The sequence below is a fragment of the Mixophyes fleayi genome, chromosome 2 (assembly GCF_038048845.1).
Source record: "Mixophyes fleayi isolate aMixFle1 chromosome 2, aMixFle1.hap1, whole genome shotgun sequence".
Classification (NCBI taxonomy): domain Eukaryota; kingdom Metazoa; phylum Chordata; class Amphibia; order Anura; family Limnodynastidae; genus Mixophyes; species Mixophyes fleayi.
In genome coordinates, this window is record NC_134403.1 from 202,473,087 (window position 1) to 202,617,265 (window position 144,179).

At 38.7% G+C, this 144,179-nt stretch overlaps 1 protein-coding gene across 4 annotated transcripts; it reads left to right on the top strand.

The window, feature by feature from the left end:
• Positions 1-1,047: 1,047 nt before the first annotated feature.
• RUNX3 (RUNX family transcription factor 3) lies at positions 1,048-119,644 on the top strand. 4 transcript variants are annotated; one of them, XM_075195354.1, is made up of 8 exons: positions 1,048-1,116; positions 1,345-1,453; positions 79,246-79,487; positions 83,301-83,457; positions 92,332-92,436; positions 105,917-106,081; positions 108,120-108,173; positions 114,889-119,644. In XM_075195354.1, exons 2-8 carry the CDS (start codon positions 1,396-1,398, stop codon positions 115,404-115,406), a joined length of 1,299 nt encoding a protein of 432 aa, XP_075051455.1. In that variant the 5' UTR covers positions 1,048-1,116; positions 1,345-1,395; the 3' UTR covers positions 115,407-119,644. The 4 variants fall into 4 exon arrangements, with proteins under 4 accessions (XP_075051455.1, XP_075051457.1, XP_075051454.1 ...); XM_075195353.1 differs by lacking the exon at positions 1,048-1,116 and having other exon boundaries at positions 1,216-1,453; XM_075195355.1 differs by lacking the exons at positions 1,048-1,116; positions 108,120-108,173 and having other exon boundaries at positions 1,219-1,453.
• Positions 119,645-144,179: the final 24,535 nt, after the last annotated feature.

Sequence of the window (144,179 nt, forward strand, 5' to 3'; positions counted from 1 at the left end):
ATAAGGGAAAGGCAACACAAAACTGTTAAGGAGAAATGTCATCAGATCCCTAAACACAGAAAGCAACCCCTTATTGGTCACAATATATCCAAGTAATTAATTATGCTTACAATAATTAATGTGAAGATTAAATATACATGAAAACAAGAACTATAGCGCTTGTATGCCCATAATAATGAAATACCAGACTTTTATTTTAAACCATACCATTTACATAATTCTAAAAAAATATGCGCCTAATTATAAATTAGAATTATGCATAAGGCCAAAAATAAACTATAAAACAACTTTTACACTAATGTCTAGTTTGAATATACAAAATACAATAGCACATATTTTGGGTATCTAAAGAAAAATATTACTTATATCTGAAAAATAAATAGCATTAAAGTTAAATAATATTATTTAAATGCAGTGAGACCATCTGGAAATAGTGAATTCATTTGGAGCTTCCAATCAGCTCCTTGCCTGCAGGGTTGCTTAAAACGATTCCCAACTGAATATGCTCTAAGTCTATGACAGCCAAGCAACCCGGGTCACCATATGGGACAACAGCCAGCAGAAGACTGTTCATTGTCCAACACGCTGTTCCACCACAAGAACCTGTTACATCAATATTGCACTATCGAGGAATAAGTGAAATGCAATATTCTAATTAATCTAATATGTCACATGTTGTATTTTACAGTGTGTAAGGTGCAGTAAAAATCAATGAAAGTGACACTTAATGGGAATAAAAAATATAGGGGTTAATAAAACTTCTCATTCAACATCCAAGACTTGTACCTTGGTTGCTGTTTCATTTAGAAAGCAGCATTACCTGTTTAATAAAGTAATTCTTCCTCTGCGAGCAGTGAGTCAGTTTAGATCCAATCAAAAAGTCTCAGAAAAAGCCACAGAAATTGTAAGGGTTGTTGACATCAAAGATCAGGTGATCATCCCCCTGCTACTCAGAAAATGACTGTTTTATCTTTTTCCTCCAGTTGAGTTAAAACTCTCTGAGGCCTTCCACACGCAACCACACAACCACAGTCATTGCACCGTTGAAATTTTAAAAACTGAGTTTCAGCACCACATCTAGTATTATCAAACCAACCTATTTGTTTGTGAAAAAAGGTAGTGTTTCTACATCTACTCTGCATACTTGATCATTTCACGCTTGCCTTTCTTTATGCTTTAACGTCCTTGTCTCTCTTGTGTTTTAGTCTTTGGAAAAAAAAAATTATGCTGCAAATTAGTGGTTGCACATTCCTGTGGCTATACAAACTCAGAGACACTCTGTGTCTTTGGGAAACTGTCTCCTTTATTGCAGTGAATTTACTTTTTTCCTCTCCTCTCTGCCAGTTCAGTCTACGCCGCAAGGAATAAACACTCGCCTTCCACTAGGCCACCATCATGGACTCCAGTAACCCCTTTGAACAATTTGCTGCATTTACCAATGGCTTTTTCCGTGGTGAGTTGTGTTTCTTTAACATCTGACGTCCTTTTAATGGGGACATAGTAGCCTGCAGGATTACTAACGGATGCATTCATTGTGCATCCTGGTATTTTAGGGTCTGAAACTGTTCTGTAGAGCCATGCCAGGTTGAGGTTTAGGAAGTGGTTGGAGTAAAAGTCCAGAAGAAGTTAAGCAATGATTATGTTCCTTTTTTACAGTGTCCTAAACGCTCTGCTTTATTTTATTCTGTTTACCAATGTAATTTATATTTATAAATTCTTAAATATTGTAACACTGTTTCATAAGCTTAGCAGTAACAATAATTATGTGAACCTGTTTGGAGAATGCTGATTCCATTGGTGATAGCATGATTCCTATTATTATTATTATTATTATTATTATTATTATTATTATTATTATCATCATCATCAGATTATTTGGATAAATGTGAATAAATCTAAAAAAAAATCTCCGTTATGTCATCTTAATAAATAAAGAATAGTTCTGCATATAGTGCTATTTCCTATATAGCTTTTAACAAACACCGTAAGATTGGTTGAGAGTACTGTATTTCTCCCCAGCATATAATACACTACCACGAACAGTTATTTGTTTAGTCACAACTTACTTGTAAAAGAAAACCTATATTGTAGATTTTCAGGCATGCATCGACAGAGCCATCGATTTTATTCAGTGCAGAAAGCCCATGTTATTGTTGACTAAGAGTGAGTTAGGCAGATTACTTCCACCACACATTTCACACAAATGTAACACTTTTACCAATGAGCCAGATCCGTCCCCCAGATATTTGTCCTCTAAGAAAAGAAGCAATAAAGTCAGACTACTCGCGCTGCAGTTTACATTGTGAGTTCTGAACTCACATAGTACTCACTACTACAAGCAAGCACGGGGCATATTAAAAATGTCATATTGTAGATAGGAGCATTCCATTCCCCCTCAATACCAACTGAATAACAACTAGTTTTTCAACAATTTTTTGGAAAGCATGCCACTAAAAAATTATTTTATCTCCAAATATCCAGTTTTAGGAAAATTTATAGTTCTACATCTAAAAGTATAAAACATCATGAAATGAATGCTGATTTCCATGCCCTTCCCCCTCCCAGTATGTCATTTTAGCAGTTTGAGTGCTTTCGTGGTTAGCAACAAACATTAGATTTGACATAATTTATTTACTGGAGATATTTATTAATTCAAATAGAAGACCACCTTGTTCTTTTTAAAAAGTTATTACAATTACCTAAACTATTATAATAACCTAAACTATGACTATAACTATTATAATAACCTAAATGTACTGTACAATTGAAGGATTTCACTGAATTTATTGATTTGCTGTTTTTTTTCTACTCGATTGAAAGCAATAGATGGACTAGACTCTGAACTTTGATGTCAGCTGCAATTTCTCCCAAAAGATATATGCAGCCATTGCTCAGACTTCTTCTGTTATTTATATCACACTTTCTAATTGTCACTGTGCTACTTATATTTAGCATGCAAAATAGTGTATAAAAAATATTTTAAATACCAACATTTGGTTGGGACTCTTTTATATATTCTGTTTTTTCCCAAAATGAGGGTAGTATTTGGTAATATTTTTAGCATGTGTTGTATTTGCTATTGTAATGTTTCGTTTTTTTTAATGAGAAATGGCTGATATATACAACTATTGGGCATTTGTTGATATGAGATAGTTCGGTTATACATTTGTATCTTTCTACCCACTTGTCACAAATATTAATTGTGTTTTGGAAACAACATTGTGATTCACTGTTTATTTTTGTGTGTACCCAGTAAATACACAATAATATTTATTTGCAAAGTAAATCGTATCTGATGATATTGTACAATTGTTACTATGTGTGTGGCACATAGCTGATAAATAATGTTGCAATCTAGCCCAAGTGATCATTTAGAAAAGTGATTATCCAAGTTTGAGCATTTCAATTGCCTGTTCATTATTTGAAAACAATTTTATTGTTTGGGTGGTGGTAGTGGTAGCAAAATGAGTGATCATAAATATGTGATCTATTTTATGAGCATGCATAAAATATAAAGTAATTTATACCTCTCCATATGTGTATGCATTGTATGCATCGGTCAGTGACTAGATACTTTATGACTTAGTTGATTGTAATGAAAAAAAAAAGATATGTGTGCCAGTTTTAGGATAAAAAAAACAGAAAATTTGGGAGCAGACCTAGAATTGTAGAAGGGACACACAGGGGTGAATTTATCAAGTTGCGGGTTTGAAAAAGTGAAGATGTTGCCTATAGCAACCAAACAGATTCTAGTTATCATTTATTTAGTACATTCTACAAAATGATAGCTAGAATCTGATTGGCTGCTATAGGCCTCATCTCCGCTTTTTCAAACCCGCAGCTTGATAAATTTACCCCATAGTGCCGATGTGTCATTACCTTGCTACATTTTTATTTTTTAATGTTTTCCCAGGGCTGTATTTTCCATTGCCACACCAGAACATGGGACCACAATTAGGCTTTCTTGTAATAGAGCATGAATTGGAGGAACCCTAAAAGAGCATATACCTTAGCCCCTTGGTGTCCTAGGAAGACAAAAAAAATCTTGTTTCAAGTCACATAAAAAAAGTAATATACTTAATCCTCCAAAATTTGTACCAGTGCAAACTAAATAACATTTTTCATATAAACATATAACACTTTGCTTTATATGTACAGTTAAAGGTTTCCCTTGTTTTTTTGCAAAGGGGGTCCGCTAACATGATTTCTGTTCTGGTCCAAAAATAGCGTCCCATGTATGACTGCGAGCATAAACTACAGGTAGAATAAATGCATTTATGTATTTTATATAAATTACATTCCCTTGTCATAAAAGTTCTAAGTCTTGTTAGAGATATGTGGCATAGCAGGGTCGGGGGCTGCTTTGGCGAATTGTGGCCGAGGCATACTGTCCTAAGTTTTCAAAAAGTAAATTAACTACCTGATAAAAGAGAGAGAATGATATAACTGTATAAAGTATTTTTCACATTTTATATGAACCCTCTTTATTAGTTTCCAGCAAATCATCACCATCATTGGATTCCTGATGACTTTTAACTGACGACTGGGAGTATAATAACAAGGTACTGTCGATTGGCCACTGACCGTAATCAGTGCACACAGCATTCATGCGCAGGTGCCTGTAGGGCTTTCACATTTATAAGGCCAGTACCTTGTTAGGAAATTAGTGGGTGGATTTATAAAATGTTATGGGTTTTGCTGAGTGGTGATATTTAAATATTTTAACCACTAATTTTTGTTTAAAGCTTTAAGCGTGCTTTCTTCCCGAGTGCGTGAAAAAATAAGTGAAAAAATCAAATAAAAAATGTGCACAGGGGTGCAGTTCAGACCCTCTTCAAAAGAGGAAAGGTCCCTTTATCCCCGACCCCCGGATCCATAAGGACCCTTAAGGGGGAAGGGTCTTCAGACCCCCTTCGCCGCAAGGTTAGGGGGGTCCTTTTTGCCAAGGGTTCTGCCTGAGCTTCCTCTTGGCACCGAAACCTCTGCCTCCCCCCGGAAGAGGAGACCTCAGAGGGGTTCAGGGAAGTGGGAGCCACTAGGACCACACCACCTCCCCTAGATCTTCAGGGGATTGGACCCATAAGCGCTACCGCACTCCCATTAAATCCAAGTGAAAAAAAACATAAACATAAGTCAAAAGTGACAAAACAGTGAGTAAAATAAATAGCGCCATGCAAAACGGCCCCAGCCTTTCTGCCGAGATGTTAAAAATTATTCCTGCCTAGCCAAAAGGCCGGGGCAAGGAAAAGTGGTAGCTGAAAGTGAGATTCGTGCTCAGTGCCATCGTGTCAAGTGAGGGTGACCAGTCCCCAATTGAGTCCAGCACTCCTGGGTCACCACTCCAGGGGCATTATCTCAAGGCTTTCAAGCTACCGGCCTTCTGGCCAGACCAAGCTGTCCCATGGCCCTTTCAGGTGCAGGAATTCCCTACTCGGACAGGTACTCACTTGATCTTAGCCAAAAGGCTGAGAAGCAATATATTAACCACTATTAAAATATTTTAACCACTACTGGTGTATGTGCACATATTGGGCCTGATTCATTAAGGAAAGTAAAGCAAAAAAATGAGAACCTTTGCATCTTGACAAAACCATGTTGCATTGGAGAGAGAGCTAAATTTAAAACATAGGGACAGATTTATAGTGAGGTAGGGCATGTCCTAGAGCAACCTTAAATTTCAGTGTAAAAATAAAGCTATAAAGTATTTGTGTGCTGCATGAAAAACAGCCAGTATTTAACTTATTTTCAAAATAATAAAGTAATATGCACCCCTGGCAGTGTCACATGGTTTTGTCCAGGAGAAAACTTATTAATTTGATTGTCTTGCTTTCCTTAATGAATTGGGCCCATTGTGTGAATTGTATTATTTGCACATAGATGGAGCATTATTTGTACCTAGATGGAAATGATTGGATAAGTACTGACTCCAGTCCATCTGTACCTTGCATTACTCTGTAATTCAGGAATGTCTTCAAATACACAAAAGTTTCTTGTAGAAGCAACGCATTAACATGCAGAACCATGCCCCTACCCTTGCAGACAGTTTTAAACATAAAGGGCCTGATTTTAAATTAGGAGCAAAGCAAAGAAAAGGAGCAAATTTGCACCTTGGCAAAATCATGTTGCATTAGAGGGGGAAGTAAATTTAAAATGTAGGGACTGATTTATAATTGGGTTTGACATGCGTAGATCAACTTTAATTTCAGTGTAAATATAATGCTATCCACTATTTGTGTGTTACATGAAAAAACAGACAGTATTTTCCTTCTGTGCAAAAAAAAAAGTCAACTTGTACCGCTTGCATTGTACATGGTTTGTCCAGGTGCAAAGTTGCTCCTTTTCTTTGCTTTGCTCCTAACTCAAAATCAGGCCCAAAATGCTCATGACCAAAATGACCTCACAAAAGCACCTGTGAGCCTTTTTGTATAATCAGACTTGCTTAAGCACAGTCAGTTTACAATCAACGTTTGGGGCATAGTTTGAGTGACCTGTCCAATGAGTGAACACTGGAATTTCAATCTTTACATATTTAGCTAACAAAGTAGTCTACATTGTGTGCATTATAACCAGGATTTTTCAATGTGATGCTTTTATTTTTTCTTTTTAGTAACTTTATGATGTTTTATCGATTAAAGAGCAAACCATGCCATTATCTGACATTCATATTATTTAACATCAAAGTCTGTTTATTATTGAGCTGAATTGTAGAGTGTATAAACTAAATATGTCCTTAGCGCTCTCTTTTGCTTCATGTAGCAGGCTGCTAGGAGGGAGGTGCAGACACAAAAGAGCAGACACAGAGTGAGTTGCAGACTTGCATGGCTGACATGCATTGTGTGGATTGGTTGATTCATACACATGTACTGGGCCATTAATATCACAATATCACTAAAGACTGCTGTCTCCGCTATTTGACCTGTATCAGATCCTATTAGAACACTGTTCTAAAGTTGGGGGAGAAGCTTTAGCTGCTTTTAGTGAAAGGACAGGTAATGCTGTACCTTTTAATAGAGCTGTAATTATTATTAATATTATTATTATTATTATTATTAATATTATTATTATTATTAATATTATTAATAATAATAATAATAATAATAATAATATATAAAGAAATAATAGATTAACACTGAAAAATATAATTTACCTTAATTTTGGGTATTAGTGGTATATTTTGTACATTGCATTAATTAAATAAAACATATGTATATTTATATAATTTTATTTGTTTAAATTTGTTTAATTTTTTCTGGTATATATTGAGAGCTATTATATAGTAACAAAAATGTAATGAACATTGTTAGCATTTCATGGTAAATGCATGGATTCTAACACGTGCCTTAGACGGATTTTAGTGTGCACAATCTATGAATTTCCAATACGCTTTTACCAATACAATCGACTGTACTGTTGCTAACACACAAGAAATAGTTCATGCTACATTCTGAAACGTTAAATGCTGTATTCAAATTTTAGAATGTATTGGTGAGAACAAGTCTATAGAAAAACATTTATTGTGTGTTTTTTAGCAGCTGAAAAACAAATTAACAGAGGATCAGTGAGTACAAGCACATGTAGTGCAGTGAAGAAAAATCGTTAACCTTACACATTTAACAATACTTTTTATATAGAAAAAATGTGTATCTTAATTCAATAACTGTGTAAGTGTAAATAAGGGATTTACAAATTGGTTGAAAAGCCGGGTGCATTCTACATGACATTCAGGCATTCATCATATGTTTGTTATCATCATGCAAAAAAAAGTGATGGGAACATTCTTACATTTATTTTTTTATGTTTTATATATAATTAAACGTGGATATTTTTATTTTCTGTTTTCATTTCTTTGACTATTTTTTTTTATTTATTTTTATTGTACAGTAACTGTCAGATACAGCTAGATCAATTCTACTATTATGCTCTGCAACTGTTTGCATATGAGAGGCTCAACTAGTTTCCAAGTGATTAGGGGAGACCTAACCACACTGGCTCTGCCCACTCATGTACTGTATACATGTATGTGAGTTTACGTGCCGGGCTTCAGAATGTGTCATCTATTTAAAACAGAGTTGCTCGATCTGCAGATCACTTTTCAGAAAAAAATAGAGCTCAAGCACGTCTCTAGATGCCCTTCTGTCTGAGTTGAATACATTAGAAAAGTACTTCAGATGGACCTCAAACAGGACTTGTAATGTCTCTGTGGGGAGTGCAGGGGAAATGTATACTGATGTTTGGAGAAATGTATGAAGGAACAGAGAAGGAACAAAGCCACAAAAGGAGTGTTTGCTCTTTCATGTGTTCCCTCAAATGTCTGCATTGACATATAGTTCCATGTCATGCCCCATTTCTGCTCTGTTCAGCACCAGTTCGATGGAACAGAGCTCAGACAGAACAGTGACATAGGAGCACAGTGAATTTGACCATATGTGACCACTGATATAGATAATAAGTAGCACATTTGAAACCACAATCTACATAATAGACTCACAGGTCTCAGTCTCACAGAAATGATTCATATGTTACAAAAAATATTATTTGAAACATACAATATTTTACCTATGTGTTATATGAAAGGTAGACCAACTTTAAACCACTATTTATAGTTTAGCCAAACTAAATTAGTTAAAAGAACACTATTAGCAAATTTATTTAAATCTATATTTGTACAGAAATTTAAGGATTATGTAATTGTTATATAAACTCCACAAACAACATTTTGAGTTGTAATTCTTGGATTAAAGGTTGTTTCATGCAGATTAAAGCTAGCCAGATCAGGGCCAATTGAGAGGATTATCGTTCAGTTTGGCCACACTGATAGTTGGGCAATTTGGATGAGGTCCACCTGTATGGCCCCTCAATTTAATCTTCTGGATGATTACCGTCTATATTGCAGCTTGTTAATGACATCAGAAGACGAGATGATGACAGAACACGCAGGCCAACAACAGTTATCTTCCAAATTTCCCCCCATGGGATCATAGTCATTTTTAGCTCGCGCAAACTACAAAATCAGTGCAACATCGTCTGCAAAATCACAACATATGTGGACACCTTAAAATTACCTTCGATTGTGTGCACTAAATGAAGACATTTACAACTCTTCTCCATCTGTAGTTTTTATTTTACATGTCTTATTATAAGTTGCGTCTGCGCTCCACCATTTCATATTAAACCCCTCACTTTTATGTAAAAAAAAATCTCCAAAGTAATCTAAAGCCTGAAAATAAAATGAGTCTCACAAATAAAACCAATCAAATAAATTTGTACAAATACGGCACATAAACACTGACTCCAACTGATGTTGAATGTAACAAGCCCAGTAGAAATGTAGTAACCTGTAGTGTTTTTAAGTGTGTTTTAAACCAGACTTGTCACACTCTCACATTATACTTTTTTTATATAAGTTAGTCACAATTGTGTGTAAAAACCAGAAACAAAATACATCCTGTCTAAAAGCTCACTCTGACTGTTTATTTACGTGTCTAATTTGTCCCTTAAAAATTTTGCAATGTGTCACCACAACTGACAAACACATTCTTCCTTTTACCACCAGAATTTGCCACCAAATGTCTTCACAGTGTCTCCATAATACAGACTTCAGCAATGATAAGAATTCTATCATTATTACTGCTGCTCATGTTAAAAGACCATGGGGGTAAATATATCAATCTGCATATTTGAAAAAGGGGAGATGTTGCCTATAGCAACCAATCAGATTCTAGTTATCATTTATTTATTACATTCTACAAAATGACAATTAGAATGTGATTGGTTGCTATAGGCAACAGCTCCACTTTTTCAAACCTGCAGCTTGATAAATTTGCCTCCATGTCTCTGCAGGTATTTCAGCCACGGCCCACTAGCAAAAGATGGTAAACTATCTTATTATTCCTATCTCCAGACACAAACAATATGTAGTTAGCATTCACGTTTATAAGCATAATAATGTAATCAATCATGAGAATCAGTGTGTTTTACAGTTTAGCATCTACTATCTCCTTGCTCAGTTCCTCACAAAGTGACAGATACTTCAAAAACGAATGTTAAGAGTGGTGTAGACACCTGTGCATCACTGTACGTAGATGTCAAATCTTGGTAGTCAGTACATAACCAGTGAATGATATAGAAACTCAGACTATGTGTGTATAGGAGTACTTCTGAGAATTGCACAGATTTCGCAATGCTTATTCATTTACTACATCTATGAGTCACTTTCAAAATCTTGTCTGAGAAATAAAAATGTCTGAACAATATGTATACCTGTGTACCAAAAGTAAATAAGAACAATAAGTATACATGGAAGTTTAAAAGTATTAAAACCAACATGATAAATACAGTGTTTTCAGCACAACCTAGGGGTTGCTACCAGGGCCCTCTTAAGAACATCTTGGGCCCCTGGACACAGCAGTGCGCCGGGGCCCCTATATATACATATATATATATATAAAAAAAATGATTATATATATGGGCCCTGCAGCCCAGGGGGGCCCGTCGGCGCTCGCAGTGCATGTCGGACGTGACGTCATCACGCCCGCCCAACATCCATTGCGGAGCGCGACGGAGGAGGAGACCATGGAGGGAGCCGGATCGCCACCTGACCGCAAGGTAAGTATTGTTTTGGGTTTTTTCCAGGTTTTTTTTTTTTGCTGCCTCCGATGGGCCCCCCTGGGCTGCAGGGCCCCCGGGCACCTGCCCATTGTGCCCAATGGGAAAGACAGCCCTGGTTGCCACGATATTAAAGCTTACTCTCTCCTTACAACGCCAAAGACCACACTTTTAAAAAATATTAATTGAAACACTGATTTTAGGTAAAAAAATAGTTATATTTTGAAAGCATTTTATACCCTTATATTAAATAGGTAAGTTAAATGTAAAGTGGAGGTTTAATATATAATGCAATGCAATACAAAATTAAGGGTTTTTGTGCATTTATATTTCAATCATTTAATAGGTAGATTTGTAAATCTGCCTATTATTAGTCACCACTTGCTACTTATTTCTAGTCACTGCCTATATACCACATATATGGTAGGTGTTATGATTCAGGCTTCCCTTAGGGTGCCCAAGATGACATTTCTTCTAAATAACAAATAAATACAACAGTGCATCATAAACATATTACAATACATATAATATAAGCTTAAATCATATCAAATTTAGCATACTCAAGCATATGCAAGAAGGGTAATTAAACTACTTAAATATTAGCATAAAATTCAGGGAAGTAACTATATCATCTTCTACATTTATGTTCACATATAAAAGAATTGAACCCCTATGTTGACGCTACAGCTGCTACAAAAACTCAGGACCTCTACATTGTACACTCTTCCCCTTAACTATTTAGACACATCTCTAATATCGCTCTAAGGGCCTATTTATTAATTATCATCCTTTATCGCAAAAACCATCATCCCAGGACAGAGTATCCTATATGAGGCTGTACCGCCGATGACTTTACTATACTACCAACCCCAGGATCTGGCCTGGGGTCTTTAATGCGAGACCTTCAGCTTTTCGGAGCTTGATAAATAGGCACAGACCACAATCCCTATTCAGAATTATGGGAACTGCAGTATAATGTGATACGTAGCCTAATAGATATCTCCTGCATAAGACTTTTGTTAAATAACTATGATACTATATTGTACCTAAACCATACATAAAAATTATTAAATAATTTTTATTTTTATCATAACTTTATTGTTATGATTATTATTATTGTTTATTTATAAGGTGCCACAAGGGTTCCGGCGATATATATGGGGGGTTACAACATACAACAAAATGTAAAACAAGTAGTAGATGAGTTACGCAATAATCATCATCATTAGCATCATCTATTTATTTATATAGCGCAACTAATTCCGCAGCGCTGCACAGAGAACTCATTCCCATTACGCAATTAAATAAACTCAAACAACAAATTTACATAATGATATCATTACAGCCTGCAAAATCACATCGTTATGTAAGGAAAATACTAGGTGAGAGGGCCCTGCTTGTGAAAGCTTACATTATCGCTCGTTGTGCTCATGTTTTTACTCTCCATTTGCATGCAGTGTCATTATGCTTTTCATCCTCTGCTTCCCTGAGTTTCACTCCTTCACCAATCGATATCTCCCTGAGTATCCTGCTTTTGGCATTGCTCGCTATCCTGTTGAGTGTAACAGTTGTTTTATGTTCTCATTGCTTTTGATTTAATAAACATATATTTTTATATAGAAATGTATTATATTGTTAATTACTAAAAAAAAAAAGATGCCATAAATTAAATCATTGCAAGCTGCTATTTATTGCCTCTTGAGACCCAATTCAAATATTATATTCTTTTAAGTATAGACACTGACAATGAAAATATCACCCAGAGAGCTGTTTATTCTTAACACAATGTTCTTCTGCAATAATAAGTTAGGATTTCCTAAAACCTAGATTAAATAAGTTTACCCCGCAGTGCAGTAATTCAATTATATATCTGACCCAGAAAGACACTGTGTGGGGTATTTGCTGTGCTATGATGCAGATGTTTCAACCATGAGGCTATGCATTAATAAAGCTGCATATGTAGTTTATTGTATGAACTGCTACATTTAATTTATAATTACTTTTTTAAAGCCCATATTGGGGAAAAAAGTGGACTATCACCCTGAAGTAAACGTCATAGTTTCCATGTAAAAAAAAATGTATTTGTCTAGTTACTTTCCTTTAACCAGCTAGAAAGCTAATAAATCTTCTTTCTTTAAATTGTATGGTGCCCCTGAGAGTGGGGTCTTCTAGGAAGAGCCTGCCAAAAATGTAACTGACCGGTATATGATCGACTCATTGAGTCTTAGGGGTAAATGTATCAAGCTGAGATTTTTCCAGCGGGTTTGAAAAGTGCAGATGTTGCCTATAGCAACCAATCAGATTCTAGCTGTCATTTTGTAGAATGTACCAAATAAATGATAGCTAGAATCTGATTGGTTTTTCAAACCCGCTGGAAAACTCTCAGCTTGATACATTTACTCCTTAATGGCAGATCTACTTTTTTGAGGGATATAGCACATTCCTTTTATAAAATGACAGTGGTTTTGTGCAAAGCGCAGGTATGTTGCCACCAGGGACACGTTGGGCTGGGGAACAGGGGAGCATCTGCCCCCCGGGTTGATCCCATAGGGGGCTACCTTGAGCTGGGTCACTGGGCCACCTGCATTTCTTTTCCTTTAAAATGTTCCTAATAGGCTGCAGAGTCGAGTCTTGCCCCCCAGGCTAAAATTTGCCAGCCCTCCCCTGGTTTCCACCCTTCTCCATGTACAGTAAAATCATTTAGTTAAATATATATTTTTATGGAGAGTTGTATCCTTTATCGGGTGAGCTTTGATGTCTCAGAGAGATGTCTAAACTTTTTCAGGTGTTTTGTCAAAAACCTTAGATCCAATCATCTAGTTAATTCGTTGAATGGTGACATTGCTTCATGTCTGCCTAAATAGCTCATTCTGCTACCACTGCTGAAATTAATGAATAGTAAGTAAGATGTATGCTCATGGTTAATCTTTATTTGACATATTTCTATCTTTTGTGTTGCTTATATAACACATTAAAATAATTCAGGTAATTTCCAGAATTAACAGTTGAATACAAAGATGATCTCCATTCTATTTTATTAAACTATTTAACAATTACTCTTGGTTTTCCCCTGATAAACAACCAAATAAGAAATATTATTATTTTTATCCTTATCATAGTGCCACGTTTAGCTCGTAGATTGGAATGAATGGTATATAAAAAGTTGTACGTCTCTATCCTTCTTATACAATTTGTTTTTTTGTTATTAAAATAAGAAATAGTACTTTATCTTTATTCACAGCATAATAATATCAACAGGACAGTTTAAGTTGGTAGGAAGGGTGGTTATTTTTTTCAGTATTCAAATACTGGGCAAAAATACTGGCCCAAGCATAGTGCTGAAAGTGACCCCGAATGGAGGCCCCTGGGCTAAGGGGGCCTCCATTCCTCCGTGAGCCCCCCCCCCCTCTGATCCAAGCCGCCCCCCTGTGAGTCGAGCCTCCCCCAGCCCCCAAGGCACTTACCTCCTTCTCCTGGCATTGCAGTCCTTCCCCGGCGTGCTGTACGCTCCTTACTGAGGAGATCTCGTGAGAGTGAGACTCACAAGATCTCCTCAGTAAGGAGACTACAGCGTACCGGGGAAGGACCGCAGTGAAAGTGCTCAGCAGCACTGATCGGGCCGGGGGCGCCCCCACCCTGACCAATCAATAATGCTGTTGAGCACTTTCAAGGGCCCCCTGGATGCCCGAGGCCCCTGAGCTGTAGCTCAGTTAGACCTCAGGTTAATCCGGCCCTGCCTGGGGTTAATAGCTTTTGGTATAGTGATGAAGTCCCTCCCAGGGGCTGGTTGATTGGCATGAGAGTGAAAGGAACCCAAGCTTTGTACAGAGGACCCTTAATGTCCCTCCTACAGAAAATGAAAGTAAATTTACCCCAGCCTAGTACTGAAGACTGCTGCCTCCCTATGAGGTGATAGATATATCATATTAGCCCGGAGGTGGCATACAAGCATCCACCAACATCTAAATGAGCTTTTATTGAGTTACTGAAACCACTAACACATTTAAACCAATAGCGTATAACACATACACCCACGTATGGCATAAACACAAACGCTCAAGATACAATCAGAAATATCACACTATAATAATCTGTTGAATGGTAAAATATGTGTGAAAAGTGAAGGAACACAGCTCTGTGTCTCTGTACTCCTCATGGCACAAACATGCAACAGTACATCAAAAATCTAGATAAAAGGTTAGGTGATTAGGTAAAAGGTAAAACAGTATCATAGTTCTTTACAGCGCTGAAGCTGTTGATGTACTCCAATATGTGACCTAATGGTTCTTTATTAACTTTTAGAATATTACAATTATAAAAAAAATGAATTAAATATTGAGCTAATATGTAATGGAAGTTATTACAAAAACTCAAATTTAACACATTTTCAAACTTTTCCCATACGCAATATTACATACTTTTGTAATTGATGCTCATCCTCCTTAGTTTTTTTGTTAGTAATTTCCATATAGTCCGCAGGTGTCATTGCTGTCAGTGATGATGTAGGTCATAGAGTACAGGATCATTGGGAAAATAACAATAAATACTAACAAAACCATGCATTATAGTGTTCATATACAAGTGGAACAAGAAGTAAGAAACTCACCTGTTGTGGTACAGTTATATAGCAGGAAGCATCTGTCCTTGAAAACCCTGTGAGAAATTGTGGACAGTAACATACAATTTGCACACTGTAGTTCTTATAGGAGACATGCCCTATGTTTTTGCATTCCTATTTATTTTATAATTCCCAATGGAGTTCAGATGGAATATCAGGAAAACTTCCCACCTTACTTTTATGAGCATGGACAGGGGCTCGAGCATTACGCTGTGAAGTCCCAAACAGGGCTTTACTGCGCATCCACAGACGCCTGCACATGCTCAGAGGAGCAGAGCAAGGGTGCCCCCAGAGGGGTGGACAGGAATTGCAGGTCCAAGTTGCCAGTCTCTATAAAGTGTTAATATGAAATGAAATTAGAATCAATAAACGGAAATAAAACTATTTTCTTTTCCATATTTATTTAATTAAATGAAATATGCTTCTTATGGTTGGTTCAATTTGACAAGGTAATGAAAGCAAGCTTGCTTTTTATTTATGCGTTTGCAACAGATGTTTCTGTTGAATGCATACTTTTCGTTATGAATATGAAATTGTAGATGTAATCAAAAAGTCCAAACGTTAAGCAATAAAAAGGCATTTATTTAGTAAAAATGAAAATAATTCTAAGAAATCTTTGATATTTATTATTATTATTATTATTATTATTATTATTATTACTGCTTTCCAATATACCAGTGCTCTGAAATTTCTGACAATGGGGGAAAACAGAGCATATATAAAACATGGATATACAAGGTACTCTGCTCATGACAGAGCATAGAATTTAATGGATGATATTTGTTTGGTATTTTCAATAAACTATCATCATCAACATTTATTTATATAACTCCAGCAAATTCCGTAGCACTTTACAATTGGAAATAAACAGTAATAAAACAATACTGGGTAATACATACAGACAGAGAGGTAAGAGGGCCCTGCTCGCAAGCTTACAATGTATAGGACTTTGGGAGTCGGATATATGAGGTTAAGTCTACATATTGCATATTGGTCCAGTCAGATTGCCAGGGCCTGATCAGCCAATAGGCTGACCAGGCTGCAGCCTGGGGCGCTGGAGCCAGGGGGGATCAACGTCACTGAGATGGGTTTTTTTTTTCCCCTAAATGTGGCAAGCGGAGTCATCGGCACCGCCACTGGTCTAAAGGAGCGGTCCCGACTGTCACTATCACATGACAGGCAGTCTGGCAGCGATCGCTGCTAGCTGTCTGTCAGTGTGGCCGCGGGCGCTTCTTACTCTGGTCACGTGAGATCAGGACTTCCACATCTCACGTAACCACCAGAGTAAGAAGCGCCCGCGGCCACACCAACAGGCAGCTAGCAGCAATCGCTGCCAGACTGCCTGTCATACACAGCGCTGAAGAGAAGACTCCACAGCAGGTCGTTCTAATGTCTGTTCTAATGTCTCGGGGGGAGGGGCGACAGATGGGCAGGTGAGGTGGCTAAACGGGGCAGGTGAGGTGGCCGAAGGGGGCAGGTGAGCAGGCTGAAGTGGGCATGTGAGGTGGCTGGAGGGGGGTGGGGGCGCTACGGCTGAAATAGCCTAGGGCAGCCGGAACCCTTAATCGGGCCCTGCAGATTGCAAAGGTAAAAAGTGATTTATATGCTATGTTATCCAGTCACATAGCAATTTTAGTCTAGGGTCAAAGGGTTGTTGACTTATGTGAATTGTGTAAAGGGTGGTAATAGGGTAACCTAATGAGGTTAAGAGGGTGGTTGAGGAATATTATAAATTTGCCTAAAGAATTGGGTTTTCAGGCAACGCTTGAAGGTTTTTAGACCAGAGGAAAGTATTGTGCGAGGGAGGGAATTCCACAGAATGGGTGCAGCTCGAAAAAGTCCTGCAAACAGGAATGGGAGGATGTAATGACAGTGGATGAGAGATACAGATCTTGTGCAGAATGGAGTTGGGAGATATTTTTAGACAAGTGAGGAGATGTATTTTGGTGCAGCTTTGTTGATGGCCTTGTATGTTAGTAGAAGTATTTTATATTTTATTCTTTAAAAAACAGGCAACCAGTGTAGAGACAGAGTGATTGAGAAGGGGAAGAACGATTTGCAAGGAAAATCAGTCTGGCTGCTGCATGCAAAATAGATCATAAGGGTTTGATTCTGTTTAGGGGAAGACCAATATGGAGGGAATTGCAATAGTCAATGCAGGAGATGATGAATGCATGAATTAAAGTTTTTTTTAGTGCCTTGTGTAAGATATTAGCATATTCTGGAAATGTGTTGTAGCTGTATGTAACATGATTTAGATATAGAGGTGAAGAGGAGAGAATAGATAAATTTGGATATCATCCGCATAGATATGATACTGAAATCAAAAGGAGCTTATTAGTTTTCCAAGAGAAGTGGTATAGATACTGAACAGCAGAGGGCCTACTACTGAGTCTTATGGTACTCTAACTGCTAAAGGAAGAGGAGCAGAGGTGGATCCAGAGAAATTAACACTGCAATAGCAACTAAAAAGGTAGGATGAGAACCAGGATAGGAAAGTGTCTTGAAGACCTAGAGATTGTAGCGTTTGTATGCGAAGAGAGTGGTCAACAGTGTTGAATACAGTAGAGAGATCCAGGACAATAAGAAAAGAGTAATGGCCTTTGATTTTAGCAGTGAACAAATCATTGACAACCTTAGTCAGCGCAATATCTATGGTGTGTTGAGAGTGAAAGCCTGACTGAAGAGGATCCAAGTGAGATTAAATGAAGAGAGGGTGTCAGAGAGTACTGGGAAGTATTAAAGCCAATTGCTTGTCGAGGAAGAGGATACCATTTCTAGTCTGATCTTATCAATCTTGTCCTTGCAGTGGGAAGCAAGATCCTGGGCACTGATAGTAGTCGGAGGTTTTGGTGGGGGAGGGTTGAGAAGAGCTTTAAACGTGTTAAGCAGGCATTTGGGGTTTGAAGCCTGAGCATAAGTTAGAGATTGGTAGTATGTTTGCTTTGCAGTGTCCAGAACATTTCAATAGGAGTGATAAATAGAGGTATATGGGAAGAAATCATTAAAGGTACGAGATTTAGGCCAGTGATGTTCTCCATTACACAAATGTTTTTTAAGATTCTGTGTTACTTTCAGGGCCATCTTAACAACATTATGGGCCCCCGGGCAAAGCAGTGCACCGGGGCCACTAGATATAGATATAGATATAGATATAGATATATAGATGTATACAGATACAGATAGAGATAGATAGAGATAGATAGATGTACTTGCTCAGTGACCCTTGTAGGTTTTTTTTCAGGTTTTTTTCTTTTGCAGGATTATTTATTCTCATTAAGAGCCCTGCCTATGGGGCCCCCTTGCCCATGGGGCCCCCGGGCAGCTGCCCATTGTGCCCAATGGAAAAGATGGCCCTGGTTACTTTAGCGTTCCTCGGTTCACATTGAAGTCGACGTGAAGCATGTTATGATTTGCTGGATCCACTGGATCAAGGACTGTTATAAGGATATGGTGAAAATGAGGTACTGCCATCTCTGGGGAGGAGAGAGAAGGTGTTGGAGAGTGGTGGAAAACTGTTGAATGAAAATTAATAGAGTTAAGATTTCTGGGGGTATGAGGAGTCTTGGTAGAGTTTGATAGCAGAGAGATTAAAGTACTGGGGGTGAGCATGTAGCTGATAAGGTGATGATCCCAGAGGGGGAAAGGGTGTTAAGGAAATCAGAAACTGAGGGCAGTCTAGAGAAAACAAGATCAAGGCAGTGGCCATCCCAATGAGGTGAGGATTCAACCCACTGGGAGAGATCGATGGAGGATGTTAGAGAGAATAGTTTGGAAGCAGCATTGGAATGTGGATTAACAATCGGGATGTTGACATCACCTAGGATGATGGTGGGGGTGTCAGAAGATAAAAAGAAACGGAGCCATGCAGAAAAATCCTCAAGAACTGTGCCTTTTCAGAAGATAGGAATTATATTTATGTATTTAAAATAATTATCAAAAATCATTGTAAATACATTTATGTACTCATGGCTGCCTTTACATAACCAGTGGGGAGCTATCCTGCATGCATTCACTACAAGGTGACCTAGTGTTCACCAAGGCAAACGATGTGTCTATAATCATTTCCATTTTTAATCCTCGTAAACACAGTGCAGTGCAATGCAAAGCCAGTTGGTGGCAATATCCCATGAGTACATATAGACGAACTATAATGGTTTACAAAGATTCAGAAGCTGATGGAGGTTGGTGGAAGTGTCAGCTTAAACCTACTGCTTCTCTTTGAAATTTCAGCTTTTTTTCTGATTTTCTATCTTACTATGAATGTTTAAGAGCTATGAACATTGAATTAGGATTCAAGGATTAGTAAAACTAAGTTTGTCTTTTTAAAGAATTTTTTTTTTTTTTTTTAAAGAATAGAAAATAATTTCATGGGTTAGGGCTTTGATTAATTTTGATATTCATATATTAAACAATATGTCAAGAGTTCTATGCATGTTTGTATGTCTTGCTCTAGTCTGAGGGAAGTGAGGTCAGCTTCATGGTTGCCTTCTGTGAGGTTTTAACACATATAGAGTTATGTAAAATTCTTCTCTATGTATAGATACAATCAGAAAATCGTGTGGTTCCACCTCATTGGCTACACAATACACAGTGCTGCTTACTGCCAGTAAAGTTCAAGGCAGTACAAATCATATCTAATTTTTGTTTTATCATATTTTGAACCAAACCCCAATATGCATTAAAATTGCTCATTTTATTAACTGATTTTGATACAAAGACAATACAAAGTACAGTCTACATTCACAGTCGGACTTTCTCCATTATTAAACTTAACTTATTCTGATTTCTTTCAATGAAATGCTTATTTGTCCCTTTAGGTATTAATTGACTTTACTTAGTAGTAATTGGGGAAGCATCATGCTCGTAGAGTTTACCATTTTAAATAGATTATTTGTGCTAAAATGGATATGTGGTTTATTTTAGTTTGTGCTAATAGCACCTTGTTGAAAATAGTGTTTAAGTCACCTCTAAGGGCATCTAAGCACAGTGTCTGTGTGCTCAGAGAATGCATTCAGATTTCTCCCTCTTTAACACACCATTGTAGTTTACTTAAATATTTTATGCTCATATTTTCTTTTTATTTTGACATCTCCTTTCACAGTTGCTACTAGATGATTATTAGAATACACTGATTCACAGTTATCCACTCATCATCCAAAGCAAACATTTACCCTTTTTCAGAAAGGTGCCATTTTGCAGCACAAAGTGGTGTCATACTTACTCAGTTCTGATGTTGCACTTCTGCATTACTTCATAAAAACTATTTTTGGCTCATAAAAGGTGTCAGTAAGCCAGACATTGCATCACATTCCAAAATCCAAAAATGTTTAATTGTAAAGTCATTTAAATTACATTTATAAATGGATAATTCTTCCTACCTGAGATAGTTAAATCCTAGACTGATCCTAAATAACTGCTTGTGTGGGCCTAAAGCTCACTACTGTGTCACACACTAAACAGCAGGTGCTACACAATACAATGCAATACAAGACTAAACAACAGTAGTAACACCAACAACCAAAATAACAATATCAGGGCACAGTGGGAGTGAGCAGGGCACAACACCAGCAGGTATTGGGTCAATGAACAGCCACTGTCAAAATTCCAGTGTAAGATCGGGACCTAGATGGAGTCAGGACTAATCCCAATTGACTTAAGATCTGTTCCAGGCTAAAGGCCTGGACTGGGGCCTGAAATGGGGTAGATCGTGGGTTCTGGTAGAACCCAGGTCTGTAGTCTGAGTCTGGACTCAAGCCATGGTTGAGGGCTGGACTGGTACCTGGGTTGATGCCTTGGCCAGGCTGGTGTCTGAGTTGAGGCCTGGGCTGACGCCTGGTTTGAGACTTGGAGCAGCAAACGTCCGGGCGCAAAGGTCCTTCCTGTTCCAGACTCTTGACAGTAGACAACTGTTGACACAGTGCAGGGGTCTTACTCCTTCTTCTTCTTCTTGGCATTACTGTTGCTGGGTGCATCTCTTCCTGCCACCTCTGTGCTGTCCACAATCGAAACAAACATCCCCTTCTTGCCTTGCACAACCGCTTGAATGCGGTACCTTCTGATATGACTCCTGAGTCCTTTGGCTTGATCCCGGTATTTTCTCCTATTGTTCTCTTTTTTTTCCTGATCCTCTTACCTTCGCAGAGTGGCTATTTATACAGCTGCTTGCCGATGGTAGGCCGATGACGTGATGAGCCCTGATTAGCTCACCAGTTATCTTCCTGATGGGCTCATTGTGGTGGTCCCTGATTGTTCCACCACAATGGTCTATAATTGGTGCTTTCACCAATACCCGAAGATGCACTTGCTGCAGAACTGCAGCTGATTGTTGCTGGCCACCAGGATGGTCTGTACCTACCGCTCCCCATTCCTGAGCAGTGTTCCACAAAGATATGCATAGTTTTGTGTTGCACCTGGCCACTAGCATATGACTCTAAGGTTTCATAAATGTATTTTTGTGCATGTTGGGCCTGAGTCATTAAGGAGAGTAAAACATAAAAAAGGAGTAACTTTGTATCTGGGTAAAACCATGTTGCATTGGAGGGGGGGGGTAAATGTAAAATGTGGGGACAGATTTATAATTGGGGTAGGGCATGTCCTAGATCAACTTGAAATTTCAGTGTACAAATAAAGCTATTAAGTATTTGTGTGCTAGATGAAAAAACAGCCAGTATTTAACTTATGTGCAAAATAATAAACTGATTTGCACCCCTTGCATCATAACATGGTTTGTCCCAGAGAACATTTACTCCTTTTTTTGCCTTAATGACTCAGGCCCGTTGTGTGTAGTTTAGTAGTTTCTGCATTGTGTTGTATTTTTATTGAGATTTTTTTGTTCCAGTATAGGGTGCTGCCTTCCTTCGCATTCTCTGTGGTTGTCAGGATATAAATTTTTTTTGGATGGTTTTCCTATTTCTGTCCACTGGAGGCCACCCCTTGCTCTTGGAACACTGCCCTCTGCTAAAGCGGCATCTCTGAAGGACATAAAGTTTCATGTTTCCTGTTTGGACCTTCCAATAGCCACATTTTGTTAGATAAAAGCTTGAGTATTGTGACTTCTTGTTCCTTGTGATCTTTAATTTTAGCCAGTTTTTTTTTACCAATCTCTGCTATACTCTTTGTTTGCCATTGCATTCCAGTACTACTAGCATAACAATGACTTTGCCTGTCTCCTTCTCTGCGAAGCATACTGTGACCTCCTTATATCCAAGATTGTGAGGCATTTCAAAGTATTTTAAAGTGCTTAATTCAGGGCAGATAATGATTTAGTAAGCTTGGTACCGTAAAAGGGAGCTTAAGTGGTAAGCTTATCAATGAATATAAGGGGGCCCCTATCATTTTAGACAAATACATAGGCAATACTGTGTGCATTATTCTTAGGTGAATACAGCTCTCCATTCACAAGCAGAGTAGTGTGAGGCAGGACATACCTACTGTCCTAGCAGTTGGTCTAAAACCTGACTAAGCCAGACAGTCACCCAAATTCTGGACTGCTCAACCAGATTCTGGATGATCGGAAGACTGTCCTGCTTTCTCCTACCTGTTCTTGCAGCTTTCACTACCTGCGACTGCTTGTGTCTTAAGCTCAGTTTATGTTTGCCTGGATCTTGGAATGTTGGTGGCCTATTTGAATAATAAACACCATTAAATAATTAGTCCCTACCAACACTCCACCATTAAATTAATAGCCCACCTCCACCCACATTACATTAAGACATCCTCCCTCCTTCCCTCACACTTACCTTCTTCCATCAGCGCTGTGTTGGAGTGGCACACTCTTCTACCTGCCTCTCTTGCTGCATACACACATGAGACAGGTAAGTCAGGTGGTGCAAGTCCCATGTGATCTGTGTCAGCTTGGGAGATAGGAGGAGGCGACTATACAGCAGATGAGGTGGGCACAGACTTTGGGGAAGACAGTAAAGAATGGATAATACGATCTGTGGCCACATAAAGAAAGGTGGCTGACCCCTCCCTAAGGACCAGGAAACATACCAAGTACTCCCCCACTGATAGGAGTACTTGGTCTGGGGAACCCCTGACCGAGAGGACCTGTTGCATGTGCAAACTAGAGGTAATACTACAAATATCAACTTCCATGTTTAAAAATACTCAGGGACAAGGATTTGCAATCATTGAAATATAAAAATGTTTAAACATCATCTGAAATTCTTTATACATTGCATGTGTCAATATTTTCCATAGTTAGGTAATTCTGCTTACAAGTAAATATGTTTTCTGTGATGAAACACTAAATAAAACAAGCTATAATAAAAATAAAATACAAAAAGATGTGTAGAATGTTTTTATGGAGATATAATTTTCTTTAATAAAAAAAACTTCCCACAATGCATTTCGGTCGAAACCCCCCAAATCTCAAACTTTGTGAAATGTTTAAGTACCACTGAAGTGTTGATAAAAAAAAAAAGAGATCACGGTAGAGATCATGATTGTGAACACTTGATAGACATTATTGCAGACTCAAAGCCCTATAATATTGGACAGATGATGCTATGGGGTGGTGGATCATAGCCAGTGAATAGGGGATTTAAAACTAAAAATGTTCAAAATAAGTTAAATATTAGAATATTCTGCTACAAAGTGTATCTAAGAAAGTAATACAGCTGGGTAGAGGATTTATTTATGAAAAATTATGCTAGGGCTATACTTATGTTAAATATATAAAAGCAGCAAAAGGTGGAATTTTATCCTCTAATGTAGAACTGCAAAAAATTATAACTCATCCATAAACACAGTGGAAAGCTTACATTAGCGAGAGACTACAGATGATCGAGGTATTAGTCCAATATGAAACATTACATTTGAAAATAGTGTTAGAACAGTTAGAAAAATGGTTACAGTAACTGAAATAAAATTTTAAATAATTGATTGGATCTAGTGATTTATTTTGTATGGCTACCATAACTATTGTCCTGCAAGAATGTATTTGCAAATTATACGCGCATAATATATAATTATTTTTATTAAAAAAAATGGAAAATTTATGATGGACACATAGTAGAGAATTACATTAAAATGACTAGGAAATTAAATAAGAATATGTCTCCTGAACACTAAAAGTGACTAAGAATCAAACAGGGTTAGAGGTTTCACAGCTGGTAAAAAAAGCTATTTGTCTGCGTCAAATGCTGTCTATTGTCATCTAGGATGTGGGATGAGCGAATACAAGGTGTATTATTTCACCAACTAGGGCGCATCTGATGAGAGATTTATTGCTGTCCATTAGGGAACATCAGGCTATTCTCAGAATTAACCACAGCACAACACATCTCTATTGCATAGTAAGATCCAGACAGCCATTGCAGACAGATAAACTTATGCCTTTACGAAAGGGGAAACAGCAAAATCTGCATGGTAGAGATAAAGACAAAAAAATGTCACCACAACTTTAAGTTTGTCACGCAAGGTTGATAACCACTCTCGTTTTGTCTGGTGAAGTTCTTCATTTATAAAATCCTCAAGTCTACAACAACTTTACTTTCTCTAAATGACAAAATGATGTGTCTGGGTTCCAGCGCTTGTTCAACATTTATGTAACATTATAGACTTGCAACTGTCTTAAGCAGGAATCTCCTGTCTGCCCACAAAATGTATTTTTGTTAAAGCGGGCAATACTATGACCGCGTGGAAAATCTTTATTAAAACTTTTTGTTGCCTGTACATGTAAGTTATGAGAATTGTACAACTATCCTGTCATGTGACGGCTAAAGGAGAATTCCAGTGTCAGGAAAAAAATTAGTTAATATCGGACTAGTAGTTCCCTGCTCCTGGTACTCCTCCTCTCTCTCACACTTTTTTCAGATACTCACCCCCGTGGTGTACCACTGCTTCAGCTGCACCTCAAAATCCAGTGTCTGCCCTATAGCACTGACCATTCTCCAATTCCAGAGGTTTGGTCCGATCATAGTTTTTGTGGTTGATGGGAACAGGAAAGATTTTCTGTGAAACTGCTAAAGTTCTTGGGACAGGTTCCTTTGTTATTCTTTTCCCTAAAACTAGTGTTTTATTTGAATAAAATTTTGATATCTCACCCCTTAACTATGGTTTCAAATGGGAACTATCCTTTACTGATATGTGTTATATGTGTTAGGTAAATACGATAGAATGATAGAATGTAGTTGAAACTTTATTACATCTGTGTTGGAATTGGAATAATCTGACAATTTATGTCTATTATGTCTATAGACTCTATTTGTAGTTACACATGAATGGACAATATATGGCATATCCACATGGGTAACTATGGATTTAAGCACCCTGGGCACTGAGTTTTGTAATTAATCACCCTCTTCAATCTACAATTATGTAGGATATATATATATATATATATATATATATATATATATATATATTGTGAAAAGCGTGTAAACAAAACAGATGACTTCTCACACAGGTTTTTTCTGAAGCACTTTGACATTTATTTTACTTGTCAGGATGGATAAATAGTCTTTGCAGTGTCTTCAGCAAACAAATGAAACTTTCCAGGCAATAAATATAATCCAATAGCCCTAAACTCTGGCTATAACAGTTAGGTCACTAACTGGTCACTGGTCACTTGTTGGCACCAGTCTCTCACACACAGATCAAACCCAGCTTTTGTTAGCTTTAGCTTCCTGTCAGGCCTTGCTCTGGCTGACTCCTTAATTGATTAGACCAGATGTTCCACCTGGTCTCCTGCTGTGTGTGTGTGTGTGTGTGTGTGTGTGTGTGTGTGTGTGTGTGTGTGTGTGTGTGTGCAGATTTAACCCTCTCTGCGCCATTAGACTGGTTTCCCCTCTCAGTGGGGTTTCCTCATGCCAGGTTTTTAGAATAGCGACATGTTTAACTTGTCGTTCTTGACATATTTAGTCAACTGGTGGACTTTATCTCTCTTCTTCTTATACAAGAATGGGGCTCTGTAGTTAGGTTTTGGAGAGGCATTTTTACAGTTTGGGATAGGATAAGCAATAGCTTTTTGCAGCTCTATGTATTCCTGGCAAGTAACAGCGTAGTAATATTCTTTCTTGATCCACTCCTAAATGACTCCCACAATACAATACTCCCGCCCTATACAACAAATCCCCTTTAATAAAGAAATACGGTACACATTCTGCTGGCCTGGCAGCTTTCACCACATCATTGACTTTTACCATAGATCTAAATGCAGTTTCCAGGTTAGCCTCATTATGTTGATCCCTAGCAAATTCCTGCAATGAAATGAGTCTTAGAACTGGGAACCAGTTCTCAGCTTCCTCTGCTGACCCCAAAGTCTCCATGACAGTGTCACTGGTAAATGATTGGCTCAATTTCTCATTTTGTTTCCTTTGGTAAGACTTGGGACGAGTAGCGGTCGTGGACTTGTATTTAGCATCCATAAGTGTCAGTTCTGTTGTCTCTTTTCCCGGGCCCAGTGAGAGTTGGACAGGTTCCTTTGAGATTGGACTTTCGCCCAGTGTGCCAGTTGCCGATATGTCCAGCCGGATCCGATCATAGCACCCATCTCTGTAAGCTCCTTTCCAGCCCACGGACACAATGGTCAATTGCCAGAATCTCCACCATGTGGTTAAGTGTATTGGTATTTGGCTGCAACCAACTCCTTATCACTTTAGAGAGATCAGCCATCTGTGAGCGAACCGATTTTCCTGGGAGAAAACACCAGTCATGGTAGAGCTGAGCTCTCCCTGCTCCAGTCACACCTATCTGGGCCAAGATTTCAGCCTTTACTTCCTGATAGACAGCAGCCTGCTCATCAGATAAATCAATAGAAACACGCTGATCTTCACCGCTCAAATATGGCGCCAGCTTATCCACCCAGGTTCCTGGCGGCCATTTTAATCTCATGGCGACTTTCTCAAAGGCTAAGAGATTTGTCTGCACATCATCTGAGGTGATCATTTTCCTCAAGACAAGCACCTCAGACACATCATGCACCTGTCTCACTTGTGCTAGCTCTTTACGCAAGAGCTTGGTATTCTCTATCTGGGCCTCTGCAACCTGTAGCATTTGGACCTGCTGTGCTTGTTGTGTAGCAGCTACAGCTAGTAATGCCCCCTGCTGTTCCTGCTGCCTAGTGGTCACATTCACCAGAGCCCTCAAGAGCTCCTCCATATTGCTATTTTGGTGTGAAGGAAAATGAAACTTTGCTTCCCTAAGCATAAATTAAACAGACTTGTTTGTGGGAAAGGCTGTATTTCACTTGTAGTTCACAACAAATAACCATCAATCAATTTCATACACCTGCTTTGTGGTTAAGGTTTGCATCACCTATAAACTCTACACATTGGAAGCAAAGATAGTGTAATAAACAGTTTTACACATTTGCAAACAAACATTTGAAGTAATCAATGTAGTCAATTTAGTCAGGAGGTTTTGCATAACTCACCACCCTGGATTTGTTGGCTTGGGGGACAGCAATGATCTAGCTGTCTTTTGCACATCCCACGATGACACCACTTGTGAAAAGCATGCAAACAGATGGATCCTCACACAGGTTTTTCTGACACACTTTGACGTTTATTTTACTCATCAGTATGGATAATCAGTCTTGGCAGTGTCTGCAGCAAACAAATGAAACTTGCACAGCAATAAACATAATCCAATAGCCTTAAACTCTGGCTATAACAGTCAGGACCCTAACTGGTCACTCGCCACTTGTTGGTTGGCACCAGCCTCTCACACACAGATCAAACCACCACTTTTTCCTCTTGTAGAAAGTGGCAAAGTGTCCCAATTGCCACAATATATATATATATATATATATATATATATATATATATATATATATATATATAACATCCTCTATGGTAATGAAAGGAACATAATTATTACTTATTGGATATACAATTAGGAATAGGAATTTGTTCCTTTATGTTTCTGTCATTCTAGACCAGTTTTTACTAAATGCACTCTGATTTTAACATGGGTTGGTGAAATTAAAAACAACAGCCCCGGACTTGTCTGTTATAGGCCTGCATAACCACATTAAATCTGCCAAGGGAAATATCAGTGACATTCAGCTCTAGCTAAATACTCGCTGGGCACACGGATATTACGTGAATTGCATTCACATGCAAATATGAGATTAGTTTGTGCAGAAAGATATATTTAAATAAAATTTAAATGCAGGTAGAGGTATTTAATTCAGTCAAATGCAACCATATGCATTCAAATACACATCTAATAAAATATAGAAACACACAAAAGTGACTCGTGCACTAAAGACAGTTCCGATGTTCCCTCACTCTTATGATCAATTTAAGATATAAAGTCTGGCATGAGCAGTACTTTAGAAAAAAAAATAGAAAGTTTAATCTACTGAAGTGGTAGTGGGCAAAACCTTGAAGTGACGTCATTACCTTTTTATCATGAGAATTTGCAGCCGGACCCTCAGCTCCTCTAAAGTAATTGCAAAGTGATTTTACAAGCTTAGGTGGATAAATAGCCACATTTATGAAAACAGAACTGTATTAAGGAGGTGTGTTTTTGCAAGTTTGTCTGATTGACTAAGGCATATTAGAGTCATATGCAGAAGTTTACCCAGAATGTAATAGGGCCAGTGTCTAAATGAAGGTTAAAGGAATGTATGGGTGACCAGAGCATAGTATGTGTGATGCCTGCATACAGTGACCCATTGTTAGAGTGCTAATCACATTGTCCATTGGTGATCATTCTTTAAACTTGTAATGGTACCAATCATTGGGGAATGGTGTCCATGTTTCAGTTTGGGCTGGGGAGTTTATTGGTTCATTTTCAACACTTCCAATAATAATATTAATAATAATATTATGTAATAGTATTTGTAAAGAATAAAGAGAAATCTGAATAGCAAAATAAATGTAGTTATAATGATAGCAAAATGTATTTATACATCAAGTTAATTGTATATTGGTCTATGTGATAAGAGATACAAAAGTTTGAAGAGAGTGTCAAAAAAAAATAGTTATGACCATATGCATTTTTATACTTAATATATAATACACAAAAGACTGAAAAAACTTGTTAATAAGCAACATTATGTACTTTTAAAATAATTGTACATAATTGTACAAATGTGCATGTGTCTACTAAATCAGTCCTATAGTGATTTTTTAATGCTTGTATTTTGATCTGCAGTGCATGGAATCCACCAGGAAATAGAACAGACCTCACACAAGGCAGATATGCCCATTACTTTACTGCATAACAATGTCAAAACTTGGGTTTTTCATAAGTTAAGCAAACCATATTTAATTTTGTATGGATTCGATCAGGTTAACATTTGTTGGTTGACAAAGATAAAAATCTGCCAAACCATTCAGCATTTAAAAGACATTACTGTGGTGCAGATACTTTAGCTAATTACCTGCTTTCCTTGGCATTCACTATTGAGAAGGAAATTGTGGGTTGTTCCCTAAATGTTGATACCAACCACAAGACATTGAATTCAATGCATTTCAACAATCATTCACTCCCTGTAATAGAAAATTAGAGAATTCATAAGATGACACAGTACATGTACTATGTGCGGACAAAAAAATATACTGCTGGGGGTAGATTTACTAAGCAGTCATTATTTTTGTGGTTTTGAAACCGCCACACATCGCATGCGGTTTAGGCAAAACTGCTACAGTGGTGTCAGCTATCTGGCCATACAGAACTTAAGAGGAGGCACAATACACTAATTAAATATAAGGCTAGTCATTATAGAATAAAGGGGTAAAAACAATTATTGATTATCTTATAGGGGAAGAAATACTGTATAATTATGTTAAAAGGGCAGTATTATTTTAACTTTATATTATGGGGCCAATATTATGTATAATTATATTTTGGTGGCAGTACTATTTGATTGCTAACACGGGCAATAATAATTTATTTATGATGGGGTAACATTTATTATTTCATGATGTGGGCGGCATTTATAGTGCACACATTTGTGGCAATACAAGTGCAAGCATGCGCATGGACACAAGTGTAAAATTGTACCCTCTAGTAAAATCTACTCTAAATAACATACATTCTGTAACATACACATAGGGGTATATTTACTAAACTGCGGGTTTGAAAAAGTGGAGATGTTGCCTATAGCAACCAATCAGATTCTAGCTGTCATTTTGTAGAGTGCACTGAATAAATGACAGCTAGAATCTGATTGGTTGCTATAGGCAACATTTCCACTTTTTCAAACCCACAGTTCAGTAAATCTAGCACATAGTCTCAATAGTTTATATTAATGGACATAGTAAACTACTGTGGGAGGGAATCTAGTCATGTGAAAATGTAAGGTTTAAATGGCATTATAAATTTATAGACAGTTCCTTGTAAAAATATTCAGACCCTTTTAAAGTTTTCAAATGGTCACTAAATGATATTTACACATATTCTACCAATCCGTCCATTTATTGCAATCACATATACTTAAACTGGGCACTTTAAAGAGAAAATTAAGTTTAAACACATATAGTAACTCTTTTGCACCGATTATTGTTTTGTTTTTGAAAAATCAGACACAGCAGCTTAATATGTGCTGTACATATTTATGTGTGCCTTTCTTTATCTTAGATCACCTCACAAAGACAGTAAAATCATGTTAGACATTTCTTTGACTTTGTGAAACCCAGTGGAGTTAATAACACTGTTAACCAGGCAGGCTGCAGCACAAGGGACAGAAGGACTACTATCCACACTGGCCACTGTTATTTTTAAACATGAGGTCTGGCTCCGGGAAAATGATGTTACGTTTGTGTAGTATGCAGTTCCCTAATCACATACTTGCCTACTCTTCTAGAATGTCTGTGAGGCTCCCAAATTTGGGGGAGTGTTCCCAGGCAAGCAGGCAGAGTGGACCATGATTATGTGATTTGCTGCAAATTTCATCATCATGACTCCGCCACTGCTGCATGGGGAAGTGAAATGCGACGTCATCGACCCCCATACTTGCCGCTTGGACTTCTTTGGCCTTCCCTTCAGTATCTCCCGGAGGGGAGTTATAAAACATAGGCAAGTATTACAAATCAGTGCACATTTATCGTGTATATATACATACATATATATATATATATATATATATATATATATATATATGGCCCTTGCTAGCAGTCACACAGATTTCCCCACAATATTTTAGGAGCAGAAATACCTGGCCTCCAGCTATTTATTACTTGCTACCTCTGCTTTTCTTCCATAATAGTCAGATAATTTAAACATATGACCCATCTAACCCATCTAATGCGCTCACTTAGTGTATCAAGAAATATCTATGCCATTGTTTTGCCACAATACTTTTTAAGTATTTTTATTGAAGTCTGATGGTAAAATTAAATCTAAGGCAGAAACATGACCATTCAAGTGATTGGTCTGATAGACATTCGAATGTTGTCCAGGTTGTATATGATAAACTGGAGAAGGAGGATAGCGATTTGTGTCTGTAATGTCAAAAGTAGCATTTGGCTTTTAACACAAAGGATTACAGTTGCAATCTTAAGTCCAAGGGGTATATTTACTAAACTGCGGGTTTGAAAAAAAGTGGAGATGTTGCCTATAGCAACCAATCATCTTCTAGCTGTGGTTTTGTAGAATTTACTAAATAAATGATAACTAGAATCTGATTGGTTGTTATAGGCAACATATCCACTTTTTCAAATCCGCAGTTTAGTAAACGTACCCCTAGAAGTTTAGAGTAAACTAGTAAAGTATCTGGAAGCTAAACTAAAGTCGTAGTCTACTTACATAATACGTAGCTAGGGAGAGGGGTAAGCAGGACAATTGTACAATTGGATTTGACATTATAAGTTGTGAAAATGAAAATAGAGGTTATCTAGAATATATAAAATGGCACACCAAAAACTATCACTCATACATTAGTAACCTAGCTGTTGTATTGTTTCTACTTGTTCCATCTATCGAATGTTTCTCTACTAGCGAGACTGACCCTAAAGTGTAGAGATTTCATAAAACATGTTTTATATTTTTGCTTTAATTTTCTGGAGCAGAGATGAGCTTGGGTCAGCCAAGCAGGAGTGAATGCAGCTCTTGTGGCGATCAGTATATGGTATATATAGTGCTTGGGAAGAACAACGGAGAATTTGTGGATGAGTGCTAAGAGTGGTTAAACAGCAAGGGTGTAGAGGTGATGGCGGTGATGAGTGCAAACACTTCTCTCAACAATGGCTCAAATTTTGGGCTTCAATATAATATTCATTGCTTATTGAATATGAAAGATTGGGTGTGGTCCCAAACAAAAAAAATCTGCATGTCAATAAACAACATTCGTCATTAGTAGAGGACATTTTAAGTAATGTAAATTGAAGTTACAGTGTGTGCAGATGTTTGGACTAATTTCTTTTATAAATATTAAATTTCAGGTTTTAATTTGCTGTATAGTCTTGACTATAGCGAACATATATTCACAAATTAGAGGTTTCTGTTAAGATTCTTGTAGCTTCCCACCCACAATGAGTTGCAAATTATAAGTTGCTAATGGAATGCTTTGGCTCAGATGAGTAAATGAGGTTTCCTCTAGTTGCTTTGTCAGGGAATTTAGTTAATATAACAGGGGTGTAACCACTGCTAGATCCATCAACCTTATGGGACCCAAGCTATAGGAAGTCAGTGGTATATTAATCAGTTGAGTATCTCTTTCTCTTGAGTATATCTTTGTAGGCTTTTTACTGGGACTTTTAAGGTTGTATTTATAACCGTGTAATAAAACACACAGAATGTATGTCTGGCAATACATGCTTGCTTTCTATTACACTGAGCAAAGCGCACCTAGAAAAGCTATTGTCTGCCAAAGTGCAACCGTTAGATATGATGGAAAAGGATGCCCAGATCAATTTAATAAAGAACAAGTCCATTTAGGACCCCGTTCACACGAAACAACCCCAGGGCTTTTATTTTAGTCCAATTCATTTAGAATGTGTTCCTCACCAAGTTTTCCAATGGGCTTGTTTCTAGCCAACCTGGGGGTAAATGTATCAAGCTGAGAGTTTTCTGGCGGGTTTGAAAAACCAATCAGATTCTAGCTATCATTTATTTAGTACATTCTACAAAATGATAACTAGAATTTGATTGGTTGCTATAGGCAACATCTCCACTTTTCAAACCTGCTGGAAAACTCTCAGCTTGATACATTTACTCCCTGGTCTCCTTTGGATATGCTTTGACAGGACGGTGGGACTGTCCAAAGGGTTAAGAACACTTATACAAGCTTGCACGTATCCCCACTGTCTGAATGTGACCCATTTCCTAAATAATAATAATCTTACTGACACAAGAACTTTATCCCAACCAATAAGAGCCATCCCGGTGGGGTGAGGGGGGGTTCTGGAAAGGCATCCCTTCACCAATTTTGGAGGGGGATTAAAGACCTTGTTCAGGGAAGGCTGAGGGGACTTTTTGAGTAAGCCTGGAAGTTAAGATTTCTATTTGGTTAATTTGCCTGAGAAGAAATATAGACAGCTGTACACAAATGGACCGCCACTGCACCGTTTCTTCTTCAAGCAGCTGGAGTGGGCTTGTTTGAACTTGCCAGGCGACTCTAAGTGTCGGAGGTGCCTGTCATTAGTGTCAGTTTGGGAGATACATACCTTGGGACATGTATAAAATGTTGGTAGTATTAGACCGTTGAACTGCTATTCTGGCCCTTTCCAGGTTAAAGACACAAAAGGCTGGTAATATTACTCAGTTGATGTTGTTTATTTTCATTGCCCTGGGATACAACTAGAGCATGTTGTGTACTCTGTCATGGAAAGAGCAGTTTTTGGCACAACAAACATAAATAACTCTGTTCGCATATATAAATATCTCTTTATGTGAACAGACAGTATTGCGTCATCATGACCCCACCCACTGTTGCGCAATGACGTGAATCATGCCATTGCGCAGGGGGGTCGGCACAGTGATGATGCTAATTACATTTCACTTCCCGGACTTGCCCCTTGAACCATCTGGAGGATAAGTAAAAATAGTAGGCAAGTCAGGGCTTTGACATCTACTAATAACACCTACTAAACACACGCAAACACCAAGTACCACATCTACCTCATCCCCTGAATCACTGTGATTGCATAAGTACCAGCGCGGCCTGTTTAGAAGATATAGGAAACTAGTTCTGAATTTTGTGCAATAAGCGTATCACACAGCACTGATTTAAAAGTTAATAACTGCTAAACAGACCATGCTATTGTCTCCACTGTTACAAAGAGAGGGGAAGTGTCAATCATCCAGGAGCCCACATTAATGTAAGGTGTTATTGTTTCCGCTACTAACCCTATTGCAATACCAATAGTACGAGCAAAGTAGCTCTTTCAAGTCTCCCTCTTATCGCTGTCACTTTGCTCTCATAGCAAAATGATTCTATTAAAATCATGTTTTCTCAGGTTGTAAGATGATTATTGAAACAACTACAGTACATGTTGTGAAAAACAGAAACACAATGCTTCCCCGACAATAAATTATGCTGAAATTGCAAAAGGTGCATAGAGGACAACCAATTATTGAAATCTGTGATGAGTGACTGATTCTGGTTTGACATTTGTTAAGCAAATTTTCACAGAATTCACAAACTTAGATGGAGGTTCCTATCACAATAGACAGGGGCAAAAGTTATCCTGGGACTCAGTTGCCACTGTAAACCTCCTCAGATTAGTCGATGAGGCTCCTTTAGCTTCACTGGAGCCCTGTTAGGGACTAGAAGGAAAGGTACTGGTTAATCGTTTGGTGTCGTAATAATAGTTCACACCAAGACAGATTAGCATTAAACTAAATTAGTTTTAAACTACATGTAAGTTCACAGAATAGTCATATATATAGATCGCACTAACATTGGGGCAACATTAACAAATATCCAGTATTTAGTATTGCAAGCTCTTTTGTACTCCTCGGGGATGGATTTTGGCTCCTTTAATGTCTCTACCTTTGGTACATCCTCCCTGCCACTCCCACTATCTGTTGGGGTCTTATAAAGTACTATTCTTGGCCCTTTACTTTTCTCAAGGTACACTTCTTCTCTTGGGAAATTAGTTCACTCATTCAGCCTCCAGTACCACCTCTACGCTGACAACACCCAATCTATATCTCTTACCCTGACCACTTCTCTTCTGTACTATCGTGTATAACCAACGGTCTCTCTGCTATCACAACATAAATGTCCCAATATGTCCAAAACATCTTCCCTCCTCCCATAGTCAGCACCTCCCCTCAAATCTCCCTCACCGTCAATAACACCACAATTTCTGCAGACTTTCAAGCCTGCAGCATTGATGTCATACTTGGCGTTACCTTCTTCTTTTATTCCTCACATCCAGTCTCTTTCACAGTCCTGTCACCTCCACCTTAGAAATACTGCCAGAATAAAGTCCTTTTCATACCCAAGATGCTACCAAATTCTTATCCATTCTGTCATCGTTTCCTAACCTGACGAATGCAACCTGCTGCTATCTCTCACTCCACTCGTCTATATATCCCCACTTCAATCCATCTTAAATAACACTGTAAGACTGATCTTCCTCTATCACTAGTCCACATCTGCCGCATAACTTTGCAAATCCCTACATTTTTTTCCTTGCGTCCTCCAGAATCCAATTACTCACCCTCATTTGCAAAGCCCTCAACAACATCCCTTCATACATCTCAAATCTCATATCAAAATACTCTTCCTCTTGCCCTCTTCGATCTACCTCTGCCCTGCACCATGCCTCTACTAATCGCCTCTCACACCCACCTACAAGACTTCTCCCATATTGCTACCCACTTGCCACCACTACTACACCCAATAAGACTTTTCCCACCCTTTAAATCTTTAGCCGGTTTCTAAATACCTCTTTATTAGTGCTTACTCTACTCCAGTCTATACTACTCACACTTACGCACCCTCACAACTGACCAAATATCCATTCTGAGTCACACTCACTCCTCTTGTTGCAGCTGTTCCCTCTTCCAATTAGAATGTGAGCTCAAGTTCAACACTGCTACTTCAGGGCCAAGATTTTTCTAACTCTTTCCATTTCTCCCTGGGGCGGAATTATAGCCACCCCAAGGGGTGAAATAGTTATGGAGCTTCTTCATCCAGTGAGCAAGCCTCTACTTTGCTCTACTGATTAAGGTTGGGAGCTAGTGCAGTGAAGACTCATTTGTGTCTGCCACATGCATGTCTAGAAGACCAGATTAAGGGCATTATTGATGGCATGAAAAAGCATTGCCAGGCCACGCACAAAGATTTTGCTATGGGGTCTAGTGATTGGGGGTTACACCAATGGTGATTACCTCTTGTCTGTGAAAGCCCACATTCCTATTGGCCTGGTGACTGGGAGAGATCCTTAACTTGGAGCTGTCACTGGCGCCAGCTCCCTGTGGATGAGACTCTTGCAAATCTGGAGCTGTTGCTCCTCAAATTATAGTGCTAACTGGATTTACACATATTAATTTATCCCGTAGCAGGATTGGGTAAAGGTGTAGTGTAATAATAGTTTAACCATTCCAAGTGGGTTAAATATGGGTTTTGTTTATTGAATGAGAGCAGGTGGGGTACAGGGCAATCTTTGGTATCTGGGGTAAAACAAAATAGAAAATGTAGGGGAGAAAGAACTTATTGTGAAAAAATGTGGTTTATTGAACATAAAAGACAGATTTATAGCTAAGGCAGAATCAGTGCACTCTTGCAACGGAGGTAGCTGCAGTATTTAAATTTACTAGAGTGCGGGACTGGAAGGAGGCAAGCAGAAACCAGATACTGTCACTGCGTTTTGATGATGTCATATGTCAGGCAGTTGTGAATTGGAACCATGGTGCTAGACCTTTATTACACAGCCTGGCACTCCTATTGCACCACATTTCCAAATCCCTAATTAATAAAGTCTTGAAACTAGACTGATAGTGTCACTCAACTCTGTTTTTAACATTATCTACTTGCCCGCTGGATAATTAAGCCAAACCTGTATCAATTTATTTTGAAAAACATCCAGGCCATTAAACTTCCCACACATTTATCACAATGGACCTAGTCAGACAGACAGCAGAGCTCTTTGACTTTTAACATCTTTAACAACAGGTTTGATTTCAGAAAACATTTATAGTGCTGCAAGGGAGCTGATTCCACCAAAAAGCATATCTTGATTCCTAATCCACCCTAACCCTAATTATCAGAATGGCATTAGTTGGATACTCTGAACCCCTGTCATTCAGTTCCTTGGTGCCTGTTTAAGGATTCAGCCTTCTGCTGTCGATGGTTGGAGAATTTTTGCATTCTGTGCTTCTAACTAGGGGGTTGTCATTTATCCAAAGCACTGACCAATCAATGTTATGGAATATGAAAAATAACGAAGTGTTTGAATTTCCCATTTCTGCTGTGATTGTCAAATGGAGAATCCTGTTCATGGGATCGCTGCTGTTCTGTGATTTTAAAATATAAATGATGCATACCCAATTTAGTCTGGACAGTCTTGATTTGATTGCTCTGTCCCACCATCTCAATCGGGACAACTTTGTTCCACATGTTACAAAGTCATAAAGTATTTTCCATTCAATATTGCTCACACCTCCATCGCTCAGTGGCCACGCCCCCTGTCCCGATTCCTGTTGCCCCAAAGTTGGTAGGTATGATGATGTGTTTGAGTGTTTATTTTCTTTAAATATTGTTTTCCATCAAATATCTTTACTTGGTAATACATTACCCCAAAAATTATAAACAATATAGTTCTGATCACTTGGAAGAGTCATCAAACTGTTTGCTCTGTCAATCCGTAACACAGCATTTACACTGGTAGCTAAAAGGTTTAATGTGTTTCATCCCTTTTAAAAAAATAAAAATAAAAATAAGTATTGTACATTATTTCTGTACTATAAATACCAGAATTACATATGTGATGCTAATTAACTGAGGCTAGTCAATAGTAGCTAATAGCAATCAAATTATTCGGATAGCTGGATGGATCACTGTTCTTATCTGCCTGCAGCATTTTGTTACTGTATACTATGAATTTTATTACAGAAAATATCAAAAGACTCTGTTCAGAAAAATATCTTTCTTTATGCCTGTTCTCTAACAGTCATTACATATTCACTAGATGCTGGCAAAGTCATACATATTTTCATTTGAGGTATAGAAAGATATTTTAATATTTTGTTCTGTTAAGAAACTGAAATATGTAATTACTCTGTGTACTGCTGATTGTACGGTATGCAAGGTCTCATTGTGCCAGACCACACAACTAGCTCAGCACTCTTTGTTTCGGAGGGTTTTATTATATTTTACTGTTTATAATGTATCCTAAAAAACAGACACATCATTTAACAAAAACAAAATATATGTGGTGCACCTACTCTTAAATAAATTGTGCAATGTACAGCTGAAGTGTTAATGCTTCTGGGTGTAAATTGCTGTTTATTTTCCACTCTCCCTGGTTCTGTCATCCTGTGGCATGGCTTAAGTGGCCTTAAGTGTGTCTCTGTGTATAATATGACATAATGGGCCTGAGTCATTAAGGAAAGTAAGGCAAAAAAAGGAGTAAATGTTTTCCGGGACAAACCATGTTACAATGCAAGGGGTGCAAATTAGTTTATAATTTTGCGCATAAGTTAAATACTGGCTGTTTTTTCATCTAGTACACAAATACTTGATAGCTTTATTTTTACACTGAAATTTAAATTTGATCTAGGACATGCCCTATCCCAACTATAAATCTGTCCCCACATTTTAATTTTACTTCTCCCTCCAATGCAACATGGTTTTGCCCAGGTGCAAAGTTACTCCTTTTTAATGCTTTGCTCTCCTTAATGACTTAGGCCCAATGTGACTGACAGATTAGATGCAATAAAGATGCAGATAAAGGTGCAAATCTACACTAACACTATAGCAACCAATCAGCAGTTCTATATTAAATATACAATGGGTTTCAATTAAAAACTGTGAAGGACTTTAACAAAGTGCAGAACAGCTTTGGATCTTCCATGCACCTTGATTTGGGCAGTTCAGAAGGGACATTTCTGTTTATATTTTGAGATTATTGAAATGAAATAAGGGGTAGAGTGTGCATTTTTAGGGGTGTTCCTTGTACAGCCATTTCCACAATGTTGCACCAGCTCTGAGCTGGAGGAGATGGAATTTAACATCAACCGAAGCCAACAATCAGACAGAGAAGATATATTTAATAATAATGAAACCCTTTTCATCAACTTATTTAAGTTGGAATAATGTAGAAGGCAATACAACTGGATTAGACACTACTCTTGTTCAATAAACATATTATGTAATGTCCTATCTTGGTGGTGGACACAGGCTAACCATTCATTGGCAAGGTGATGTTTGAAAAGTGCCATGATAAATATACCTATACTGGAAGATATATTCTTTGACTTAAATAGTTCAAAAGAGAAATGACGCCTTCTGAGGCTCAGATTTTGGTTAGTGGTCAGATATTTCCCGAGATTCTTTTGTCTTTTAACTCCTTGTGGTTGATTATGTTGCCTAAAGCAAAAGATGTAGTCAAGTTATGACTGTAAAGATCAAACATCAGGATAGGAGGTAATGTTCTTCAGGCAGGCATCTTGTCATGTCGAAAATATACATATATACATGTCACGCTACTGATTGTGGTCAAAGTGTGAATGGGCAAGAAGTTATTTTAAAAAGTTTTCAAATATGCCAATCTCATTTTATTGGATTAAAATAAATGTATGTCACATTATGAAGTAATTTTGTGCAGTCCAATGTTGTAATTGTTTCTACAGCATAATTATCTCCTATGAATGTGAGTGTTTTGTCAGTGTGAAAACCACACATACATTATTATTAAATGGTGATAATATATATTGAGGTAGACTAGTACACAGATAGATCTGGGGAGAGAGTTCCAATGTATAAAGGGAAAAATCATTTCATGAACATACACATGATTTAATAAAGCCATATGTAATAAGGTTTAAATGTGTGATGCATATCTCTAGTCCTAACATCACAGCATTTGTCAAGGTTACATAGCTTACATCAGGTTACATAGGTTACATAGCATAATTGAGTGAAGATTGAAATGAATGAATCACACGTAACTTAAAAATGCATAATGCATATTTTTATGAGAAGAGGATAACTATTTATTTATTTAGTATAATTTAAAGTTTAGTGAATTTCAGTATATAAAGAGTGACTAAAGCAACATATATATTGCATTTTTACACTATAGTACCACATGTATCACATGACATTGGCAACATATATGAGACATGTACCTAGAAAATCAACATAGAGAGATAATACAAGAATGTTTTGAATTGCGAGGTATAGAATAACCTGTAGCATTGTAATGTTCACAGCAGCACTGAGTATGTCAGGAGATATATACTGATCTTGTGGGAGGGAGTAAGTTCTCCACTCATGTAATTGTCAGAAGAAAGGGCTCCATGTGACAGAGGCAGTGTCATGATGTGAGGAGGGAAATGGAGGCAAGCGGGAAGCAACAGACTGAGTTTTAGAGAGGAGGGGACACTTCAAGCCATGCATAGTGCTTAAATAAACTGCTATGATCTTCCATATAGCTCCAATAAAGCGCTATGGATAGAAAGAGGTGGCTCTCCAATTCAGGTCATGGCAAAGTCTCTAGAAGAGGACCTGCATTTGCTATTCATACTGGATAAGGTTAATTAAAAATAATCTGTAAATGCTAATTATGACACTACATTCCCTGCTAAGTTCAAATTAAATAGCATTCAGAAATTGTAATTGGACAATGCAGTGTAAAGTTCATTTTATCGCAACCAATAAACATTGTCCAATGCGATTATTGTGGTTCCAAAGCACAAAGAGATTTAATAAAAAAAATATAGCAGGATTTACAGCAAGCCATGCTGAAGCATAAAAGATATAACAATAATCAGGAAAGTATAAAACTGAATACATTACAATTTTGCAAGTGTGTCCTGGGCCCAGATCCATATTCAGCCTTGTAGTCAGGAAGAGAGAGAAAGCTAACTGGCCCAGGGAGCTTATATGCAGTTTCAGTTTACAAAAAGAACAGTGATGATGTCACAATATACACAAGGATAAACTAAGGTCTTTCTTCATTGGTCCAGGGGTTAGGGTTCCTGATAAAGTGGGGACCAGCTCACTCTACAAGCTGAGCACATGTTGTGCATAAGGAATCCGACCTAATCCAGTTTAAATCAACCTATTTGCATTCTACACACAATATAATTTTGAGCATTAATCCTTTATCTTCCACAACTAGCAATCGCAGGAAGCAGTCGTTTCACCAATAGCGGATTCACCAGTAGTGGGTTCCTGATGGTAATGTACAGATCAAAATGACAGTAAACATGATACATTTCCTATATCCTGAGTCTAAGATACCTTTAATATAATGTAATTTATTTATAAGTAACCTTTAATACATTTTACCAATAAATAAATGTGGATTGGAACCTTAATAAATATGTATTATTTACATGTATAAGTGCGAATGACCAATGATTTTAAACAAAGCATTTGTAAAATATAAGATTTAACCTGTAATGTTCAACAATAGGAAAATAAATGAATAGCTGGGTGATGAAGGGAGATGAATAATAGGGTTGGGGGGATGATGAAGGGGAATGATAAAGACAGATGTTTTTTTCACAATCTAGCTTGAAGAATATAGTTGTCCTGGATTTGTATATACAGTTAAGTATACTTCTTTGTGTATGTGCATTTTTTATACTTGTGCGCATATTACATTTATTAGGACGGCTGGGTGCTGGTAGGGAGTGACAGGAGAGGAGGAGGCACCAGCAGAGGGGGGTGTGAAAACTACATCACTCAGTATACCTGAGGAGCAAGGACAGAAGAAATTACATCAAACACGAACACCTGGCACAAAAGTGAAGAAGGGAGGTCAGCCATTAAAGATGGAGGAACAGTCATCAGTGGGAACACCACCATACTAAGTGGAGGCAATTGGAGACAGAAAGCAGTACAGCCACATCCACTGAGCTTCTCAATGTGAGATTAAGTACAGTAGATTTAAGTGCTGCAAGGCAAAGACATAGAGTGCAACCACAATATAGAGGAGATGAGAAGAGCCAGTAATTTCTTAAAGCTGTAGGTCTCACAGAAAGAGCTGCCAATTTTACAGAGAAATCGAGAAATCTGCCAGTCTTGCTGAAAGAGCTGCCAATCTATCAGAGAAAAATTTGCCATGCTCACATAGGGAATTGTCAATTCCAGACCAAAATCTGTCAGTGCCACAGAGTAAGCTGGATGTTCAGGGAGTGTTTAGGTGCAGTTCAGTGGTACAGAGAGAGTCCAGTTCCAGTCTGGAAATCCAGGAAGAGATCAAATCCAGTCCAGAGATCCAGAGGGAGGTCCATTCTGGCCTTTGAACTATATTGTAAGAGCTCTTCTGGATTCCACAACTGATTAATGTTCATGGCAAGTGTGAGTAACCAGGTATATACTAGCACCATACACGTGCTAAATTGCCATTTCTGCATCCTTTTCGATCCAGAGGCTTGACCTTGAATTGCCTTACACTGACCGGAATACTCATCCCCTCATCCTTAGTATTTATCAGAAGGGAGTACTCTGCCCATTATTCATTGCATTTATCTATACTACTAATAGCACCATACATGGCTAACCACCAGTATTGCAGCCTATTTAAGCCACAGCTTTGTCCTTAAATTGACCAAAACTGCTGACACTACCCCTCCTATCTTTTAGTATTTATCAATTCTAATCCCAGCTTAAGGGACATTATCCTTATCATTACTGTCTTATCATCTATAACACATAGCCACATAATTATTGCCATTCTGATATTAGCTATAATTGGGACTACATCTCCCATCATAATTATCTTCTTCCGACTGAGGGTTATATTTATAATTGTCTGATAACAAGACACTTATTATTACTCTTCAGTATAATAATCTTCTTCATCATAATTGTTGCTTCCAACTATCAGACTTCCAACTATCTATATTGCTACCTCACCTTTTACTACTCATCGAGTGCTATAACCAGGTTTCACATGCATTGGGGGTTAGCTTTTGTTTTCATCCATATTACGTATGTGCCTGTAGGTTAATTTAAAAGTATCGCTCTTTAACCACACAAACTACCTGTGATCTTTGCAAAGAGAGTGACTTTCCACGTGGTACTGATACAAAGCCACATTCTGTGAAACTAGATAACTGTACCAGCTTAGCTAGATAGTTATTTGCAAATCTTGTCATCCTGAACCTACCAAATTACCAATACTACCACGGTTCCCTCATTAAACATGACCATTCAAGTGATTGGTCTGATAGACATTCGAATGTTGTCCGGGTTGTATATGATGAACTGGAGAAGGAGGATAGCGATTTGTGTCTGTAATGTCAAAAGTAGCATTTGGCTTTTAACACAAAGGATTACAGTTGCAATCTTAAGTCGAAGGGGTATATTTACTAAACTGCGGGTTTGAAAACGTGGAGATGTTGCCTCTAGCAACCAATCAGATTCTAGCTGTAACTTTGCAGAATGTACTTAATAAATGATAACTAGAATCTGATTGGTTGTTATAAACATCTCCACCTTTTCAAATCCACAGTTTAGTAAATATACCCAAAAGTGTTATTATTGGTGTCAACATTGATTGTCTCTTTTCAATGCCAGTGTCAAATGCCATTTTTCAGTTAATAATTAATGCACTGATATTGTATCAATGTCATTATATGACTTTCCTTTTCGTGGTTACATTGATCTCCACCAGTACATCCTTATCAGAGATTACATTTTTAATATTTTACCTACTATTTATCAATTTACACAGCCTTTTAATAAATGTGTCAAGTGGCTTATGCCCCATTCCTGGTGTGACTGTGTGTTTTATCACAAGTCATTTGTAGAGCATTGTGCTGGGGTTTCCTGAATCAACACATGGTAGACCCAGGGCTGCCAAGAGGAATTCAGGGCCCCGGTGCAACAACTTCATGTAGCCCCCTATAGTTGAGCATGGGAAAAAAATTTAAGCGGCGGCACAAAATTGGTAGTGGGTGTGTTTACACAATTGGGGACGTGACTATGCATCATTGGGGTGTGGCTAGCAGGTGAAAAGCGCTAGGCCACCCTCCTACAGTAAAAAAAACTGCATTGTTGTGTACACCATTGGTACAAGGGTGCAGTGCCCGCTCACCGGAGCATGACATATGTCCCAGCAATCCTGACTTTCAGGACATCTAGCAACATAAAAGAATGCAGTGTGCATAAAGAATGCAGTGTGTACATAAAGAGTTCACAGTCTTGGCCTGCCCCTTACATTGAGTAGAACATTCACCAAAAATTGGGATTGTCCCACTAGAGTCACAACATTTCACAAACTGTCCTGTTCTCTTCTACCTGTTCTTGTCCCTTTCACCACCTATGACTGCAGGTTTCTTTAGTTGTGGCTTGTCTGGATCCTGGAATGTTGGGGGCCCTATTTGGAAAATGAAATGGGTACATTTAGAGAATTCCAACCAGCCCTGTGTTAAATAAATAGCACTTACGATTAATAATTAGGCCTTCATCCAGCCTCAACATTAAAATAATAGTATTCCCCTTTAATAAATAAACCTATTTCCCTCCCTTCAAACAGCCCCAGCAGTAAAATAATAGTATTTACATTTCATAACTATACCTATTTCCCACAACCATCACTGCCATTAAATAATTCATTGTCACATTTAATAAAGAGAACTCATTCCCCCCAAATTAATAGTCCCACACTATTAAATTGCCCCATCATCACCCCACAAACAAAATAGCACACACACTACCACAAGCCCCCTGTGCCAACACACACACACACACACTACCACAAGCTCCCTGTGCCATCTCACACACACACACACAAACACACACACACACACTACCACAAGCTCCCTGTGCCATCACACACACACTACCACAAGCTCCCTGTGCCATCACACACATACATTGCCACAAGCCTGCTGTGCCATCACACACATATTGTCACACAGTGCCCCTTCATCATCACCACACTGTGCCTCCTCATGATCACAATGCGTCCTCCATGCTGCTTTTCCACCTTTCACCTGGCCCCCCTTCATCACTCTGTGTCATGCTGCCCCCCTCCCCTTCATCACACTGTGCCATGCTGCTCCTCCCTCTCCATCACACTGTGCCATGCTGCCCCCCCTCTCCATCACACTGTGCCATGCTGCTCCCCCTCTCTCCATCCCATTGTGCCATGCTGCTCCCCATTCTCTCCATCACACTGTGCCATGCAGCTCCCCCTCGTCTTCATAACACTGATCAGATGGTTATTGTGCACAAAAAAATATAGTGGATTACATGTGATAATACTTTTCTGTGAGTGACAATACCAGTCCTATGAGATTTTGGATAACAAACTAGATCTGACCAGTATTTGTTATCATTCAAGCATATATAAGCATTCAACGGAACTAGTGGAAGTTCAACAATTTCACTTTGTGCAGATAGAAGCACTTTTAATCTAATGCAGTCAAGTGGGAGTATAAACCGATATAGATATATGTTGGTGTTGTGTTTCATTAACTCTACTCACTTTAATCTGTGACTATACATATTGGCATGTTACCATAATTTACTATTTTTACTCTAATGTTTACTATTTTTATTTATTGAATGTGTATGCTATTGTGCATGTCTAAGTTGAAAAAAATATTTATATTTTTAGGAATTATTCACAATTTAGTTTGTTTCTTACACTCTCCAAGCTGTAAGTCAGCTCCCAATTTTTTCTGTTTTGATTTGTTCTGAGATAGGATTTTTTGACAAAATCCTTTGTTACAGCTGTGACTTAATATTTAACTCTGGTTTGAGTGCGCTCAGTATAGGATTAAATGTATTCTTCAGTCCTTATGAATTTAGAGGCCAAGTCAACACTTTGAATCCTTTGTCATGCTCTTCAAACCATTCCTGAACAATTTTTGTAGTGTGGCAGGGCGCATTATCCTGCTGAAAGAGGACATTGCCATCAAGGAATAACGTTGCCATTAAGGGGTGTACTGGAGATGCTCTGACCCAGTTATTTAGCCACCACAATTTGGCCCTTGCCAAAGTACTCTGATCCTCACGCTTGCTCATTTTTCTTGCTTCCAGCACTTCAACTTTGCACCTTGGCAAAATCATGTTGCATTGGAGAGGAACGGTAAATTTAAAATGTGATTGCAAATTAATAGTTGGGATAGGGCATATCTTAGATCAACTTTAAATTTCAGTGTAAACATAAATCTATCAAGCATTCTGTGTTACATGAAAAAACAGCCAGTATTTAACTTATGTGCAAAATAATAAACTAATTTGCACCGCTTGCATTGTAACATGTTTTGTCCAGGAGAAAACTTACAATTTTTTTTGCATTACTTTCTTTAATGAATCAGGCCCATAGTGTAGATTTGGAATTCTAAGTTCAGAATTTTTTAAGATAAATATTAAAAAACATACATTTGTAGGTAAAGGAGTAATACTTTTGCTGGCTGTAGCATGCAAAGGCAAGTCAGAATACAATTTGTTTTGCTATATACTGAATCAAATTGTTAATAAATATATACAATACAAGTTAACCCGTGCATGATACTCATGCATTCTAGTGAAATCAAGCTTCCCGACGTAAGCGCCCTTTTTTAACGTGGTTTTGTCCACATGTCACCACCTCATCATTCTTCTCCATCCCCATACCCTTCATTTTCATCGCCACATCTATCCAGATGTCTGATCCAGACACAGGGATCTCTCTCAGCGGTCCTGAGTATCACACTCCTCTCACTCTGTCACCCCTGGCAACCACCAACCACTCCCCACTGTCACCCCCGGCAACCACCAACCACTCCCAACTGTCACTTCTCCTTCAAGAAATGTATATATATTTTTTAAATCTTTATAAACACTTTTAACAATTAACAAATTAAATTAACAAATTAAAAACATCTTAGTATACCAAATTTCAGCCCTTTCTGAATTTTTTTTCCCACACACACTAAGATTTTAGTAGGTCAGTGTATAACTCCGCCCAGCAGGTAGCGCTGCAGCTTGGTTTTATTTTTTCCACACACAGACAGACTAACACACGCCACTAGACATTTATATTATAGATATGCAATAACTACAAATGTGATTGTGACCAAGAATGTGTATTTTTTTTTACTAAACAATGTCAGGTTACTTAGCACTTTGCTTAACACTCACATGTTTACTGCATTATTGATGTAGCCATTTACTATTTGGCTTATATATTCTCTTCTGCTTCAATGTTGTTGTAATCAATGCGTGACGGTGAGTCAAAGATTCAAAAGGATTATGCATATATAACGTTTTCTCATGCTTCCTATTGTAGATTATTCAAAGCAGCCTGTGAAATCCAACCAGACCAAATTGAGAAATTCATCCGAGCTACTGCATAATATTTTGTTTATTTCATACCAAGCCTGGGTTCAATTTCTTAATGTATTCAGACAACAAAATGCTAGACATGTGTTTACCACCAAGTGGACGATGCAGCCATCTGAAAAATGTCAAAATGTAAAATATGACTGAATACAGTTAGAAGTATGAAAATACTTCATAATTTCAAGATTTTACGTGATTTGTGGTCTCTGATTTTGGAGTTTGGTCAGGATTAATTAATATTAAATGGTCTAGCACTATTAGACATTCAAGTGCAGAAAGTACTAAGTAGCACTGTTGTCTGTCATGGTAACACTGACATATTATCAGTGACCCACATGCTACACTGATTATTTCAAATTACCAAACTAGAGATGGACAAGATGTTTTAACTATTTCACTTGTGCCAAAGTTGGCTGCAAATTGTACAAGGTTATACAGCTCTTGGGTGCCTAATTCGGTACAAATGAGTACTTGCGCGTCACATGCACTGCCAATTTATAGATAGCTATGAAACCTTTAACCACAGCATGATGCCCCTATAGGCAAATGTTCCCGACTGACAACAGTATACATTTTCTGACATGCAAATTTAGAAATACAAGGCCTCAATGTTGCACTCTAAGGGGAAAGGGGACAAACTGAAAATGTATACACTCTAAATTGCAGTGCAAAATAAAACTGCCCAGTATTTCTGTGCTACATACAACAGCAGCAAGTATATTCCCTGCATGCAAAAAAATTCTTCATGTCTCTGTGTGTGTGTGTGTGTGTGTGTGTGTGTGTGTGTGTGTATGTTAGGGAATTTAGGCTGCAATGGGGCAGGGACTGATGCATACTTGCCAACTCTCCCAGAATGTCCGGGAGGCTCCCGCATTTTGGGTGGGTCTCCCGGACTCCCGGAAGAGTGTGGGAATCTCCTGCATGTGCCCGAATTAGGGCCAAAATGCCGCAATTCTCCGGGAATCGCTGCATTTGGCCCCGTCCCCGCTGTCAAATGATGCGATTTGCGTCATTGCGTCACGGGGCGGGGCCAAAATGAAGCGATTTCGGAGCCCCGCCCCCCACACGCCCACCTGCCACGAGAGGCTCCCAGACACCAACTGGAAAGAGTTGGTAAGTATGGACTGATGTGATTGAGTTCTCTGTACATCGCTGCGGAATTAGTAGCGCTATATAAATAGCTGATGATGATGATGATGATGATGATGATGTTCTCCGGCTTATTGCATTCACTGTCCTGTAAATAAGTTTATCTGCATTACAAAGTTATCTGTGTGTAATTTGTTCAATCAGTATGCCTGGTATTTATATTCTTTTATTTTTCAAGTATATTGTAATGTGTTATGGATCATTACTGTCTGTTTATTGTTTATTACTGTAAATGTCTTGTACGTCGATGCTGACCTTTTGTAACGCTATATAAATAAAAGATAATAATAGTAATAATTTGCACTCCTTGCACTGCAACATGGTTTGTCCAGAAGTAAATGTTTTTTTGTTTTGCTTTGCTCCTTACTCTAAATGAGGCCAAAGTGCAGAATGACAATCAACGGAAAGGAAATGCAAAATTGGAACTTGTAGATTGTACCAGCATAACCCTTGCACCTCAGTTTGTTCTATTGCAAAATTCCATTGCAACTTTTCTTACCTCTATTGCAAACCAAGGCTGCAAGAGAGAGTTTTATGCATGGATTGTGAGCTTGCTCAATCGGGGCTGCGCAACTGTGTAGGTGCAGACCCATAAAAATGTGCACAGTTGGACCCATATAGATGCGCAGAGCTGTGCAATTAAATCAACCCGTGTCTTGTTGAAGTTATTTGACTGCTGTAGCGTTAAATCATCTCCATGTGCTAACCCCATTAATCCAAAAGTCAATATTTAATGACCTTTTGGATTACATGGCACAGCCAAAACATTACAGACCTTTAAAATAGTTAACATTTTTAAATCATAACTATGCAAACTTGAAGATACAAATCTCAATTGAGTGGGCCTTTATTCTTTTACTCTCTTTTCCAAACGTTTTCTAAAAACCGGGGAAACTAATTAACTGGGACTCTGCAAGGAGATCCCGGAAACTCCTTGGTACCACCACTGCTCAATTTCCTTCTCCGCACCATTTCATCCAAAAGACTGTTCTTTACTGTTTGGCAAAAAATTCACATCTATCACTCAATGTGAATCTATTGACTTCCAATGAACCAACCACCTCAACTTGTCCAGGATATACTTTGCTCCCAGGCGGTGACAGTTCTTTAGAGAGCTGTAAAAAATATGACATTAACAAGCAACATTTTCACAAATAATGACAACCCAACTACTAGACTAAGTGTATCCATTCACCCTTGTCTCCATACTTGTTACAAATTATACCCATCTAAAGAGGAAACATGTGTTGTACAGTTTTTATGTGGCTGACAACGAATAAAATTGACTGCCACAGCCTCCTAACCCCTTCTGATCTTAACCTATCATCACACAGTATTATTTCAGTTAATACAAACTAATATTCTTAAATGTAGACCAACCTTTTCCTACACACAAACTGCCTGCAATCTTGGTGCCCCTGAAAAAAATGCAAATGATGTCACAAATATAGAGCAGTGCCTGTAATTTACAATTACTGTAAACATATAGGTCCTGATACATGTTCAGACATACATCCATTTGCGTAGTGTAGGTTGCGAGAAATAGCACTGAGCTCATGCGCAATTCATGCCCGAATGCAAATGACACTTACAACTGCATACAACCTGAGAGGCAGAACCGGGGAGAGAAGGATCGGTCTAACATAGGCCATGTACAGTAAGGGAGTGTCGAGGGCCTTCTGACAAGTACGCCTGGTTTCACCCGTATCATTTGCACCAGCTACAGGGCAGGTGTAAGTGCCGACTAAAAGTGATGACTGACAAGGCATAGTCTTTGTTTTAAAAACAACATGTATGTGTGCCACTAGCTAGCACAGAACATGTGTATGCAAGTAAGATAGACTATACACATTGTATGTACAGTACACATTGAAAGCATCTTGATTTGTGTTTTTAATGTAAATTATATACAAAGTATATTTCAATTCTATATTTACATTAATGATTATATTGTTAATTGTTGTTCATTTATTTATGCACTGTCTGTCTATGTAAGGCAAGTACCATTTAGGCAGAGTGTACTTACACCCAGATCCAAACTGAAGCGCATCTTGACTTCTGCTTCCATTTGAACACTGTCGGAAGTACTATCAAGTTGCTTGCTCTTTTTTTTTACAATGTAACTTGCATGCAAGTTTGGTCCAGACTTGAATCAGGCCCATAATGTTTATTTAAATAAATACAGTTTATTCTTAATCTGTATTTGTTGGACACTCAGTTTAAACAAAAATCCTGCTGTTTCCCAGGTGTAGTGGTTTTCCCCTGCTCCAGCATATTAAATTACCATTATTACAGAATAAAGAAATTGTGAGTACACCAAAGGATTGACACACTTACATGTTATAGACGCTCTGAAGTTTTATATTGTAATAGTTTTATTTTGTTCTAGTGCTAGATATAGAACTGCATTAATCACCCCCTGAGCATAAAAAGGAAACATAAATCCACAAAACTAATGTAATTGTGACCTCCTGCAGGATAATCCTAGTTAGTACTATATCTCTACTGAAGTCTTGTTGAAATAAGGGTGGCACAAGAACTATTGCCTACTTTTTAACTAACTTGCAGTGAAATGTCAAGATGAGACAATACTAAATCTGAGCTTCGCATGTGAACAGTGAATATTTTGGGTTTAATTTACCATTGAAGGTATAGTTCCAATAAATTATTCAACAACAAAAATAACATTTTAGATCTACTAGTAAAATAATGAAATGTAGCAGTTAGGTGTCGGTCCCTTAACCTAATCTGTATTTTATGCTGAAATGGCTGGAGGACTCGAGCCACAATCCAAGGTGTAAAATACATCATAAGAGGTATGTAATAACCCTGATAGAACCTGAGTGTTATGTTGGGTTAGAAATGAAGCTCTGCCCTAATCAAATTGGACATGCTAACTAACTAGTAATTAAACCTACTCAGCAGATTTGTGTGAATATTTTTTTGTTTATCCGCTTTATGGCATTGATCCATTGACATACATTGTTCATAAGTTATTAATCATAACCATGTCTTAGGAATATTTTGATTATTTATTTAATACTTTTTAAAAAAATGCTTACTTCAATTCTGATGTTAGCATATATAGCTATTTGAACCGGTTTGCAGATCTAGGGCCTGAGTCATTAAGGAAAGTAAGGCAAGAAAAAGGAGTATATGTTGTCTGGGACAAACCATGTTACAATGGAAGGGGTGCAAATTAATTTATTATTTTGCACATGAGATAAATACTGGCTGTTTTTTCATCTAGCACACAAATACTTGATAGCTTTATTTTTACACTGAAATTTAAAGTTGATCTAGGACATGTCTTACCCCAACTATAAATCTGTGCCTACATTTTAACTTTACCTCCCCCTGAAATGCAACATGGTTTTGCCCAAATTCAAAGTTACTTCTTTTTTAAGTTCAAAAATTCTACAGAAATTATCAAACTTTAGAATTACAAAAAAACAAGTAAAATTTGAGTAATACAAACAGGTTCAATCACGTTTGAGTCAATTTGATAACGGTCAAGCACAGTAAGCACACAATTCAGCAGGTTTGCACACGTTCCAGCAGGTTCGTACATCTTAGAGCCATTTTAAACATGTTCTAGCTTAAATGGATACTTTTCAAATGGAAACACAAATGACGTACCTTGAACACGAATGGCAAACTTCAAACCCTGAACACAATAATGTTCACACAACTGATAAAATACTATAAACTGCAGCCATTTGGCATTTTATATTTTTAATACGAATGGGGAACATGATTTTAAAATACAAAAACATCACCACAAATGTGAACTGTGGAGCCAAATGCGAGCCGAAAATTTCTAACCGCAAAATCGAATGTCACCAACATGTACAGGACCCTTGCACCAGTGAAATGTTCGAGCATCTCTAGTAGTTATAAAGTGTTCATTGAGAGCAACATGTCAATTTGTTAATATTTGTTATGATCAAAAACATATGCCAGTTCTTAGATCTTTGTTCTTCCATATTAAGAGCCCTATACTTCTATATTAAAACACACTTATATAATTCCTATAAAAATAGCACTATTAACACGATTTTTGTTTTTAAGAGATCTCAAAGATCCATCAAGATCAAAAGCAGAACAATATTCCAACATATGGCTGACAAGTTTAACTGACTCATTGAGAGAAATATATAAAAAATTGTTCTACAGGTAACTGTAATAGAACATTGTGTCGCCCAAAGCAACAAACCGGATGTTTGCATAGACTGCAAAAATTAGAGTTAGAAAGTAATTGTTTGCTAAGAACAACAACTCAATTTCTACACAGTTACCTGTAGAACAATTTCAGAACTTTTCCCTATTATGTCTATTGGCATGCGTTAATGCAAAAATTGATGGCATATATGTGGCAGGGGGTTATCAGGCCCACAATATTCTTAATCCACTCACTTTATATCGTTTTTTGCCTTGTACACTAAAACTCACAATTCACTTGATATTTTTTTATTACATAAGTTAATGAATTCTTGCTAAGCAGGTGTTAATTCTGTCCGCAGCTTGCCCTATTTGTTTTCTTCTCCACATTTGCTTATCTCCCCACAATTAATGTTCACAAACATTGTGGCTTGTATTGTTTCTAGAAAAGGAATCAACCACAGCTGTGGAAAACAGCTGTAAAACATTTTTAACATATATATATATAGATAAAATACACATATGTAGTGATGCAAAGCTGAGTCCTCCACTTCTCCCATGTCTAATATATATATATATATATATATATATATATATATATATACACACACACAAATACATACACACACATTCACACCATACTTGCCTCTCTAACGTCTGGGAGATTCCTGAAGTCCACCCTCCCGCAACCCGCACACTTCCCTAGTGGAGAGGGCAGAACCTATGATGATGTGATTCCCGGCAAGTCTTTTTATCAAGCCCACATTGCACAATGAGGCAAAACATGATTGGACAGTGATAATGCGAATCACTATGCCAAGCTCCCTGCACTTAGACCTACCCTTTAGGCAGGGGAGGACTGGCAAATTTTAGCCCAGGGGACAAAACTCGACCCAGCAGCCTATAAGGGACATTTTAAAGTAAAAAATGCAGGTATTTCAGTGACTTAGCCCAAAGTAGCCTACTATGGGACCAGCCCGAGGGGCAGATGTCCCCTGCAACCCAACCCAGCCTGCCCCTACCTCTAGGATATCCCGAAGGGAAGGTAATAAAAAAGTTGGCAAGTATGACACACACACACAGAAAACAGAGATCTGGTTCTTTCAATAAAGTATTAAAATGTTTACCTGCCTGTGTCACTAGATGAACTCTGAGCATGACAGGTGAATTCATTTTTATCTTACAGTGTGTTTCTATTACTGACAGAATTATTTTAGGCTGTAGCCATTTTTCTGGAGACCAAAATGCACTGAGGCTTATGTAATTTGCTCACTTACTATGGCTTCTGCATAGAAGGTAACTTTGTTGAGTAGTGAGGATTAAACCATTAAAGTGACAGATCAGTATCAGAATAGTCAGATTTGTGTATAAAATATATGATTAGTATATTCAATTTTCACTATTAAACCATTAGGGCATAATGAAAAGTAAAAATAATAGTATGAAAACAAAACAAAAACACACTTCTTGTAACATAAATGTTCATTAATTTGCATAACTGCATATACTTGTTGACCCCTACCATGAGGCCTTGGCTCCACACTGATCTACCATTATAATTGCAAAATATTTTATCTCATATATTTAATGCCCTCATTTCCTTTGTTACCCTGATAACTCAATGTGAAGCCCGTACAAGTACTATCCTCTTAACCAGGGCTGCCAAGAAGAATTCAGGGCCCGGGTACAACAAATTCATGGGGCCCCTCTCATAGTCAAATAAGCCCCAAAAATTTTTTGCGCCGCCTTACGGCGGCGCAAAAAAATTTAGAAGTATGGTCATGCATTCAGGGGCGTAGCTAGCCAAACGGCGGTGCAAAAATTTTGGGAGGTGTGGTCATGCATTTTGGGGCGTGGCAAATGTGCCATTGGGGCGTGGCTAACATAAAAACCACTAGGCTCTCAATTCGCCGGAGCGTCACATATGTTCAAGCACTCCTGACTTTCAGGACATCTACCACCACAGTGTAGTATACAAACAATGCAGTGTGTACACAAACAGTTCAGTCTTGGCCTACACCTTACATTGGGCACAACATTCACCAAAAATTGGTATTGTCCCTACTAGAATCACAACATTTCACACACTGTGCTGCTCTCTCCTACCTGTTCTTCTCACTTTCTCCACCTGTGGCTGCTGTTTTCTTTAGTTGTGGCTTGTCCGGATCCAGAAATGTTGAAGGACCTATTTTGAAAAAAAAATGGCTACATTTAGAAAATTACAGCCAGCCCCGGCGTTAAATCAATAGCACCCACGATTAATAATTAGGCCTTCCTCCAGCCCCAACATTAAAATAATACTATTTACATTTAATAAATAAACCTATTTCACTTCCTGCAAACAGCCCCAGCAATACCTATTTCCCGCAACCATCACTGCCATTAAATAATTCATAGTCACATTTAATAAATAGACCTCATTCTCCCTAAACTCACCCCAAGATTCAATAGCCCCCAAACCACCCCATCTTAAATTAATAGTCCCTACTATTAAATTGCCTCACCATCACCCTACAAACAAAATAGCGCCCATTAATTAGCCGCCACCTACCTCACACACACTACATTGCAACAAGCCCCCTGTGCCATCACACACACAATACTGTGCCCCTTCATCACAACTACACTGTACCCCCTTATGCTCACACTGCGACCTCCATGCTGCTTTTCCCCCTTCTTTTTTACTTTGTGCCTCTCTCCCACTTTTTTTATTCCTCTGTTCCTCTCTCCCACTTTTTTCCTCCTCTGTTCCTCTCTCCCACTTTTTTTTCCTCCTCTGTTCCTCTCTCCCACTTTTTTTTCCTCCTCTGTTCCTCTCTCCCACTTTTTTTCCCTCCTCTGTTCCTCTCTCCCACTTTTTTTCCCTCCTCTGTTCCTCTCTCCCCAATTTTTTTTATTCCTCTGTGGCTCTTTCCTTTTTTTCCTCCTCTGTTCCTCTCTCCCACTTTTTTCCCTCCTCTGTTCCTCTCTCCCCAATTTTTTTTTATTCCCCTGTGGCTCTCTCCTTTTTTTCCTCCTCTGTTCCTCTCTCCCACTTTTTTTTCCTCCTCTGTTCCTCTCTCCCACTTTTTTTCCCTCCTCTGTTCCTCTCTCCCCAATTTTTTTTTATTCCCCTGTGGCTCTCTCCTTCTTTTCCTCCTCTGTTCCTCTCTCCCACTTTTTTTTCCTCCTCTGTTCCTCTCTCCCACTTTTTTTTCCTCCTCTGTTCCTCTCTCCCACTTTTTTTCCCTCCTCTGTTCCTCTCTCCCCAATTTTTTTTTATTCCCCTGTGGCTCTCTCCTTTTTTTCCTCCTCTGTTCCTCTCTCCCACTTTTTTTTCCTCCTCTGTTCCTCTCTCCCACTTTTTTTCCCTCCTCTGTTCCTCTCTCCCCAATTTTTTTTTATTCCCCTGTGGCTCTCTCCTTTTTTTCCTCCTCTGTTCCTCTCTCCCACTTTTTTTTCCTCCTCTGTTCCTCTCTCCCACTTTTTTTTCCTCCTCTGTTCCTCTCTCCCACTTTTTTTCCCTCCTCTGTTCCTCTCTCCCCAATTTTTTTTTATTCCCCTGTGGCTCTCTCCTTTTTTTCCTCCTCTGTTCCTCTCTCCCACTTTTTTTTTTATTACTCTGTGGCTCTCTCCTTTTTTTCCTCCTCTGTTTCTCTGTCCCCTTTCTTTATAGTACTGTCCCTCCCTGTTTTCCTCCCCTTGCCTCTCCGTTTCTTTACTTACCTTTTGTCAACTTCTTTCTTTTCTTTTCTGCTCTTCTGTCTCCTCTTCTGTCTTCTTTCTTCCTGCTGGCTGCGGCGCTCCTCACTGACTGACAGGCGTGACTTGATGACGTCACGCCCAGCAGTCAGTGTGAATGGAGGAGAGGAGGGACACGGCGCCGCGCGATCACGTGAGTATTTTTTATTTTTATTTTTTTTTCTTCCAGCTCCCATGAACCCCCCCCCCCCCCCCCCCCCCGCGGGAAAAAAAAATAAAAAAAGTTTTAAAAAAAATAGCGCAACAGAGAAAAATAATAAAAAAATAAAAATAAATTTAATTAGCAGCGAGGGCCCGGCCCGGGCCCCCTGGCATGGCCGGGCCCGGGTAAACTGTACCCGCTCCCCCCCCCTCTCGGCGGCCCTGCTCTTAACCATCATATCGCTAAAGATCCATTCCATAGAGATTACCCATTTCGTAATATTTATGATTCTCAGGAGCAGCTGGTGAAAACCTTACATACCAATGCCCTTAACGCCACCTACTTATTTTGTACAATTCTGCATTACATCTGAATAGAATCAATTTCTATGGCCAAGAACTTCAAAGAACGTACATGATATTGATCATCCCATGGGTAAATATTTGTCCACATAAATCTTTTCTTCCCACACACATCCTAACAAGTGGAAACACTCTGCATCAACTGGGAGCCAACAAAACATGGACCCTATCTACATTTTTGCTAAAAGCGCCCTTATCCTCAGGTCGTGGGAAATCCCCATGTTATAAATCGAATGCGTTATGTCAACATTGTGACTGTCGACTTTACACCCTGTCAACATTCACAATGTCAACATTTATCCCTGTTGACCTAATGAACAAGTCGACATTCTGAATGTCGACCTCCAACTGTCGGCATTCTGACTGTCGACATTCTAACTATGGTGTCAACATTCTGAATTTCGACATGTTCATTACATATGTAACCCAATAGTACTGGGTAATACAGGCACACAAAGAGTCAAGAGGGCCCTGCTCGCAGGCTTACAATCTACAGTATATGCCCTTTATTTTAATCGCCCAATCTATAAAGACAATTTCTTTTACCTGGTAGACTGCAACCTTCCTGACACTAGGGGGAAAGACAGTGAAATAATTTTCTTCTATAGTTTCAAACAACTAATGAACCCACAAAAAGAGAAGCACATATTGCTTTGACATAGCAGAATCGCCAAAGAGAGTGCGGAGTTTTGAATCCCTGCCCACAAATTATTATAATAATTTGTGTGTTGCTTACTTAGAACAGGAGAGCCTGGTTGATTATAGTGTTTGTTCCCTGAGCAAAAAACAAAAACATTAATTTTTGCAAACCTATAGAGTCTGTGCAGTGAAAGTCTATAAAGGAGCCGAGAAGGTTTTTGTAAATAATTTAACACAGCTGGATATTGCCTTTAATGGCCAAAAGTTTCTTTACTTGTATTTGAAATTAGACGCAGTTCCATAAGTTTGTTTTTATATGTTTAGCTGCATATGTAATAAAAACATTTGTTCCTCCCAACTTCCCTCTTCCCACCCCTCCTCCCCAAGCAAAAAACAATAACCTCTTCCTCACCCTTCTTATACTTTCCCTCTCTGCTCTTACCCCCCACATGAATGCATATAACAACCACACAGACAGATATACATTATTTCAGTGTATACTGACATGAGAATATATGTATGCAATAGCCACTGTAAAACTGCTTACTATCGACAACTTGCTACGCTTTAGATAAATCTATTGTCTATTCGGCACTTTATCTTTCTATTTTGTTACCAGAGTACTCAATGTTGTAAAAAAAATGTAAAAAATTAAATAGATATATAAAAATAAACATTTGTTAAGAAAATTTCCAGTTACCCATTTAAGCCTGTGTGTCCTATAATCATCTGTGTAGTTATTTACTTATTTATTTTTATTAAAGAAGGGAACGAGCAATCTGTACACCAGGCGACAGCATAAAGTAGATAACAGAAAACACTGTAAATACAATATATATAGAAACAATAATATTTCCAAATAACAAGTATAAAAGAGAACCATGATGGCAAGAAATGCAGTGTGTGTGTGTGTGTGTGTGTGTGTGTGTGTTTTACAGTAAACACATTAATATGAATATAAATCATTAAAATATGTTGATAGGTCTGCTAGGGATACCTTGTTTATGATAAAAGATACATTGGTTAGAAAACTATGAAGGAAGTATCTGTTCTGTAATTCGATGACAACTGTATTTTTATATTGTGTATTTAGCAATCATTTGCAAAGTGCAAAGGCAACATTTAATGTCAAGATTTTGTACTGTTTAAACAATTTTATCATATTTATTGTGTATATTTAAGCAATGTGCAGTCTATAAAAATAGTGTAACATTTTAGCAGGGTAATGCAATTTTATGGGAAACAAATATCAATTATGTATTAAAGGGCAAGGAATCCACTGCAGTACTTAAATGCTTTACAGAAAGCAGTAGAACTGTGAATTATTAATAGAAAATCTGCTTTCCAGGAGAATGTTGACAAATTACAATTACAAAAACAGCTAGTGATAATATCTTTAATTGGTCAATGATTATAGTCTGTGTCCTGATTCCAGCTTGCCTTTTTCTGTTTTGTGTGTATACATGAACTTGTTTGCTGCCAGAGGCAGGACTGCCCATTGGGGGTGACAGGGTAGAAAGATGTCAGAGGGCCTGACATGTTGCAGGGGGCCCAAGACAGGTCCCACGACTATTACTGTAACTGTAATATTTTTGGGCACAGAAGAATTCCACCACTTTTCACGCTGCTCCCAAAGGCCCAAAGCCCCATGCGCCATGACTACGTGATGGTGCCGGTCAGCTGCCAGTGCTCCGAACAGAGTTGTCATTTTTCAATTGAAGAGATCATTACACCACACCACCATCGTTACAATGTTCTGGCACTTATTATAGTGCCTATAAATTAGATTTTTTACAAAACACTAAAAGTTACACTACCATTTACAGTCTGCAACTGATCTTCTGACCTGCAATAATTAGGAATACCAAGTTCAAAGCTTACCACCCACGGTAAAATAGGTGCAGTGGTATACTATAAAAGTTTTCTCTCTGTCCACATTAATTGTAATCTGACTTGAAGGGAAAATATTTAGGGGCACACATTTCATCTGCAATCAGACAGGCTGGTAGACAGAAACTTGTAATCTCAACCACCATAACTCCTTAATCCAAATATGCATGCAGCTCATAGAGTCATATAATACAAAAGTTAACCCGTGCATGATACTCATGCATTCTAGTCAAATCAAGCTACTTAAGGTGTTAAAAAGGTTCTTGTCATGCATTTGGGCTATAGCCCAGGCCTCCTCAGGGGAAGAGCGTTACTTCCCGACGTAAGCGCCCTTTTTTAACGTGGTTTTGTCCACATGTCACCACCTCATCATTCTTCTCCATCACCTCATCCTTCATTTTCATCGCCACATCTATCCAGATGTCTATCCAGACACAGGGATCTCTCACCGGTCCTGAGTATCACACTCCTCTCACTCTGTCACCCCCGGCAACCACCAACCACTCCCCACTGTCACCCCCGGCAACCACCAACCACTCCCAACTGTCACTTCTCCTTCAAGATATATATATTATTTTTTTTTAAATCTTTATAAACACTTTTAACAATTAACAAATTAAATTAACAAATTAAAAACATCTTAGTATACCAAATTTCAGCCCTTTCTGAATTTTTTTCCCCACACACACTAAGAATTTAGTAGGTCAGTGTATAGCTCCGCCCAGCAGGTGGCGCTGCAGCTTAGTTTTATTTTTTACACACACACACACACACACACACAGACTAACACACGCCACTAGACATTTATATATTAGATACTAGTGAACCTTTGTTTGAAGTTTTGGAAGTAAATAAACTCATCTTTCAAGGAGAGGTGGGCCCAGGATCAAAGTTTCTCAGGGAGCTCATAATTCTTATGGGCGGTTCCGATCAGAGGACCATGCCAAATTTTCTCTTCAGGAGTCCAAAAAATTTAGATAGTAATAGCTGGGATGTGTGTGTGGGGGGGGGGGGGGGGTGTTAATTCTACCAAAGCAACTTTTAGACATTTTGTTCGAGGCAGATTGGTTTTTTTTAGTGCTATTGTTTACTAAATATCTTCAAAATATCTTTTGCTATATAAGAAAAATGGAGCAGGGAACTGAACATTTTTTTATCCATCTCTTACTTTTATCAAATTCATTGAATCAACATAATATACCTTAAATTTTATTCTGAGACTTTTACAAGGTTACAAAAAATATATACATCATGGCAGTTTATTCTATGATTTGGGCCTTAATAGAAAAAAAAACAATATAAGAGATACACTTTAGAAATTGTTATATATGTATACAGATTGTGTCTGTGTGGCTTTCCTCCACTTTTGAACTTTATTTACTTCCAATTATATTTTACACTTTCAAGTTTTTAGTAGGTTTTGTAATTAATTTCTTAGTTTTCTTTTTTTTAGATTTACTTTAGATGTTAGTTTTAAGTTGTGTTTTCCTTTTCCTATAAGTGTTTTTAAAAAAAACAAAAATAATAATAAGGAGGAGAAGGAGGAATGGGAACTAAAGATGAGCGGGCTCGGATTTCGATAATCCGAGCCCACCGGAACAGTGCGGATCCGACGGGATCCGAGCACTGTTCGGGTACTTTCGGGCGCCAAAGGAATCCAAAAACGAGGCTATGACATCCAAGTCTCGCATCGGATCTCGCGAGACTCGGATGTCATAAATGCACCGCTCGCGGCCGCCATCTTCATTCTCCCTGCGATCACTGAAGAGGGAGGTTGTTGAGATCCTGTGCTCTGTCCTGCTGATTAGTTTAGTCAAGTGGTGCTTTGTCCAGTGCTCTGTATAGTTGAGTCCAGTAGTACTTTGTCCAGTGCTCTGTCCTGCTGATTCCAATGGTGCTTTGGCCAGTGTCTGTCCTGCTGAGTCCAGTGGTGCTTTTGTCCTGTGTTTTTTTCTACTAAGTCCATAGTAATTTTATAATTATAAAAAATCTTAACATTTTTTTTAAAAAAAAAATAAAATAAAAATTATTTAAAAAAAATATAAAAAAATAATTTAAAAAGTATAAAAAATATTCTAGAGCAATATATTCTTGCAGTCCCAAAAAATAGGTACTGCAATCTATATTACAACGTTCACTGTTTCTGCAGTCCCAAAAAATAGGTACTGCAATCTATATTACTACGTTCACTGTTTCTGCAGTCCCAAAAAATAGGTACTGCAATCTATATTACAACGTTCACTGTTTCTGCAGTCCCAAAAAATAGGAACTGCAATCTATATTACTACGTTCACTGTTTCTGCAGTCCCAAAAAATAGGAACTGCAATCTATATTACTACGTTCACTGTTTCTGCAGTCCCAAAAAATAGGTACTGCAATCTATATTACAACGTTCACTGTTTCTGCAGTCCCAAAAAATAGGAACTGCAATCTATATTACTACGTTCACTGTTTCTGCAGTCCCAAAAAATAGGAACTGCAATCTATATTACTACGTTCACTGTTTCTGCAGTCCCAAAAAATAGGTACTGCAATCTATATTACTACGTTCACTGTTTCCGCAGTCCCAAAGTGTGTGTGGTTTAGGGGTACACTCTCTTGTGCTGCTTATAATGGAGTACAAAAATTTGGAGGATAATGTAGGGAAAGATCAAGACCCACTTCCTCCTAATGCTGAAGCTGCTGCCACTAGTCATGACATAGACGATGAAATGCCATCAACGTCGTCTGCTAAGGGCGATGCCCAATCTCCTAGTGGAGGGCATGTAAAATCCAAAAAGCCAAAGTTTACTGCAATTAGTAAAAAAAGAAAATTCAAATCATCTGAGGAGAAACGTAAACTTGTCAATATGCCATTTACCACACGGAGTGGCAAGGAATGGCTTAGGCCCTGGCCCGTGTTCAAGACTAGTGGTTCAGCTTCACCCAAGGATCTAAGCCCTCCTCCTCCCCACCCCTCTAAAAAATTTAAGAGACTTAAGCTGTCATCAACAACACAGCAAACAACTCTGCCTTCTAAAGAGATGGCATCACAAATCCCCAAGGCGAGACCAAGGGTGTTGGTGGTTGCGAAGTCTGACCTTCCCATCACTGCACGGGAAGAGGTGGCTCCTTCCACCATTTGCAGCACGCCCTCTGCATATGCTGGAGGGATCACCCACAGTCCAGTTACAGATTTGGCTAATGAAGGTGTGAATGTTGTACACCGGGATGAGGATATTGATGTAGCTGGCGCTGAGGAGGAACTTGACGAGGAGGATGCTGATGTGGTTATCTTAAATGAGGCACCAGGGGGGGAAACAGTTGTTGTCCATGGGATGAAAAAGCCCATCGTCATGCCTGGTCAGAAGACCAAAAAATCCACCTCTTCGGTCTGGAGTTATTTTTATCCCAATCCGGACAACAAATGTATGGCCATATGTAGCTTATGTAAAGCTCAAATAAGCAGGGGTAAGGATCTTGGCCACCTAGGGACATCCTCCCTTATACGTCACCTGAAGAACCTTCATAAATCAGTGTTTAGTTCAGGACCTGTGGCTGGGACCGTCAGCAGTCCAGGGACACCTAAATCCCTTGGTCCTGTTGGATACACACCACCAACACCCTCCTCGTCAACTTCCTCCATGATCTCCATCAGATTTAGTCCTGCAGGCCATGTCACCAGCCAGACTGAGTCCTCTTCAATCCGGGATTCATTCGAGGAATCCTGCAGCGGTACGCCTACTACTGCCGCTGCTGCTGTTGCTGCTGGTAGTCGGGCATCTTCCCAGAGGGGAAGTCGCAAGAACGCTACATCTTTCACCAAACAGTTGACCGTCCAACAGTCGTTTGCCAAGAGCACAAAGTATGACAGTAGTCACCCTATTGCAAAGCGGATAACTGCGGCTGTAACAGCTATGTTGGTGTCAGACGTGCGTCCGGTGTCCGCCATCAGTGGAGTGGAATTTAGATGGTTGATGGAGGTATTTTGTCCCCGGTACCAAATCCCGTCGAGATTCCACTTTAATAGGCAGTCCAGAAATATTAGTATCAGATATTAAAGTATGTTCACTGTTCCTGCAGTGCAGAAATATTAGTATCAGATATTAAACTACATTCACTGTTCCTGCAGTGCAGAAATATTAGTATCAGATATTAAACTACGTTCACTGTTCCTGCTACATCAAAAAAGCATGAACCTGCCCTGCCATCAACTAAAACAAGAGGTAGTGACGCGCTTGAACTCCACCCTCTATATGCTGCAGAGGATGGAGGAGCAGCAAAAAAGCCATTCAAGCCTAGACAGCCACCTACGATGGGCCACGTGTTTGTGCCGCCCACTTGTGTCGCTTAGCTTAGACATCCAGCTACCTCGGTGCAACCTTTTGGACTAAAAACAATATTGTGAGGTGTTCACAATAGACTGGAAATTAGTGGAAATGAATGTTATTGAGGTTAATAATAGTGTAGGAGTGAAAAAAAAAACCCGAAATATGGATTTTAGCACTTTTTATGCTTTTTTTAAAAAAATCAGAACCCAAAACCCAAAATCAGAACCAAAACCTTTCGTGGGGTGTTTTGGCAAAACAAAACAGAACCCAAAACCTCAAGCTAATCAGAACCCAAAACCCAAAACCCAAAACACCAAAAGTGGCCGGTGCACACCCTTAATGGGAACCACCTTGGCTTACTGCCTAGTCCTTTTTGCTGTGATTGCAGAGAAGCAAGTCAGGCAGCTAGAGCAGACCTGCTGCTTACAGCAGTGAATAGGCTCACAATGTGAGTAGATGGTTTGTTTTCCAGACATGGTTAGGAGTGCCATTTTGAAGGGGGACCTTTCCATTTTGTATAAACTAAATTTCATCCCGTTAATCCTCAAGTTCCGGGTGGAGTTTGGCTACTAGTGATCTCGGGGCTTCTTCTGGCTGTAGAGGATAAGTATAATTAAAATGAATATTTTATCAAAGATTCTATATGTCCTCCAAACTCTCCCAATACATATTCCCCCCTGGATATACAAAAGTGAGTACGCAAGTTTGTTTGGGCAGGTAAATCTCACAGGTTTCAGGCGGAAGACACATGTAGGTCTTCAGTTGCCTCACTTCGCCAAATACTATCAGGCTGTACTCCTCAATAGTGTCATGGAATGGACTAGAGCGGAGGCTTCTAAGGCATATTGAAGGAGTGGCGATGGGGACTCCTACAAACGTACTACCCTGGTTGCTCATATTTCCACATACCTCCCACCCACAATTTGCCCCACACTTCAATGCTGGCCAGTTTGCAAACTATCACATTTATTTCATCTTCACTATCACCTCTCACCCCCTTGACTGCTAACCCAGACTTTCCACCTGGACTTACACTAGGGGTAAATGTATCAAAGTCCGGTTTATTCATCTCGCGGGAGATCAGCGATTTTTCAGCTAAAATTTAAAGCGGCGATGGCAAGTTTGCCTTTACAAGCTATCGCTGCTTTAAATGTGGTTAACCATTGTATGGTGGCGATCAATGTGGGCAGACATTCTGGAAACTAGACATGTTGTCCATTTCCTCTGTCCTGCAACTGTTGCACTTTTGAGTAGTCTTCCTCCCTTCCCCCCTTACCTCCGTTCTTTTGCTCCCCCTTTTTCTCCTATCCTGTATACCTTTTTGGTTTTTTCTTTCTCTTGTCTGGGGTGTATTGTATGCTTTTACTATCAGTGCTATTCTTATCGGTGTTAGACTCTGATTCATTTGCATGACTCTGCTTTTGAATTATGTTGCTGTTTGTATTCTCTTAAATATGTCAATAAAAACAAATTACATAAAGAACTGTTTACCACATCCAATCAGTATTCAAATCCTTTTACATACATCTAAGAAATATCTCCAATAGACACACATATCTCACACAAGATAATTTCCTGTATTGACTAATACCCTAACTTGGCTTCCCATAACCAGACTTCCTATTATCTATTTTGAATGCAGTGACTAGACTTATTTTTTTCTCAATATGTACTTCTACTGTTGCTATGCTACGTCAATCCCTACACTGGTTGCCTGTATTTTACCAAACCAAATATAAAATATTTCTTACATGCAAAGCCATTAACAAAACTGCACCAGCATACATCTCTTCCCTTATCTTTAAATCTCTCCCAGCTCGACCTATCTGTTCTGCCCAAGTTAAGCACCCCTCACCCACGATCATTACCTGCTCCCATTCCTGGTTACAACACCTTGTTTCGACAGCACCCACTCTGTGGAATTCAAACCCGCATACAACAAAACTTTCTTCTTGCCTCTGAACCTTTAAGTGTTCCCTGAAAACTCATCTCTTTAGGACAGCTTATCAAATTCCTGAACCATCTTCTTAAACAATGCATGCGTGGTTTTCTCTAATGTGGGAATGGATTTGTATATGCAATGATTTAGTATATGAACTGTCTTCCACAGTAAATTATGTCTTTGTATTCTGTATATGCCATTTTGCTTCTAATTGATCTTCACTACATTAGATCAGTTATTAGCTCTTTTTAAGTTGTCACATGAACCTACTGAACTGTTGTTCTAGGGTTAGCGACATTTTCTGTTTTCATTCCTAGTTCTCTTTGGTGGTGGTTTTGTTGTGATTAACTATTATTTTAAGCAAGAGATATGTTGCACAGTTAAATTATGTATGTTATGAGAGATGATAAAGGGGAAAACTTACGAACATGACATGAGACAAGATAGATATAAGGCATGTGCAGCGGAGGGGTGACAACTTTTGGTCTTGGGAGTAAACACAGGCAAGTGGCATTAACTCTTCTACTAGCACACAACAACGGAAAAATGAGTGTGACAAAAAAATGTGCGGGTAAAAATGTGCGGGTGTGGTTTCTCTAATGTTGGAATAATTTTATGGGTAATAATAGGTAGTTTTTCAAAGTAGGTAACTTTTTTATAAATGGTACATTTACATAAAATTATTCCGTTGTACAATAAAACAATAGAGACTTAAATGAATGTGGTAGTGGCTTTTGAAAATAATGCTTCCCTGGTCCAGATGCAGCATGAGTACAAAGTTTGCAAAGGACAGTGATATGGAGTTTTCCTCTGTGGTCTCTTGTGAATCCCTGGCGATCATTGAGAGAGAGCATCGGAGCCAGCTTATCACAAAAGGTCTCGATTCTTTATTGCTGAAATTAAATAGATGCCAGAAGGGCCTTGGATGGGAATCAGAGTGGGACCTGACAAGATGATAGCTGAGCTAGCATTTGCCCACACATCTTTTTTATGTTTCTCAAAAGATCTTTATCCAATGATTTCTGTATGCTTCCCCGGTCTACCCCTGCTCCAACCTCATCTTTTATTTTCTCTCTGCTCGCACATGTGTGGGTCCTTCACCATTCTCCCATGTCTGTTCCTTATGTCCTCTTCTGCTGTGTACCACAGGAGTGTTCTGCCCTGCACGATAAGCATAGATGCTTTGACTTCTCATGAGCATAATGTAATGACATTATTTCACAGAATTTATATTCACAATACAAACAAATTCTATCCAGTATTAAGGACACGGTTATCAGCCATTTGTAGAGGGGACAAGGCCAGGCCAAGCCACAGAGGGGGTGTTACTAGACTGTCCCCCAATCTACTGATGCATGTGCTTCTCTAATTATGCTTCTCTGTGTTAAAAGTGCTAAGTACTAATCTATTATGTCTCCCACCCCGCCTTTGTCACACATGTAAACACACCCACCCTGCAATGTGACATGCACTCTGCACAATCCCCCTCCCTCTCTTTTCCTTTGTAACATATTTCAACCCCCCCTGCTTCCTCCATCATCTTGTACATTGCTTTGGTGAGGAGCTGGTCAGGTGGCTGCGCTCTGCTCAGACTCCTTCCACCCGCATGGGTGAGCAGTCCTCTAACCCCCTTCTCCACTGGACACATAAAGAAGATAATAACTAGTGGAGGAGGGGAGAGCCAATCAAGGCCAGCACAGGCATGCTAATATAGGACTGGTCCAAGGACATATACCCTCCATTCCACAAGCCAGTCCTCCTCCGGAACATGTGAGCGAAATAAGAGGAGATACAGAAGGGTACACAATGGATATAGTGCAATGCTCCTATAACACTGGGCATGGTGGGAGGGCTTCCCTCCATGCACATATGACGAGAAAGGCAGGCATTATGGTAGAAATAGCTGGGCTGGACTGGACAAGGTAGAAATAGTATGCAGGGCATAATTACTGAATGCAGTGGAACAGAATCTCTTTATAAAGAACTAACTAGAGTGTGTGTTTAGGAAGTGAGCCAAGGGAGATGTTGATATGAGGACAACATCCCAATTGAATAACAGAATTGCATTTATGTTGTCTCAAATTTCCTAGGCAAGACCACAACAGCACTGCCATTCACATTCAGTACAACTAGGGATCAGATGGGTATTTAGCTGGTACTAGCAACCTGTACTATTATTGCATCAAAATTATGTTATAAGGTTACAGAAGTGAAAAAACACTTTTTTTATGTCCCGTGCCTGGTTTTGTACAGACTCATTTGATTTCATGGGCAGAAGCATGATGGTGGAGTTTGCAGGGGTGTAAATGTTTGCACCATTTGATGAGAGAAGTTGAGCAGATCCAGGGCATCCCTTGCTAAATGCAGATAAGGCACACAAGTGCTTGCATAATTTCATTAAGTCAGACAGAATTAATTAAATGAGCTGGCTGGGGGTGGAGAAGGCACTTTTAGGGAGGCATATCCCATTTCGAGGGTAGTGGCACAGACTTTTCCTGCCTGCAAAAGGACTTCAATTCTGCAGCTGGTCAGGAGTGCTAGAAACCAAAGCTAATCACTATATTTATAGTAAGGCTTTTACACCTTTCAGTTGCATGTTTGCAGCATTTCTGGGGGCACTTCACCCAATGTTATAAAAAACATTCTCACACAAAAGTAACACATGTTATAAGACAATCCTGATATCCCATTACTTTAATGATTAACGCAAGACATAAATTAGGCTAAACTGTGCAATTTTAGGACAAAAACTGAAACATTTAAATTATTGAACGGATGACCCTAAAGTCCACAAATGTAGGCACAACAGAAGGTGTTTCCACGTATCAGGAAGTGGGGTTCACCTTGATATTCTCTTGATAGGCAATTTTTTTTGCATTTGTAATTTACCCAATACAATCACATCTCCTTCAGAGTACTATGATGTAGAAGATAATTAAAATGTTATTATTATCCAATAAGAGAACAGGCTGCTAGCACCTATTACAATATCAAAAGTGCACCCAATTAATTTTCTGGTAAAGGCTAGCAAATTGGTGTGCTGCATGTTATACTGGACATTTGTGTTACTGTATTAAGGTCAATGGGGCTCGACAATGGGACTGAAATATATGCTGGACAGTTGGGGGTTTCATATGTTATTCAAAGATCTGCTCAGGAGCTCTAATATCTGCAATCAGTGGGTAATATACTGGGTTGTATTATATACTGTTCAATGTAGAGTTATTATATGCTGCACACTATGGCGCTATATAATATACTGCACAACTGGGGTGATTTTGTTTTACTATTTCAACCATTTACTAATTATTTGTATTTGGTGCTAACTGAGAGACACACAGATGCCATGCTAAGTAATTAGAGAACAGTTATAGAACAAATGCCTCAGTTTTAATTATTGTATTGTTGGAACAGATATTATTAGATGAGAACAGTGAATAAGACCTAGCTGCTCACAGTCATTTAAAATAGAAGTGAGCAGTTCAGATTAATCCAACAAATCTTAAGTTTATACATCCGAGTTGAATCTGGCGTAGACTTGTAATTACCCATTGCTCCTTGGATCTGAAAACAAAACAAAATATAATTGTCCCATGAGCTCAAATTTCACAATATTTGGTTACCGCCTACCCAGGCTTCTGACTGTTTTGGGATTGTTGTTCTGCACAAATACTTGTTCACAACAGTGGCGGATCCAGGGGGGGGGGGCGATCGAGGCCCCCCTAGCAGACACTTGCTGCCGACGGCTGCACAGTATGTGCAGGTCCGTCTAGCCGTGACAGGCAGGGACAGTGTGCTGCCCGGCTGCTCTGACTGTGTTTAAAACACAATCAGAGCAGCCGGGCAGCACACTGTCCCTGCCTGTCACGGCTGGACGGACCTGCACATAGTGTGCAGCCGTCGGCAGCCTAAGATGCTAGAAAGGGGCAGGGCCTAAATCGCCCTTCCCTAAATCGCCCCGGGTACAGCATTTTTCTAGATCCGCCCCTGGTTCACAACAGGGGCAAACGCAGGATTTCTAAATGCAAATGCTTGCATGAGAATGCCTAATTTACAAGTATTGCAGCAGTACTTATACCAATGCAATAGCTCCAATACCACGATCTCAGGATAGCAGTAACAGATTAAAATAATTTTTGATCATTAAAAATGTGCTTTTTTTTCTTTGACTAAAGCATTTTTGCAATGAATAGATGTTTTTAAATATTTTTTAAAAAATACACCTGCACAGTTCCTGATAATCAGGAGGGGATGATTTGGGCAAAGTGGGTATCTGGTCAACTGGAAGCGTGCATTTGGAGAAAAATTGGGATGAGAGGGCAAAAGGGCGTAAACACAATGTGGTAGAAACAAAGGGGCAGGCGCACACAACAAGGGGGGGGGGGCAGAAGCATACATGGGGAGACAGAGGGTGAGAGCTACACATACAAAACAAAATTACCTCCTGGAAAGAGAAGTGCTCAAGAGCCCCTCATAAATCCTCGGCTTCCTCCTTTTAAAGTCTAAATCCACAGTCTCTGAGAATATCTGGAACATTTGACTTCACCCCCATTATTGCAGAAATACAGTATTTAACATGTTACATAAATGAACAGAAACCATCAAATATATGGGACAGACTGATGATTGATGACTGAATATGATGTCACCAGACAGAAAAGTTAAAGATGAAAGTTATATATGAAATTGAATGAGTAAACTGTAATTGCTAAAGGTCTATTGGAGTAAAGAAATGCACCAACTTCGAAATATATGAAGTTTGATAGGGCTACTATATGTCCAAGTTTGTATTCTGTTATGGACAATAAAGTCACTTTATTACCAAAATACTAATATACACACACACACACACACACACAGAGAGACTCACACACAGTGAGACACACACAGACACAGGGACTCACACAAGGCAGGGCCGTCCTAACAGGTCATGCCAGAACCCTCTTACAGACCATTGGTCACATGTTGTCTATTCCATATAGACATTGCGCGCCCACTAAGCTGAATGCAGACCCCACACCACCTCTCCTCGGGTAGCTATCATGACAGAAGGGAAGGGATTAAAGGGGCAGACAACCTTTGTTTTTTTAATCAACCAAAAATATCCAGCTATGGGAGCTGGCAATTTGAGCATAAAGGAGGTTTCTGGGCAACAAGAAACCGCCCCCAAGTGCGCCCCTGCATAATGTTGTATGAGAAGCAGAACTACAGCTCACAGAAGCCCATTCACTGGTCACATAGTATTATTGGACCAATCAGTGAGCAGTAAATATTGGTGGACAGACCCTGCCCAGGAACAGAAAACACATGCTGCAACAGGTCCAGCATTTCAGATCTTAAGCAAGGCAGAAAAGCATGTATTTTATATTCTGTCTTTACTGCAATCATTATCAAAACTAAAAATATAGCATTTCAAATGGAAAACGTATCTTGATATCCACTTGGAATACGGGTGGAACTACGCTCAAGTTCTGTGCTCTTTTTTTTTAATGCAAGTTGCGTGCGGTGGTATCTGAACATGATACCGCATTGCTCTGCTTTCTACTCTAAGTGCTTCATGTGAATTGGACATTTATGATGTAGATGTATCTATACACTCTGAACAGAGCAAAGCAGCATGGGACAATTACACGTTATGGTGGATGTATTGAACAGTGTGCACAAAAAAGTATGACTGTTTTTTGTACTCATTGAATTCTACTGAATGCTATTTTGTTAGTGTGTACTTATTCACAATTCAATTATATTAAAATGAAAAAGATCCAGCTCATCCAATCTGAATTCAATACAATCTGATAGTACAGTCATTCTTGAAATTAATTGCATGCCTTGCACCCATAAATAATTCTGTACAATTCAGTCAAATTGTAATGTGCGTGAGTGACTTAATGCTGCTTTCTGGTGTCTAACTATTTGCACAACAGTTTAAAATGATTTCCTTCCCCATATGCGTCTTCTGTTTTTCAGTCCTTAAACAGACTGCCTAAACCTTACATAATGTTCTTTTCTTAATATACAAAGTTCCACAACATTGTGTGCCAGTTCCCATCACCTCTTTTACTCCTTCCTCAAATGCCTATAACCTGTCTGCTGTCTGCTGTCTACTTTGCTCACTTCCATTTCTGTCATTCGTTCATATCATCAAGTCTCACGCTGCACCCATCTTATGGAAATCCCTTCCTCTCTTACTGAAACACTCTGGTAGTTTCAAGAGAGCTTCAAGTCGACTCATGAGAACTCATCTCACATTATGATAATGCCTTGTACTGCTCACTCTCTATATTAAGTCTATATAGACTAATATTTGGCCTCTAGAAAATCATTTTTTAAAAAGCATTGCTAGCACATATGTTTACTTGTATACAGACGGAGATAGTAAATAAATGCGCAAGTTAAAATAGTGTCTATTTTATCTATTTTATGTGCAAATATTGTCCAGGATTATCGGTGGACCTGGGGAGATGGGGGCTGGCGTCCATGCACTCATTTCATAAGAATATTGAATTTATTAGGAATGAGTACAGATAGCACTTACTGACGGCATTTCTATGAGGCATCAACAGGACTTTGTCAGATACAGACCTGAAATGTATACCACTTTGGTAGTGGAAATTGTTACTTTTCCAATATTTTCATATTCCTAACTACATCTGAACACATTTAGGACACAATCGAAATAGATAGACTTACCTAAATCAACATATTTGAAAAATAAAATAAAAAATGTGTCAGTTGACTTGAAATGAAGACTGTCTCTTTACCTTCATGAGTTATATGCAACTATGATATGAGCAAATAAGAAGTATCATGGGGAAAATATGTATAGATGCTTATTTTGTCATATGAAATAACGATTTCATTCACAGCAGGGTAAACATAGCAGAACTCTCTTCATATGTACACATGAAATATGCGGTTTATATTGTCTATTTCATTAACAATACGTGCATACAGGCAGATCATAGATCAAGAGTGTTCTCAAACTTAGATAAAAATGCACTTACAGGATCACAGGAAAGTTAAAGTTATCCCTTGACGTTCCATTGCTACGCGCTTCAGATTGCTCCTACCTCAGGCCACTCAGGGCACATACAACTCCTTCTATTTATAATATTCCAGTATTTCATTAACAAATTATGGGGTATAATTGCTATAGGCGGCAACATTTTAAAATCAGGGCACACTTTGTCGCTGTTCAAGTGTACTGTTTACCTCATCATGTCATGTTTACTTTATATATTCTGATTATGATCATCATCATTTATTTATATAGTGCCACTAATTTTGCAGCGTTGTACAGAGAACTAACTAACATCAGTCCCTGCCCAACAGAGCTTACAGTCTAAATTCCCTAACACACACACACACACACATACACACACACACACACACACACACACACACACAAGGGTTAATGCACATTTTATGCATTTTACATACTACTGTTCAATAAATATTATTTCCCTAGAATAAAAATAGATTTCCAAGTGCAAATCTTGAAAATCTGGGACTAACCCTAATAATAAAGGACAGTTGGCAACTATGACATCTTCACTTAACTTTAAGGATCTTTAAGAAGCTACAATACAGCTAGTGTGATTCAGAAAATACTGTTGCATCACAAATGTAATGTTACTGCAGTGACAACTAGTGGTGTGAATTGTTAACTGAACATACTAAAGTACCAATGTCAATCTGTTCTCTATCACCATCTAATTACATTTTTAATTTTTACTCTGCCAAAGACAATTTTACATATTTTTTCAGGACAGATAGTGCTTCCAATTTATATAGGCAGGTACATCCAGTTTAATTAATATGCTCTTTTTAATGATTATTCCCTCAGCTGCTTTCATAAATTTATTTCAGCCCATGTAATTGGCACATTATTTTTTTGTGTGTCTGCTAATATTTACCGAAATACAAAATAGGTCCACTTAATTGGATATTTGGTACATGTTATTAGCCATACTAAAATCTATCTGTGAAATGTGTTTGTCTGTGTACTGGTTAAATCCAATATATGTTGTTATAGTTTTTACTGCTTTATTTTTATATATATTTTTTATTAACTTTTAACTGGTAAGTAATGTGCTAACATGCAGTACCATATGCAGAGTTCACATAGTCATTCCAACCTTTGCCAGAGCATGTAGCTATCTAATCAGTGTTCAGTCTCATTAGCTCCCGCTATTTACAAGTGTGCCGAGTGCTGCCCGATTCAGCATTGAACAGTAAAAGAGTGGGCACCATGCACCAAGCAATATTTACTAAGTATGGGGCACACTTCACTGTACATAGTACATTGATGACACTGAAAGAGTTGAGGCTAGTGGCAAAGGAGCAGTTGATACAGAGCAGGCAGCATGGTTGCACTGTGGTCATCATTGCTGTCTCACAGTGCTGGGTTCATGGATTCAATTTCAACCAAGGCCCAATCTGTGTGGCATTTGTATGTTTTCCCCGTGCTTCTGTGGATTGCCTCCGGGTGCTCCAGTTTCCTCCCACACTCCAAAAGCATGCAGATAGTTTAATTGCCTTCTGACAAAATGGAACCTAGTGTGTGTGTGTGTGGTAGGGACTAATATGAATGCTTGCATATTCTCTGTACAGTGTTGCGCAATGTGATTGTGCTATATAAAATCAACAATAATAATAATAATACACTATGTTTAACAACTTCTACACTGAGACATAGCAAGTTTATGAGAAGTAATTCTGGAAATCCTTTTATTACTGAAGGTGTTGTTTTCCCAGTTGACATATTATACGAAAAATGTATATCTATCTAAAGATAAAAATGGAGGCAAAATGCACTGTATGAGCAAACTATATTTCTGCCATATCTTTTTTTATTAATGTACAATTGTCTTTAAAATATGTTTTGTTCTGTGTGTAAAAACACAACAAAGGAGTGACTGTTAAGAAGCTGTTATTTTTAAATAGATTGCAAAAAAACTGATAGACAACTGAATAACACAAATAAATGTGATCACATTCATGGTTTATTTTTTTCATCAGACTAAGTTTGATATGTATATACAAGAGCAGGTTTATTGTATTCATGGGTAATGAGGGAGTATTACGAGCATATATGGCAATCACCTAGTGCACACTTAATAGCATGGGTTAAACTGAGCAAGGCACATATATGGCAGGAATTTAGTACACTAAATACTTTTACCACTGAATTGTGGTTTACATCTTCATGTACTACCTGTGACTATAACCAAAGTTACTGTAAAGTACATATATCCTACTGCGGTTTTAATGTATATGTTGACTCAGTGTTTGCTTTGTTGAATATTTGGTGAATATCCAACTTTTGCAAATTCACTTTTTCGACAATGTTGAGCAAAATCACATTCATGATGGATTTCATGTGGATTTTTGACACAACAAATTTATAAAGATGATGCTTCACATTTTACGTCACTTTGTTCCTTTTACTTCAGGTCCTGCGACATTGTGAAACGCCCCCCATCTATCAATATTAGCACAGTTCCATATCACATATCATCATCATCATCATCATTTATTTATATAGCGCCACTAATTTCAATACAGAGAACTCACTCACATCAGTCCCTGCCCCATTAGAGCGTACAGTCTAAATTCCCTAACACACAGACTAGGGTCAATTTGACATATAAGCACAGCACTAGACTGGCCCTGCTTACCCAGCCTGACTCTATTTAGCACATGAAGGGATGACACTTTAATTGAAAAGCTATAAAAATTATCAACTAAACATTGTGAATGTTTTGCTGGACATTTTTGAAATTAAGGTGACTAAACATTCTTTATCCTTTGCAATATTTCTGGTCCTGTGTTTTTGCTGGGTATTAATGTTTATCTCCGCGTCATTTGCAACTAAAAGGTAATGCAGAGAATAACTATGCCCAAAACCTCTAGCATCAGGCGAAGTCCCCTTGGTGACGAATGTAAACCGTTTATCAGTGTATATGACACACGTTGTGGCCTATATTGTGGATAGTGCAGAATGAAGCTTATGCTTTGCCATTTATCTTTTTAGGGCCCGATGCTGAGTTAGGAGCAAAGCAAGAGAAGGAGAGAATTTGCCCTTAGACAAACCATGTTACAATACAAGGGGTGCAAATTAATACATTTTTGGGCATTTAAGGAAAATACTGGCTACTTTTTTATGCAGTGCACAAATACTACATAATCTTTTTTCCCCTGAAATTTTACTTGGTCTATGCCCTACCCCATCTATAAATCTGTCCCCACATTTTAAATGTACCTCCCATTACAATCCAACATGGTTTTGCAAAGGTGCAAATTTGCTCCTTTTTTTTTGCTTTGGTCCTTACTCAGCATAAGGTCCTTAATGTTTTCACCAACTGTCATGGAAGTACAAAGTGCTAAACCAAGCAGAACAGCTTTCATACACTACCATAGAAGAGCACACCGATTTTACCCCAGCCGTCCACACCTTACAGTTCCAGAAAATGATTGGATGTGCATGAAGTTGGTGTTAGGGAGGGAATGTCGCCAATAAAGGGACAAATAAAATAGATATTTAGCACAAAACATAAGTATTTCTGGAACAAATGGCAGGTATGGTTCTTTTTAAATACTATTGATTCAGAAAAATGTAACTCAGGATGACAGATACAATGAGTATAAAACAGTATGATTGTGTGAATATACCCCTTCCTCTAAAACAAGCCTGATTAATCTGTGCGGGAAACTATTTAATCTGATGTGTTACCTTATTTTTAGCATGTACTATATAAGTGAAAATAGCACTGGAATGTTACCATTTTATTCTTAACACCAAGATTTGCAAAGTGTTAAATTACATATACACAAATATGTATGCATATACATTCAGGAAGACATCGATTAGACTAGAAAGCAAATTAGGTTCTTTTTCTTTTAAATGTATCGCCAGCAGCACAATTGTAAGTAAAATATAATCTTTTCGTATACTATACAAAAATAACGCATGTGAATTATGAAACATAAATCATGCAGAATTGTGCAACAGGGGAGATCATACAGATAGGCAAGCATGACATATCTCATAAACAATTGTGTGCGTAAACATATCAACCTAGTTAAAATTACATTGAAGTGTTTTTTTTCCCCCAAGCTTAAATGACTGTAACATGAAGTAATTTTCCTTTTAATGCAAACCATTGGTAATATGAATTATTAATTACAACAAAAGTAAACAGAAAGGAGACAGGATTCTGACAGATTAAAATTAAACTCTGATTTCTTGGTTGACTAATTTAAGAAAAACACCAAAATGTGTAGAGTAAATAATCAGCCATCTCTGAGAGTATTTCTCTTCAGAGTCTTCTTACAATGTACATGGATATTTAAGAAAGCATTCATAAAATACATATGATTTTAAAATGAAATCTGTTAATACTAAAAATGTCATCAAAATAATCAGTGTTTCTTTAACATAATAATAAAATATTGTGTAATTAGGTGTATACATAGATATGAGATGGTAAAATAATATGAAGTGCTTATATAATTACAGTACCAGACCGATTAAATTTTCTTCTTTCAAGTAATAATTCATACATTCCCAAATATATAGTTACTACAATACATAGGTACAGTAATTACAAAAATAGGAAATAACTGAAAGAATGCATTTTTTAATTTTGGAATATCATAGGATTCATTTGTACTTATATATTATAAATAAATTACCTTTGCATTAAAATCTGTTGAAGGACAGTGATTCTGTCTGCTGTTTGCAGAGATTGATAACTCCAAAGAATACTTTCTGCACAATGAATATGGCATATTTCTTCAGCTTTTAGCTGGGTACTGAACATCCATAGGATAGAATGTAAAAATGATCCCAGGTAAATTGGTATTTATATTTTACACACAAACACGCAGACATAAAGCAGGAAAAATACCTATATGATAATAATACCAGCCAAAGTATTACCTTATTTAGTGTTACAATCCCAATCGTTTTGCATCATCTAAGTACTGTTACATCTGTATCCCGTTTTCTGTAATGCTTATGTGAAGTCTAGGGCATGTGTTCACTGGCAAAATGAGCACTAATGGAAATTTTATTTAGTACCCAGTGATAATCATGATGATGTATGGTCAGTGCCTGAGGCATAGTGCGATCAGTGAGGTCCCTTAAAAAACAGGGATAGCAGGGATTGCTGTGTTTATGACTTTCCTGGTGGTAGACAAGTTGTACATGGGTTTAAGGCTGTAGTCACATCTACAGCTGCACCGCTCTGAGTTTACAGGGGGAGTTGTCTGGTCATTAGTTCATTTGCCAGTCACACTTACTCTCTCCTCCCACTCCCTGTGACAGCTCTGGTGTAAATACTACATGACAGCGTCCGACTCTTGCACTTTTCTTTGGCATATGAGTCGAGAGGAAACTGCTGGGACTTTTCCATCTATTTCATTGCATGCAGAAGAATATCAAATGATAGGAGTCTTTAGACAGTTCACTATGTCCAGAGATTTGGCATGAAGTGAAAAGAAATTTTCTTTTTCTGTGTTAATCTACATTGGCTGCAGGGCATCTATCCACAAGAAAGGACGTAGCGTATCACATATCTCATCGATTGTTCCATAACTACCCAGCTCTGAAAGTAATGTTATAGGAGAAACCTTTAACATAAATACCCCCAGCACTACCCCCACCTCTTTTTAAGCTGACTTTGCGTCTTCCGTGACCATCAGGAAGAAGAAGACAGATGTGTGCTAACTTCTGTTTTTTTCATGTACTTTTTCACAATTCATAGAGTTTCTGGACTGTGATATAAAGAAAGCTTCTGTTCTATGTAGACTGTGCGACAGCACCCATTGAACAACCCTAGATCTGGCTGGGTGCCTGTTCTGTTAGCTCACAAGGGACCACTGCCTAAGAACAGGCTGCAACCACCACAACTTACTGCTTGTGAAGTGACATTTATATTTCGTGCTACTTGGATCTGTACTATAGCTACACTTTTTTTTTTTCTTTTAAACATTTTCTTTGTGGTTTTTGGTTCTATAGGAGGGTGCAGAAACTTGAGAGGACAAGGTTGGGTTCAGAGTTTCTTCACATGCTCCCCCCTCTCCACCACCCCTGCAGTTTTGAGATCAGACAGTCACTTCCTGAGCTTCTGATCTCTCACTTGACATTTTTTTTTCTTTTTTTTCAGAAAAGATTAACGATAACCAGTTTTAGAAGAAAAGTTAGTGCACAGTCTTGTGAGCTGCTGGTCAGAGTTTGAGAGACACTAGACCTGTAGTACGGACCCAGTGGCTGGCACATTTTAACCCCTATTGTTGTAATGCGTATTCCCGTAGACCCCAGCACCAGCCGGCGCTTTACTCCTCCATCCACTTCCTTCTCCTGCGGAAAAATGGGAGACAGCAACGGAGCCATCAGGTCCTCTGGAGCAGGGAGGACAAGGACGGAGATACGAACAGTGGTGGATGTCCTAGCAGATCACGCAGGAGAACTAGTCCGGACTGACAGTCCCAACTTCTTATGCTCCGTCTTACCTTCACATTGGAGATGCAACAAGACCCTACCAGTAGCATTCAAGGTAAATGTGAGAGATTAAGTAAAGGATTGATAGTTACACTGTTTAAGGAGTCATATACAAATGTGTAGTTACAGTCACTGTAATAACTATATAATTATCTATTGACAAGTATATATGTCAGTATTTGTAATGACCTCGTTACTATAGGGTACAAAGTACTGTAAATTGTAATAAGCAGTGTGTGCCCATAGTGAAGAAAGACATATATTACACTTTACACACTCACAATTCTGCAATGTGAATAAAACATAGTGTAATACCATTCTAGATACAATATATCCTGTGGATTTATTGCAATGTCTTCCGCACACTTGTAGCATCACAGTTGTGCACATTTGATTACTTTTCTAGATACTATTTGTACTGTACAACACCAGTTGATGTTATACTTTGTATCATGTTAAAATGTACTTTGCTAAACACAAAATACTGTTTTAGAAGCAGTAGAAAGTCTACAAGTAAAAAAGCAGAAAAGGCTGCTGTAAGATGAAATTGCAATATTTGTCTTTCTGGGCTATATTGTAAATAGTGCTTAACTAAACGTATGCATAAGGCATGGTTACACAGTATGGTTTGGTATAATCGGTACACCACTTCAGAGACTGGTAACTTAACCTCATTGTCACTCCTTCTTTCCTTTTGAAGATTATCAAGTGTAATAATCAGAAAAAAGAACTTACTTTAACCATACATTCTGCAAAAAGTTTTTTTTTTACCTCTATAAAGTAGTTGTTGTTTCAATACTTCTAGTTCTACCTACAGGTCTCTTATCCCACATTTATTTTAGACTATTTAAATGAGAAACAATTTCATCCCAAATATTAATGTATGTTTAATTCTAATATTCTACTGCTTAATTGTTATTGGTTTTATTTTGGCATTTTAAATGCAAATAAATTACTTGTTGGTGTGTAGAACTTTTAAAACATATAATTTGGACAGCTGACACACAGTATTACAGAAAGATTGCAATAATATATTAACTACATACAAATATGTTTAAGAAATATTTCTTTTAGAAACATTGAAGGAAAACAAGCAGTGTTTGCTAACAGGAGAATCTGACTTTAAAATTGTAACATATCTGAAATACAGAGTACATAAAGCAAGGTTTAATGTGAGATGTTGTATCTGATTATGGGAAATCAGTGGGCTGGTATTTGGTGCGTTCTAAAACATGATATATCTGTGGTCAGAAGTACTAGAACAGAAATAACACACATCTAAGGAGATACTTTGTTGGGTAAAAAATACAGTAACCAAACATAGGTAGTGATAAATGAGCAAGTTTGAGGTCAGGCATTTGCAAAGTACTTAGGAATATTTTTTATAAAGCTTCTACTCAATTAAATAAAATTGAACTGTAAAGTTGGACTCCACCAACAACTATCTAATTCAATTTTCACCATACTTGTCAATGGAGTGACTATTAAGTTATAAAATGGAAAGTGTGCAAATAGTGGATAATATTCTCAGTGGAAAATGTGCAACATGAGAAAATACAAAACTTATATTTTCTAATATATTAACATTCCTAATGAAACAATTAAAATGTCAAACATTTTAGTTTATCAGAGGTTTAAATAATATTGCAAAATCAACTCAATTAACATCTCAGATGATTAGAGAGAGACAAAGATTAACAGTAAAGGGAAATCTAGTTTCTATATAACATTTTGGTATTTGTAACACTTGACAGATGCTGTACTTATTATGTACTAGTGTAAATTTATTAATGATTACAGAAATCATCACACAGATTGCATTATTAAGTACTATTAAAAGGGATCATTATAAGAATTACTGATACACTCCAAATATACTGTTCAGTGTTTATTCTAGCAATGATTATATTCTTTATCAAATCACTCATGTGATGCTGTAGAAACACAATAAATAGAGTATAATTAATTCAAAATAGACTAGAAAATATTGATTCTTATTTTAATAAATATAAAAACGTCAGATTGACTGACTGAAAAGAATATCAATGTACTATATGTACGTGTAATATTAAGGGAAACTGTATACAGTATCTGATTGTCTTTATTATTGCAATAGATGAGTGTGCAAATGTGTATATTTTATACTTCTTTAATGTGTGCTAAATAGGAGAAATACAAGATATAGAACAAGAGAAAGATATAAATATCAGTAAATTGCGAAAGGGTTAATTTAAATGAATTCAGGACAATTACAGAGACATGGACAGAAACAAACAAATGAATTGCTACAAAGTACATTTACAAAGAGATACCAAAAAATGAAGCAATAAGAAAAAATAGAATGGGGAAAGTCTATTTATTTAACAAATGCACATATGTATAGTTCATGTGATATAGAGAGTAAGAACAAAACTGTCAGAAAAAAGAAAATGAGATGTATTCTTTTTGAGTAGACATGAAGAAAATCTGAACAAAGTGAGGACATATACAAACAATTGGACGCATGTATAAAATAGTAGAGAAATAGGGTTCCAAATTACAAAGCGTGTATATTGTAGTCATGTTATTTGGACTAAAATGTTGCTTTAAATGTGAAAAGAAGAGTACGTGAAATAGTTTTTAGACCACAATCTTAGTGTGCTTTTCACATTGTATAATGTTCTCGCAACAATTGCACAAATACAACTAATTCTAAACAATTCATCTGCGTTTAAGTGATCTATTTTTTTTGGATTATAAGACTGCCATTAAATGTAGTTTTGTTTTTTTTGTGTGACGTATATCTCTCTATGTTCTCATAAACCCTTTGCATGAAACTAAGTGTCATTTTCGAAAGGTCCCAACACTGATGTATCACAGTGCAATATCTGTATGTATGAATTATCCAGTATAGTTTTATTACTGTTTGTTCCCAATTGTAAAGCACTATGGAATTTGCTGGTGCTATATAAATAAATGTTGGTGATGTTGATGAATATGTTATTGTATGCAATCTTTTATATGGAAATCCTTAACCCAGAAAATTGCTGTTGCACTCCGACAATGTCATATACACAGACATGATCAAAGAGCATCTCCTCCAGTTTTATTTGTGCTTCAGTAGATTTTAGAAATGTTTCTTCACATAGCAAAAAACAAGCCGACCAAAAACCTTAGGCAAGAATCACCAAGGGGTAAATGGATCAAGCTGAGAGTTTTTCGGCGGGTTTGCAAAACCAATCAGATTCCAGCTATCATTTATTTAGTACATTCTACAAAATGATAGCTAGAATCTGATTGGTTGCTATAGGCAACATCTCCACTTTTCAAACCCAGCGGAAAACTCTCAGCTTGATACATTTACCCCCAAGTCCCAAGCCTTTTGGATAAACACATACCTATACCTGTTTTCAATGTCAAAGTCTAGTATGATCTATGCTAAAGTATATTCCCACTCTCTTCCATTGCACTTACGCAATACACGTCAAGCAAAGATGATCAGCTATTGCTACAGATTAGTCATTTGTATTGACCCTATTACATTTATTGAGAACATATTTAACCTGCAAGAAATACATTGAGAGTAGTTTCATTTTCAAATCTATTTTGTGTGAAAAAGAATGTTTTACAGCAATTTACAAGAAATACGTAAATTAAACATTCATGCTACTCTACCTAAATGACTAATGATAACACCTTCAATCATAGGCCAATCCTAGCTAACTATATACAGAACACTTACTCATGGCTCACATAGTTCTTCACGATAAATGTGTATTAGTACTACAGTACATGGGTACGGGTTGTAGAATCTGTATTTAAAAGAACAGTAATTTACTGCTTTTTTTATTTTCTCTTAATATGGTTAAACATATTTTCCTATCTACAGGTTCTGGCTCTGGGCGATGTCCCTGATGGGACAGTAGTAACAGTCATGGCTGGAAATGATGAGAACTATTCAGCCGAGTTGCGGAATGCTTCTGCTGTCATGAAAAATCAAGTGGCTCGATTCAATGATCTCCGCTTTGTTGGGAGAAGTGGCAGAGGTGGGTTATATTTTTCAACTTGAATATTTCCAATGATAAGTGACCTCTGGTCCCTTAAGTGTAAATGTATGTAACTATTGTCCTTGTTTTATTTCTGAAAGAACCAAACCATGACTATTTTACGCAGCCTCAGTAGCTAGGCTCTTTGCATGTGTATTCTTCATTCAGGAACCCTCCACTGCTTGATATATCACCATTGTGTCAAAGTAGGTCTAATAAGTTGGCTAATGACGTGAATGAAGTTGATATTTTGGGTGCAAGTATTTTTAATTGTCTTCTTTTAACTACAGATACTACGTATTTTGGCCTGGAAACCATTGAAAACTAATTTGCATTTCTTAACCTCTCTATATATAGTCTGCTGCACATAGCCCTGTGCCAAACAGATTTTACATATACATTGATACATGTTAGTGAGAATCTTATATTTAGCAATCACGATTATTCATAAGTTGTATTTATGTCCCCTTACGTTGTGGATAGTTTATAGGAAATCTATTGCTAGAAATAATATTGCATTGCGTACACCACCATTACATACACCAACCACACTCACGCTTAACAGATAAATGTATAACAAAACTTGTTAGGAAATAACTTGTGATGATTATTTCACTTTTATTTGGTAACCATGAAGACTGACTGGATTTTTTATCAATATTCAGATCCAATATATTATATTGCATTCACATCTGCTATGTAAACAGCTACGGAATCTGCTGGCACTATATAAATAAATGTTGATGATGATGATGATGATAGAGTGCATGATATTAATTAAAGTAGTAGATACCGGCACAATATTTTGCCAGCTGCTGGACACTAAGGGCCTCATGTAGAGTTGGACGCAGTTTCTATCCAATCCATCATCATCATCATCAACATTTATTTATATAGCGCCAGCAAATTCTGTGGCGCTTTACAATTATATTATTCAAAATAAGACACATTTTACCAGAGACTGGCAGGGCTGGGGGGGGGGGGGCATCTGCAAAAATGTTACCGCTCCACATCATCTTGCAGTGCATGTACTTAAAAAAAAGCCCAAAGGTCCAAAGAATAAACACTCAAAAATTGGTAGGGATTTTGTACACATTTCTTTAGAAATATATTAATGCATTTACACTCAATATAGAAATGAAAGTATATACTGTACATTACACTGAAATTAATAACATTACACACAACATTTAACACAGCTTATAATTCTTATTTATATCAGTGTTCACTTGGGTAAAACTATATTCCTTGCAAAGTTTTTCTTGTTAGCAAAATCTGCTGTAAAGTATAAAAATAAGTTTAGAAAATAGCTACTTTATGTTTTTTCAGCCTTCATTCGTAGTAAAGTAATCCATGGGAACAATGGGATACTAATAATTGTGATCGAATTTATAACAGTGAAATGACAAATCCTTAAGTTAACTTTCAAACTGGGGAGTCTGGACTCACAAATCTTGCTGTCAGTATGATGACACATAACATTATTTGGAAGCAATTGACCGATTGTAAAAAATACATCCATTTAGAAGAAGAGAACTGGCACTCTGCAGTTATCCTTGTGATAATCACATCCAGCATACAGTGCAGATCTCTGTGATACACGTGCCCCCGGTGCCCCCCTTTTAATCTGGCTCTGCTGCCGACAACTTCAATCCACCCTCTCCTTTCTTTCATAACTCTAGTTTGTAAAAGGAGGGGCTCTTCATAGCTCTGCCCCTCTTCATTTCTGACCGCTCAAAGAAATAGAAACATTAAAAACAAGTGTTTAAGGCTGGGTACAAATTACACTGTTCTGTTTTCAGCCAGTTATCGGGCCAATCAGACGATAAATGACTGATTGGCCCGATATCACAGTAGTGTGTACCCTGGACAAATGGCCAATCATTGTTCCAAAGCACAGATCACTGTTTGATCTGATTGGTCGTTCAGTTTTTAAATCTTGTGCAGTTATGGAATAATGTCGTTCCAACTCTGCAGTCTGTATGCACTCTGCCCCAGCAAGAAATGTTTAACCTCCTCTTACTATATATCATATACTTTTCTTAAACATTATTGGTGTTTGTTGTTGGTTGAAATACCTTAGTCTGTCAATTCTACAGTAAGGAGATTACAATAGGGCTGTAATCCTATAACAATACATAACCAGCATAGGACACAGACATTGGGGAGTTCACACTTACCACAAGTGTGGTAAGTGGAACTAACACCTCATAGACAGTGGGCAGAAAGTATGGAATGCAGTCTAACAATTTGTAGATATCCATAGTTACCAACTATCCCTAATTTTCAAAGACTGTTCAAGATTTTAAATATTTATACCTTTAACATTTTTCATTTATCTGTAAAAGTCCCTATTTTTGAACACTAACCAACTAAAAAGAACAATTTTGTTTAAGGTCTCCTTAAATTTCCTGTGCACCTAAGATTGCCAGCCATTGAAAATATCTTTTACATAGTAAGTTATACATATTTACTGATATGCAGTGTGAGATTAGCCCAATGTAATAACCGGGAAACCCTGGTGGGCCCCACTGACTGAGGGCCACTGACCTACCCTACATCACTACTACTCCTGACCTTCCCCTCTGGATGATAGCTGATCCTAATCAAATACTGATGCACACGAAATACGCAGCTACAATGAAGGGAGAGGGAGGTGGTTGAAGGAGGGACATGTTAGGTGATCATGTCCACTCCAGGGGCACATTAGTTGTGGGTCCTTATATTACCCTTTCAAAATAGTCTTTGGCTATGAACAAGACAGTGAAATATATATAGGCCCGAGTCATTAAGGAGAGCAAAACATATAAAAGGAGTAACTCTGCACCTGGGCAAAACCATGTTGCATTTGAGGGGGGGGGGTAATTTTAAAATGTGGGGACAGATTTACAGTTGGGATAGGACATGTCCTGTGCAAATTTAAATCTCAGTGTAAAAAAAAGACTGTTAAGTATTTGTGTGTTAGATGAAAAAACAGCCTGTATTTAATTTAAGTACAAAATAATAAACTAATTTGCACCCCTTGCATTGTAACATGGTTTATCCTGAAGAACATGCACTCTTTTTTTGCCTTACTTTCCTTAATGACTGAGACCCATATTTGTTTTGCCAGCTAAATGATGTCACATTGTCAGTGATAAATATGCCATTAAATAGATCTTTTTTTTTTTTGCTACTTATTAGTTTAAATTTATATATATTCATGCATTCATTAAATAGGCATGTATGGGGCCTTTACAGCACATAATTGTTGTTTATTTGATATTTCAAATAAACAACAATTGATATTTCTTTAACATTTCCGTCTTCTTGTTTCTATTCTATAAAATGCATATTGCCTTTTATTTGTTTTTTTGCTTTCAAATTCTGCACTTAACTGACTGCACATTGGCAAATGGAAAATATCTCCTTTTATGAATTAAGCTTTTATTTCTGTACTTAATTATCCTGTTAAGGGTTTTTCATGCTTCCAAAACAAATTTCCAAACCGGAATGCTTTATAATTCCAAGTCTGGTCTTTGAACTGATTCATCTTTTGTGTAGTGCTGTAATTTCAAATCTCCAAAATAAGGATTCTTTATAGCCTCAAGTCGATTCCAAAACTTTTGCACACAATTAACATCGTAGAATCCACCACTCCTACTGGGAAACTACTGAACAATATGTGGAGGTGTTCAATATAAACTTAGTGATTATTAGATTTTCATAAATAAAATTATTTTAAAAGTAAATCATGAATCTTTCCCGCTGAGCTTCACGAGACTTCTCAGGGCACGTTGTTGCCAACCGGACATAGCAGCGGCTGCACAAATAGAGTTGTATGGGGTGGTGTGGTGGTACTCTGCCAAGTACGTTGATGGGTAACAGATGTAAGTGTGCCAGCAGTTATTTATATTTTATAAATGCCTTACTAAGCAGATAGGAACTCATTTAGAGTCGGATGCAAAGTTCGTTTTAGGCGCATACAACAAAAAAACACTACCACGCATGTGCAGAAAGCACCAAATCCGCCTGCATCTTGGACTCTATTAACACTTGCGACAGCTTGCGACTCATTACGCGAAAATGGGAGGAACGCGGAATTGTGAAGGCGTGAGCATGTAAATACATCCTAGTTGCAGTGAGGCGCAGACGCAACACACGTCAAAACAGGGCTACAACTGTGCAGCAGGAATCAGGTGGCGCAAGCGTTAGCTAGCTGCAGAAACGGCTCGCAGCTCAATAGGGTATTAAGAGAGGGGCGCAACTGGATTTGCATGCCACTCGTAATACCCTACCAAGCTGCGGCACACTCCCACTCCTACACTTCTTAAACGGACTTTGTGTCCGACTCTAAAAGAGGTCCATAGTGTACTTAGGCTGAGGGTAGGTTTAAAATCCAGCCAAAATCTTATTTGGATAATGGCAGGTTTCCTTACCTGTTTCTCTTTACTCTCAGGCCGCTATATATCAAAATGCAGTGATAAGGATGCTAAAAAAAATTGCGATACCCAGCTGCTCCGGAGAAGTAATTAACTTACCACTTCTCGGGGCAAGCCTCTGTGAATATGTTCATGCATAAGACAAGTAGTGGAAATGAAAACCCAGATTTGGGCTTTCAGTTCCTCTTATAAATCTAAATTAATAAATAAACAGTACAAAATAGATCAAATATTAAGAAATAAACATTTAAAAATCTTTAAACATTGAAAAAATAATTTATTCAAAGAATAAATCAGCCTATTATAAAGCTCAGATGAGAGCAGTTTTCAATGTGAAGCCTGGGCAATCTGTATCTTCATAGCAAAAATGTTGCTATGCTATAAAAGAGATACAAGCTACACATTTAATAGTATCTGTACTTGGTTGTTTGTTGAGTAAAAGTGTTCTTAAGTTGGGGTTTTTCTTTGAAAAAAAAAATGCAAGTTTTATTATTATTATAATTATTATTATGGTAGATTTGTAATACGCCACAGTGCTCCGCAGCGCCGTACAGTAGGGAAAACGGTACATACATAAAACAGGGACATACAAGGTAGACAAAGTAAACGCAGACATGAAAATAAATTGTATGAAGGACCCTGCTCATTTGAGAGCTTACATTCTAAGTGGAAGATGATACAGCTGAAACAAGGGGAGCAAATTGTGAGAGTACATTAGTGTGAATAGTGTTATCGGTGATAAGGTAACCTCTAAAAAAGAGATGGGTTTTCAAAGAGCATTTAAAAATTTGAAGGCCGTTGGAAAGTTTGATTTAGCGTGGTACGGATTTCCATAAGTGGGGAGCAGCACAGGAGAAATCTTGTAAGCTGGAGTGGGAGGTGGGTACCAGAGACGAGACAAGGCGAAGGTCAGACGTAGATCTAAGAGGGCGGAAGGGGGAGTATTTTGATATGATATTTGATATGACTGCAGGGGTAATGTTGTTGAGGTCTTTGTAGGTAACAGTAAGTAATTTGAATTTGATTCTGGAGGTCGGAGGTCAGTGTAGTGATTGGCAAAGTGGTGTAACAGTGGAGCGGTGAGATAGGAAGATCAACCTTGCAGCAGTATCTATGATTGCAATAGTCAAGACGGGATATGATGAGAGAATGGATAAGAGTTTTGGTGGCATGTTGAGTAAGAAAAGGGCATATTCTGGCCATGTTATTAAGGTGGAGTCGACTGGACTGGGAGAGAGTTTGGATGTGATGAATAAAGCAGAGAATGGAGTCAAGTGTGACACCAAGGCAGCGGGTTTGGGAGACTGAGGAAATTGTCGTGTTATCAGTGAGGGAGATTTGAGGTCAGGTGGTGACTCTGGTAGGACGGAAGATAATAGGCTCTGTTTTGGACATGTTGAGCTTTAGGTAGCATTGGGACATCCATGTGGAGATAGCAGAAAGACAGTTGGTTAGACAAGATAGTACAGAAGGAGAGAGGTCAAGGGAAGAGATGTAGATTTGGGTGTCATAAGCGTCGAGGTGGTATTGGAGGCCGAATACTATTTTATAGTGTTATTTTAAAGCATTTAAGAAAGATTCTCAAGGCTTGATAAATATGCTCTGAAGATGATATTCTAAAAATGATACAAGAGAAAGGACACAAACTTTTCTGATAAACTTTTGCTTCGCTTTGCATCAATTTCAACTTTGTCTGCAGCATTTAAAAGTATAAAAACTCAGTAAAATACAATGGATTTTTACGAGAATGCTCATTGAAGTATATAGTATACTCTGTTTAAGGGAACATTTGATATATGTTTAAGAATGTGCTTCAAACTATACCAACATTATATAGGCAAAATCGTGACAAAAAAGACCATGCGATCCATACAAACCATAGTCTCAATTTCCCCAAGCCCTGCCTTATCTCTTAAACCACCTCCACTTTCTAGTTAAGCACCGCCCACTTTGCTCTAAACCCTGCCCCTTCACAGTCCGCAAATATCGTCATGCCCACCAAAATTGCAATTATTGGGACAAGGATTTTTCTTCTCTTTATTATTGTTTTTCAATAGTTCTGCGGCGTACACATGCTTATTGTTTTGCTATATAGTAATCGAAACCAATAAATATAAATATCATGCCACCTAACATATTGAACTTTATTTAGACAAGAAGTAGCTAATTTGTGACTCTCCAGATGCCAAGGAACTACAAGTCTCAGCATTCCCGGTCAGTCCCTGTATGGCAGGACAAGTTGGGACTTGTAGCTCCGCAAATCCTGACTTAGACAATAGTGAGTCACATTTATAACATGTTGGGGATTGCTATATGGCAAGTGAGAGAGACTATTACATAGCACAGGTTCTCTCAGCACTGGACATTTTTGTATATAACTATTACATATGACATTTAAATAGTTTTTGACAATTTTAGTGTCTGCAGACTACTTCTAAAGGTCATTTTGAGGAGACCCTGTTCACTAAATTTAACAGCAACTTTTATTTCTAGAGCAAGTCTCTTTTTCCATTTGTCAAAATCTCTCTGGCATCTGCAGGAAGTGATATCACACATAGTTCTAGGAATGGAAGAATACATTTGTGAAATACTGACCAACATTTCCACCACTTATAACCATTGTATAGCACAAGGCAACTACTGTTTATTGCTTATTGTCATCTACGGTAATAGTTTTCACACAAGAAAAAGAAAACTTAAGCTTATGTAACGGGTCCTACTAATATACAAGTAAATGTAGTACTGGTATTCCCAGTGGTATGTAAACCTCATCTCCTAGACCTGTTCATAACACCGACTATAATACTTTGAGCAGTCTATATCTCAGCCAGTAAGTAATGGTGGCTCTTAGTGGATCAATCAAACTTCTCTGTGAAACAAGTGCTACCATTGTGTCAGGCATGGTTTCCCCAACTGGCAGACAAAGATGAAGTCCATGCGGGAGTTTACCAACTGGGTTCCTCACACAGCAATTTTCCACATTGACTGGGGTAGGGCCATTACTACCTAGGCAAGGCATTGCAATCTTTAAAGCTGATTGGTAGCCAAGACTCATCTTCTTCCTTTTCCATTCAACAGTGTTTCCTATAACTCAGGTAACACTGTGGGGCTCCATCCCAAAATGAACTTCATACCATATGTATGCAATATACAGGTTCATACAATGGGGAATAATTGAGAGTAACTTGCAGTAGACCTGATGTGGCTACATTTGACTGAAACAATTCTCTTAAGGGTAAGGACCTTTGACCATACTTGTCGAAAGTCTCTAATTTCCAGGGACTGATACAGATTTTGATAATATCCCTGGATTTAAATATTCATCAATTACTCAGTAGTACTTCCTTAGTTTTAGTTGATGCATGTAGTAGTAAGTGTCAATCCTTATCCTGCAATCTTAGTTCCTTAAAAAACAATAGAAGTGAATTGTATTGTGACCAAAATCACCGGTCATGTCCTGTTGTATATATGTAGTTTTCTATATTAACATACAGTGTCTCACACACAATACTTATAAATTCACCTGCCCATCAGTAAGGTGTACCTAGAAATTTTAAATGTTAGCAAGTATAAAGGATCCCTCTCTTCTCCCACCAAAGAAATATGAAGAAAAGCAAACTGTAGAGGGGTGGGTGATCTATCTTATTATGAGGCTCAAGGAGCCATGTGCAGCGTCCCCTGGAAACCCTCCTCCTGCTTGTCATCAGTCTCAGTGCTCACTGAATGCAGGAGGAAGAGCAGTATGACACCAACCAGCTGTGCTTTCTCCCCGCAGTCATTGTACTAACAGCACAGTGCATGACTGTGATTGCACTAGCAGTGCTATTAGTCACTGGCTGCTAGTAGAGACTGCAGTAGGAGATTAACACTCTCTAAGGGGGCTCAGAAAATGAGGTGAAAACCTTGTCATCTCTAGAATAGTGCCACCTTGCCACGTCAGAGGAACCACTTGCTAGTAAAAACTGAGCATGTTAGTCGCAACATACTTATATTAGAAATTGTGTTTTTCCTTCATAGGAACTGTTTTCTGTTTTCTCTGAAGGCAAAAGAAAGCACTTAGGTACAAATGTCCTTTATTTATTGTCATTTGTTACAGACTACATTATATTCAATGCTCTGAGGTTTAGAAATAGTCTTTTAACATATATATATATATATATATATATATATATATATATAAATACAAAAAAAGGAGCGCCCTTTTTTTGTATTTATCTAGGTGCCACATCTGCAATTGACGTATAAAAGTGAAGCAGCCTACTGTATGTGAATCTTTTTATATATAAGCACAATATATTCACGTGACTGTGTTAATGCACTAAGCGCCGTTGTCTTCTATCACTGTTTTCATTATATATATATATATATATATATATATATATATTTATTTATTTATTTTTTTCTTTTCAGTAGTTTATTAGGAATGAACATTACATTTGTTTTTCCTTCTCAGGAAAGAGTTTCACCCTGACAATCACAGTTTTCACAAGTCCTACACAAGTCGCCACATACCACAGAGCCATCAAAGTGACTGTAGATGGGCCACGAGAACCGAGAAGTAAGTTCTGAAACATGTTCAAGGACATTTATAAAAACTTATACTCTATAGAAAGGTGCTGTAACTCATAGTCACCTATGAGGCCTTTCGTTTTCTAAACTGTGCTAGAGAAATTATAGAATGTGTAGAATGTCAGGGCAACACTGAGCAATGTATTTAACCTCCATGATTCATATCTGAAAATGTTGAAGTTTACCTGTCCTTTATGGTATTTTACCATTGATTCAATTTGTATTCTTAAATTATGGGATAAATGGAATAGTTGTGTGCATATTATCAAAAGTTACTTATATAATTTACTGACTTAAGTCATAAGTTTGTGTTCCACTAGAAATAGAAGAAGACAGTGAAACTATTTACCAGCAAACCACTTATATTATACTCTTGCAAGTACAGTTAGTTAGTGGATCACTTATTGTAAAGGATTTTTTCAATTATTAAGAAGCTTACTGTGTACTATACACTACTTTGTAGCCTAATGCCTACGTATTGAATGCACATGTACTGTCCTATCTGCATTGTCATCCACTGTCACATAGGTCACACATTGCCTGGGTGGGCAGACAGCAGTTACTCTAGCACTTTAGTTTACTAGATCACATTCAGGGTGGGATGACAATGTTCATAAAGCATTGTAAGTAATGACTAGATTCCTCCATGAAGGCGTAGGTATCAGTATGAGCCTTGCACTAAACCTCAACTACACCTCAACTACCTTGATTACAGTCAACCACTGGAGCCAAGACAAAGAAATTGAGGTTATTGAAGAAGACAATTAAACCAAAAATACACATTTCTTTAATGTGAAACAATATTTTGAAACATTCATGCATAATACATACTTGTTTTAAAAACATATCAAAAATAGAAATGAGCAATGAACTTTCTCACAATACCCCTAATATTACAGCATGTGTTAACAAGATCTAAGTTTTGGAAATCACAGAGATAATATATTTTAAAACTTATTACATTATTTTCAAAGAATAAATGGTGTAATTCAGCGGTTCCCAAACTGTGCGCCGCGGCTCCCAGGGGTGCCGCGGCGCTGTGACAGAGGTGCCGCGGCCAGGTAGCGAAAAAATAAAATAAAATAAAAATACTTACCAATCTGGAGGCACCCGGGACCCAGCATCCTCCCTCCTCACTTCTCATTGAACGTCGGGCGTGATGACGTCATCACGACCCGACAGTCTGTGACAAGCAGGAGAGAGGAGGATGCTGGGTCCCGGGTGCCTCCAGATTGGTAAGTATTTTTTTTTATTATTTTTTTTTGCTACCTGGCCGCGGGCCACAGGGGGGGGGCAGAGTGTGATGACAGAAGATGGCAGGGGCAGAGTGTGATGACAGTAGATGGCAGGGGCAGAGTGTGATGACAGAAGATGGCAGGCTCAGAGTGTGATGACAGAAGATGACAGGGGCAGAGTGTGATGACAGAAGATGACAGGGGCAGAGTGTGATGACAGAAGATGACAGGGGCAGAGTGTGATGACAGAAGATGGCAGGGGCAGAGTGTGATGACAGTAGATGACAGGGGCAGAGTGTGATGACAGTAGATGACAGGGGCAGAGTGTGATGACAGAAGATGGCAGGCTCAGAGTGTGATGACAGAAGATGACAGGGGCAGAGTGTGATGACAGAAGATGACAGGGGCAGAGTGTGATGACAGAAGATGGCAGGGGCAGAGTGTGATGACAGTAGATGGCAGGGGCAGAGTGTGATGACAGAAGATGGCAGGCTCAGAGTGTGATGACAGAAGATGACAGGGGCAGAGTGTGATGACAGAAGATGACAGGGGCAGAGTGTGATGACAGAAGATGACAGGGGCAGAGTGTGATGACAGAAGATGGAAGGGGCAGAGTGTGATGACAGAAGATGGCAGGGGCAGAGTGTGATGACAGTAGATGACAGGGGCAGAGTGTGATGACAGTAGATGACAGGGGCAGAGTGTGATGACAGAAGATGGCAGGGGCAGAATGTGATGACTTGAGATGATGGCGGGTACAGAGTGTGATGACTGGAGATGATGGCGGGGACAGTGTGAGAGGTGGAGATGAAGGAGGGCACAGAGTGAGGGGTGGAGATGAAGGAGGGCACAGAGTGAGGGGTGGAGATGAAGGAGGGCACAGTGTGTGGATGAAGGGCTCAGTGTGAGTTAGGTGTAAATTATTCTTTGACAGAAATATAATTGAAAAAAATATATAAAAATATTCTTATCCCTTGGATTTATTTGTAATATTTTTGCATACAACTAAATAAGTATTTCTGTCCTGACCTAAATACTTAATACGTTTTTTTGACCCAACTACTTATAAAAGGGGACTGCTCGGTAATTATTTTGGAGGGGTGCCTTGAAAAAATTATGGCGATTCTAAGGGTGCCGCGAACTGCAAAAATTTGGGAACCACTGGTGTAATTGTTACCGAATAGTCCTGTGTTCTCAGTAAGCCTGCTTTTCAGTTGTAAAGTTGTTGGAGCTCTATGGGCCTGATTCATCCGAGTGCAACGTGCGTTTGTCTACAAACAAACACGATTCTGTGCACGGATCTGAAGATATGTGCGCTGATGAAATAGGTGTAGGTCTGCCCTGCTCTACTACACAGCAGAATACATCCAATGCCTCTGTAGAGTATACATTCGCAAAAGAACCGCACAGAGAAAGAAAAAACTACTGAATTAATGTTACCTGGTAATATTCCAAGCATTAATGACAAAACAGTTAAAAGGAAAAACTGATATATACATACATATACATATATTTTTACATATATATATATATATATATATATATATATATATATATATATATTGTGATTTATTAGGATTATCTTAATGTATGCTGAACATAAAATAATTTTTTTTAGTTACTCCTGATTGCAAACATGTTGTAGCATGCATATGAGACTGTCATCACTAGTCTTCAGGACTTGGACTAGCCCTGTAGCTGGAACAAAAGATACAGCAGAAAAACAAATAACAAATAAATTTGAGATGCCAAAAGCTTGATTTGGACCTGGCTGAGTGTGCTTGAGTTTGGCATGTCCTTACTGACTACAGACGAAAGCCCCTCCCCCGCCCCGTTCACTCCCAGAAATCATAGACTGTAGTAAGCATACTTTAAGTATGTAGATGCAGTGAACATTGCTGCGTTCACTGGCGTATGTCCCTGTTCTGGGCTTGCGCAGAGAGAGTCATTTTCCGCACACTACGTACAAAATCGATAGACATGTGCCTTGATGAATCAGGTCCTATATGTTTGGCAAGTCTTATCCAGATGTGTGCTTGGGAACCTACTTAAGTAAAAGTAGGATAAATAAATATTTGAAGCTCGAATTTCAAGATTATGGGTTAAGAAAAGGAAATAAATAGTGATTAACTAAGGGTGGAAATGAGTTGGCAATATCATTCAAGCATTCTGCAAGATGTCATAAAATTTTGACTTTAGATGGTAGTATGGATTGGCGAATCAGTTTGGCTAAATCTGAAATTCGTTCGAAGGTTACAAATTTGCTAAAAATTTGCAGAATAATTTCACATTCCACACCAGCTTTTTTATTTAATTTAGTACTTTAAAACATTCAAAATACATTGTTCCTGTATATAGGTGTTCAAATACCCAGGTAAAACATTGCTTGCTATATAAACTGACTTGCGCTAATACAACTATTTTCTTCTGCACTTGTCACTAGTCCGTATTTCCATTCCAAACACTTTTGTATTGGGAAGCCGTAATATCAAATTTATTGTATGGACTTTCAGTTACTTTATAGATTTGCAAGAAAGAAAAACTAACCCACCAAAAAATGTGATATATTTCACTTAAGCTATGGTGGTGGTTTTGTAGATATGAGCAGTGGTAGAAGTAGGGGTGTATACGGTAGTATGTCATACCACCACTTCTCCTACTGTCGTCATTGTAAATATTCCATTCGCTTACTACATTCACAATTTTTTTTCCTACCGTTACCACTAAATTTCCATACCACCATTTCTAAATATCCACTTCGACCACTGGATATGAGTCAAACACATGAAATTATGGAATGGCTAGCCCTTGTTGGCATTTCATATCATAATAAAACTTGTGAATCTCTCTTATCTACTTTATCAAATTGTGAAATATAGCTTTATTTATTTAGGTACACCTTTGTAGACTTTGAGGAAAGTATATCAGGTCGTAGCTGTGGTGTAAACAAAGTTTATCTTTGCAATAGTGCTCAATGTCAAGTAGCTGCTGCAAGGGCCAATAAAGAAGTGGCATGCATAAAAATGGGCATAAATGCAAGGGAAGACAGTGTGATTTTGCCACTATAGAAATAATTGGTAAGACCCCATCATGAATACAGAGTACAGTTTTGAGCACCACTCTATAAAGAAGACATTTTGGAATTAGAAACGGTTCAGAGAAGGGCGACAAAATTGATAAAGGTTATGGAGACGGTTAGAAAGTTTAGGCATATTTACTTTAGAAAGAGACGTCAAGAGGGGATATGATTACTATGTACAAATACATTAAGGGTTTTAGCGGAAATGGGTATTTAGGGTTACGACCAGGGGAGGGCTGGCAAATTTCAGCCTGGGGCACAAGACTCGACTCAGCAGCCTATTTTAAAGGAAGTAAAATGCAGGTGGTCCATTGACCCAGCCCAAGGTAGGCCACTATGGAACAGGCCAGGGAGGGGGGGGGGCAGATGACCCCCTGCCCACCAGCCCAGCCTGCACCTGGTTACAAACATCAATTAAAATGAAGGATAGTAGTGGATCTAGGGAGAAATAAGTCTGTAATATTAGGTCAGGAGGTATTTTTCCCAATTGAAGAGGGATCGCAGGAGATCCAAAATAGGTTGAACTTGATTGACTGGTGTCTTTTTTAAACCTCATCAACTATGTTGCTATGTTAGTTGGATTGATTGGATAATATTCAGACTTTGAACTAAGTTTGCAAGGCATTTGTACAGACGCAGTGGACCTGTAGGCAAAGTAGAGATAATTTAAAGTGCAACATCTGTCAAGCAGTGCAGAAGCAGGTTAGGACTTGTTGTGTACCTCAATGTACACAAGTGTGTCTAAATTTCCACTGATGTGCATGGGTTTAGGGAGCAAGATGGCAGAGCTTTGCGAGGAGCAGATATTTACACATGCTAAGTATAGGAGTTGGGCGCAATAAAAGCCTTCCTATTAAAACACACAGTATGCAAACCTTGTTTTACAGAGCAATGCAGAAATTTGATTTCCTTTTGTGGATAGAGCTTATTATTATGTAATAAACGAGTGTAGAGGGCTCATTTCTAGGGGCAGTGTTTGCTGTGCGGATGATTGCACAGCTATTTCAACTTCGTTAAAGGACTACAAGCTCAGAGCTGGCATTCTTCGGGTCCTGGCATATTCTTTAAGTTGGACCCTCCTTGCTGTACTTTGGCGGATAACCACATTTCCAAATGCATTCTCAGAAATGTTATAAATTTGCTACATATAACAAAGACACAGACGATAGCCCATCATGATTAGTTTAGGCCATAAATTAGGAGGAACTGAGCAATGTTTTAGGAGATAAACTAAAAAAAGTATTTTATTGACAAGGATGAAACTAAAGTAATAGGAGGTTGGAGTTTTATGTGAAGTTTATAGTACTGATCTTCCATGAAGAAGGTTCTTCCTCTGCATACCCCATAGGCCCACTTATTTCTGGGTAGACATCTGGGCAGACCATCCAGCGCACTGCTGCATAACAAAGGCTGAGCATTGAAAATGACCCCAGTGTCTCCAAAATCAGTAAAATAGAAAAAAGGCATTAACATTATATTTGAAGCATTGATTACAGCATTATACCCTGTATATAAAAGTATAGTACTCCCATATGCATAGGTAGTATCAGAATGCTCAGTTGGGGAGAGGCAACACATATTATATAGTGGCCAATAGGCCATAATTTGAAGTGATTATGCTTTTCCATTTTTGTTTTAATGTGGCCTAACTGGAAAAGTGTCACAATTTTAACAATAGCTACAATAGGTCCTATGCCTTCTGCTTTTTTGCTGTTTCTCAGATCCTGTTACGCCACCTACCTGTACCACATTGGTACTGACATAGATTGCTAGGTAAATGTGTCATTACACCATTCATTCAGCAGCAGATAGAAGAGGTAACATAGAAGTACCACAGAAGGAGAGAGATTAAGAGCTGGTGATACAAAGGGAGGGGGTCATATTATGCTGCCAGTAGTATGCTCCAACATGAGCCACACTTTTTCATGAATAATGTCAGATATTTGATAACCCTGGATAATGTCAACGCAGACACTTTGGTTTTCTATAATTACTTAAACATGTAACATCCTTGCTGCATCTCTCACGGTTTGAAACGTATCCTCAGTGTATTAAATTATAATTGACCGAAATACAGATGGATGGCTTGATCTCTCTGGAGAAGAGATTACTTTATATTTCAGAGTGTTTTTCTCACCTTTTGTTACATTCACACTTAAGTCATCACACCTTCCTGTAAGATAGACACAAACCTGCAGTACTTCAAACAAGTTATATCAAAACTGTATAATTGCTATTAACATTTCCTTTAAATGCATACAATACATAGCTATTTTGTGTAGATATAAGTCTCAATTTTTATGTTTGTATGCTGGCGCTCTGGTTGACTTTTACTGTTTCTCCTTCCTCAATCTCAATACCCTGTCCCTTTATCCTATACCACACTGAATAGGTGCTTAAAGGGAGTTTCTACTTTAGCAGTAGTGTGACCTAAACCCTCTATTTCCCTATAGTAAGACTTTGCTGGTGGTTCATACCCAGCACTCGGGACCTCTGCAGATCAGGTGCAGCTCTTGCGATAGCCCTTTTATATCACTGTTTTACTGATAGTTCTGTCTATATTATAGGCCATACCTCCCAACAAATTTAAATCCTTAATTGGGACAAAGACAAGCCCCCTCCAAAAAGTGGACATGATACATCACTTTAGGAGTATGCCCACGTTACAATGGGCATGGCCACGCTGCACAGACATGTCTAGCGCTTCTAAGAAGTTCTAGGCCACTCTCAACCGCCTACAAAACAACCCTTGAATTGCCATACATACCAATTTCCGGGAGTTGGGACAAATGTTCAGACAGTGGGACATTCCCTTCAAATCTGGACTGTCCTGCAAAAATCGGGACAGTTGGGAGGAATGGCGTAGGCAGCCATAAAGTGAGTCTTTAACACAGTCATTTCAAATTAGGAAAACAGAGACAAATATTAACTTTAAATTATTATTGTTATAATATTTAAAACCCACTAAACATATTTTTTCATGGATTATAAATACCCTTTAATGTACATTTAACTTTTTGTTTTGTACACAGAAAAGTTACAAATTAGTTATTGTGACAGATATTTCTAATTCTCAGAAGCTTATAAACTCAAAAGCTTTACCTGAGAAAATTGCTAGCAATTATTTTATATAAAGCAACACACATATTTTCCTTAGGCTTAGTGATTCTTAAAAATATTTTACAACTTTAATTTTATTATTTATATTTTTGTGTAAAGAATTCAGCCTTTTTTAAATAAAGGAAAATATACTTTCTAAAACACACTGGAGAAATATTATTATCGTGACATTGATAGGAAAAAAACATGAAAATAAGTTTGTACATTTTAATGTGAAGTGTTGACATACTTGAGCAAACAGGAAGAGAGAAAAAATATGAATTTCCTGTTAAATGTTGATCTCTATTTGACATAAGCAGTCTATCTGAACAGCTTTACAAATTAGATGTTGAAGCTTGCTAAAAGGTTGAAATGGAAATTAAAGCGGTTGTCCATTTTAGTACAACCTTGTTGTTTTCTACTAATCCCTTCTAAACGATAGATGGCATGTTGAAGGATTCAGAGCCACAGGCTAAAACACACAAACCTGCTTTGAGGTAGGCATGTACTGAATGTGGCAACTGATAGGATGACTGCACCTGTCCAATAAAGTGCCTAGTTTTACATGTCCTCAACCACCTTTGAAAATGTATCCCACAGCTTTTAAGTCCTTCAGTGCTGATTCTCAGATGCTCAGCATTCTTCTCCATGATTACTTATGATAAAAGCTCCAGATTAAGGTAACTTGAAAAGAGGAGACCCGCAGATCTCTTGCCTTCCTAGGTCATCAAGGGGTGGGATAAAAGCCAATACCAAGTCTAATGTAGATTTGAATAATGAGTCATTTCATTTTTCATTTAATACTTTCATTATTTTAAAGTCATTTCAAAAATGAAAGTAGGTATTAACTTTTGGATTTACAAAAACACAAGTATAGTTATAACCAGAGTTACACAAACTATGAATAATTAAAATGAATTTGAATTTAATTTAGAGGAACTCTTATTAATCTGCATTGACTTGGGGATTATTTATACTACAGTGATTTACATTCATTTGGGTGTTTTTAATATTAATGTAAATTTGAACTTTTGTAACAATCACAGACTTGCAACAATTTTTTTTCATTTTAAGTGTCAGATTCAGATGAGGCAGAGGGATGGGGAGTTCTCCAAAGCAGCTACTTATGGACGTGCATAATATTTTACCACTTGTTGGTTTATTTCTTTTTTTTTTTCTTAATGTCAGAAAATTTTATCTGCAACCTCTGACTAATATTCTGCATGATAAACCACATAGCCTTGTTTCAAGTCCTTTTTTTCCTCTGGTTCAATGCATATTTATGAAAGGTCCTATTTAAAACACCTACTTTTGGCATCTTAGATTTACTCAGTAAAATTTCTCAAATTATTTACGAGATTGGAGAGAAGAGATTGACTGCTATGATCACTGCATCCTTATATAGAAACTTTAAAGGAAACCACAAGCGGAATGAAACTTTTCTCCGCATGGGAGAATATATAAAATTGATCACATATATAACATGTTGGATAGTTACTATCTAATGATAAGGGCAACATTTACTAAAGGTCGGTTCTTGGTGGCTGTCATGTTTTCACTAACCAACAGTTATGACTGCTATACAGATGTACAGCAGGTAATGGCAGACTGCAGAGATTAGCAATAAAATAATACGATTTCAATAGCATCTGATACTGCAGATACTAAATATTTTTGCAAAAAACTGGTTGAAACACAACTTTTCCTTCCAGTGGGGAAACTCAGAGTTTGCATGATTGCATCATTGCTTGAGGAAAAGACTGAAAGATTAATTCCCACTGTATTGTCCTCACGAGCAAAAGAATTTAGTGTGACCAACTCATTTCATCCTTCTGGCATATGTCTTCCCACTTCAGAGGTGGGAATATCAAGCTCTCCGCAGGCAGTGCTGTTCACAAAGACCCTTAGAAAAATCAGAGAAGAGAAATTCATATAAAAATTATGTCAACAGTCTTGTGTATATATCACAGAAGTATAAATAAGTATTTTAAGGATCAAATTTAAAGGCGAAATGACTTAAGATGTTAGGCTTAGTTGTGTTATCTAAACATAATATACAGTTCATCCTACTGCGTTTTCTTTACATGTGTATAGTTGCAATCTGTAGATACTTATGTGCACTGGATGCGGTAGGCTAATTGACTGTAGATTTATTTGTTTATTAGTTTACTGTGTTTGTCCCCAATTGTAAAGCGCTACGGAATATGTTGGCGCTATATAAATAAATGATGATGATGATGATGATGATGGTAATGATGAATGGATAATCAATGATCCTTTTTGGCTTCTGTTTGATATCATTTTCTGACTTAGAAACAGGAAGTGCTTCATTCATTTACAGATTTGGTTCTTCAAACGTATCACTGAACGCTCAGATTTGGTGCATTTTGACCCTTTATGAGTGTCCTTAGATCAGGCTGGTCAGTGATTGGGCTGAACAAACAGCTCTTCCCACGTGTGGACATTTTTTTTGTCTTCTATCCCTTTAATAGGGAATAAGGAATAAGGCCATAGTAAACATTATGTGCCTGATTTAGTGTTAAATGAACAACTGCAACTTTTGTACATATACAAAAATGGACCCATACAATTAGGTTTCTGCTGCTGCATTTCTAGTTGCTTGTATCTTAAGATATGTGCAACTTTAAATCTTAGAATATTGATATGTCTGCCACAAAAATGTGATGCTATCATCACCAGCTTGGAAACTTTCACCAGGCCTATGGAAAGCAGAAAGATAAACCTCTAAAAAGAAGCCTGTTCTCCCGGGAGTCTGGGAGACCTAGCCAGAATTCAGGAGTCTCCAGAATATTCCAGGAGAGTGGGCAAGTATTATCTTAAAGATACGGGCAAGTCAAAATCTGACACATCTCTAAGGGGAGGTGCTAAACTTACGCGTCTGGCATGCCTCTCTAAGTGAACATAAGTGGACCTGCTCTTTGGAGTCTGTAAGAAATGTCATGTCATGCTTACAGTATGAGGGGATAAGGCTTCCCGAGGCAGAGATTGGCAAGCAAAACTTTTTTTAAATAGGTAAATATAGATTTCAACTAAAAGTAATTTACAGTTTTCCTACAACAGGTCAAAACTATTTCAGAATAAATACAATATGCATGTTTGCAGGGCACTTTTTAACTGTTTTATAACTGTGGAGATATTTTTTTGCATTATTTATTGAAAGCTCCTCTTTGCACAGTTTTTTATATTTCGTTTTTCAGTAATGTCCTCCAACATGTGATGTCACATAAAGTAGTGGGACTTAATCAAACAGCCATACAAGCAGATCCTGTCTTCAGGTCACACTTCCCATCCTAATAGTTCCACAGGACTGCCCCAAACATATTTAGCAGAAAAATGATCTAAAACTGTACAACAAAATATGAACTCCCATTAAAAAACAATAGGAAATCAGCACATGCATGTACCATGAAGTTTGCTCAGTCCATAAAAACTACCCCTGTTTTTATTTTAGGTGCTAAAAAAAAGCCTGCTCCCATCAATTTTTGTACTTCAGGTAGGTTTACTAAAACTTTAAAAGCAAAGAAAAGTGGAGGTGTTGCCCATAGCAACCAATCATTTATCTAGGGCATTGTGGTTGCTATGGCCAACACCCCTGCTTTTTCTTTTTAGAAGTTTTAGTAAGTCCACCCCCCAGGAGTTTGAGTTGTAGCAAAGTATGTTACACTGTCCAGCAACTAGCCACCTTCCTGCTAAATAAACAAGAATCTTTTTCCTCTGTAAATATCATACTTGCCAAATTTAGAAGGGAGATCCTGGTGGGGGGGTCAGGTTTGTAGTACAGGGAGGGGGCGTGACCCCACAAAGTGTGTTACTTTGGACACATCCCCTGCGATCACGTAAATGCACATTGGGGACAGGGCCAAAATTATGCAATTTGCCTACCTTCTATTTACATTCTTCCCATCATAACCAAGCTTTATGATAGTCTCTTTAACTAGAAAAATAGTGAGTAAAAAAGCACACACAAATACATTTTTAAACAATACATTTTCTAAATAATATTAATTTATTTCAGTCAAAAGGTTATACTATGGGTATATGTAAGAACATCATACATCACTCACCTCTCTATTCTATTATTCATTGCAAGACAAGAATATAATTTAATTTGCTTGCTGCTCATTCAGTAAACATATAGAGTTACATTTTAGCTTACAGAATTTCACCCAGATCATTCCAGGAAAATACCCTGAACTTTTTCCTACATATTGACATTACTGTCTGCTGTTACATGTGAAGAATATTTGATGTGTTATGAATATTGATTTAGTATTATATTAAAATAAATCCAATGCTTTACTGTTTAGTGTAAACATTGGTCTTTATGTTACAGCAATACCAAAATAATATTCAGGCATGTAGTTTGGTATGCTCATAACTGATATTTGATACATTTAAAACATTCTTTGCCAGCATTCTGGTTCCTCCATTAATTCAGTCTTAGATTCATATTAGTTCTGGCAATTCAGTGACGCTCGTTGCATGAATACATTTTTTTTTTTTGCTATATTCCATGTATTATTATTATTATTTATCTATTTATAAGGCACTAAAGGTTCTGTAGCCCGCACAATTGTACAATCTTTAAACCGCAGTTTAGTGATTTAATTGTGGTTTTAAAACCAAAGGCCAAGCTGCTGAAAAACTGCTGGATTTCCAACTGCCACATAAGGTTTCACCATCCTGATTGTTTGGCACAGTAAGAATACAAATCTATCAAATTTCAGTTTGGCAAACCGAAGGAAATCCCACCAGAAAAAATAGGTGATTATGAGAGGCAAGATAGCTAAAACCACATGCTTTGAGTTACCTAATAGACATGCCGCCAATCAGGAGCGGACTCTCATCCGTGCACGCTGTATTGCCCCAAGAATAGCACCTACATTTTTCCCTGGTACCCACCAGTCAGGGGTAACAGGAGGAGCCCAGTGCTACTTAGCAGGGGTCTAGCATGTCTAGGTGTGGGAGCCCAGTCATTTGGTCAGGCGCACCCCCAATAGGACATGGCTCAATGCTGAGAAGCACGGGCTGTTACAGAAGACGAAGGATGATTTTTACATTCTTTAGTTTTATATTTGTTATAGTAGTTAGCACTTCTGCCTCACAGCGCTGGGGTCATGAGCTCGATTCCCGACCACGGCCTTATCTGTGTGTAGTTTGTATGTTCTTCCCGTGTTTGCGTGGGTTTCCTCCAGGTGCTCCGGTTTCCTCCCACATTCCAAAAACATACTGGTAGGTTAAATGGCTGCTATCAAAATTGACCCTAGTCTCTGTGTGTGTGTGTGTGTGTGTGTGTGTGTGTGTATGTTAGGGAATTTAGATTGTAAGCTCCAATGGGGCAGGGACTGATGTGAATGAGTTCTCTGTACAGCGCTGCGGAATCAGTGGCGCTATATAAATAAATGGTGATGATGATGATGATGATTACTCTACCTAATGTAGAGTAAATCTGCTGTTTTACATCAGGTTTTAGCAGGCTGTTTGCCTTTAACCACAAAATGCCACACGTAACCACATTTTTATTTCTGGGGGGCTGAAAACCGCTGGTGATATGACAAGGGCCAAAAAAGCCCTTTGTACTAAATCCACCCCTAGGTGTTAATCACCATCAACTAATCATCATCTCTGAAGTGGGTTCATCGTTAATCCTTTCTGTGAGGGTTTCATTGGGTCACAAAAGCTATTTTATCTAAATGTGCTTGTGACTTGCTATGAGTATATAAATGTGATGAGTAAGATGTGTTCGCATATGCAGGCCAGATGCCTGTGTATACAATTTATTTGATTATCTGATTATATAACTGTTCTAAATTTAGGCTTTAAAATGTTTTCATTTGAGGCCAAGAGAACAACTGTCAGCACGCAGCTGTCATTATCATTAAAAGCCTATCTGTTCAATGAAGGAATATCTATGCCTCCATTTCTCTGTGAACAATACAGTCCATCCAATAGACCAGCATTTATTAGTGCGTAGAACATGTATTTTGTGAAGACTCACACACATTCACAGACATTTCTTTCAATCGGTATTTCAGGGCATCGGCAGAAGCTTGAGGAGCAGGGCAAGCATTTCACGGACCGCTACAGTGAATTGGAGCTTATACGGAGGCAGAGTATTAGGGTGCAGCCCAACACAAATCCACGGCCCACACTTACTAACCCAAACCCATTTAGCAACCAAGCTCAAACACAATTACAAGGTAAGATACTACATAAACTGCTGCTCTTTTCTGTATGGCCTCATGTTATGTTGCACTGTTAGTGCTTATATACTGCTTAGATTTAGCAGATTAGTCAAGCTATAACACTTTGTAAAGTAAGATATGATGCTGTGCATTCTTACATATTTTCTGATTAGAAGCAGTCCTTTATTTAAGGGAAAAACATATTTTAAACCAACTAAGCAAATAATCACCCACTTGGGAAATGCTACTGTCTACAATCAGCTACCCCACTTATATATAAGAAAGAAACAATTAAAACTGGTTTTGGTAGTCCCTACTAGCCAAGCAAGTACTTTCACTTAACCGTATTCATCATGTTGACCACTGGCCTTTAAGTATCCTAAAGTTCTTCACCTCCTGTAAATGCCCTAAAGGCATGTCTGAAGTGGCAGTGACAATCCAAATTATCTATAGTATTTAGGACTTTCATTATCCATTTCCATTTGTGCTCTATAGCGCTGAAGGCTGAAAAATAGAATAAAACAAGTGTAAAAGTAAAACAACATAAAAGAATGACTAAAGAAAAAATGGTGAATACAAATGTAAATACACCTATGTTAACTATTCACATAGGACATCTCATGGACACTGCTAATATCAGCACTCAAACTAGCTAAACTTTAAACACCAGAAGATTCTATGTGCAATATGTCATATGTCATATAGTGGATTATATAGCAAATATTATCACAACAGCTTTGTATATTAGTAAATAGACATTTATATTGTCAAGAACTATCCATAGATCACACCTTATCTGTATCTGTGTTCTCAATAAATAGGTGTCAATGTAGGAGAATAATTAAGTTATGTTTAATCATTTGTAGAATTGTTGAATGAGGATGGAACGATAACATGCATTTAAATGCATTTACACCACTGCACAATACAGAAACCAAAGAGATTTCTTCCTATGCATGAAAGTTCTGAAAAGTGTTACACATAGTACAGGTCAGGACTGTAGGTCATTTGTAGCAATTACAACATTTTGCAGCAATTATCCCACACTGCTTCCTCATGACCAAAATAGGTTTGTTGTTTTTGTGGTAGTGTAACTGTTAACAGTATTTTGGCATATGAAACAAGGGTTTTTTCATCTCTATGGGAAATGCCCCCAGGATAGAGGTATTTGGCATGCAATTAAACAGAACACTGCCGGGTTGTCATTGCAAAGCCAGCACCACTGAAAGGCAAGCACGTGAATGTGTGTGCATCTGTGTGCACATGGGTTTATATACGTGAGCGTTCTGCTCCTGTGGTCATACTAAGAGCAGCATTTTGTTAAGTGGGGCCCACAATGTTTTCTCCTGTGGGAAGGGAGCACTTCATTTGGTCAATGGGGCTGAATAAGTTATTTGTTACCCTGTTGGCCTTCCATGAGAACAAAATCTAGTCTGTATGTGCATCAGTATTTCTAAATGTAGCAACATTTTGTTTCCTAGGCTTATTCAATATTAATTATATCTATCTATCTATCTATCTATCTATCTATCTATCTATCTATCTATATATCTATCTATATATATATATGTATACATATATATATATATATATATATATATATATATATATATATATATATATATATTCAATATTAATTTTATATATATATATATATATATATATATATATATATATATATATAAATAAAAACATGCGTGTGTCCATAAGTTTATAAGTTTAGGCAACAATATGACAGAATATGATATGTTTTCTATACTGTTTACAGACCTTGTGCATAGTGCAACACTTACTTACAAAATGTGTGACATATACATAGTACTACTAGACATTCAGGATGCAAACACCAGAGCATTACAATATGCTGCAAGTCATGCTTAGTATCATATCTATAAGGTATATTAGTTGAAAATGGTGGCTAAAAGGTGGGATTAAAAGTGCACAGTATGAAAGTATAGAATAGACTTCATCACATCCACATCATTCCATGTGAAATCATATATTGAAGTCAAAGATTTGTAGAGTTGACTACGGTTTCCTTTTAAACAACTAGAATGCCTGATTATTCGGTCTCTACCCTCTCATAGAATGTCACAGCTATTAACAGGTAAAATGACTTATTCTTATTCTTTTTTTTTACTAACTTCCATAAATGTATTATTATTATTGCCAACATTGGACAGGAGTAGATTCTCTTAAGAGAAAATGAGTGCCCAGTGCGAGCTAATCTTATTGCTTATAATTATGAAGTTACTAATAACAGATAAAAGTGAATGTGGGTATTGTGAAATTCAAAAGAGGTTACAGAGTTTAAAACATTGTGTTCTTTAGATGAATGTACATATACATACATACATACATACATACATACATACATACATATAACGCAATGTTTATTCCACAAACAATAATGTTGGGCCTGATTCATTAAGGATCTTAACTTGAGAAACTTCTTATTTCAGTCTCCTGGACAAAACCATGTTACAATGCCAAGGTGCAAACTAGTTTTTTGTTTTGCACATAAGTTAAATACTGACTGTTTTTTCATGTAGCACACAAATACTTGATAGCTTATTTGTACACTGAAATTTAAAGTTGATATTTGTGTGCTACATGAAAAAACAGTGAGTATTTAACTTATGTGCAAAACAGAATACTAGTTTGCACCCCTTGCATTGTAACATGGTTTTGCCCAGGAGACTGAAATAAGATACCTCTTCATTTAAGATCCTTACTGAATCAAGCCCGTTATTTTCTACACCTGTCTAATTCCTCTCCTATGTTGCCAACCTCTCCCTATTAACAGGGTGCAGGCTGGTAATATTTTGCAATCGATGTAACGTAAAACATTTAAACGTTTAAACATAAAAGGCACACGTAAAAATAGCGACTTTCCGCCCATATGCTAAGCAAGACACATGTTAATATAGAACCAGCACTGCATTGGCAGCATATGCTCCAATTTTATGCCAAGTGAAAAAACAGCATATTATGCCTAATTATAGAGTATTTGTGTAAAAATAAAAGTTATACACCTCTATATAGCTTGTTTTGGGGGGTTTTGACTGCCAAATAGCAGTGTTACAACAAAGGTGGTTGTGTAGTGAGTGTCATATAATTTTATTACTGCAGTGTGATGCACTTTTTGTGCTAAAAAAAATTGCTTAATTGAGGGTGGTATAAAGGATAGTGGTATAAAGAGGGTACAATGCACTACAATATGGAGAATATTCCTATCCATTGTAGAGGTTGTATAGTTAGTAGCACTTATGTTTGTACCCAGCATGAGCCCTGGTATGTGTGATAAAGTTCAGTCAGATCATTAGTGTGTATAATGTACACATAACACACTAATCTGCCTTACTAATTCACTCCTTAGTGAATATAGTCCATACTGTAAATCAGTCTTTGAAACACATACATACAAATGAACAGATTAGACTTAGTTCAACCTGTACAATCAATTTTGCATCAGCGCCTGTTCATCAAGGCTTTAAAAGAAGGAAAGAAGCCGAGCATTGTCATTCATTTTAAAAGGAAACATTTTATATGCTAAAACACACACTGTAAGTAATAAAAACAAATGTAATAGACATACATGAATGAGAGAATTAGATAAAGTACACAAGGGAAGGGAAAACGGAAAATGAACAATTTCAACTAGTCTAAATAAAAAAATTAAATAGTACTAAAATTCCTTCCAGAAAGAGCTGTTGGTACTGTTTGTACCGTACTGTAAATTTTCCTAAATGATGTCTTTCTATATTCTAGCAGGGCTATCGCCCTGATACTTTCACCTATACTTTATATAGCATTGCCTTTCTTAGCACAATGTACAATATACCCACTGGGCCAAGAGTCAATTAAAAGAGAGAGATTACTGCCTGTGAAATTCATATGTAAAATCTCTCTTGTTCCTGGACAAAACATCTTCCTGACTCGAATAACTTGATTCAAGAACCTGGCATATTGCGTTCATGAAGAAGAAGCCCTATAACAGCTGAGTGGCCACCTACTGTGGTTGAGCAGAAGTTTCAAGGTGGACATGTTCCCTGTAGAAGTGATTTAACAGAGGCTTACAGGATGTAAAACAGAAAGATGAAAGGCTGATGACAGGGAACATAGCATGATAGCAGGTAGGATTGGTAAAGGCTAGGCGTTGGTAATAGCAACATAAATCATGTGTGTAGATGAAGCAAGGAACCCTTTAAACAAGTTATAATTATAGTAAGTATGTAAATTTGAATCTTCCCCTCACCATTAGTAGGTTGCAGGTGCAGTTTCCAGAAACAAGGACAAAGCCTACTAAAGTCTGCCAAGTCTGGGGGAAAACTGTAACTTGCCCAACAAAAAAAGTGTATAACTAATGTGACACATAAATAGAGAGGAGCAGCGTCCAATACAATTAGACGTTGCAATAGTATCTCCCATCCATACAATACAGCGCCGCCGCTTCTTTGACAGCGCCGCGGCTGCTGTATAGGACAGTGCCGATATGGTGGGCACTGAGTTAGCGCAGGGGTGGGGGGTTTCTGGAGACTCAGAAACCCCTCCTGCGTGCGCCACTGCAAACAGGTAATGATTGGGGTTCTACAGGGTAAGGGGATGTCTGTGCCAAAGCACTTGTGGTCAAGGGGGATTACTTTTGAAGGGGTTAATACAAACATGTCTCTGTTACACCAGTTTAGCAGACAAAAAAAATATCATCTAAAATATTTGAAATTGTATTCTTTACATGCACCACTGTTTAGCTACAATTATTTTAAATGTTTTACATGAGCTGATTTTAGTGGAAACATATAAAGCCTTGTCCTTTTAGGATAAGGAAGGCCTGAACATTATATAACCGCTGAACCATAATTGTGTCTGACATTTAGTAGCAAACATAGGAATTTCCAGTTCCCCGCAAGAATCTAACTATGAGAGTTACAATATACGCCATTATTTTAGGACTGATATCTAATGTCAGCAAGAGTTGGAAATTTCCAGCTCCTGAATAAAAATGTTAACTGTTTTGAGACTGATTTAGGCCCCTTTACCACTGGCATGAAAAATAAAGCTTTTACTTGCATTTTATTTAGCACTAATAAAAGCATGTAAATTAGTATTGGGATGGAACCCATTGGTTCCAATGACCCTATACCCACTTGCACTTTCGGTGGGGAGTGTTTGTGGAGTGGCAGCATTTTTGGGCACTGCCAGCTCTATTTATTTGCACTTTATTTATTAACATGTATTTATCCAGCTCCAGCATATTCCAACAGCACTTTACAATTGGGAATAAGTGCAGTAATAACACAAGATTGTGTATTAACAGACGGCCAAAGGCAAACTTACAATTTATAATTAAAATAGGAATTTAATAAGGTTAAGTGCCACATAGTGCTTATTAGTGCAGCCAGATAGTAATGGGAAAAGTGTTTTGTGAGGTTATATGATTCAGTCACACAGAAATGTTGGTTTGGAGGTCAGATGGTTGTTTGAGTATAGAAAGAGAGTACAAGTATGTTTTCAGTGGACTGTTTAGAGGGGCGATAATTGGGTAGAAAAGCCTAGGGAGGTTAAGATGGTATGTACACATTGGAGTCAATGGATCTACTACATTGATCATGATACCCTTTCAACCGCAAGTGCGTACACTGTTTACCACTGCATGTCAAATACAATAACCTCTGACATGTGGTGTCATTAGTGGGTTTTTTTAACGCCAGTGGGTTGCCAACTTTACAAAATAAAGAGAAAATTCAGTCTATAACATATATGTACTAATTATATACACTTATGTTATGTTATTTGTAGTAAGTGTTAACTATTTTCTATGTGTCTGCTATGTTGTTATATTGCAGTATATTGTCAGTGTGATTTCATTTACTAGAGTATAAGCTAAACTACAAATGGTTATGATTTACTAAGTGTGTTATACAGATCAATGGATCTGTATGTACTTTAGTGTGCGTGGGTACAGTCCTTTTACTACCAATGACATTTGAGCAGTTAAAATGTTAATGAATTCCATATATCTTACTATCCAAAGCATTGTGAGACCACAGACAGGCAAGTCTAGAGTTTGGTTAGCATCCAGCTGAATGGGGGAACAGAAATTCTACAAGACTTCTTTTCCTCCGGAGGTTTGAAAGTGTACAGAAAATAAACAGTGTTATAATAACAGTCTGCCAGCATCTGACATTATTAAAATATTGAAAAATTAACCCCTTGTGCTTTAGAAACCTTGTCAGTTTACACAAATCTCAGGTTAGGACTATTCACTGTTTATTGAATGAAGCTGTCATTCCCAGTCATTAAAGTGTCCTGAAAATGTCCCTTACTGGAGTATTAGCTATATGATCTATTATAGTGGGCACATAAGCCAAGAACACAGACATTACTAATCAGCAACAGTGACCTCTACGTGGCTTCTAATTTATATACATACCACACCTCACCACACTCCCAATCCAAAACATTGACATTTCCGTAGATAGATCAGGTCAGATTTGGAAGCACTTGGTCCCTGTGCTAAGTCTCACAATGGCCAAATTCTTAAGGATAAATGGGCTCATTCACTTGGTGAAGCAGCTGGTGTGATTTTGAGAAGAAAATAAACATATCCTTGAAATATTTTGATTGGCAAAGAAAAGGTGCAATTCAGCACTCTAGCCAGCAGGCTATACCATACAGGACAATATATACGAGTGGATGAGACAAAATATATCAAATAAAATTGCCATATCCATATCAGTTTCTAGCTGGCTGAAGCTTTTCTGTACAAAACTAATGCTTTTTTTGAAATATATACATGTACACTAATACACAATGTACACAAACATAGCACATATTTTATTTCATGACAACAAAAGACACACATTTACATATTATACACACACAAATATGGCACCTAAATCATTATCCTCATAGGAAATACTTAGAAGGAAAAAAATGTAGTTAAACGCAAGTAACATATTCTCCCATGCGTGAATTCTGCAGATTAAGTATGACAAGGAGAAGCACGCAATGAAGTGAACAAACTTCTCATTAATGTGACATTTGCATTTTCCTTTGGTTTTGCCATGTAATCCTTTACATGGGGTGGTAGCTGAAATTCCCTGTATATCAATGGTAGATTTGTGTAAGCTTGCCCACATCTAAAAAAGGACACATGACACTGAACATCAATATAGCTGTAAAATTTGTTTAGCATTTAGTGGTAGTTATTTGTAATTGCTTACCATATCTATACAATTTACTAGCACTACTGCTTACAAGTTGTGTTCCTTTTATGAGTTTGTCCAACGTGTAGAAAGGCATATGTAAATAGAAATAAATATATATATATATATATATATATATATATATATATATATATATACTTTCAAATGCTCTACTGTCTTTTCTTTTGCCTGGGGCTATCATGATATTTCTCCCAAGTGTTTATGCTTAGAGCAAATACTATTATATATGATTTATAGATAGAGAGGTAAAGGAGAATGAAAACAAATCTGCTCTAACATTCATTTGTATTAAAAGGTAAATTTATTTATTGATTTAAAAAAGTGACTGAGGGGTCTATTTATTAAGACCCAGTGATAGAAAATATTCTCTCAAGCATTTTAACAATAAAAGGTCACTGTGCTCAGCTCTCCGGCGGTACTGGCTGGTAGCGGTAAAAGGAGTCTTACTATTCATCAGGTCAGTGCAGGTCATACTTGCCAACTTTGGCAAGTTTGCCTCCGGAAGAGATACGGGGGGGCAGGAGGCTCATGTGGGGGCGGGGCTTGGTGAATCACATCATTTTGTCCCGCCCCTAAATACACCTCATCTGTTCTAGCCTATTGTACAGGGGCGGGGGGCTACGATGACACGTGATTCACGTCATAAACCCCACCCCAACCATTTAATTAGTTAAGTGTGTCCAGAAAAAAAGGTCCAAAATACTTTACTTTGCTGATATTTTACTAATAAAGCATTTTTCCTTTCAGTGACCCCTGGCCAACACCATTTATACTTTCAATGGCTTTAATTATGCTAGTAAAACAACGCGTTCTAATGGCAGTGATTAAATGGCCTAAACATAAAATACTTCAAAATAGACTAGAATTAAATATTCTGCCAATAATATTTTTTTGTCCTACACACCCAACCTCCCCCTCTTTCATCCCTGCTCTATTTTCCTTTTTACCAATAGACCAATAAGAGCATCTAAAGTTTTTTTAACCCAGCCCATTATACGTGAATTCGGGGGATAAGAATCTTATTCTGCAGTGAAACAAAGCAAGATAATTAAAGAACTAGTCTACTAGTAGTCACAATAGGATGCTATTAGCTAGTTAGTTAAAATGTATTTGAGTCTATGAAACCATTTTAAGCTATTATCATATTTAATGTGGAAAATGTATAAAATAATACCAATGTTAAAAGTTGTTCTAAAGGAACAATTATCCTTTGAAAAGGCTGTGTTGTACCTGGTGTTTATGACATTTAAAAATATATGTAAGCCATTTCCTTACTTTCAGGTATTTAAAATGTATGTTGTTGGTATACCTAGAATGCCTTTGTGATTAGCACTTGGTTCAGTCATTTTTGCAATGAGCAAATTTTAACTTAGGCAGGGTCTTAACATCCGAGTCCCAGCTGTAAAGGGAGTAGGATCGGAAAAGGTGCAGGGTACGGGGAAGTGGTGCATGCGCAGTGCTGCCCCAAAGGGGTTTCACTGAGCATGTGCAAATTCCACTAGGGAAAGATCCCAGTTCCCGGCCTAATTGAGGGTCAATTAAATGTAATAACATTAATTTAAGGCTAATGCATTTTTTTCTTTATAATTTCAGCAACAGATCTAAGCCCATTCCCAGACCCACGACAATTTGACCGCTCCTTTTCCACTTTACCATCTCTTACTGAGTCCAGATTTTCAGATGCTCGTGTTCATTACCCAGGAGCCATGTCCTCTGCTTTTTCCTACACTGCTTCTCCCTCAACAACTGGAATTGGAGGAATTAGTGTGACCGGTATGCCTACCACCACACGTTTCCATCCAACTTACCTTCCCCCTCCATATCCTGGTTCATCGCAAAACCAAAGTGGACCATTCCAGACCAATGCATCTCCATACCATTTATACTATGGCACATCTTCTGGATCATATCAGTTCTCCATGGTTGCAGGGGAACGCTCTCCATCAAGAATGCTTTCTTCTTGCACAAGTGTAACAGCTGGGAACAATTTGATGAATCACAACCTGGCCAACCAGAGTGATGGAGTGGATGCAGATGGAAGCCACAGCAATTCTCCCACCTCTTTGACCACCAGTGGTAGAATGGATGAGTCTGTCTGGAGACCGTATTAAGAACATCCAGAAGATAAGACAAATGTTACTATAAAATATCTAGTTGGCAGATATGGTCAAAGTTACAGATATAATTGTATGGTACTTATTCCAATGCACTATACATACATACATGTATAGCAGACTTAATTTGAGTCCAACCAGAACGTCTACCAAAGAAAAACTCGGGATGTGACTGCAGATCTCCTTTTAGTTTATAGAAGGTACTTATCTTATTACTGTGTAAGCATTATCATCTCAACATGAAAAAAACGTTGCTCACCAAGATAGAGGATAACAGGAGCTGTAAAACTGCACTGAACTAAAAACCTCTCTAGATGTGTTTCTCATGTGTGTGTATTTAGGAGTATTCTGTTTACAACTAATTAATAAATGTAGAAATAAGTGGACTTACGATTCAGAGAACCTCTGACAACCAAAAATGTTTTATGGGGCACACCAGAATGAAGCTTTAATTTAGGTATATTAATTAAGTCAATTAAAGATTAATATGGCAGTTGATACATAAAGACTCATTGAAATACAGAGCATCTAAAATGACGAATCATAAAGGATTTTTTATTGACTAGAAAAGTGATCTAAGAGACATTCTATTTTCTTACTTGTTTAGAACACTTGTAAACTCAGAATTTTAGGCTCCCAAAGAACATTTTAAATATCTAATATTTCATAGATGAGCTTGTGAAAATCATTTTGAAGCAAAAAGACTGTGGAAACCAGTTTAAATAACTGTAATAATTTAGATGTTTTTGTTTGTTTTTTAACATATAACATCACAAACTAGAAACCTACCATTAGAGAAGTAACTACAGTACTGAAATTCCTCCTGTATGAAGAGGTTATAATACTTATATTATTACTTACATAGCCATATCATTTTAAATTGGAGGACATTTATGAAACAGATGCACAGGAAATGGTGATTTAAACCATATCAACCAATCAGATTATATACATTGTGCAGAGCTATTTAGAAAATGAAAACAAAACATCTGATTTGTTTTTGCTAAGGATTATAGCAGTTTTTTTCCTGTGCACCATTTTTTTTTAGAACTGCCTATGACCCAGAACAACAAATCAGATGAGGATCTGTATACCAATATTCCCTATTAACCTGATAGTAACAGGTGCAGATTAACATGGAGTCTGATAGAGTGATGGCTCTTGGCTTTTCTCATATGACCTATGAGTTAATGTCTACAGTAACTTTTGGGGTGTGATTTTATGTGTTTATTTCTATTTTGTTAGAAAGCACTTTGCCCTAGGAACAAATAGGCTCACTGATCTGTTACATAGCCATGGAAAGCAATGTAACAGCTAGAGTGAAATTGTCCAGTGTTTGGGATGGAGATTCATTCATGCAATACATTTCAGGTTTATAGTACTTGTTTAAATTTTTGAACACAGTAGAAGACGTTTTATCAAAACTGGTATACAGGTAAACAGGACCATATAAGGCGCCAGAAGACTAATTGCTCTGGGTACAATAGGACAGGAATCCATCCCACTTATTAGAATGAAAACTGATCTTGCCCTCGGTAAACTGATGTCATAGAGCAGCTTTCATTTTTTCAACTATACTACAAAAATTATATTACCTGATTGTTTACTATGTTTTCCAGTGCTTTTTTTTGCATTACTATATGTACACCTGCTTTTATAAATGTCCCCTATTATGTTATAATTTTCATCTAGACCCATCAAGCCCATAATCCAGCAATATATGGCTGCACTGAATATTTAGATGATCCAACCATTGTAACTTGTACTATTGCTGGCACTATTCACTGTCAAAAATCAGTACTGACAAAGGGAAATGGAACAAATCCATAGTTATTACAATAATCTGTAAAACTGACAGAAACCCAGGCTTTGTAAGTATTTCATGAGTAATCACATGACACTTAATATAACTATATGTCAAGGTCGGATTTCAGAAAATATATTTTGCCCTATTTATTTTATTTAATATGTTAAATGGAGTTATTTTAAGTCAGTTGTTTGCACAGTGAATCCATAGCCAAATTGTCTCAATCTTGCATAAATTGTAAATCATACTTCCAGGTTCTTTTGTATAATTCATTTCTACAAGGGAAGCTTTGATCAACAATTACAGCCTGTGTAGTGTAGGCTTGACTGAGATACGGTACTGGCATTGGGTAGGGATATACAAACAATGTGTATACAGCATCCTAGCTCCTTAGTATAACTTGATATCAGCACACTCTACAATTATGTACCATTACCAAAGCATGAGATGCTTTTTATAATACATGTTCAACTGTTATTACATGATATGCCCAGATTATTTACTTAATTTTATGCTGTAGTCATATATGTAAATGGAAAGCAGCTATGTATTGTACAGATCTCATTACAGACATCTGAACGAGTTCATTGATTTAGTTGTAATATAAGGCTTACAGGTCATTTCCAAAATGAATGTCACTTCTCCAATAGTTATTTTCTTTGTGCAATATTTTGATGTGTAAAAATTTATTTTGATGCAAAAGATAAGTGCAACGTTTTGTATAAGCCAAGCAAGTGGTCAGTTATACAAACCTGCAATGCATATTGATGGTAAGTTAGCAATTAATTCTAAAGAGGCATCATGTGTACAATGTACACAGCCTTATGTCAGTGTTTTTATATAATACCTTGCAGTCTCCAAATATCAAAGATTTATTTTGCAAATGTGGTATCATCCAAATCAGGATTTAATACACTTGTAAATACCAATTTTCACTGTCAATACACTGTATTTAATCTTGTAACTTTGATGTTAACTTTTCTCTGGGAATATGTAACACCTTCCATGTCTTACTAAGTTTGACACAAGCACTGTGTCAGTATTAACGTGTGACTTCAGAGTAGGCATGTTAAAAATATTTTCTAAGAAATAAAACTTTTGCTTTGCACTTTTCCTGCTTACTTTCGGAAATGCAATATTTTGGAAAAAAAAATTATGGATATGTTCTAATTTATGCATTTGTATATATAAAATACTATTTTTAAATTCATATTGTTGCAGAAAATGCAGGGACAACTGTACGCATTATATATTCACAAAAAGTTAATTTATTTGGTGTTAATGACATTACTTGGCCTTCTATCAGATATGTTTAGGAAAGAGCAAATATGTGTGATTACCTTTTGAGAGGCTATTGTTGTTTTATTCCAAACTGATAATGTATACTAAAATGTATTTTACCTGGCATTCTGAAGGTTATTATGTAAGTAATGTAGAGGATGAATTTCTGTTTTTTTCATAGGAACAAACACTGTTAAGGAACTTAAATGCCACCTCTGCAAGTACTAGAATGAAAAAGATATTTACCGTTATTTATTAAAGGCAGGGCAGGAGCATTTATGCATATCCGTATGGAGCCGATTCAATTAGCAGTGAGGTTGCAGAGGAACCTCACAGAGGTGCAAGCAAAAGAAGGAATTCTGTACCATAAATGGCGGTAGTTTGTGCTGAAACATCCTATGGGACCTTGCAGCTAATTGAATTTGCCCCTATGACTGTCAAACGCTGTTATGTTTATGGAGAGGAGGTTTTCTTTTGATTATATGAATCTGAGTACTGCTATATGCAGAATAGTTGTGTCTCTCCTAGCACAACTTGGCTAGAGTACTATCTATACCTTACAGGACAAGTGACTTATAGGCACTTCCAAACCTGGGAATGTGGCAGCATAATGAAAACTTTCATCTACAGACAGTTAATTATATGGTTTAGATACCAACCAGTGTCTGCACAGTATTTACTGTCAGTTATCTAGGGTAACACCCATCTGTCTGAGCAGCTGTGACCAGAAAATTTGGTTCTGGAATGGGTGAGCAACGGAAGAACATGGTTCAAAAATAAAATACATTAAACGAACGTTGGTGTGGATAGTATTATTCTAGAATACTTGCTGTGTCACAATTTTACGAATGACAATCAGTGTATTTTATTTGTGTGTATGTATGAACAAATATCATGCAAGTCAAGTCTAAAAGCTGCATCAGGGCAAGCAAGATAGTTCCAGCCTTGTAAAGAGTGACAATGTCTGGGTACTATACATGTATAGAAAATATTTGTGGTGTAAACTTCTTTTTGTCAGGCCTTAATTTTTTTTTATATTTTTGAAAACTTTTATTGGCTTTAAATAATGTAAATATAGCTTGTTAATTATTAAGTACTGAAGAGAAATGTAAAAATTTTAATAAATAATATGTGAAATAAATGTGATGTTCAAATTAAAAAGTGTCTTGTCATCTTGTGTCTGCACTGGCATATGAAGGTTCCTATATATATATATATATATATATATATATATATATATATGTATATATATATATATATATATATATATATATATATATGCACACACACACATATACATCCCCCAATCTGTCCAGTTTCAAACAGGTTTTAAAAACCCACCTTTTCTTAAAAGCCTTCCAGTTACCCGTTTAACTACCGACCTTCTTGGCTACCTCTCCCTCTCATCTCTTCTTCCCCCCTTCTTTTATTCTGGCTCCGTTCCCCCCTTCTCTCTGTCTCAATCTGTCTAACCCTCCCCTTAAATTGTACGCTCCTTTGAGCAGGGCCATCTCTCCTCCTGTTTCCACCACTTCTATCTCTGCTCTCCAGCTACTCAGCCCTCCTCCTAGTGGACCTTCTGCCCATCAACCCCTCTCGCTTTTCTCTGCACCCCTCTGAGGCTCCTAACCTGTCATCCGCGCCCTCCCTCTTGGGCTCAGGTTTCCAGTGTATGTGGACTATCCCTCTCCCCTACCCTCTTAGCCTCTCTCTCTAGCTGTGCTTTGAGCTTCCGGAGTCACTGTGCTTATTGCTTCTACAGTGGTATTGCTTGTCCCTGTACGACACTACGGACACCTTGTGGCTCCCTATCAATAAAAATGATAATAATAATAATAATAATTTGCATTCCAACATGAATTGTATGCAGTTACATTCATTGGCATATGGTCCATTTCTAAGCATGTTCAGAGATATTTCACGCAAGATATGGCATGCAGATGTACTTATGCCTGACCATGAATGAGGCCCAAAATGTGTAAAACCCAATTTGGTGGGTAGGGTTACTTATTCATTAGAAAAAATGTTTATTTTTAAAACATTTTAAATTACATTTATTTTAAAGGTACTTTCACTTTTAAAGTTTTTTGTGTTGTGCCAATATTTATAATTAATTTAGGAAGCAAACAAATGCCAGGCACTCTGAGCACTTATTGCAAAATTCACAGGATGTGTAAAGAAACAGCAGCTGTAAATAAGAGTTATGCTAATCTCTAAATAATAAAACCAATCAAGAAAAAATAGTGCCTTAATCTTACCTCCACAAAAAATGTTAAAATAAAATATACATATACTCCACAAAAAGTCCACATATTAATGAATATTCATCACATATTTATTTTAATACAGAATCATAAATAAAAACAACATATATAACCTTAGATGTGGAAAACGGCAAATGTAACCAGTATAATAGCTCAAGCCCCTTCAGTAGGCACTCATAAATCATTTACCAGCTGCTTAAATGGAAAAAGCATGGGAATTTTGGAGACCATTAAAGATACTTTAAGAGTCACTCTGAGAACAATATAAGTGCCACAATTAAACAATATCGATCCTGAATGAGTATATTAATAACAATATAAGAGCTGATGAATGCAATATAGAGGTGAAGCAACAGAGCATATCTTTACATTTTTCTTTTTTCTTCCAAGTTTCTGGAAAAAGCTTGTGATTTCCTTGTGTACTCTTTTTTCTGTTTTTTTTCCAGTGCCGATGCTATTAGTAAGCGCACCTCAGTGGTTGCCTTCAGGGCTGCCAAGAGGAATTCAGGGCCCCGATACAGCAACTTCATGGGGCCCCCCTTATAGTTGAGCATGGTGGGAGTGCTCGTACAATTGGAGGCGTGGCTGTGCATCATTGAGGGCGTGTCTAGCAGGTGAAAAACAATAGGCCACCCTCCTGCAGAAAAATGCATTACTCACACCAGGGCAGGATTAAGGGAATGGAATGGGCCTCCATTCCCCCGTGATCCAAGCTGCTCACCCCCCCCCCCCCCCGTGATTTGAGCTAACCGTACCCCCCCCCCCTTCCCGGCACTTACCTCCTTCTCTGGTGCGATGTACGCTCTTTACTGAGGAGATCTCGTGAGAGTGAGACTCACGAGATCTCCTCAGTAAGGAGACTACAGCGCGCCGGAGAAGGACCGCAGTGAAAGTGCTCAGCCCCCGACCGATCAATACTGCTGCTGAGCACTTTCAAGGGCTCCTTGGATGCCACAGGCCCCTGGGCTGTAGCCCAGTTAGCCCTATGGTTAATCCGGCCCTGACTCACACATGTCCCCTCTGCCCACATGCTTTAATCACACTTGCACCCCCTCTGCCCAGCAGCTATAGTCACACATGCCCCCTCTCTGCCCAGCACCCATAGTTGAACATGCCCCCTCTCTGGCCGGCACCTATAGTCACACATGCCCCCTCTCTGTACAGCACCTTTCGTCACACATGCCCCCTCTGTGCCCAGCACCTATAGTCACACATGCCCCCTCTCTGCTCAGCACCTTTAGTCACACATGCCCCCTTTGTGCCCAACACCTATAGTCACACATGCCCCCTCTCTGGCCAGCACCTATAGTTGCACATGCTCCCTTTCTGCCCTGCACCTTTAGTCACACATGCCCCCTCTCTGCCCAGCACCTATTGTCACACATGCCCCTTCACTGCCCAGCACCGATAGTTGCACATGCCGACTCTCTGCCCAGCACCTATAGTCACACATACCCCCACTCTGCCCAGCACCTAGTGTCACACATGCCCCCTCTCTGCCCAGCACCTATTGTCACACATGCCCCCTCTCTGGCCAGCACCTATAGTCACACATGCCCCCTCTCTGCCCAGCACCTTTAGTTGCACATTTCCCCTCTCTGCCCAGCACCTATAGTCACACATGCCCACTCTCTGCCCAGCACCTATAGTCACACATGCCCCCTCTCTGGCCAGCACCCATAGTCACACATGCCCCCTGTCTGCCCAGCACCTTTAGTAGCACATGTCCCCTCTCTGCTCCGCACCTATAGTTGCACATGCCCCCTTTCTGCCCAGCACCTATAGTCACACATGCCCCCTCTCTGCCCAGCACTTTTAGTCGCACATGCCCCTTCACTGCTCAGTACCTATAGTTGCACATGCCCCCTCTCTGCCCAGCACCTATAGTCACACATGCCCCTCTCTGCCCAGCACCTATAGTCACACATGCCCCCTCTCTGCCCAGCACCTATTGTCACACATGCCCCCTCTCTGCTCAGTACCTATAGTCACACTTGCCCCCTCTCTGCCCAGCACCTTTAGTAGCACATGTCCCCTCTCTGCCCAGCACCTATAGTCACACTTGCCCCCTCTCTGCCCAGCACCTATAGTCACACATGCCCCCTCTCTGGCCAGCACCTAGAGTCACACATGCCCCCTCTCTGCCCAGAACCTTTAGTCACACATGCCCCCTCTCTGGCCAGCACCTATAGTCACACATGCCCCCTCTCTGCCCAGCACCTATAGTCACACATGCCCCCTCTCTGCCCAGCACCTTTAGTAGCACATGTCCCCTCTCTGCCCAGCACCTATAGTCACACATGCCCCCTCTCTGGCCAGCACCTTTAGACATGACCTGTTCACCTGGCGTCTGAAGGTACCTGGAAATTTAGCCGCTACCGACCCGCCCTAATTTCAAGGGTGCGCGTGCGCGCGATACCCACGAGCAAAAAAAAAAGAAGATAGGTCTCCAGTGGGGCCCCAGGCCCCCTAGGAAGGTCTGAGCCCAGGTAAATTGTACCCACCCCCGCTCTTGGCCCTGATTGCCTTTAATACCTCAGTGGTTGTCATTTATATAGCGGTTTAGTGGCTCTGTGGTGTCCCCACGCAGAGATCCAGCCACTGGCATGGAGAAGCATAGAGAAGAAGCAGTCGGATTCTTCTTATAAGTGAAGCTGCCAGCTGCTGCTCCTCAATATCTTTGATGGGCTGATCTAGCGCATTACCTTTTAATACTTATAAACACATCAAACATATAAAATTTTTATATGTTTGATGTGTTTATAAATATTAAAAGGTAATGCGCTAGATCGCTTCCTTTGATTTTTCTTTTGAGTGTGGATGAGCAATCAGGAGATTAAGGAGTCCAGTAGAAGAGCAACACCCATCAGATTTCTACATGCGTGATGTCATTTGAATTATAGTAAGCATACATACGAAAAGGGGTGCCGGAAAAATAAGGAGACACGGGTGTTTTATTGTGTGACCACTCTTTATGAAAAACTGGACTGGAAAATTTATGTTTTCACTTTAAATGTTAGTGGCACCAATTTGTATCAAACTTGCTACACCATTAGAAGCTTTCTATTACAGGTCATCCTTGTTTTACATTTCCGGTAAGACCGTCCACAAGGTCCCTGTAATGCATAAGAAGTGAGCGCCATAAAAGTATGTAATATTTCTATATGTATATATGTTTCACAAGCAAAGGTGGATGCTTGTATTCACATACTAGGCTGCACACCGAGTAGAGCGCCTTTGTGACAATTCTTTTTTATAACTCATTTTAAAATATTAAATCATTACTTTGAAGTTGCTAGTATCGCTACTGTATTAATACTCTGTAGCACTATACTAACAGCACATTCAATAGTTCTAGTTAACTAATACTCAGTGCTTTCATTTTAGAGTAAACCATATATCTTAAATAAATTGTTGTCATATGTATATTTATTTTGCACAGGGTGAATAATGCTATGCAAGATGTAAGTTCAGAGTTGCCAGATTTTAAGTCTAAATTGGCAACTGGCAACACTGATGTCCAAAGATAATGCAGAGAGGGTTTTTTTGCTCACTGAGCAGTCACTGGTTGGGGCCAATGTAATAGGACACATGGGAGAGAAGGATCCGAAGGTTGGTAGCTTGATAACATTTAGAAAATGAGGTACAGGGAAGATTGTCCGATAGGTTAATCCTAAACTGTCATGTTTAAGGGGCCTATATGCTCTCGACCGATCCACCTGCAGAACGGCACTAACCATCCCAGAAGACCTCCTTACAAGCACCTTCACATTCTGGTCTAGGAAAGGTGGCATGAATTTTTATTAGGAAGTGGTAACAGAGGGAAGAGGAAATGTGGCACAGAGCTACAGATATTTTCCACAGGGCAGACTCCTGCATAAATACCTTATTCACTTGGGTGAAAAAAAAGACAGACAAGGAATATGGGACACACACGTCAGCATTGCAGTCTTCTCTCGATTGGAGTCTGTGGGTAAAGATGACTCCTACCAAAGGGGTGAAATACAACAGCACTCCCAAAGTACTAAGATGTTGTTTGCGTGGTATGTACCTAGGGATGTGCACCGGCCACTTTTCGTGTTTTGGGTTTTGGGTTCTGATTAACTTCAGGTTTTGGGTTCTAATGGGTTTTGCCAAAACACCCAACTCAAGGTTTTGGGTTTTGGGTTTTGGGTTCTGATTTTTTTTTTAAAAAGCATAAAAACTGCTAAAATCCAGACTTTTGTTTTTTTGTTTTGTTTTTTTCACTCCTACGCTATTATTAACCTCAATAACATTCATTTCCACTCATTTCCAGTCTATTCTGAACACCTCACACCTCACAATATTGTTTTTAGGCCAAAAGGTTGCACCGAGGTAGCTGGATGTCTAAGCTAAGCGACACAAGTGGGCGGCACAAACACGTGGCCCCTCTAGGAGTGGCACTGCAGTGGCAGACAGGATGGCAGTTTGAAAAGCTAGGCCCCAAAGAGCACATAATGCCAAAAAAAGAGGTGCAAGATGGAATTGTCCTTGGGCCCTCCCACCTACCCTTATGTTGGTGAAATAGGACATGCGCACTTTAACAAACCAATCATTTCAGCGACAGAGCCTACAAAACTGTGGCTGAAATGATTGGTTTGTTTGGACCCCCACAAAACGAGCTGGCAAAGAAAAAAAAGAGGTGCAAGATGGAATTGTCCTTGGGCCCTCCCACCCACCCTTATGTTGGTGAAATAGGACATGCGCACTTTAACGAACCAATCATTTCAGCGACAGAGCCTACAAAACTGTGGCTGAAATGATTGGTTTGTTTGGACCCCCACAAAACGAGCTGGCAAAGAAAAAAAAGAGGTGCAAGATGGAATTGTCCTTGGGCCCTCCCATCCACCCTTATGTTGCGGAAAAAGGACATGCACACTCTAACAAACCAATCATTCAGTGACAGGGCCTACCAAACTACTGTGGCTGAAATGATTGGTTTGTTTGGGCCCCCACACAAAAAAAGCTATTCATCTCTCCCTGTACAAAATAAACTGGCTCTACTGAGGCAAGATGTCGTCCTCATCCTCATCCTCTGATTCCTCGCCCCCTTCAGTGTGTACTTCCTCATCCTCACACATTATCAATTCGTCCCCGCTGGACTCCACAATCACAGGTCCCTCTGTAGTCTCTGGAGGCCATTGCTGGTCTTCATTGAAGAATTGATAATTCATTTTGATGAACATCATCTTCTTAAAACATTTTGCGGAAGCAACCTCCTTCGCCGCTCACTGACCAGGTTCCCCGCTGCACTAAAAACTCTTTCCGAGTGCACACTGGAGGGGGGACAACTCAGGTAAAATAGAGCCAGTTTGTACAGGGGCTTCCAAACTGCCTTTTTTTCCTGCCAATACAAGTAAGGACTGTCTGACATGTCTACTTGGATGCTGTCAGCAAAGTAATCCTCAACCATTTTTTCAATGGTGACAGAATCCAATGCAGCAACAGTAGACATGTCAGCAATCGTTGGCAGGTCCTTCAGTTCGGACCAGATGTTCTCTGCATCCCCGCTAGCGGGTCGTTTAGGAAATCTCAGCTGTTTCCTCCCAGCCATAGATGTGGAAGAAAATGAAGGAGGAGCTGTTGCCATGTCACGGTCCTCTTCAGATGACAATCTCCTGATCAGCAGGTCTTTGCACCGCTGTAGACTTGTGTCCGCCGGAAACAGAGACACAATATACGCTTTAAACCGAGGATCGAGCACGGTGGCCAGAATGTATTCCTCTGACTTTAAAAGACTGACCACCCTTGGATCCTGGCAAAGCGTATGAAGGGCTTCATCCACAAGAGCTACATGCTTTGTGGAATCGCAATGCTTTACCAGCTCCTCCCTCACTTTCTCCAGCTGCTTCTGCAACAGCCTGATCAGGGGAATCACTTGACTCAAGCTGGCAGTGTCGGAACTGACTTCTTGTGTGGCAAGTTCAAACGGCTGGAGAACCTTGCACAACACGGAAATCAGTCTCTACTGCGCTTGACTCAGGCGCATCCCCACTCCTTTGTCTATGTCGTAGGTGGCTGTGTAGGCTTGAATGGCCTTTTGCTGCTCCTCCATCCTCTGCAGCATATAGAGGGTGGAGTTCCAGCGCGTCACAACCTCTTGTTTGAGGTGATGGCAGGGCAGGTTCAGGCTTTTTTTATGGTGCTCCAGTCTTCGGTAGGCAGTGGCAGAATGGCGAAAGTGTCCCGCAATTTTGCGGGCCACTGCAAGCATATCCTGCACACCCCTATCACTTTTCAGATAATGCTGCACCACCAAATTTATTGTGTGGGCAAAACATGGCACGTGCTGGAAATTTCCCATATGTAATGCCCGCACAATGTTACTGGCGTTGTCCGACACCACAAATCCCCAGGAGAGTGTAAGTGGGGTAAGCCACTGCGAGATGATTTCCCTCAGTTTCTCTAAGAGGTTGTCAGCGTTGTGCCTCTTACTGAAACCGGTGATACACAACATTGCCTGCCTTGGAAGGAGCAGGCATTTCGGAGATGCTGCTACTGATGCTGCTGCTGCTGTTGCAGCGGAAGGCGATGCATCTACCCAGTGGGCTGTCACAGTCATATAGTCCTTAGTTTGCCCTGAACCACTTGTCCACATGTCCGTGGTTAAGTGGACAGTGGGTACAACCGCATTTTTCAGAGCACTGAGGACACTTTTTCGTACTTCTCTGTACATCCCGGGTATCGCCTGCCTAGTGAAGTGGAATCTCGACGGGATTTGGTACCGGGGACACAATACCTCCATCAAACTTCTAAATCCCACTCCACTGATGGCGGACACCGGTCACACGTCTAACACCAACATAGCTGTCAAGGCTGCAGTTATCCGCTTTGCTATAGGATGACTGCTGTCGTACTTCGTGGTCATGGAAAAACCACCTGTTGTACGGTCAATTGTTTAGTGAAAGACGTAGCGGTCTTACGACTTCCCCTCTGGGAAGATGACCGACTCCCAGCAGCAACAGCAGCAGTGGCAGTAGTAGGCGTACCGCTGCAGGATCCTCCGGAAGAATCCCGGATTGAAGAGGACTCAGTCATGCTGGTGACATGGCCTGCAGGACTATCTCCCATCCAGATCGAGGAGGAAATTGACGAGCAGGGTGTTGCTGGTGTGGATACAACGGCACCAAGGGATTTAGGTGTCCCTGGACTGCTGACGGTCCTAGCCACAGTTCCTGAACTAAACACACATTTATGAAGGTTCTTCAGGTGATGTATAAGGGAGGATGTCCCTAGGTGGCGAAGATCCTTACCCCTGCTTATTGCAGCTTTACATAAGGTACATATGGCAATACATTTGTTGTCCGGATTGGGATAGAAATAATTCCAGACCGAAGAGGTGGATTTATTGGTCTCCTGGCCAGGCATGACGATGGGCTTTTTCATCCCATGGACAACAACTGTTTCCCCCCCTGGTGCCTCATTTAAGAAAACCACATCAGCATCCTCCTCGTCAAGTTCCTCCTCAGCGCCAGCTACATCAATATCCTCCTCCTGGTGTACAACATTGACACCTTCATTAGCCAAATCTGTAACTGCACTGTGGGTGATCCTTCCAGCATATGCAGAGGGCATGCTGCAAATGGTGGAAGGAGCCACCTCTTCCCGTACAGTGATGGTAAGGTCAGGCTTCGCAACCACCAACACCCTTGGACTCGCCTTGGGGATTTGTGATGCCATGTCTTTAGAAGGCAGAGTTGTTTGCTGTGTTTTTGATGACAGCTTAACTCTCTTAAATTTTTTAGAGGGGGAGGAGGAGGGCTTAGATCGTTGGGTGAAGCTGAACCACTAGTCATGAACACAGGCCAGGGCCTAAGCCGTTCCTTGCCACTCCGTGTCGTAAATGGCATATTGGCAAGTTTACGTTTCTCCTCATATGATTTTAAATTCTTTTTTTTTATCATTTTAGTGAACTTTGGCTTTTTGGATTTTACATGCCCTCTACTATCACATTGGGCATCGGCCTTGGCAGACGACGTTGATGCCATTTCATCGTCTAGGTCATGACTAGTGGCAGCAGCTTCAGCATTAGAAGGAAGTGGTTCTTGATCTTTCCCTACTTTATCCTCCAAATTTTTGTACTCCATTATATGCAGCACAAGAGAGCGTACCCCTAAACCACACACACCCGGCAAAGGCTTTAAAAATTATATGTGGCACAGGACAGTACCACTGGACTGGAGTTATACAGCAGTACCAATGGACTTATACTGCAGGATCAGTGAACTTTGTTCTATAGCAGTACCAATCGACTTATACTGCAGGATCAGTGAACTTTGTTCTATAGCAGTACCAATCGACTTATACTGCAGGATCAGTGAACTTTGTTAGATAGCAGTACCAATGGACTTATACTGCAGGATCAGTGAATTTTGTTATATAGCAGTACCAATGGACTTATACTGCAGGATCAGTGAACTTTGTTATATAGCAGTACCAATGGACTTATACTGCAGGATCAGTGAACTTTGTTATATAGCAGACTAGCAGTACCACTGGACTTATACTGCAGGATCAGTGAACTTTGTTATATAGCAGTACCAATGGACTTATACTGCAGGATCAGTGAATTTTGTTATATAGCAGTACCAATGGACTTATACTGCAGGATCAGTGAACTTTGTTATATAGCAGACTAGCAGTACCACTGGACTTATACTGCAGGATCAGTGAACTTTGTTATATAACAGTACCAATGGACTTATACTGCAAGATCAGTGAACTTTGTTAGATAGCAGTACCAATGGACTTATACTGCAGGATCAGTGAACTTTGTTAGATAGCAGTACCAATGGACTTATACTGCAGGATCAGTGAACTTTGTTATATAGCAGTACCAATGGACTTATACTGCAGGATCAGTGAATTTTGTTCTATAGCAGTACCAATGGACTTATACTGCAGGATCAGTGAACTTTGTTATATAGCAGTACCAATGGACTTATACTGCAGGATCAGTGAACTTTGTTATATAGCAGTACCAATGGACTTAGACTGCAGGATCAGTGAACTTTGTTATATAGCAGTACCAATGGACTTATACTGCAGGATCAGTGAACTTTGTTATATAGCAGTACCATTGGACTTATACTGCAGGATCAGTGAACTTATTTAGCAGTACCACTGTACTGGACACAGGACAGCACCACTGGAATTATGGCAGCACCACCACTGGACTGAGCAGGACAGAGCACAGGACACCACCACTGGACTGAGCAGGACAGAGCACAGGACACCACCTCTGGACTGACCAGGACAGAACCACAGGAATGAGCAGGACAGAGGACACCACTAACACACCCTCCCTCTTCCCTGATCAATGCCCGAGTGAAGATGGCGGCGGGCAGCGGGGACTAATATGAATCCGGATCTCGCGACATCCGACAGCGGGATTATGAGGTTTTGCCTCGTTTTGAGTTTTGCGATCGGCGGGAATCCCCGAACAGTGCTCGGATTAGGCTCGGATCTGCACTGTTCGGGGGGTGTTCTGATTTCTGCAATCCGAGCCCGCTCATCCCTATATATAACACCCAGTGCTTGCTAACAATGCAACAACTATAACAGCGGTGACCTGTCCTAACAACATTCTATGTGACCAGTATGCTGCGCAAAACTAACTCCTAGCACCAGGTGTGATGCACTACAATAACTGAGGCCTAACAGTGACATCAACATTGCAACATTGCAATAAAGTCACAGACAGGAAATAATGCAATAGACATACAAAAAGCCTACCTTTGAATGAGGTCACAGGGTATTTTTTTTAGTAAATAACAGAAATGGTACCAAAACTCTTATTCATTCTCTCACCATCTCCCGTCTTGACTATTGCAACCTCCTGCTATCTGGCATTCCTGACACCCATATATCCTCACTTCAATCCATCTTAATTGCTGATGCAAGACTGATCTTCCTCTCTCACCCCTCCACATCTGCTGCACCACTGTGCAAATCACTACACTGGCTCCCTGAGTCCTCCAGAATCAAATTCAAATTACTGACCCTTACCTACAAAGCTCTCAACAACCCTACCCCTACATCTCAAATCTCATATCAAAATACTCTCCCTCCGCCTTCTTAGACCTACCTCTGACCTGCTGCTTGTCGGGTGGGATTGCTTTGATTTATTTGAATCTGAATCATTTACACTCGATAAATGTCCAGGCTATATGTGTTGCCTCTCTCCTAATACGAGACCTGGCTGTTGTATGGTCTGGGAGTACCCATGACTCCTTCGCTTTCAGGCAGCTAGGAACGTGGCACAAATTGCAAGAGAGGCAAGGGGATACAAGGCCACATGGTGACGCGTGGTTACTAGGTACTATTTTATAATTATTATGGTTTTTTCCGTTAACTTTTTATTGCCTTAAAGACATTGCTATATAGTGTAGTCATAGTAAAATGGGAGGTCTAACACCTTTATTAAATAGTAACACTCTTGGCAATATATTGCATGTATCAATGCAATTGGTGTAAATTATTTTTTTGTTTGTTAGTTAATGAAAATACTGGCTAATTTAAATAAAGCAGACAAATAGTTCTTTGCATTTTTGTTTTTTAACTATATATATGACATGCCCTACCCCATTTTTATTTTTTTTGGTTCCTTGTTGCATCCCTTATTGAATCAGGCCAGAAGAGGTAAATAGCAAATATTGCACCATTAAAAAAACACTGTATCATGTTCTAAACTCTACAGATGATTGTGTGTATTTTGTTTTGTCATTATTAATATGTTGGCATTTGTCTTTCTTGTCATACTTTATAGGAGTCAACGCGTACCCTTTACGCCCTTGGCTCCTCACTCCTCTTTTGAACCCACAAATGGAGCAGGAACTCGCATACAACTCACACATATGGCCACCAGATCGGTTGTAGAGAGGGCATTTGCTTTTGAAAGTTCCGATTTATATGCCTTGACTAGTCTGGTGGCGCTCTTATGCATTTGTTGCACACAGCATGTGACATTATTGCGCTGTGTGTGTTGTTCCATAACATCGCTATTAGGAGTGGGGTTCCTTAGGTGGATGAGGCCAAGGTTGCTGGGTAGGAGGTGGAAGACGTAGACCGCAGCCCTCCTGATATTGCAGATTCTGCGACATTTAAAGAATATGTCTTTTCCACCTACTTTGCATGTAAGTAATTTCATATATTTGAATTTTTTAAAAGGACAACCTTAAAATAAAAGCCAATAACCCTAATTTTCTTTGGTGTTTAAAGTTTTTATTATGAATTATACACAATCAAAGGTGATAAGTTTGGAAAAAATGGCAAATAATTTGTTTCGTCGCCTCTTTTCCCTTGGAGCTATTGTTGGTGGTTTTGGATTCACCTGGCTTCTGGTTACATGTGAAAGCAACAGTGGGTAAGAAGCAGAGGCCAGTGGAACAGCAGAGAGTGGAGGTGCAGCAGATGACAATTGAGTGGCAGTGGGCAGAGATGGCAGTTTTAGATTGGGTAAAATTGTGGGTAAAATTGTGGTATTGTGGATAAGTGGTATGATTACCAAGAGATGTGCTTTAGGTTGTTGGTTGAAAAACTGAAACCTTGAAAAATAATCTATTTGGTCTGTAGAGAGTAGTGGGGCAGTATTGTAAAATTGTTGAGGATAAGGACTCTTGGGTGGTGGAGTCGGGACGATGGATCGGCCTAACAATTTGAGATAATGGGGAAGAAAAGGACACGTGAAATTGGGGCTGGAGGGTTGTTTGTGACATATTGTGCAATAAGGTCAGTGAAACAGGTGAGGGTAGTGTTTATTCTTGTGAGGCTAGTCTGCAAATTGTGCTCGATATGGGTGAGGACAGTGTTGATTGTGGTGAGGTTAGTCTGGCAATTGTTCTCCATACAGATGAGGGTAGTACTAATTTTCTGTAAATATTGGGGCTCAAAACCTCAAATATTCACTAATTTGGTAAAGCAGCAAATGCAAGGTATCACTCCTTGAATGTAACATACATATAAAACTTGACAAACTGTGCTCATACCAAATCTCCTAATTAATGAGCATCCTAATCAATATCAGAATCTGAAGTGTTATAAAATGAATATGACAAGAGCTGTATGTAAATACTACAAATAATTTGAAGGTAACAGTGACCGAAAAAAGAACTGGTACAGTGGTGACCTGTACAACATCAATATAATCTAAGGGCTAGATTTACTAAACTGCGGGTTTGAAAAAGTGGAGATGTTGCCTATAGCAACCAATCAGATTCTAGCTTTCATTTATTTAGTGCATTCTACAAAATGACAGCTAGAATCTGATTGGTTGCTATAGGCAACATCTCCACTTTATCAAACCCGCAGTTTAGTAAATATACCCCCAAGATGCATTTTGCCAGATAGACGGATCAAAGTAATAATCCTGTAGTGATGGGATAATGTAAAATCAAGTGGATCTGTATGTTTTAAATATGGCAACTCTTATAAGCAACCATAAAATGATCTAAAAAGTGCAATTTTATTTGAAGTAATAAAGATAAAAACAAATATAAAAACAGATAAAGGACCAAAATCACATATAAGGTAAATAAATAAACAAATAAATCAGATTCCCATATAAATCAAATGTTTTGGTTATGAATAACCGCAAAACATTTCACATAAAATTGATAATAAATTATAATTCTAATTCTAACCTAAAAACTGTGCGTTCCACTCCACTGTTGAAAGCGCGCTATTTCCTGTATACGGAAATGACATATGGAATAATCAGTATAGTGGCGACCCAACGCGTTTCGTCTCAGATCGAGACTTTCTCAAGGGGTCAAATTTCCTGGTTGGTCCGCTCAAGTGTGGTGTTGGATTGATAAAGCTTAAGATAACATTTTTGCAGTAAATCCTGGCCACTGACTTCTGCTTTCTCTTCTATATGATGCTCTTCCACATCACAGGCTTTCTCCACCTGTTCCTCCTGCACAGTATTTGCATCATCACCTATCCAAAATATGTGAAACAAAAATTAATCAGTAACATATATGTATTTGCATCATCTTTATCAATGACAAATTTATTTCACTACATTTTACCAGACAATTTGGTTTGTATGTGATGTAAAATGGCTAAAGCAAAAAAATTAGCAAGATAACTGTATCAGCCATTATGTATGTTTTGTCACAGAGAAGGGGGGTTTGGTCAAGAAAATAAGGTTTAAAAAGTGATGAAATTATCTTAAAATTGCCCACATTTTCTAGTATTCCCAGGTTCAAATAGAGTATGTGAGTGTGCTACTGCAGTTTCTGTATTTTATTATTGTTCTGTTTTAAATAACTGTTTTGCATTTATATTGCTGCATGTCATTTTTATTCCACAATCATTGTGACTTTTATACGATACAATGCTATTAAAAAAAATACAATGCTCTAGCATAGTATTATATTCCTATCAGATCTCTCATTGAGATTTACTTTCAGTGAAATTGTCAAAGCTGCAACACACTCAACTACAAACCATATGTAACACTGCAGCACTATAAAGGGGTGTTTAAAAATATGTGCAGCATGAATGTGTGTCTTCTCACCTGGTCCAAGCGTAGTACCTTCACCTGAGTTTTCAATGGGGCTTGTGTGGATGTGGATAGCAGACTCTTCCAGCAGGGACTGATTTGGGAGTACCTAGCACAAGTGGCACTTTGGACATAGACAGACTGTTGGATTTATATAAAAAGAATCGCGTTTATTATGAAATAAAGGGCTAGGCAGGGAAAATAAGAGGTGTATAACAGTAGACAATAAGTAGATAATAAGACATAAACAGTAGAGTTCAATAGCAATAGTAATTGAACATTTCTCTGCCTGGCTCCCTCATTTTTCTCTGACATGCCCACATCATCATGGGTGATTTCAATATACCCATAATCCACATTCTACTTATGCTTCCAAAATACTCTCTCTAAATTCCTCACTTTGCGTCTCCCAATGCACTGACTTCTCTATTCATTGGGTTGACCAGTGCCTTGAACTTTTATTATCTAGACTATAGTCAGTTTCTGATCTCCTGAACACTTTTTTCCAACTCTCGTATCATCACATTATCATCTACAAGCAATACTCCATTACTTTAACCTCTCTGCTGTCGAACTCTCCCAAGCCTCCTCTTATCGTCGGTAATCGCCAACAGCTTTCCACCTCTCTGCAACACCTTCTCTCCCCAATTTCAACATTCTCCTTTCCTGATATGGAAAGGAGAATGTTCTGTCCCCTCCCTTCATCACACTGTTCCATTTTGCTCCCCCCTTTCATCACTCTGTTCCATGCTGCCCCTCCTTCATCACACTGTTCCATTTTGCTCCCCCCTTTCATCACTCTGTTCCATGCTGCCCCTCCTTCATCACACTGTGCCATGCTGCTCCACCCCCTTCATCACACTGTGCCATGCTGCTCCCCCTCTCCTTCATCACTGTGCCATGCTGCTCCCCTCCTTCATTACACTGTGCCATCCTGCCTCCCCCCTCTTCTTCATCACTGTGCCATACTACTCCCCAACCTCCTTCATCACTGTGCCATCCTGCCCCCCCTCTCCTTCATCACTACGCCATCCTGTCCCCCCCTTCCTCCTTCATCACTTGGTGCCTTTGTTTTCCTCCCCTTGACTCTGTTTCTTTACTTACCTTTGTATTGGCTTCTTTCATCTCTTCTGTCTTTCTACTGGATCCTCTCTGCGCTGATCCTCAATCAATGTCGGGCGTGACGTCATCACGTCCTGCCAGACATTCAGTGCAAACGGAGCAGAGAGGAAGGAAGAGGGACGCCGGTTCCACGATCACTTGAGTATTTTTTTTTTTTGTATAGTATTCCCCTCGCCACGTCACGACCCACCACGCCCCACTGAAAGAAAAAAAAACTCGACAGAAAAGAAAAAAGGTTTAAAAAAAACCCCATAAAAACCTGAAAAACCCCAGTCGGCAGTGAGGGCCTGGGCCAGACCTCCTGGCATGCCCGAGCCCGGGCAATCAGTACCCACCCCCGCTCAATGGCCCTACTTGCTTCTAAGTCTTCTAAACCTTTCTGCTACATGTGACAGTATTGCCAACTCTTTTTCTCATACACACACTCCGATGCCTAGGTCTTCATAACCTCCCTAAACTATTCTACCTTATTACCATTAATCTCATGTACCAAACCCCTATTGTCTTATAGATCGTCAGCTTGCAAGCAGGGAGCTCTTACCTCTCTGTCTGACTTTAATACCCAGTCTCATCCTTCTAATTTTATTACTGTGTTTGGTCCCAATTATAATATATACATATATATATATATATATATATATATATATATATATATATATGGATATAGATAGATAGATAGATATCTCAACCATTTCACTGAGCAGGCAATAGTGGTTGTAAATGGACTATAGACTGGAACTATATTAATTTAGTATATTTTCTTGTGCCTTTATTGCTCAGTAATGAGGATAAAGACATGAAATCACACCATGGGCATAATTGAGCAATGTAATATTAGATGCATCAACTGTAGAAGTATATCAATTGGACTAATAAAGTGGACTCATACTCATATTCCTACAGTGTCACTGCACTGACAATCATACCAAGTCAACTGACAAACTTCTGTCTAGTTAGTGAAGGAGCCATCTGCTTCTCTGTACTTTTTGATAACTATATCTAAATAGGTTGCTCCAATGATGGCAGAAAAGATGGGGCAAGCAGTTGTCTCTGTAACTCAGGCTTTATTTAAATGAGACCAGGCTCCATACTATGTAAATGTACAAATATCTGTAAACAACGGTAGATTGAGAGCAAATCAGAACAATTCATCTCACCTGTTTGTAGCCTTTATAAGTCTCTCAGTTCTTTACAGGAGCAAAGTTTTGTTTTGGATCTCTCTGCTTGTGCTTTGAAGAAGGCTTGCTTTGCTGGACTCTACTTCTCGATTCTACCTTCTCCAATCCTTCAACCTTGGCTTCATCCTCCACTATTCTATTTTCTACGATCCTTTGACTTCTCGCTCCCACTCCTCTCAGGACTAAGAGACTTGGCCAGACGTGATGTGTCTCTGATAGCTACCCCAGCCCAGTGGTTCTTTCCTGCTGCCAACACCTTGATAGTTCTCCCCTTTCATTTCACCAAGTTAGAATTCAGTTGCCTGTTTCTATGTCCCATAATCAAGTTTAGGAGCCCATTTACTACATGCCAATGTAGTCAAATTTAGTATCAGTATTGGTGCCAGAACTTGTATAGAGGTGTGGACTGTGGAGTTAATCACATATACCATGCTTCTAGGCTGTAATAAATAGCTCAGTCATTTTCTTATTCTTTATTTATACATTTTCCCAAGATCTTTCAGACATAAATATACATTTCCAAAGTATCTACTATATAAATGCCTAGTGGCGTGTGTGAAAAAAAACAAACCAAGCTACAGCACCACCTGCTGGGCAGAGTTATACACTGACCTATATATTTCTTGAAGGAGAAGTGACAGTTGGGAGTGGTTGGTGGTTGCCTGGGGTGACAGTGGGGAGTTTTTAACACCTTAAATAGCTTGATGAAGGATGTGGCGATGAAGATGAAGGATGATGGAGAAAAATGATGAGGTGGTGACATGTGGACAAAACCACGTTAAAAAAGGGCGCTTGCGTCGGGAAGTAATGCTCTTCCCCTGAGGAGGCCTGGGCTAGGCCCAAATGCATGACAAGAACCTTTTTAACAGCTTAAGTAGCTTTATTTAACTAGAATGCATGATTATCATGCACGGGTTAACTTGTAGACACATATAAAGATAGAGGAGAAACAATAGAAACAGGGGAAAAACAGAAAAGAGGATGTAATTAAATTTGTATGAGTGGTATCAATCGGGGTAACTGGTAGAAATCGGAAGGGGTACATGCTATGAGCAAGTACAAAAGGCAAAACATTACCACTGATAAGCCTGGAGAGTTAAGAATGTGTTAAGATCTTAGAAGTGAAGGCCAAAGTTGGAGAAAATACCAGATGTCCTAGATCTCAATATGAAGATAAAACAGATGTGAAATAATGTGGTATAGTACAGAGAACATCCATTCCCTATGCAGATAAATATTAAAAAGAAGAATAAGTACATATAAAAATTGGAGGTTGCGATTGCGCTAGTTATCAATGCAACACTACTCAAAAGTCATATGACCTAGTTAAATCATTATGTTTGCTATCAAAGCCAAATTGGGAGCCCATGGGGCCTTAGGCAAGATACTGCTTCAGGACCAATATCCTGTCACCCCCTGTCAGGAATTCTGCATTTAGATATAGGAGTATCTATCTTTCACTTCAAAGCATGGTAAGCACTGCTGATGCAATCAGGTGATCACTGACTTCACAGAGGCAGGGAGTTGAACTTCCAAACAGTATGTAAACCTGTTCTGCCTGTCATTCCCTGCAAGACTATCAGCTTTGCTGCTCTGAGCTTTTGAACGTGTTGTCCTGATATAAACCTATGGGGACAGCGGTACTAAGCACTAAGTTAGTGAACACTGGACAAATATAAGATTTCTCTGGTGTTATTGGTTTTTGAAACTTAAAGATGCAATAGTGTTGCTGTTTCCGCATGATTTTGGATAAAAAATATGCTTGATAAATAGACTGCAGTATTTTCAAAGTTACACAATTGTTAGCCTGAAATTCTATTTTTATAACATAATTTTTAATGGGTTCTTTTCTGTGAAAATCTATTAATGACACATGGATCCTCTCATAAACCACTCTTTGAGCATATCATACTCATATAAAAATGTGCATTAGAATCTTCTTGCTAAGGATTACAGCACTTATTTTTTATGGTATATCAATTTTTATTACTGTGTCATGCATGTCTTGTTCTCCGTCTCCTCCCATACTCTCCAACCCCTGCTACTCCTTCACCCGTGCTTACTTACTTATTTTAGGCCTCTCAGCTTCTCTAGTCTTCTATCGGCTGTCATCTCTACAGAGAGCCTCCCGACTTCTCACCACTGACAGTGTTGGAACGTCATTATGTAATGTCTGCTACGCTTAACAGAGACGGGAGCCTCTCTGCAGTCATGTCCAGGAACAAGTGCCTGTTCAAGTGAAGCCCGTGTGGCACGCCATGTATACCTGGAGACTCAGGGGCGCACAGAGGATTTTTAAGGGGGGTTTCCCCTCCACCGGAAAAAAAAAAAAAGCAAGAGAGCTGCTGCACGCAGCAGCTCTGTTTAGGCGGCACTGTACTATACAGCAGCCGTGGCGCTGTCAAAGAAGCATCCGCGGACGCTTCTTTGACAGTGCCGCGGCTGCCGTATAGTATAGTGCCAATATGTAGGGCACTTCTTTAACGGAGGGGAGGGGTTTCTGGAGACCCACCCCCCCCCCCTGCATGCGCCACTGGGACTGGGGCAAATAGTGGGCAGCGGCTGCATCCCTTCGGCTTTGCACCCTGCGCAGAGGCCCATTATGCACTGCTCTTGTTACAGCCCTGATACTCTATTATTCAGTCTAATTTCTGCAGTTCAGTGCAGTACTAGTACTGTGCCCAATCCACACCTAACAACATACGACTTTGGTCTAACCCGGCGGTTCCCAAAGAGTGCGCCGCGGCTCCCAGGGGTGCCGCGGCGCTGTCACTGAGATGCCACGGGCCAGCCATAGAAAAAAGAAAGAACAAAAAAACTTACCAATCCGCGCGACGCCGGGACCCAGCATCCACCTCTCTCCCGCAGATGTCACTGAATATCGACTTCAGTGACAGCTGCGGGAGAGAGGTGGATGCTGAGTCCCGGCGCCACGCGGATTGGTTAGTTTTTGTGTTCTTTCTTTTTTTTATGACTGGCGCGGGGCAGAGTGAGAAGGATCATGACAGCGGAGGGAGACAACAGGGCAGCAGAGGGGGGCAGAGTGAGAAGGATCATGACAGCGGAGGGGGACAGAGGGGCAGCAGAGGGGGATAGTGTGACAGCAGAGGGGGACAGCGGGGCAGCAGAGGGGGGCAGAGTGAGAAGGATCGTGACAGCGGAGGGGGACAGCGGGGCAGCAGAGGGGGATAGTGTGACAGCAGAGGGGGACAGCGGGGCAGCAGAGGGGGACAGCTGGGCAGCAGAGGGGGGCAGAGTGAGAAGGATCGTGACAGCGGAGGGGGACAGGGGGGCAGCAGAGGGGGGCAGAGTGGGAAGGATTGTGACAGCGGAGGGGGACAGCGTGACATCGGGGCAGCAGAGGGGGGCAGAGTGAGAAGGATCGTGACAGCGGAGGGGGACAGCGGGGCAGCAGAGGGGGACAGCGGGCAGCAGAAGGGGACAGAGGGCAGCAGAGGGGGGTAGCGTGGCAGCGTAACAGAGGGCAGCAGAGGGGGGCAGCATGACAGAGGGCAGCAGAGGGGGCAGCATGACAGAGGGCAGCAGAGGGGGGCAGCGTGACAGAGGGCTGCAGAGGGGGCAGCGTGCCTGGGGGCAGCGTGCCTGGGGCAGAGGGGGCAGAGTGCTTGGGGGCAGGGAGGGCAGAGTGCCTGGATGCAGAGGGGGCATTTTTGCATACAACTAAATAAGTATTTCTGTCCTGACCTAAATACTTATTGCAATTTTTTGACCCAACTACTTCTAAAACAGGACTGCTCAGTAATTATTTTGGAGGGGTGCCTTGAAAAAATTTGGAGACTCTAAGGATGCCGCGAACTGCAAAAGTTTGGGAACCACTGGTCCAACCAACAACTCCTGATGACTGGTACAAACTTTTTGCAGTTTGTGTGCCTAATCCACACCTAACAAGAAAAAACTTTCATCCACCCGACAACTCCCTGACTGGTGCAAAATGTTTTTGCAGTTCGCAAATGAAACTTGTTGAATAAGGTTTTTAAGAAAGTGTTTTCACGTTTTGTACTTAGTTAGATGAAAGTTACTGTCCAACAATCATGTTTTCTATTTTCTATAATATTAATATTCCTATTATTTCTGCCACTAAAAAATACAAAATAAATGTTTTATAAATAAACTTGCATATATTTTAGAAATAACACTTCAACTTTTTTTGAGTAAGTTTAAAAAAACATTAATGAAGTTACCACTACTCTGCTTTATTTGTTCAAACTCCAAAGCATTTTTTTTTATCTTATGATATATTTAACATAGGAATCTCCTGTCTGATAACTAACCACATGTAATCCTAATGCAACCCTATTATTAACAAGGTTACAAAAGAAATCTAAGGCTTGTTTTGATTTATTTATGGGATATTAGAGATAATTATATTAGGAACAATATCAATCAGAGAAAAGAGCAAACATATATTTCAGGCCAAGTAGCAAAGCCATTCATACATGTGTTGTTCAACCATAATGCATCTGGAACCCATATGAAGGAAGCTGTGGAGAGCAATGAAAAACCTGAAGAACATTAGGAAAGTGAAGGAAACGGAAAAGAATATAAATGAATCAACAGGAGGAATAGAGATTAACGCATGCAATTTCATTCAAAGGCTGTCACCAACAAGGTCCATGCTTTGTTTCCGGAGTAACAAATCTCAGTGTAAATCATAACTTTTATCGACATTTCACTCAAATGTACTCATTATATGAAGCCATAGCAAATGTTCTAAGGCTGGATTATGTGAAAACAGATATCAGAGCAATGTAGAAATATATTTTTAATTAATCATACAGACAACACTATATGGGCCTGATTCATTAAGGAAAAAAATGAGTAACTTTGCACCTTGGCAAAACCATGTTACAATGGAGGGGAGCTAAATTTAAAATGTGGGGACAGATTTATAGTTGGGTAAGGAAATGTTCTAGATCAACTTTAAATTTCAGTGTAAAAATAAAGCTATCAAGTATTTGTGTGCTACATGAAAAATCAGCCAGTATTTAACTTATGTGCAAAATAATAAACTCATATGCACTTGTGCTTCACAGCATTGGGGTCATGAGTTCAATTCCCAACCATAGCCTTAGCTGTGTGGAGTTTATATGTTCTCCCCATGTTTACGTTGGTTTCCTCCAAGTGCTCCATTTTCCTCCCACACTCCAAAAACATACTGGTAGGTTAATTGGCTGTTATCAAAATTGACACAGATAAGGCCATGATCGGGAATCAAACTCATGACCCTAGTGTGAGGCAGAAGTGCTAACCACTAGGCCACTGTGTATAATATGTATCCCTTCCATTGTAACATGGTTTTGTCCAGGAGAAAACATTTTTTTGACTTACTCTCTTAATGAATCAGGCTCTATATGTAGATATTTTCTGGATAAATTTGTTTAACTGTAATGAGCGGCTACTCAATTTTCCTCTTTATAATGTAAACAATGATTGCACTTTATTGCCCAATAGTACCTGACACCTAAGTTTTAGTGACAAAAAACATACACTTAGCACTGCCAGTTTACAAAAGTTTACATAAGTTTGTGATACAGAAAAGAGAAGTTACTGACAAGCATTGTGAAAAAAGCAATATCAACACTAAACAACTCAGCAGTGAAAAAGAAAATCACTGTAATCCTTGATCAAAGCAGTTAGAAATGCTCCAAAGATGCAACTTTCTTTAAAACTTCTGTTATGTTCTGTAGTGGTAGCTGTGTTTGTGATATGGAAATTGGCGAGTCCGTGGTTTAGGTAGATTTCTGAAAAAATTAGGTCTGCAAAATCATGATCAAAATCTAATTTTGCAGGGGGATTATAAATAAAGTTATAATTGCTATATATTATTGTTAATATTCCAATCAGTAAACATCCCATTTGACGATTGTGTCTACTTTCATGGGCTACTTTCAGCAACCCTTCCCTAAAGGTTTGAGGTACAACTAGTTGCCTGTCAGCAATTACATCTGAATGCATACTTGTGACATTTTTATCTCAGTACAAAAGGCCATTTTCACAAAAAATTCTATCTTCCTTACTTTAAAGACAGGCCTGACTGACCCTCCCCCTCTCTGCTGATAGACTGGGATCAGTGTTTCGTTCTGATTTGAAAGTTTCACTTCTGAGCTTAGTGTTGCACACAGCATGAGGTAGCTCTGTTAGGGATCTGGTTTGATACAGACCTGATTAGTCAGAGCAGGTCTGCACACGTGACCTGGTACACAGTCTTAACTAGGGTTTCCAGAATAATGAGGCAAGACATGGATGTTGCTTCTTCAATACTTCAATGAGTGAGATAATAAACATATATATATATATATATATATATATATATATATATATATATATATAAATATGTACAGATGACAGGAATGAAGTATAGTCTGCAGATGTATAATACAGATATCACATATAATGGAGAAGTATAAATACGTATAGATTTTACAGCTAATACGTGGAAGTATTAGTAACGTACATAAATACAGAATAAAGAGAATGACAAGCTCATCTTGTTTCTGGGGCCAGGGCTCGCTCCGCCAATCCTATTATGCCAGCTTGATGATCTGCCAAACACAAAAGGGACAAGGGGTCCCTGTAGAATTAGCCTGCAGTGCTAAGGCCCTAAATCGCTGCCATTGGAAACACGTTAGAGAGTCTGCAATGCCTTTATTAACACCGAGGACATGTTGTGCTCTAAACGAGATGTCATATTCTAGGCACCGGAGAACTAGATGATGTATCAAGGCAATGGCGTGAGGAGAGGTGGCACTCTGTTTATTAATGGTTTGTACTACACCCATGTTGTCACACCAAAAAACTATGTGTTGATTACATAACATTGGGGCCCATAATTCTAACACTACTATGATTGGTAAGAGCTCCAGGACTAAAAGGTTGGTGAGAATGCCACATTGATACCATGATTCTGGCCAGTGCGCTGCACCCCAGTTCCCGTTCCAGTAAGCGCCAAAACCTAGGGATCCAGATGCATCTCTAAACAATTCCAGTTGTTGATTAGGGACTAGGGGTGTGGGCCAAATTCTTTTTCCATTAAAATTGTCTAAAATCCTCATGCATATTTGTAAATCATTCCTAATTTCTTGTGACAAACAAATAGATGCATGAGGTCTTGATCTGCAGACTATAGCTCTTTGGAATTTTCTGAAGAAAACCAGGCCCATGGAATATTTCTACATGCAAAGTTAAAAAGGCCTAGGAGGGATTATACTTTACGCAGTTGGGTACACTGAGCATTCTAAATGGCAGCTATGGCTTCCTTCATAGTCTTGATTTTATCTAACGGAAGTCGGCATACACCAGCTGTGGTATCGATCTCAATCCCGAGCAAAGAAAACCTCTCTACTGCTTTGTCGTGGGAGATGGGTACTCCTAGCACTGTGAAAAATGACTTGGATGTAAAATGTCAATACACTGTTGTGATCCTGCTCTAACAATTATAAGGAAGTCGTCTAAATAATGTGCTATCCCATGATGTCCCGTGCCTGCTTGTATGCCCTAGTGCAGGAATGAGCTAAAGCTTTCAAAGTAGGAACAAGAAATTGTGCAGCCCATGGACAGACAATGGTCTAC

What these genes read in the sequence shown, in the direction of transcription:
- RUNX3 (XM_075195354.1), top strand. Translation starts at nt 1,396, where the DNA reads ATGGACTCCAGTAACCCCTTTGAACAATTTGCTGCATTTACCAATGGC. An exon ending in TACCAATGGCTTTTTCCGTG is followed by an intron (nt 1,454 to 79,245) that starts GTGAGTTGTGTT and finishes GTATTCCCGTAG; the next exon opens with ACCCCAGCACCAGCCGGCGC. An exon ending in AGCTCAAACACAATTACAAG is followed by an intron (nt 106,082 to 108,119) that starts GTAAGATACTAC and finishes TTAAACAACTAG; the next exon opens with AATGCCTGATTATTCGGTCT.